This window comes from Phaethon aethereus (assembly GCF_964289735.1).
Source record: "Phaethon aethereus genome assembly, chromosome: W".
NCBI lineage: Eukaryota > Metazoa > Chordata > Aves > Phaethontiformes > Phaethontidae > Phaethon > Phaethon aethereus.
The window spans coordinates 19,583,318-19,720,140 of NC_138581.1; the positions used below are offsets into that span (position 1 = coordinate 19,583,318).

The 136,823-nt window shown below is 43.8% G+C and overlaps 1 protein-coding gene across 1 annotated transcript; it reads right to left on the reverse strand.

Annotated features, from left to right (window-relative positions):
* Positions 1–9,427: 9,427 nt before the first annotated feature.
* LOC309415136 (putative global transcription activator SNF2L2) lies at positions 9,428–105,320 on the reverse strand (the record flags this gene model as incomplete). The annotated part of the gene is made up of 16 exons (XM_082012580.1): positions 104,879–105,320; positions 82,669–82,792; positions 70,403–70,732; positions 68,899–69,000; positions 67,514–67,763; positions 66,603–66,616; positions 66,166–66,239; positions 40,313–40,555; positions 39,887–40,000; positions 34,490–34,597; positions 29,615–29,701; positions 28,695–28,741; positions 19,038–19,204; positions 18,045–18,208; positions 11,554–11,781; positions 9,428–9,520 (listed from the first exon to the last, which is right to left on the reverse strand). Exons 1-16 carry the CDS (start codon positions 105,101–105,103, stop codon positions 9,428–9,430), a joined length of 2,370 nt encoding a protein of 789 aa, XP_081868706.1. The 5' UTR covers positions 105,104–105,320.
* Between the last annotated feature and the right edge of the window lie 31,503 nt (positions 105,321–136,823).

The following is a 136,823-nucleotide window of genomic DNA, read 5'->3' on the forward strand; positions in this document are numbered from 1 at the left end:
GTTACAATGAGCTGTCTGAGTTTATCTTGTTGCCAAGGGAATTGTGCAGCACAACACAGGCCTGAAAAACAAGCTGCACTCCCATTAACTGTTATGTGGATCACTAACTCCTAAATGTGCAACGGTTTCTCGGTCAGGATGTCCACATTCCACCCCTTGATCCACATACAGTTTACCCCTACCAAAGATATATTGTAAGTTACAGATTATATTAATAACGTACGGGCTTCTCAAGCCCTAAGTATGGGCCCCAGTAGAGCAGACAGCCTGTTCAAGATCCCTAATTCCTCTGTAACACAGACTCAGTAAATGTTTTAAGGTTTTTATGTGGGAACCAAACTAAAGTTTGTAGCTTTGATTTACCTGTACACAGGAGTTGAATGTACATTAAGTAAGTTAAGTTTGCCAATGATACTAAACTATGAGGAACTGTGGACTCCCTTGAGGGTAGAGAGACCTTGCAGAGGGATCTGGATAGACTAGACAGCTGGGCAATCACCAGCCATATGAAGTTTAACAAGAGCAAGTGCCGGATTCTGTACCTGGGATGGGGTAATCCTGGTTATGCATACAAATTGGGGGACGAGAGGCTGGATAGCAGCCCCGCGGAAAGAGATCTGGGGTTTGGGTTGATGGCAACAACATGAGTCAACAGTGTGCCCTGGCAGCCAAAAGGCCCAACCATGTCCTGGAGTGCATCAAGCACAGCATAGCTAGCCGGTCAAGGGAGGTGATTGTCCCCCTATACACTGGACTAGTGTGGCCCCACCTCGAGTACTGTGTGCAGTTTTGGACGCCTCAATATAAGAAGGACATCAAACTATTAGAGTGTGTCCAGAGGAGGGCGAAGAAGATGGTGAAAGGTCTCGAGGGCAAGACTTATGAGGAGCGGCTGAGGTCACTTTGTTTGTTCAGCTTGGAGAAGAGAAGGCTGAGGGGTGACCTCATTGCAATCTACAACTTTCCTCAAGGGGGGCAGCGGAGGGGGAGGTGCTGATCTCCTCTCTCTGGTGACCAGCAATAGGATACATGGAAATGGAATGAAGCTGTGTCAGGGGAAGTACAGATTGGACCTTAGGAAAAGGTTCTTCACTGAGAGGGTGGTCAGTCACTGGAACCAGCTCCCCAGGGAAGTGGTCACAGCACCAAGCCTGTCAGAGTTCAAGGAACGTCTGGACAACAGGGAGCAGGGAGTTGGACTTGATGTTCCTTATGGGTCCCTTCCAACTCGAGATATTCTATGGTTCTATGGTTCTATGATTCACATCTCACTTTGTGAGTGGACAGTGGTCTACAGAAATATGGATTGGGCAGGCTTTGTTTCTAGGATTATTTTTTTTCAGGATCGTTTTCCTTCCTTCTGCTTTGACAGTAAAGACTTCTTAGTGTAGAATGCTATTACTAGGGGAGTGCTGTAGAGCAGCAGAAGTGAAATGTGTATGTTTTAACTGAAAAACAAGCTGACAACTAACTGTGCTTGTGACCCTGAAAAAAACACAAACCAAAATTTCCTGGTCGCATGTTTGCTCACTTCCTCATTCCCAATATATGAACGTGATAAGAAGTCCTAATTGTCTCTTTGATTAAGTCTATTCTGTGTTACTTCTGAATCGATGAACAGCTAGGAACTTTCAAATTTTTAGTTTTCATTTGAGCGTTTCACACTCCTTTTGAGAGAGAGAGATATCAATGCAACAGTGGCTCAATGCAAATGGTTGCCTCTCTTTGGACATTGCTTTGTATTTTTCTAACGCCTTTTTCTATTTAAATAGGAAGAAGATGAAGTTCCTGATGATGAGACTCTGAATCAGATGATTGCTCGGTGTGAAGAGGAGTTTGATCTCTTCATGGTAAGGACATTATGATGATAAGTAGTATATCTTCTCTAGCCTTTTTAACACTTTTGTTTTGCTAAAGGTGTTATCCTTCTGTGATTCAAATGTTGGATTATTATAGCGGGACGGTGTCCTGGTTTCAGCCAGGATAGAGCTGGTTTTCTTCACAGAAGTTAGTGTGAGACTGTGTTTTGGATTTGGGATGAGAAATTGTTGATAATGTGCTGATGTTTTGGGTTGTTGCTGAGCAGTCAAGGACAGTCCAGCTTCTTGTGCTGGCCTGCCAGCGAGCAGGCTGGGGGTGCACGGGGAGCTGGGAGGGGACACAGCCGGGACAACTGACCCAGACTGGCCAAAGAGATATTCCCTACCATACGACGTCATGCCCAGTACATAAACTGGAGTTAGCCGGGGGGTGGAAATCGCTGCTCGGGGACGGGCTGTCGATCACGGGGTGGTGAGCAATTGCTGTATTGGGGGTCACTTGTTCTTGTACATTCCTTTGTTGGTATTATCATTGTTGTTCCCTTCTTTCTTTCTGTCCTATTAAACCGTGTTCATCTCAACCCACGAGGTTTTTTTTCCCATTTCTCTTCCCCGTCCCACTGCGGGAGGGGGAGTGAGCGAGCGGCTGCGTGGTGCTTAGTTGCCGGCTGGGGCTAAACCACGACAGTCCTTTTTGGCGCCCAACGTGGGGCTCGAGGCTTGAGATAATAACGGTTGCAGGTCACAATATCAGTTTATTTGATTTGCATGATGCTCTCATCTTTTCTGTACATGTTAAGGATCGGTGTTGGTTTCTGCGGGCTGCTGCACTCTGCGATGATTAGTAATGTCTCGCCTGTGAGTTTTGTTTTTAGAGCACTGACCTTGAGCTTAATGTGGTATCATCTGAGCTCTGTACTAAAGTCGTTACTGTATTTTGGCTACAGTCTTGTGGAGATGATTAGCAATTATACTTCTGCCTCTGAAAGGCTTTTTATGGAGGAAATGCAGAGTGGTACCTTTGCTACCCTCTATCATAACATTTCCTCCTTCATCACAATAATTTTTCAGTATTTTGAACACCCTTGGGTAGTTAAAATACCTCTATTGCTACTTCTGGGGAACATTGTTTCGGTTTTGTCTAAGGATAGGAAGCAATTTAAGAATATCACTCGGAGATCTGCCCCAAGGCTGGATAGTTATGAATGGCAGGGCGTGTGGAACAGCATGGGCAAATGCCTGGGGCGGTGGGCACCTCCGGTGTTTTGGAACTTCACTCCCGAACAAGTGCAGAATCCTGATAAACTAGCAAAATATTTGGAAGAAGTATGCTGTCAGCCTGGCAGCTCCAAGGAGACACAAATCATTGCAATGTGCTGGGGCCTGGCCCATGCCTACCGAGCTCTATTTAACACTATGCAAAGGGGAGAGAGGCTCTCTGTGTCTGATGGCAATGTGACAGGCACTGTGACTACTCCAACCCCCACGGCGGGCACTGTAGCTACTCAGACTGTTGCAGCTGAACCAGAGAACCAGCCCATCCCGGTATCAGTTGCCCCTGTACAAAAGAAGAAATCTTGGAAGCGGAAGTCAGCTCGTTTAGTAAGGGATGAGGAAGATTCTTCTAAGAAGGAGGCAGAGGAAGAGAGTGAGGAGGCAGAGTGCTCTGAAGCAGGGCCATCACAAGCACGGAAGAGGGAAGAGAGCAAGTCATCGCTTGAAGAGGAGGAAGAGGAAGAACTTATAAAAGAGACGGTAACTACCCGATCTCTATCCCTGAGTGAATTGCGAGATATGCGAAAGGATTTCAGCCGTCGTCCAGGTGAGCACATTGTCACCTGGCTGCTCCGATGCTGGGATAATGGGGCCATTAGCCTGGAATTAGAGGGTAGGGAAGCCAAGCAGCTGGGATCCCTTTCGAGGGAAGGGGACATTGACAAAGCAATTGGAAAAGGTGCACGAGTCCTCAGCCTCTGGAGACGACTCCTGTCAGGTGTGAAGGAAAGGTATCCCTTCAAGGGAGATGTTCTATCTCACCCAGGCAAGTGGACCACCATGGAGAAAGGTATCCAGTACCTGAGGGAGCTAGCTTTGCTGGAAGTGATTTATGGTGACTTGGACAATGGACAATCATCCAAAGACCCAGATGAAGTCAATTGCACGCAACTGTCCTGGTTTCAGCCAGGATAGAGCTGGTTTTCTTCACAGAAGCTAGTGTGAGACTGTGTTTTGGATCTGGGATGAGGAACTGTTGATAATGTGCTGATGTTTTGGGTTGTTGCTGAGCAGTCAAGGACAGTCCAGCTTCTTGTGCTGGCCTGCCAGCAAGCAGGCTGGGGGTGCACGGGGAGCTGGGAGGGGACACAGCCGGGACGGCTGACCCAGACTGGCCAAAGAGATATTCCCTACCATCCGACGTCATGCCCAGTACATAAACTGGAGTTGGCCGGGGGGGCGGAAATCGCTGCTCGGGGACGGGCTGTCGATCACGGGGTGGTGAGCAATTTCTGTTTTGGGCATCACTTGTTCTTGTACATTCCTTTGTTGGTATTATCATTATTGTTCCCTTCTTTCTTTCTGTCCTATTAAACCGTGTTTATCTCAACCCACGAGGTTTTTCCTAATTCTCTCCCCCGTCCCACTGTGGGAGGGAGAGTGAGCGAGCGGCTGCGTGGTGCTTAGTTGCCAGCTGGGGCTAAACCACGACAGCAACCTACGTGGCGGAAGTTTGTACGGAGTGCACCATCATCATATGCCAACTCATTAGCAGTAATGGCCTGGAAAGACGGAGAGAGACCAACGGTGGATGAATTGGCTGGCCAACTCCGGCAATACGAGGAAAGTCTCTCTTCCTCCCTACGGGCCTTCATCTCTGCTGTAGAGAGAGAAACTGTCCCGGGAGTTCCGGCAATTCAAAGAGGATATGCCCTACCCTCCACCCGTACGGACCAGTGTCTCAGCCATTAGGAGTAAGCGCTCTTCTGTTCAAGAGAGAAGATATAGAGGATGCACACCACGAACCACCCTGTGGTTTCAATTGCGTGACTACGGAGAGGACATGAGGAGGTGGGATGGAAAACCTACCTCGACCCTAGAGGCACGAGTACGTGAGCTGCAAGGAAAGACAATTACAAAAGGGGGTTCAGGTTCCTCCAGAAAAATCGTCGCTCCACTTCCCAGTGGGCAGTTCCCCAGAAAGAATAGAAGAGCTGATCTCACCTCTGATCCTCTTGAAGGGACTTCTGATTCCTATTTACAAGAAGTGGGTAACGAGTACTATGACCAGGACTAGAGGGGCCCTGCCTCCAGCCAGGCAGAGGAGAGGGACAACCGAGTTTATTGGACTGTGTGGATTCGATGGCCTGGCACATGAGACCCACAGGAATATAAGGCTTTAGTGGACACCGGTGCACAATGTACCCTGATGCCATCAAGCCATATAGGGGCAGAACCCATCTGTATTTCTGGGGTGACAGGGGGATCCCAACAGCTGACTGTACTGGAGGCTGAAGTGAGCCTAACTGGGAAGGAGTGGCAGAAGCACCCCATTGTGACTGGCCCAGAGGCTCCGTGCATCCTGGGCATAGACTACCTCAGGAGAGGGTATTTCAAGGACCCAAAAGGGTACCGGTGGGCTTTTGGTATAGCTGCCTTGGAGACAGAAGAAATTAAACAGCTGTCCACCTTGCCTGGTCTCTCAGAGGACCCTTCTGTGGTGGGGTTGCTCAGGGTCGAAGAACAACAGGTGCCGATTGCTACCACAACAGTGCACCGGCGGCAATATCGCACCAACAGAGACTCCCTGATCCCCATCCATGAGCTGATTCGTCGGCTGGAGAGCCAAGGAGTGATCAGCAAGACTCGCTCACCCTTTAACAGCCCCATATGGCCAGTGTGAAAGTCTAATGGAGAGTGGAGACTGACAGTAGACTATCATGCCCTGAATGAAGTCACGACGCCACTGAGCGCTGCTGAGCCGGACATGCTAGAACTTCAATATGATCTGGAGTCAAAGGCAGCCACATGGCACGCCACCATTGATATTGCTAATGCATTTTTCTCAATCCCTTTGGCAGCAGAGCACAGGCCACAGTTTGCTTTCACTTGGAGGGGTGTCCAATACACCTGGAATCGACTTCCCCAGGGGTGGAAACACAGCCCTACCATTTGCCATGGGCTGACACAAACTGCACTGGAACAGGGTGAAGCTCCAGAGCATCTGCAATACATTGATGACATCATCGTATGGGGCAACACAGCAGAAGAAGTTTTCGAGAAAGGGAAGAAAATAATTCAAATCCGTCTGAAAGCTGGTTTTGCTATAAAACAAAGTAAGGTCAAGTGACCTGCACAAGAGATCCAGTTTTTAGGAATAAAATGGCAAGATGGACATCGACAGATCCCGACAGATCCCAACAGATGTGATCAACAAAATAACAACTATGTCTCCACCAACTAGCAAAAAAGGAACACAAGCATTTCTGGGCGTTGTGGGTTTCTGGAGAATGCATATTCCGAATTACAGTCTGATTGTAAGCCCTCTTTATCAAGTGACCCGGAAGAAGAACGATTTTAAATGGGGCCCTGAGCAACGACAAGCCTTCGAACAAATCAAACAGGAGATAGTTCATGCCGTAGCCCTCGGGCCAGTCCGGGCAGGACAAGATGTTAAAAATGTGCTCTACACGGCAGCCGGGGAGAATGGCCCTACCTGGAGTCTCTGGCAGAAGGCACCAGGAGAGACCCGAGGTCGACCTCTAGGGTTTTGGAGTCGAGGATATAGGGGATCTGAGTCCCGCTATACTCCAACTGAAAAGGAGATATTGGCAGCAGATGAAGGAGTTTGAGCTGCCTCAGAAGTGGTTGGTACTGAAGCACAGCTCCTCCTGGCACCCCGACTGCTGGTGCTGGGCTGGATGTTCAAAGGGAGGGTCCCCTCTACACATCATGCGACTGATGCTACGTGGAGTAAGTGGGTCGTGCTTATTACACAGCGGGCTCGAATAGGAAACCTTAATCACCCGGGAATCTTGGAAGTGATCATGGACTGGCCAGAAGGCAAAGATTTTGGAATATCGCCAGAAGAGGAGGTGGCGCGTGCTGAAGAGGCTCCACCATATAATGAACTGCCAGAGAACGAAAGGCAATATGCCCTGTTTACTGATGGGTCCTGTTGTATTGTAGGCAAACATCGAAGGTGGAAAGCTGCTGTATGGAGCCCTATACGATGAGTTGCGGAAGTTGCTGAAGGACAAGGTGAATCAAGTCAGTTTGTGGAGGTGAAAGCCATCCAGCTGGCTTTAGATATTGCTGAACAAGAAAAATGGCCAATACTCTATCTTTATACTGCCTCATGGATGGTGGCAAATGCTCTATGGGGGTGGCTGCAGCAATGGAAGCAGAGCAACTGGCAACGCAGAGGCAAGCCCATCTGGGCTGCTGAATTGTGGCAAGATATTGCTGCCCAACTAGAGAACCTGGTCATAAAAGTACGTCACGTAGATGCTCACGTACCCAAGAGTCGGGCCACCGAAGAACATCAAAACAACCATCAGGTGGATCAGGCTGCTAAGATTGAAGTGGCTCAGGTGGATCTGGACTGGCAACAGAAGGGTGAATTGTTTATAGCTCAGTGGGCCCATGACACCTCAGGCCATCAGGGAAGAGATGCAACATATAGATGGGCTCGGGATCGAGGGGTGGACCTGACCATGGATGCTATTGCACAGGTTATCCATGAATGTGAAACGTGTGCTGCGATCAAACAAGCCAAGCGGTTAAAGCCCCTCTGGTATGAAGGACGATGGTTGAAATATAAATATGGGGAGGCCTGGCAGATTGACTATATCACACTTCCAGAAACTCGCCAAGGCAAGCGCTATGTGCTTACCATGGTGGAAGCAACCACCGGATGGCTGGAAACATACCCTGTGCCCCATGCCACCGCCCGGAACACTATCCTGGGCCTTGAAAAGCAAGTCTTATGGCGACATGGCACCCCCGAAAGAATTGAGTCAGACAATGGGACTCATTTCCGAAACAACCTCATAGACACCTGGGCCAAAGAGCACGGCATTGAGTGGGTATATCACATCCACTATCATGCACCAGCTTCCGGAAAAATTGAACGATACAACGGACTGTTAAAGACTACCCTGAGAGCAATGGGTGATGGGACATTCAAACATTGGGATAAACATTTAGCAAAAGCCACCTGGTTAGTCAACACCAGGGCATCTACTAATAGAGCCGGCCCTGCCCAATCAAAACTTTTACGTACTGTAGAAGGGGATAAAGTCCCTGTGGTGCATGTGAGAAACATGCTGGGGAAGACAGTCTGGGTTACTCCTGCCTCAGGCAAAGGCAAACCCGTTCGTGGGATTGCCTTTGCCCAGGGACCTGGGTGCACTTGGTGGGTAATGCGGAAGGATGGGGAAGTCCGATGTGTACCTCAAGGAGACTTGATTTTGGGTGAAAACAGTCAATGATTTGAATTGTATTATGTTAATTGTTCAGTATGACATTACTACTATGGCTGCTATCTACCATATCAATGGTATTATAGTAAAAATCACCCAGACTCATGAAGAATGAGCTTCACTGAAATCAAGCAACGTGCAGCAGTGATGGAACCAGAACTGGCTTCAGCAGCTTGCGCCCAACAATTCCCTCGAGACCGACATCTTCGACCTGCAGATCATGGACATGGACCGTGCCAGATGACAATCCAACACCACATACCATCTCCCCTGCCCTGAGAGACTACTATGATGGAGTCATGGACTAACTGAACTCCACAGACATTTTAAAGTGATGGCCCATGGACTAAGAAAGTGATATCTGTGTATATATATTAAAAGACAAGAAGAGTAAAAATGAATAATTAGAATGTATTGAAAAGTATAGGACCTGGGCATGACGTAAATGGTATGGAATAAGGGGTGGATACCCTCGAGCAAAAGGACTGTCGTGGTTTAGCCCCAGCCGGCAACTAAGCACCACGCAGCCGCTCGCTCACTCCCCCTCCCGCAGTGGGACGGGGAAGAGAAATGGGAAAAAAAACCTCGTGGGTTGAGATGAACACGGTTTAATAGGACAGAAAGAAAGAAGGGAACAACAATGATAATACCAACAAAGGAATGTACAAGAACAAGTGACCCCCAATACAGCAATTGCTCACCACCCCGTGATCGACAGCCCGTCCCCGAGCAGCGATTTCCGCCCCCCGGCTAACTCCAGTTTATGTACTGGGCATGACGTCGTATGGTAGGGAATATCTCTTTGGCCAGTCTGGGTCAGTTGTCCCGGCTGTGTCCCCTCCCAGCTCCCCGTGCACCCCCAGCCTGCTCGCTGGCAGGCCAGCACAAGAAGCTGGACTGTCCTTGACTGCTCAGCAACAACCCAAAACATCAGCACATTATCAACAATTTCTCATCCCAAATCCAAAACACAGTCTCACACTAACTTCTGTGAAGAAAACCAGCTCTATCCTGGCTGAAACCAGGACACCGTCCCGCTATAATAATCCAACATTTGAATCACAGAAGGATAACACCTTTAGCAAAACAAAAGTGTTAAAAAGGCTAGAGAAGATATACTACTTATCATCATAATGTCCTTACCATGAAGAGATCAAACTCCTCTTCACACCGAGCAATCATCTGATTCAGAGTCTCATCATCAGGAACTTCATCTTCTTCCTATTTAAATAGAAAAAGGCGTTAGAAAAATACAAAGCAATGTCCAAAGAGAGGCAACCATTTGCATTGAGCCACTGTTGCATTGATATCTCTCTCTCTCAAAAGGAGTGTGAAACGCTCAAATGAAAACTAAAAATTTGAAAGTTCCTAGCTGTTCATCGATTCAGAAGTAACACAGAATAGACTTAATCAAAGAGACAATTAGGACTTCTTATCACGTTCATATATTGGGAATGAGGAAGTGAGCAAACATGCGACCAGGAAATTTTGGTTTGTGTTTTTTTCAGGGTCACAAGCACAGTTAGTTGTCAGCTTGTTTTTCAGTTAAAACATACACATTTCACTTCTGCTGCTCTACAGCACTCCCCTAGTAATAGCATTCTACACTAAGAAGTCTTTACTGTCAAAGCAGAAGGAAGGAAAACGATCCTGAAAAAAAATAATCCTAGAAACAAAGCCTGCCCAATCCATATTTCTGTAGACCACTGTCCACTCACAAAGTGAGATGTGAATCATAGAACCATAGAACCATAGAATATCTCGAGTTGGAAGGGACCCATAAGGAACATCAAGTCCAACTCCCTGCTCCCTGTTGTCCAGACGTTCCTTGAACTCTGACAGGCTTGGTGCTGTGACCACTTCCCTGGGGAGCTGGTTCCAGTGACTGACCACCCTCTCAGTGAAGAACCTTTTCCTAAGGTCCAATCTGTACTTCCCCTGACACAGCTTCATTCCATTTCCATGTATCCTATTGCTGGTCACCAGAGAGAGGAGATCAGCACCTCCCCCTCCGCTGCCCCCCTTGAGGAAAGTTGTAGATTGCAATGAGGTCACCCCTCAGCCTTCTCTTCTCCAAGCTGAACAAACAAAGTGACCTCAGCCGCTCCTCATAAGTCTTGCCCTCGAGACCTTTCACCATCTTCTTCGCCCTCCTCTGGACACACTCTAATAGTTTGATGTCCTTCTTATATTGAGGCGTCCAAAACTGCACACAGTACTCGAGGTGGGGCCACACTAGTCCAGTGTATAGGGGGACAATCACCTCCCTTGACCGGCTAGCTATGCTGTGCTTGATGCACTCCAGGACATGGTTGGGCCTTTTGGCTGCCAGGGCACACTGTTGACTCATGTTGTTGCCATCAACCCAAACCCCAGATCTCTTTCCGCGGGGCTGCTATCCAGCCTCTCGTCCCCCAATTTGTATGCATAACCAGGATTACCCCATCCCAGGTACAGAATCCGGCACTTGCTCTTGTTAAACTTCATATGGCTGGTGATTGCCCAGCTGTCTAGTCTATCCAGATCCCTCTGCAAGGTCTCTCTACCCTCAAGGGAGTCCACAGTTCCTCATAGTTTAGTATCATTGGCAAACTTAACTTACTTAATGTACATTCAACTCCTGTGTACAGGTAAATCAAAGCTACAAACTTTAGTTTGGTTCCCACATAAAAACCTTAAAACATTTACTGAGTCTGTGTTACAGAGGAATTAGGGATCTTGAACAGGCTGTCTGCTCTACTGGGGCCCATACTTAGGGCTTGAGAAGCCCGTACGTTATTAATATAATCTGTAACTTACAATATATCTTTGGTAGGGGTAAACTGTATGTGGATCAAGGGGTGGAATGTGGACATCCTGACCGAGAAACCGTTGCACATTTAGGAGTTAGTGATCCACATAACAGTTAATGGGAGTGCAGCTTGTTTTTCAGGCCTGTGTTGTGCTGCACAATTCCCTTGGCAACAAGATAAACTCAGACAGCTCATTGTAACAGGGGAGCCTGCAGGCAGATCCCACTTGGTTCCGGCGACTACGCCAGCTGCATGGCCTCGCCTTTACCTAACAGTGCAGCAACAAGTTCTCATGAGAACATCCTTTAGGAATAGAGTTGTTTTATTGTAAGGAAATTATATAATAGCTTGCAGTCTCAAGCAGTCCCAAGCTGCACTCAAACTGCACTCTTGCCTACCAGTTATATAGCTGATTCCCAAGCACCAACTGGAACATCTTCTCTTTGTTTTTAACTGCCTTACCTCATTTTCTTCCTCATGTTCTAATATAGCCTGTAGAAAAGCCTTCCGCTCATGGCTTGAAGATTTCTGATCAAACATTCCAGCCTGAATAACTTTTTGATCTACATTCAGTTTATACTTTGCAGCAGCGAGTATCTTCTCCTCCACACTGTTCACAGTGCACAGTCGCAAGACTCGAACCTCATTCTGCTGACCAATTCGATGAGCTCGGTCCTGGGCCTGCAAGTCCTATTAGGCAAAGAATATGGAATGATGTATAACGTAACTGTGCTACACAAATCACTCCCTGCTTAAAGGACACTGTAACGTTGGTTTCTATTCACATAACAAAAAGTGCTCAAGCTACAGCCCACGACAATTCATCTAGCTCATTCCTGATTATCCTCCTTCTTGGGAGTTCATCAGACTCAGGCAGGCAAATTGGAGGAAAAAAAAAATGTGCATGCTCTGTACAATGTGAATGCAGTCAGTCAGTCAAACACTTCTTGAAAGTGTGTGCAGTAAGTGACCAAGATAGGCCACAGTGTATAATTCTTCTCTGCCACTCAGACATCATGGCCTTCCAGGCCAGAAAAGAACCCTGAAGTAAAGCAACTCTCTAGTCCAGGTACAAGAACAGAGGCAACGATATAACTAGGTATATATTATAAAGTCCAGATATAAACCTGTGTATCTAAAGCAAACCACTTGTCCTGGTTTCAGCTGGGATAGAGTTAATTTTCTTCCTGATAGCTGGTATAGTGCTGTGTTTTGGATTTGGGATGAAAAAATGTTGGTAACATACTGATGTTTTTAGTTGTTGCTAAGCAGTCAAGGACTGTCCAGCTTCTCATGCTGGCCTGCCAGCGAGAAGGCGGGGGGGTGCACGGGAAGCTGGGAGGTGACACAGCCAGGACAGCTGACCCAAAACTAGCCAAAGGGATATTCCATACCATATAATGTCATGCTCAGTATATAAACTGAGGTAGTTGGCCGGGGAGGGGCCGCAGCTCGGGAGCTAACTGGGCATCGGTCAGCGGGTGGTGGGAGGTTGTGCTGTGCATCACTTGTTTTGTATATCCTTTTGTCGTTGTTATTATCACCATGTGTAAGGGGAATAAAAAATTTGAAACACTGGCAAGGAGACAGGAGCGTGTTGACCAATTCACCCCATTGCTTATCACCTACTGAACTTTGCCTGAACTTTGGAACATCCTCTAAGTAAGATTCCTCAGTGTTCTGAAGCCAGAGAAGTTGCAAGCTCACGCTAATCAGACCAGGACATCTGCCAAAGCAGATACACATTTTGTTGACTACAACCAGCCACATAGCTATATCATGTATCATACTTAATAGTGCACATGTGTGATCTATATCCACCCCCCCGCCCCTCTAGAAAAACCCTTTGAGACTGACCCCTCACTGAAGCCTCGACCATGGACAGACACTGCTGTGCCTGGTAATCCCCTGCTGCTTCCCTGAAAAGTCCTGGGGCTTCCACTTGCCAGACGGATCATGAGTATAATCAAGAAATGCAATGGAATACTTGCACTTATCTTATCTCTGTGTCTTCTTGAAAGTGAATCTGCGAACCTGGTTCCTATTTCACAGAATCACAGAATCATTAAGGTTGGAAAAGAACTTTAAGATCATCAAGTCCAACCATCAACCCAACACCACCATGCCCACTAAACCATGTCCCGAAATGCCACATCCACACATTTTTTGAACACTTCCAGTGATGGTGAATCCACCACCTCCCTGGGCAGCCTGTTCCAATGCTTGACTACTCTCTCTGTAAAGAATTTTTTCCTAATATCCAATCTAAACCTCCCCTGGCACAACTTGAGGCCATTTCCTCTCCTCCTATTGCTAGTTGGGAGAAGAGACCAACACCCACCTCGCCACAACCCCCTTTCAGGTAGTTGTAGAGAGCAATGAGGTCTCCCTTCAGCCTCCTCTTCTCCAGACTAAACAACCCCAGTTCCCTCAGCTGCTCCTCATAAGACTTGTGCTCCAGAACCCTCACCCGCTTCCTTGCCCTTCTCTGGACACACTCAAGCACCTTTTAGTTGTTGCTAAGCAGTCAAGGACTGTTCAGCTTCTCATGCTGGCCTGCCAGCGAGAAGGCGGGGGGGTGCACGGGAAGCTGGGAGGTGACACAGCCAGGACAACTGACCCAAAACTAGCCAAAGGGATATTCCATACCATATAATGTCATGCTCAGTATATAAACTGAGGTAGTTGGCCGGGGAGGGGCCGCAGCTCGGGAGCTAACTGGGCATCGGTCAGCGGGTGGTGGGAGGTTGTGCTGTGCATCACTTGTTTTGTATATTCTTTTGTCGTTGTTATTATCATTGTTATTATCATTTTTTTCCCCTCTCCTATTGGACTTTCTTTGTCTCAATCCACGAGTTCTACCTTTTTTTCTGATTCTCTCCCCCATCCCCCTGAGTGGGAGGGGGGTGTGATCTAAGGGCTGTGTGGTTGTTTTGGCTACCTGCTGGGTTAAACCACAAGACCACTATTTCAGAATATCTTAAATGCATTAGTAATTTTATGTATTGGGTGTGGCTAGAATGGAGTTAACTTTCTTCATATCAGCCTGTTGGGGGCTTGTCCAGGATGGTGCTGTGATATGGATTTATCACCAAATGAGTGTTGATAACACAGTAATGTTTTGGATTTTGCTGAACAGTGCTTGCCTTCTCTGTTTCTCCCTCTGCCCACCCAGGGAGTAGGCTGGGGGTGCACAAGAAGCTGGGAGGGGACACAGCTGACATAGCTGACCTGAACTGGCCAAAGGGACATTCCATGCCATATAATGTCATGTTCAGCAATAAAAACTGGGCAGAGTGTGTGTGTGTGTGGGCATGTATATGTGTGTTGGCTTCCGAGGTAGAGTAGAACAGGATAGGATAGAATAGAATAGAACAGAATAGCATAACATAGCATAGCATAGTTCAGTTGGAAGGGACCTACAACGATCATCTAGTCCAACTGCCTGACCACTTCAGGGCTGACCAAAAATTGAAACATCTTATTAAAGGCATTGTCCAAATGCCTCTTAAAATCTCACAGGCATGAGGCATCGACCACCTCTCTAGGAAGCCTGTTCCAGTGTTTGACCACCCTGTCGGTAAAGAAATGCTTCCTAATGTCCAGTCTCAACCTCCCTTGACACAGCTTTGAACCATTTCCACACATCCTGTCACTGGACCCCAGGGAGAAAAGCTCAGCACCTCCCTCTCCACTTCCCCTCCTCAGGAAGCTGTAGAGAGCAATGAGGTTGCCCCTCAGCCTCCTTCTCTCTAAACTAGACAACCCTAGAGTCCTTAGCCACTCCTCATAGGACATGCCTTCCAGCCCTTTCACCAGCTTTGTTGCCCTCCTCTGGACACATTCAAGTACCTTAACATCCTTCTTAAATTGTGTGACCCAGAACTGCATGTAGTATTCAAGGTGAGGCCACACCAATGCTAAATACAGCGGGATAATCACCTCTTTCGACCAGCTGGTTATGCTGTGTTTAATGCATCCCAGGATGCAGTTTGCCCTCCTGGCTGCCAGGGCCTGCTGTCAACCAGCACCCCCAGATCCCTTTCTGCAGGGCTGCTCTCCAGCCACTCCTCTCCCGATTTATACTTGTGCCCAGCATTACTCCATCCCAGGTGCAGAATTCAGCATTTGTTCTTGGTAAATTCCATGCCACTGATGATTGCCCAGTGCTCCAATCTATCCAGATCCCTCTGCAAGGCCTCTCGTCCCTTAAGAGAGTCAACAGCACCTCCCAGTTTAGTATCGTCAGCAAACTTGCTAAGGGTGCATTCGACTCCTGCATCCAGATCATTGATAAAAATATTGATTGGAACCAGCCCTAGGATTGAGCCCTGAGAAACAGTGATGGTGACTGGTTGCCTGCCAGATGTAGCCACATTCACTACAACCCTTTGAGCCCTGCCCTTCAGCCAGTTCTTCACCCAGCGCACCATGAACCTGCTCATCTCACAATTTGGCTACTTGTCCAGAAGGATGCTGTGAGGGACAGCATCAAACGCCTTACTAAAATCCAGAAAAACTACATTCACTGCCTTCCCTTCATCCACTAGACAGGTGACCTTATCATAGAAGTATATCAAATTGGTTAAACAGGAGTTTCCCTTTGTGAACCCATGTTGGCTGTTCCTGATGACTGCATTGTCCTTTAAATTCCTTTCAATAGCACCCTGTATGATCTTCTCCATAATTTTTCCAGGTACTGAGGTTAGACTAACAGGTCTGTAGTTTCCTGGGTCTTCCCTCATGCCCTTCTTGTAAATTGGAATAACGTTGGCTAGCTTCCAGTCAGCAGGGACCTCCCCAGACTCCCAAGACCTTTGGTAGATGATTGAGAGGGGTCCTGCCATAACATCCGCTAGCTCCTTCAGTACTCTGGGGTGAATCCCATCAGGCCCCATGGACTTGTGAACATTCAGCTGATACAACTGGTCCCTCACAATTTCAGTGTCCACAAATGGAAAGGCACCGTTCCCGCAATCGTGGTCCTCCAACTCAGAGGACCAGGCAGCCCAAGTTCTATCAGAATTAGTAAAGACTGAGGCAAAAAAAGCATTGAAAGCCTCTACTTTTTCTTCATCTGTATTTGTCAGGTGACCATCTTCAACAAGTATTGATCCAATGTTTTCCTTAGACCTCCTCTTGCTATTAACATACATAAAAAAGCCTTTCTTGATGTCTGACACAACATTGGCCAGTTTCAACTCTAGTTGAGTTTTAGCCTTTTGTGTCTTCTCCCTGCATATGTGAACCACATCTCTGTAATCTTCTTGCGAAGCCTGACCTTGCTTCCAGAGATCATACAATTTCTTTTTCCGCCTGAGTTCCAAGAGGAGTTCCCTGTTCAGCCAAGCTGGTCTTCTGCCCTGCTTGCTTGACTTCTGACACCATGCTCCTGTGCTTTTAAAAGGTGGTTCTTAAAAACTGACCAGCACTTGTGGATTCCTAAGCCCTCAAAAGCAGATTCCCAGGGGACACTGCTAAGTAGCTCCCTGAGTAGCTTAAAGTTTGCTCTCTTGAAATCCAGGGTAGCAACTCTGTTGTCCTTTTTTCTCATTACACCAAAAATTTTAAACAACTCAGCCATTTTGTGATCACTGTGGCCAAGACATCCACCTACCATCACATCTCCCACGAGTCCATCTCTAGTCACAAACAGCAAGTCTAGGAGGGCATCTTTCCTAGTTGGCTCACTGAGTACTTGTGACAAGAAATTTTCTTCCACAAAGTTCAGGAATTTCCCAGGCTTGCTTGTCACAGCAGTATGGTATTCCCAGTTGATGTCTGGGAAGTTGAAATCTCCCACAAGGACAAGGTCTACCGATCCAGAGATTTCTCCTAATTGCCTATGAAATAACTCATCAGTGCTATCATCCTGGCTGAGTGATCGATAGTAGACACCCACAACAACATCTGCTTTGTTTTCCATCCCCCTAATCCTCACACAGAGGCTCTCAACCACATCATCCCTAACTGTGAGGGCTGTACGATCAAACCTCTCCCTTACATACAGTGCAACTCCTCCACTTCGCCTGCCCTGCCTATCCCTCCTGAACAGCCTGTAGCCCTCCATCCCAGCACTCCAGTCGTGGGACTCATTCCAACAAGTTTCACTAATACCAATGACATCATGGCTCTGGGAACGGACCAGTGCTTCCAGTTCATCCTGTTTGTTTCTCATACTGTGTGCATTGGTGCACAGGCATTTTAGATGGAATATCCCTTTGGTCAGTCTGGGTCAGCTCTCCCGGCTGTGTCCCCTCCCAGCTTCTTGCCCACCCCCAGTCCACTCGTTGGCAGGGCAGAGTAGGAAAAAACAAAAGCCTCGTGGCCGTGCAAGCACTGTTTGGCAACAGCTAAAACACTGGTGCATACATTATCAACACTGATTTGGTCACAAACCCAAAATACAGCACTGTATGGGCTGCTATGAAGAAAATTAACTCCATCCCAGCCAGACCCAGTATAGACTCTAGTTCAGGTACAAGAACAGAGGCAACAATATATCTGGATATACATATATATATTAAAAAAAATCTAGCTATAGAACTGTGTATCTAAAGCGAATCACTGTTCCTGAGAATCTTAAATGCATTAGTAATCTTAGATATTATTTCATCTGCTGCATGAGCTTTTCACTTTGAATAGAGATCCATTTATTAGTGCCTTATGATTAAAGGGTGAACGAAGTTATACAAATGAAACAGACTGTAAGACTCTAACTTTGAGGATTTCCTGACACTCAGAAAAACTATATACGCAGACACAGTATCACTTTACTGATTTAAAACAAAAAATGACTTGATTGTAGCAGTTTGCCTTACCAATTCTTCTCAAAGCAGCATTTTACAATATACTTTCATTTTACTGTCAGTCTTCCCAAATTAAAACACAAAGCCTGAAAAAGCACAAGCAATTATTTCCATATTACATGAAGACGATTAAATAAAAATAACCTGATGAGGATTCCAATCACTATCAAAGATTATAACAGTGTCAGCAGCCTGGAGGTTCAAGCCCAGCCCTCCTGCCCTTGTACTCAGCAAGAAGATGAAGTACTGTGAGCCAGGTTCATTAAACTTCTTCAGCAAGGCAGCTCGATCCTCCGATTTTGTTGTACCTGAGAAGAAATTAAAAAAGAAATAAAAAGAAACCCTATGACAAAAATCTTCTACTGAAATAATTTAAAAGCAATCTTAGTTGCTTAAGGCACATGTAGAAAGGAAATTTTAGCGCACTTGTTCTTTGCCATCTCAGCTATATTTTCTATAATATAAATGCAAACACTAACTGTGGATGTTTCAACCAGCTGCCTATAGCACTTGAGGGTTCCCAAACTTTTGTTTTAAGTAGGCTTGACATTTCAAAAGGGGACTTTGAAAAGATGCAATTATCTATTTGACAACATTTTATGACTGACAAGTTTCAATAGATGATATACACATGCAAAATGGAGCTTCAGTTTTGATTAAAGCCTTATGAGCACTCACAGAATCTAAATATTTTTAAAACTATATGTGTACACAAACATAGATTTATTAACATTTCACTATTGGCCTTAAAAATCAAGATTAATATCAAGGGAACAAAAACTCTTAAAAGATCACATTCAAAACACAACGGTGTCGATAGGGGAGGGAGAGAAAGCAGAGAATTCAACCACGGTAAAAGGCCTACACAAAGCTCTAAGAAACAACTAAGCACTGTACACATTGGCAACAAAGTGAATTTCACGTACTTTGACAATCAGCTTTTACTGATCAGCTTGGTCTGGCCCTCTGCTTGTTTTATCTTTTTACATCTCTGTCTGTCGCTGAAGACAGTCAGAAGGTTTGATATTTTTATTCAGATGTCCATATGTATATAGTACAGAGAAGAAAGTTTTTCTACTACATAGTCAAATTGCTGAGTCAGAAAAACACTCCCAAATTTATTTTCATTCAGCTTACCATCAAGACGTAAGTAAAGGAAATTTTGAAATGCAAAATAGTCCTCCATAATGGTCATGAGTGATGTCATTTGACAGAAAAGAAGCACACGATGGTTAGTGGCTCGCAACTTAGGTAAAATACGATCAAGTAGTTCAAATTTCCCTGAGGCCTGATAAAGCTCAGCTCTGTTTAAGAGGAAAGAACACAATAAATGCCATGACAAGCCTGCTTTTAGAAGAGTTTTTAATAATGCATTCTAATTACAATTGTGTCATATCATGATAATGGATAGATTCCTTTACTCAAAGGAAAACAAAACTGATAGCACTTTTCTCTCTTTAAAACTGTTCATGATGTTGATTAAAATAAGAAAAAAACCCACATGAATTGCATCTGTTTGTTTATTTTTTAGGAAAGGGTTCCTCCCTCAAAATATAAGAATTCTGTGGACTCTCAAGTATATCAAATATCTTCCTTTATGAGCCCAGTATTTTTTTCATTATTTCTGAAAACAAAAATTCTTTCTGAAGTACATAAGCATTTTATTGGTTTAGATGCTCTCCCACAGGATCTGCTTTCAATCAGCATCTATTGGAGCCACAAGTTATATCCATCAAGTGTATGTTAGAATTGATTACTTTTCCACTCACTACTGTACATGTGAAAGCAAAGGAGTCCAGACCAGACTAGTTTATATACAGAAACAATGGGGAAAGTTTGATAGTGGACATATTCTTTTATTGTATACACTTATAACTGCCTTGAACTATCTTTATTTGCTCTGATTACTAATCTTCTGTCTTCTGTGCTATCAAGATGAGTTGCAAAACAGACTGAGCACTAGGTTTGTTCACAAAGTTGTTTAAGCTAAAAATCAGAAAGATCGCAAAGGTGGATAAATGAGTAGGACAACCATATAGTTTAGAAAATCAAATTAGACGTAACTCTCCTCTAACTCTAAATCTGTAGCCTTAAAATATAATTCATCATTAGGAATTGTATACTCAGTCCACAAGATACAAGGCCTTCTGAGATGTATACATATATAATTGCTATGCAGAAGGCCAAACTATTTGAGAGACTGTATTGGGTCTGGCTGAGATGGAGCTAATTTTCCCCATAGCAGCCCCCATAGTGCTGTGCTTTGTATTGGTAGCTAGAAAGGTGTTGATAACACACCAGTGTTTTGGCTACTGCTGAGCAGTGCTCGCACAGCATCAAGGCTGTCTTTCCAACATTCCCACCACCACCACCAGTAGGCTGGGGTTGGGCAAGATCTTGGGAGGAGACATAGCCAGGACAGCTGACCCAAACTGGCCAAAGGGATATTCCATACCATATGACGTCAGCTCAGCAATAATAGCTAAGAGAAAGGGGGAGGGGGGCATTTGTTTTTTATGACATTTGTCTTCCGGAGCAACCGCTACATGTACTGAAGCCCTGCTTCCTGGGAAATGGCTGGACATCACCTGCTGATGGGAAGTAGAGAAGAAATCTTTTGTTTTCCTTTCCTTCTGCACACAGCCTTTGTTTTTTGCTTTATTAAACTGCCTTTATCTTGACCCACGTGTTTGGGGTTTCTCCCCTCCCATCCTGCTGAGGAGGGGAGTGATAGAGTGGCTTGGTGGCACCTGGCATCCAGCCAAGGTCAACCCACCACAGAGACAGATGGTCTCATATAGTAATAAAGAAAAAAAACACATTGTCAACACTTAAACAGGAAGGGAGCCATGTGGAGGATACACACAACCTACTTTATCCCTTGCTCAGAGTAAACCATTTCTAGCCAATTGCACAGAAGTGTTGAGTACATATTTAAATCTATTATTTAATTTTTGTATTTAAGCACTGGAAAAAGTGTTAACATAACTTTAATTTGGAATAAATTAAAAAGGAAGAGTAGAAGAGGGAAAGAGTGAGAGAAATGAAACCCCCTACTTAAATCCCTAAAGAACCTCCACAATAAATTTCAGATAGCGTCTTTGTTGTTTAAAAAAGAAGGAAGGGAGGGAGGGAGGGAGGCAGGGAAGGAGGCAGGCAAGCAGGCAGGAAGGATAGGCAGGAGGGAAGGCAGACAGGCATTGGTTTGCATGAAGACAGGATTCATTATTCAGTATATTGACATGCAGTGTGATAATTGTCTTTCCCTATTTTCCTGAGACAGAGGTTAATGCTTTTAATACCAGCATCTTTTGGTTCAGGCATGGATCCTGTTGCCTCTCTGTCCTCCTATAAAAGGGCATATAGAGGACAAAGGAATCAGGATACTCCTTCAGAAGTCCATGCTAATGAAAAACTGATGAGAAGATGAGATATATCACAGGGCTGCTGTGGTTGCCTGCTGGGATTTGTCCCTGAGCAGCAAATCATCTGGACATGAATAGTTTTCTGTGCTCTTAAGTACCCTTCCATTACGTCATGTCACTCTGAGAACTTTTTGATAGTGAGGAAAGTCCCTGGATAGAGCATCCTGTTGCCACCTAGGTTTCATTGAGAATCTGAAATATCTTCTTTGATGAGGGAAGGGGAGATTCCTAATGTGAAAGTATGAATCCAGCAGATGGAAATCTGTAAGCAGTCTTGAGCTTGGAGACATGGAATGATGAAGTCAAGTGTTATAAATAATTTAGGATGATATATGCACTTGGATTTTAGGATAGGAAAAACACACTTCCTTCTTGTACAGAATGAGAAAAAATATCAAAACATTCTGTTAACCCTGAAATATCTTCTGTAACTAACTTCTAAATGAGATCACTGCCATGTGCAGACTCTAATGATTGATCCTTGATCCTTGAAATGGACATAGTAGATGTGGAATGAGGCAGTATGTCTTGTCCTTCTACTGGGTGTCACTAAGAACAGTCTGGCTCCATCTTCTTTACTCCTCCTATGAGGTATTTAGACACTTTGATAAGATCCCTCCCATAGCCATCTCTTCTCCAAGCTAAACAGTCCCAGCTCTAAGCGTCTCCTCATAGGACAGATGCTCTTGTGGAAGCAAAATAGTTAATGCCTCATAGGCCTTTGCAGGCCTCACTAGATAAGAAACATTTGCAGCTAATGGTCTCACCAGTCAGCAAGATTTCATTAACAAAGGAGTGAATTATTTGTAAAAGGATATACTGTCTAGAGACTCCTTATCTGAAGAATTCCAATCGATGTTGTTATTTACCATATCCTGCTTATCTGACACAGATTTGGTGAAGAAACTAGTTGTATAACCTAAAAGGTATATAAACTCTGTAACTGCCCCATTTGCACAGGGTTCATATCGGCAGAGTCTCTCACTGCTGCTCTGTGTTCTCTCCTATAGCTATAGTAATAAACTGCTTCTGTTCTGACCTGATCTAAATAGTAATTCTGGTTATTCCATGACACTCCAAATCCTTAGTCATCTTTGTGGCCCTTTGCTGGACCCACTCCAGTATCCCCATGTCTGTCTTGTACTGGGGAGCCCAGAACTGGATACAGTACTCAAGATGCGGCCTCACCAGTGCTGAGTAGAGGGGAAGGATCTCCCCCCTCGACCTGCTGGCAATGCTCTTTCTAATGCAGCCTTCTAATGTTGGCCTTCTTTGCCTTGAGGGTGCATTGGTGGCTCATGGTTGGATTCTTGTCCACCAGGACCCTCAGGTCCTTTTCTGCAGAGCTGCTTTCCAGCTGGTCAGCCCCCAGCCTGTACTGGTGCATGGGTTTAATTACCAGGTGGACATGGCATTTCCCTTTGTTGAACTGCCTATTTTTCCATCCTGTTGAGGTCCCTCTGAATGTCAGCACAACCACCTGATGTATCAGCCACTCCTCCCAATTCTCTTACCATCTGCAGACTTGCTGAAAGTGCACGCTGTCCCAAGTTCCAGGTCAGAAAAAAGAGGTTAAACAGTATGGGTGCTAATACTGACCCCTGGGGACCACCACTAGTGACTGGCATCCACCTGGACTTCATGCCTTTTGCTGTTGATATACCTGCAGAAGCCTTTCTTGTTGCCCCTCCCATCCCTCTCCAGATTCAAGTCTAGATGGGCTTTGGCTTTCCTAACCACATCTCTGTATGCTTGGACAGTGTCTCTATATTCCTCCTGGGTCACCTGTCCCTGCTTCCACCACCTGTATGCTTCCTTTTTATGTCTGGATTTACTCAGGAGGTCCTTGTGCATCCATATCTTGCCACCTGCGCTTGACTTGCTGCATGTTGGGATGGTCGAATACTTATGGGTAAGGATGAGGGGGAAGGCCAACAAGGCAGATATCCTGCTGGGAGTCCGTTATAGACCACCTAACCAGGATGAAGAGGCAGATGAAACATTCTATAAGCAGCTGGGAGAAGTCTCACAATTGCTACCCCTTGTTCTCGTGGAGGACTTCAGCTTACCAGATAACTGCTGGAAATACAATACAGCAGAGAGGAAACAGTCTAGGAGGTTCCTGGAGTGTGTGGAGGATAACTTCCTGACACAGCTGGTGAGTGAGCCAAATAGGGAAGGCACCCCCCCGGACTTCTTGTTTGCAAAGAGAGAAGGACTTGTGGATGATTTGATGGCTGGAGGCTGTCTTGGGCATAGTGATCATGGAATGATCGTTTTTGATTCTTGAAGTAAGGAGAGTGGTTAGCAGAACTGCTACCTTGGACCTCTGGAGGGCAGACTTCGGCCTGGTCAGGACACTGGTTGAGAGGGTCCCTTGGGAGACAGTCCTGAAGGGCAAAGGGGTCCAGGAAGACTGGACAATCTTCAAGAAGGAAACCTTAAAGGGGCAGGAGCAGGCTGTCCCCATGTGCCGTAAGATGAGCTGGCGGTGAAGATGACCGGTCTGGCTGAACAGGGATCTCGTTAGGTCAGGCAGAAAGAAAATTAGCTAGAACTCAATCCGGCCATGGTCATAAGGGATAACAGAAAATGTTTCTACAAATATATTAACAACAAAAAGAGAGGCAAGGAGAATCTTCATCCTTTACTGGATGCGGAGGGGGGAACATTGTCACCAAAGATGAGGACAAGGCTGAGGTACTAAATGCCTTCTTTGTCTCAGTCTTTAATAGCCAGACCAGGTATCCTCAGGGTATTCAGCCCCCTGAGCTGGAAGACAGGGATGGAGAGCAGAATAAACCCCCCCCATAATCCAGGAGGAAGCAGTTAATGACCTGCTATGCCACCTGGACACACACAAGTCTCTGGGGCTGGATGGGATCCACCCAAGAGTACTGATGGAGCTGGCAGAGGAGCTTGCCAAGCCACTCTCCATCATTTATCAGCAGTCCTGGTTAACAGGGGAGGTCCCAGGAGACTGGAGGCTTGCCAATGTGACGCCCATCTACAAGAAGGGCCAGAAGGAGGATCCAGGGAACTACAGGCCTGTCAGCCTGACCTCAGTACCAGGGAAGATTATGGAGCAGTTCATCTTGAGGGTGCTCACAGGGCATGTACAGGACAACCAAGGGATCAGGCCCAAGCAGTGCGGGTAAATGAAAGGCAGGTCCTGCTTGATCAACCTGATCTACTTCTATGATCAGGTGACCCTGACCTAAACGGCTGCTTTCGGGCCGCGACACTCATTGGCTCCTTGATCACTTGTGTCAGGAAATGATCACCAAAACACTCCATAAACCTTCTGTATTGGTTATGCCTTACTGTCTTGTCCTTCCAGCAGATATTGGGGTGATTAAAGTTCCCCATGACAACCAGGGCCTGCAAATATGAAGCTTCTTCCAGTTGTATGAAGAAGACCTCATCTACTTCTTCCCGATCAGGTGGTCTATAGGAGATGCCCACCACAATGTCACCCACATTGGTCTGCCCTCTAATCCTAACCCATAAGCTCCTGACTGGCACATATTCTAATATAATTCATATAATCTAAAATATTTTTTACCATGAGGGTGGTCAAATAGTAGAACTCGTTGCCCAGTGAGGCTGTATAATCTGCATCCCTAGGCAGAGCTCCATGCATTCCAGTTTCTGTCTCATATAAAGGACAGCTCCCCCTCCTTGCCTGTCCTTCCTAAAGAGCTTGCATCCATCCATGGCAGCACTCCAGTCATGTGAGCTATCCCAGCACAGGCTGTAGATTGAGCTATCCCAGATTGTAGCCCTGCAACTGCACATAGACCTCTAATTCTTCCTGTTTGTTCCCCATGCTGTCCGCATTAGTGTACAGGCACTTCAGAGAGGCACGCAGTCATGCTGATTTCCCAGGAAAAGGGTGAGAGCTTTCCCCACAATACTGTCCTCCTGGCACTTCCTTATTTGTGTGCATACGCTTGGGGTGGGCTCCCTTGTGTCCTGTTTTGTTCATTTTGAGGTCTCTCCTGTCCACATCACCTTGCACCCTCTGCTTACCAAGCCAGTCCATCACTTTCTCACTTGACTGTGGGTTGTCCTCTCCTGCCCTGTCATTCCTAGTTTAAAGCTCTCCTCACCAGGTTGGCCAGCCTGTTGGCAAAGATGATTTTGCCCCACTTGGTCAGGTGGATCCTGTCTTTATCAGTCCTTTATCCTCAGAGGGTCCAATGGTCATTAAAGCCAAATCTCTATCAGCAACACCAGCTGTGCTGCCAGTTGTTGATCCAAGGATCCATCCACTCCTCAAGCCCTTCCCCTTCATCAATAGGATCAAGTAGAAAACCACCCGGGCCCCCATACCTTTGACCCTCATCCCCAGATTCATGTAGTCACTTGATATACTCAAGGTTTCCCCTGGCAGTATCATTGGTGCACATGTGGAAGAGCAGCAAGGGGTAATACTCTGAGGGCCAGACAAGCATCAACAGCCTCTCAGTTCCAGATCCGAGCCCCCAGCAAGCAGCAAATCTCCCTAGAGGTAGATGGGGGCTTCCGTCCCCTGGAGGAGAGAGTCATCCACTACTATCACTCTCCACTTCTTCCTGATGCTGCTGCATGGTTCAGTCTCAGCTGTCTCCAATGTTTCCTCAGACAGAGCTTCCAGTCCCTCATCTGCTACCAGGGCACTGCACCTATTCTGTAGTTGCAGATCTGCAGGTGGAGCAGGAGCCTTCCTCCTGTTGCCAGAAGTCACAAGCTTCTAGCCTGCGCCATCATAGTCTCCATTTGCCACCCCGATGGGTACAGATTCTGGTTGCTCGTACTGTGCAGGTGGAGGTTCAGGCTCTTGTGTTGGAGAAGATCCTTTCCATCTCTCTTTTCATCATTCTTATTGCTGTGTATTGATATTGACATACTGGAGCAAGTCCAGAGGTGGGCCACCAAGATGCTCAGGGGACTGGAGCATGTGACATAGAAGAAAAGGTTGAGAGAGCTGGTTTTGCTCAGTCTAGATAAGAGAAGGCTCAGATAAACATTATTGCTTGTCTACAACTGCCTAATGGGAGGATACAGTGAAGACTCAACTTGGAGCTGCACAGTAATAAGAGGCAACAGATACAAGTTAGAACATGGGAAATTCTAATAAGATATTAGGAAAAATATTTTTTACCATGAGGGTGGTCAAATAGTAGAACTGGTTGCCCAGTGAGGCTGTATAATCTGCATCCTTGGAGGTGTTCAAGACTTGACTGGACAAGTCCTTGAGCAACCTGACCTGCTTTGCATAGGGGTTAGACCAGGTGATCTCTGGAGTTCTCTTCCAACCTAAATTATTCTATGATTCTAACATTTTTTAACATGGTCTTTATCGAAAATGTACATGTCAAGAGGACCTGTAAGCAAATGAGCCAGGACTTGCTGCCAAGAGATCTTTAAAGTCTAATAGATCTTTATGGAAATTACTGACATAGCCTTTGAACAATTAAGAACTGGGTACAAGTATCACTGAAGTATCAGTTTAAGCATTTTATGTAAATATAATGTGTTGCTGGATTATAAGATTTGTGTTAAATTTTACACAGAAAGTTTCTGAAAAGCAAAATATTAGTAGTGAACTTAAAATTTTGTTATGACAAGGTTCATTTAAATTGCTGACCACAAAATTGAGTGGACAGATGCCAATAATCTAATTGCAAGTGTAATAAGAAAACATAGACCCCATAAAATCAGAGGTAGATTAAGGCTAACTGGAAATCATTCCTAGCCCAGTACTTGAATGAGCCACAATAACAGAGGAATTTAAATGCTTTCCATTAGAGAAAGTTTGCTAATATTTCCCTAATTTGAAAGGGACTAAAAAGAAAGAGAAGATAAGATAAATTAAAGCTGAGAAATTATACTGTAACAAATAATAATAAATCACAGATATGAAAATAACAGGGACCTCTGTAAGGAAGTTTTAATAATTATAGAATCATAGAACAGCCCAGGTTGGAAGGGACCTAGAAAGATCATCTGGTCCAACCTTTCATGGAAAAGGGATCCTAGATGAGATTATCTAGCACCCTGTCCAATTGCATCTTGAAAACTTCTAGTGATGGGGACTCTACCACATCCCTGGAGAGGTTGCTCCAGTGAATGATTGCTCTTACTGTAAAAAATTTTTTCTTATGTTGAGATGAAACTTCTCCCAGTGCAACTTGTACCCATTGCCCCTTGTCTTCTCCATGTGACATAATGTCTTATGCCATTGCAGTTGGGCAAAGATGTCAACCTCGTCCCTAATTTAGCAAGGACTAGTGTACAGTTATGAATAAATAAACAAGAATCCTGCATGTGACCACCATAATTCTTCCTTATGTAATGGGAAAGAAAAAAGAAAAAAGACTCTTGTTACAACAGGAATAAAAGCTTTCTGAAGAACCAGCAATCATTTCTACCATGTTTGGTCATTGTCGAAGGACTGGAAGTTTTGTGAAAGAAACGATCCCATATCTTGGTATGGTGTTAATGAAAATAATGGAAATCCATCTTCAGAATTCTCCTAACCATTCTCTGCTTTAGCCAAATGCTTCTTTTCAAAGCACAAGACTACTTTAAAACAGATAAAAACTTTCGTGCTTTGACATTAGTCACTCCGCAGGGCTTCAGCATCAGAAGATGGCCACAAAAATGATCAGAGGGATGGAGCACCTCTCCTATGAAGAAAGGCTGAGAGAGTTGGGGTTGTTCAGCCTGGAGAAGAGAAGGCTCCGGGGAGACCTTATTGCAGCCTTCCAGTACTTAAAGGGGGCTTACAAGAAAGATGGGGACAGACTTTTTAGCAGGGCCTGTTGTGATAGGACAAGGGGTAATGGTTTTAAACTAAAAGAGGGCAGATTCAGACTAGATATAAGGAGGAAATGTTTCACAGTGAGGGTGGTGAAACACTGGAACAGATTGCCCAGAGAGGTGGTAGATGCCCCATCCCTGGAAACATTCAAGGTCAGGTTGGATGGGGCTCTGAGCAACCTGCTCTAGTTGAAGATGTGCCTGCTCATTGCAGGGGGACTGGATTAGATAACTTTCAAAAGTCCTTTCCAACCCAAAGATTCTATGATAAGTCAAGGACAAGACTGGAGTCCAGAAGATTCTAATTACCATCCAGCTATAAAACCAACTTTAAACTGCCATTTTGGAGAGGAAACATCCCTTGAAGTAAGAAGCAGTCCCTTAGGCTGGGGGACTATGGGATGAGTTTTAAGCTGGTTAGGTTCCTTCTAAAGCATGTTATTTCTATAGCTGATTAGATTTATCTTAGAAACTGCTTAGTTTTTGAGAACATATAGCTTTTGGAAACAAGATATGATATGATAGTTTCATTGCAGCATATATGAAGAAGATAAAGATTTACCCATTGATGACACCATTTGAGTAGCCTAAATGTTCAGCAAAGGATTCCTGCAGAATTATAAGCAATAAACAGAATATTAGACACAGTCTATACAGTGGCCAAAATTATGCATCCCTGTATAAAGAAATTATATGAATGGGGTTTGAGTCCCATTACACTCATACCCTTGGAATTTGCCTTGTGGCACAAGTACTCTAAAGTTTTCCTGCTACTGCTTTATTTAAAATGCATGGCTTGTAGGAATAATTTTCCTCTGTATGCTTTTTACCAGTTTACAAATACAGTAGAACTTAATTTGTACTAATTACTGGGAGACCCATTTGCAAAATACTGAATTTCACAAGTTAATAAACAAGTGAGCAAACAGTAAAAACCACAATAATACACCACAGGAGATACTTGTTCATTTCTTTGTATATTGTAGCTACATTTTAGTTAGCTTTAGCTCAGTAATGAGAAATGCTACACAGTAAAGAAATTGTTGCTGAAAAAAGGGGAGGGGTATGGAGGAGGGGCAATTTTTAATAGATATTCTAAAGGCTTAGCAGTCTGCTAGATAAGAAGGTTCTACTATATGTTCTACTACATGGCATTTTAAACTGATATCTCTATTTTAAAATTTAGTTTTATTTTAAGCACAGGTAGTGGCAAGTTGATATGGAATGTCTTAAACTATATTTTTTAAAGATAGTGCCTCAAAAAGAACAAATGCTGTAAAAGTGAATTTAAGACTGCGGATAAAAATCTGGTGACTGCTCCATTTCTTCACTTATACAGAGGAATGGAATGAGTGTTTCTCAAATGTGTTCTTTCCAGCAGAAGCGTTGCTGCCAAAGATGTTACCTCCCACACTAGCAGTTTTTGACTATATTAGCCACGTGAATAAAAAAGGCTCTCAAAATCAAACATGACTGACTTACCTCAATATGTTGAAACATATACGGGTGATTGCATATCTTTCTCAATTGCATGATTGTGTTCATAAGAGTTTTTGCCCCACCTTTTCCCTAGGGAAGCAAACAACACAAATCATATTATGAAACCCATTTCCTAGCTTGTTAATGAAACTTTTGAAACTCAATTTCAAAAGGAGACATAAAAATACTTGTACTCCAAAGCAGAATACCATATCACCATGAAATAAAAATATTTGAAGCTATGAAATAAGGTGCAGTTATCTGGCTGCTCAAATTAAAATATCATTAGGATGATCCAAAAAGACAAGGAGATCAAAGACGTCCAAGTAACCTGGAAAGTGTACTACATCTCATATCTGTCTATAGCAGTCAAATAAGCACTTACTGCTTATTTCTACAGCTTATGTATGAAATCATGAAAATTGTAAACAGTAAATTATTATCAGCTGTTCCACTAAGATGGGATGATGACAATCTAATTATCACTGATAAATACATTCGGTAACACTGTATTAAGACTGAATAACACTTCTCACTTTAAGATTCCTTTTTGATTTGCTATAACTTTGTGAAACTGCTACCAGAGTTGGTACAACTTCCAAATTCACTACGTCACTGTCCTGGTTTCAGCTGGGATAGAGATAATTTTCTTCATAAAAGCTAGTATGAGGCTATGTTTTAGATTTGGGATGAAGATAATGTTGATAACATACTGATGTTTTTAGTTGCTAAGCAGTCAAGGACAGTTAAGCTTCTTTGCCTCAGTCTTTAATAGCCAGACCAGTTGTCCACAGGGTATTCAGGGATGGAGAGCAGAATAAAGCCCCCATAATCCAGGAGGAAGCAGTTAACGACCTGCTACGCCACCTGGACACTCACAGGTCTCTGGGGCTGGATGGGATCCACCCAAGAGTACTGATGGAGCTGGTGGAAGAGCTTGCCAAGCCACTCTCCATCATTTATCAGCAGTCCTGGTTAACAGGGGAGGTCCCAGACAACTGGAGGCTTGCCAATGTGACGCCCATCTACAAGAAGGGCCGGAAGGAGGATCCAGGGAACTACAGACCTGTCAGCCTGACCTCGGTGCCGGGGAAGATCATGGAGCGGTTCGTCTTGAGAGTGCTCACAGAGCATGTGCAGGACAACCGAGGGATCAGGTACAGCCAGCATGGGTTCATGAAAGGCAGGTCCTGCTTGACCAACCTGATTTCCTTCTATGACCAGGTGACCCGCCTAGTGGATGAGGGAAAGGCTGTGGATGTTGTCTACCTGGACTTTAGTAAAGCCTTTGACAGCGTCTCCCACAGCATTCTCCTGGAAAAATTGGCGCCTCGTGGCTTAGACAGGTGTACTCTTCGCTGGGTAAAAAACTGGCTGGATGGCTGAGCCCAGAGAGTTGTGGTGAACGGAGTCAAATCCAGTTGGCGGCTGGTCACAAGCGGTGTTCCCCAGGGCTTAGTTTTGGGGCCAGTCTTTAATATCTTTATCAATGATCTAGATGAGGGGATCGAGTGCTCCCTCAGTAATTTTGCAGATGACACCAAGTTGGGCAGGAGTGTTGATCTGCTCGAGGGTAGGAGGGCTCTGCAGAGGGATCTGGACAGGCTGGATCGATGGGCCGAGGTCAACTGTATGCGGTTTAATAAGGCCAAGTGCCGGGTCCTGCACTTCGGTCACAACAACCCCATGCAACGCTACAGGCTTGGGGAAGAGTGGCTGGAAAGCTGCTCTGTAGAAAAGGACCTGGGTGTGCTGCTTGACAGCTGGCTGAACATGAACCAGCAGTGTGCCCAGGTGGCCAAGAAGGCCAACAGCATCCTGGCCTGTATCAGTGAGGCCAGCAGGAGTAGGGAAGTGATTGTGCCCCTGTACTCGGCACTGGTGAGGCCGCAGCTTGAATACTGTGTTCAGTTTAGGGCCCTTCACTACAAGAAGGATGTTGAGGCGCTGGAGCGTGTCCAGAGAAGGGCAAGGAAGCGGGTGAGGGATCTGGAGAACAAGTCTTACGAGGAGTGGCTGAGGGAACTGGGGTTGTTTAGTCTGGAGAAGAGGAGGCTGAGGGGAGACCTCATCGCTCTCTACACCTACCTGAAAGGGGGTTGTTGTGAGGTGAGTGTTGGTCTCTTCTCCCAAGTAACTAGCAGTAGGACGAGAGGAAATGGCCTCAAGTTGTGCCAGGGAAGTTTTAGATTGTATATTAGGAAAAATTTCTTTACTGAGAGAGTGGTCAAACATTGGAACAGGCTGCCCAGGGAGGTGGTGGAGTCACCATCACTGGAGGTATTCAAAAAACGTGTAGACGTGGCACTTGGGGACATGGTTTAGTGGGCATGGTGGTGTTGGGTTGACAGTTGGACTTGATGATCTTAAAGGTCTTTTCCAACCTTAATGATTCTGTCATTCAGTGATTCTCATGCTGGCCTGCCAGTGAGAAGGCAGGGGATGCACAGGAAGCTGGGAGGGAACACAGCCAGGACAGGTAACCCAAACTGGCCAAAGAGATATTGCATACCATATGACATCATACTCAGTATATAAAGCTGGGGGGAAGAAGAAGGAAGTGGGGGACGTTCGGAGTTATGGCGTTTGTCTTCCCAAGTAACTGTTAAAACGTGCTGGAGCCCTTCTTTCCTGGAGATGGCTGAACACCTGCCTGCCAATGGGAAGTAGGGAATGAATTCCTTGTTTTGCTCTGCTTGCATCCATGGCTTTTGCTTTACCTATTAAACTTTTTTCTCAACCCACGAGTTTTCTCACTTTTACTCTTCTGATTCTCTCCCTCATCCCACCATGGGGGAGTGAGCAAGTGGCTGTGTCATGCTTAGTTGCTGGCTGGGGTTAAACCATGAGTCACGCAGGTGTAATTATTTTAAAATATCTCAGCCAAAACTGGGCCTAGTTAGGCACAGAGAACTGAACTAGCAGTAGATAGTGGGATGAGGAAGAAAATAGACTGAGAATGGAGCAAAGTGATTATGGTAAAAGGCATCACAGTCAGGTCAAGAATAGGGGGAAATGAGCAGGAGGGATAACATCCATTCACGTACTCTCTGCCCAAGTCTTAGAGCAAATTGAAGACTCCCCAGTCTCACTGCTCTTCTGTCAACAAATATGTATTAAACCCTCAACCACATCAAATGTTGCATTGTAAAAGGCAACTACTATCAGTTATTCAAGTAACTGAAACCTCTAGCATAGGTCTCTGTAGTGCTTCTAAACTTCCAATCATTCTGATGACCTCCTTTGGATGTACATGTGTCAAATGACATTTTCTAAGGCTTAAAAAATGGTAGCTGAAAAATTACATTAAAAATGCAACAAAAGAAAGTAAACCGTTGCTTGCAAAGTGCTCAGAACCTATATAGAGATGACTGTCATAGAAGATCCTATGAGGAAAGGACTAATTTTGTTTTTAGAGCAGGGTTTGAATACTCATCAGTAAATAACACATCAGACCACACCAAATAGAGGTTAAAACAAAATAAGACATTGAACAAAAATATCATCCATTGTGACAATGAATTTGGCAGGATGCAGATGGAAAAATAGTATGCGATCATATTGCATCATGAAAACACATATAATGGGGGTAATATATGGGACTGGTGCACACACAAGCTGTTACACACCAGCTGCTCAGAACCACAGAATGGTTGAAGTTGGAAGGGACCTCAGGAGGTCATCTCGTCCAACCCCCCTGCTCAAGCAGGGCCACCTAGAGCTCGTTGTTGAGGACTATGTACAAACAGCTTTTTAATATCTCCAAGGAGGGAAACTCCACAACCTCTCTGGGCAACTTATTCCAGTGCTCAGTCACTCTCACAATAAAAAAGTGTTTCCTGATGTTCACACAGAATCTCTTGTATTTCAGCTTGTGCCCATTGCCTCTTGCCCTGTCACTGGGCACCACTGAAAAGACCCTGGCTCTGTTGTCTTTGCACCCTCCCTTCAGGTATTTATACACATTAATAAGATCCCCCGAGCCTTTTCTTCTCTAGGCTGAACAATCCCAGCTCTCTCAGCCTTTTCTCATAGGAGAGATGCTCCAGTCCCTTCATCATCTTTGTGGCCTTTGCTGGACTCTCTCCAGTATGTCCATGTCTGTCTTGTACTGGGGAGCCCAGAACTGGACACAGCACTCCAGATGTGGCCTCATCAGTGCTGAGTAGAGGGGAGGGATCACCTCCCTCGACCTGCTGGCAACACTCCTATTAATGCATCCCAGAATACCATTGTCCCTCTTTGCCACAAGGGCACATTGCTGGCTCATGTTTGCTGCTCTGTGTTAAGTGCCTACATGATCTTACTCCAAGGAATCTCACGGTTAAATCCAACCTACCTCACATCTATTGCAATGTAAAATATTTATTTACAGACAAGCTGATGCATGGCTACTTGTCTTCTCTACAATAACTTGACCATGTGACAAAGTCCTAAGATAGAAAAGTCAACATTTATTTTGGCATATTCTAATGTATGACTACATGACTTTGAAATTTATTTTTCTTTTAACACCTTTTTGCATGAACAGATGTTATTTGTATGCATGAACAGAGGCACTCATAACCTAGCTGGCAAAAACAAGATTTGTGCTTAATAATGGCTCCAAGAGAAAAGATGAACACTCGGTAGTAGTGCTGCCACAATCCCAATTAGTCAGTTTTTTTATTGGATTAAACTCAGCATATTTTTACCTTATGAATGGAGATCACAAACTACTGTCTTCTAAAACACAAACATGTCTAATTGAGATTTCTTTCTTCAAAGATATCTGTGGCAAGAACCTACTTATACTTTTTTTTTTTTTTAAAGAAGTCATGTAGTTAACACATGACCATGATCTATCATTCTTTAAGTGTTCTAGTTTCCCCTTTGTACCTTCTTGTCTTTCTCAGAACCATCTGTGAGAAGGATTCCCTTGGCTTGCATGTGGCGGTACAGAATCTTCTGAAGAGCTGACATGTCACATTTGATTACATATTCAACCTAGTGTAAAAACACAATTAACAAATACAATGTCAAGTTTTACCAATATATAATCATTTCTATATGATTTTAATTCCAAGTCCTTGCCCTCCTAAGCAAATAAAACAAAACCTATATTTTTTTGATCCTCATAACAGCACTTTTAAACAAGTTGCAATCCACTTGCAAGCATAATAATGACTATTTGAAAAGATTAACTGTGAGATTTATGATTACTACAAGACACATAGATTCTAAGGGCATGACTGTAGATTCAGTGCTGTTTTACCAAAAATATAAAAAAGGAATTATTTCCTGTTTCTCTCTTCTTATAATTTTAACCAACTGTCAAAAGACTGAATGGCTAATAACCTGTGAAATTTATTATATCTGCAAAGCATCAATCACAACTCGCACAACCTGTCACGAAATAAATAACATCACTTGCAGTCCTAAGTGGCATTCTACTTACCAATGTGGGGATGGAAACATGCTATTTTGTTTCTCAATATCTACTAAAAAAAAAGGGAAACTAATGAAGTAGAGTATGAACACCAAATTCATTTTGACTTCTTGTTAAATATGATTAAAATAAGTTAGTTTCAGAATGTTTTGACTGCACACCACCCTTAAGTCCAGTAACACAAGAAAAATTTTCATGTATCAATTTATCACACATTTTTTCAACTGCCAGGCTTGTGTAATTCACTGTCTTGAATAACTAGGCTAAAATGAAAATAGTCATATAATGAAGCCAGAATAATGGTGAAAAATAATGCAAGAAGTGATTAAAAGAAAAAAGAGCAAGATGCTTAATGTTTCATAAATAAACTTGTGGAAGTTAACAGTTATATTTAACACTTCATAGGCCTTTGGAGGCCTCACTAATTAAGAAATACATGTCAGCATGACCTAATGGCCTCACCGAGTCAGCACAATTTAATTAACAAAGGAGTGAATTGTTTGTAAAAAAGTGGTACTGTCTGGAGCTTCCTTATCTGACTGTTTGGAGCCTCCCTATATGAAGCAATCCATGTTACCGCTCTGTTGCAATTTACTATAGTCCTGTTTCTCTGACATGGTTTGGTGAAGAACGAGTTGTATAACCCAAAGGTATATAAACTCTGTAACTGCCCCATTTGGGCAGAATTCATATCAGCAGAGTCTATCACTCTATTGCTTTGTGTTCTCTCCTATAGCTATAGTAATAAACTCCTCCTGTTCTGACATGATCTAAATTGTAATTCCAGTTATTCTGCAACAAACTAAATAAAGAACATCTTTGCTAACAATTTCATTAACCTAGTGAGGAAAGCTTTCAACTAGGTACATCAGGGAAGGATTGTCATTACCTGAAGAAAAGCGAAGGCATGGGGGGGAGGGAAGGTGTCTGGGAGACAGCATGACTGTGGAGATTCTTGTGCTTCCCTTATGAAAGCAGCATGATTGGGGGCCCAAGTGCCTGTACACAAACGCACGCAGCATGGGCAACAAACAGGAGGAATTATAAGTACATGCACATTTGCAAAACTCTGATCTCATTGGGATTACAGAGATGTAGGAGATAGCTCACATGATTGGAGTGCTTCCATGGATGGGTACAGGCTCTTCAGGAAAGACAGAATGGGAAGGTGAGGACAGGGGATTGTGCCCTATGCACAGGAGGAGCTCAAATGCACAGAGCTTTGCCTTGGAACAAGTGACATGCCAGTTGAGAGCTTATGAGTGAGGATCAGAGGACAAACCAATGCAGGTGCTATTGTGGTAGGCATCTGCTACAGGCTTTCTGATCAACAAAAGGAAGCACATGAAGCCTTCTTTATACAGTTCATGGGGGACATGCTCTGCTGGACTTGATAGTCATACACAAAGAAGAACTGCTCAAAGATGTGAAGGCTGAGCTGCAGTGACCATGAGATTGTGGGGTTTAGGATCCTGAGACAAGTGAGCAAGACAAATAGAATCGCAGCCCTGCACTTCAGGAGAGCAGTTTTCAGCTTGTTCAGGTATCTCTTTGTCAGGATCTCATGGGAGACTGCTCTGGAGGGCAATGGGGCCAAGGAGACATGGATAATCTTCAAGGACAGCCTCCTCAGAGCAGAAGTTGTTTCTTATGACATGGAAGAAGTCGAGCAAGCATGGCAGAAGGCCAGCGTGGATGAACAGGGAACATATGACTGAGCTCAAATGCAAAAAAGGAAGCACACACAAGGTGGAGACAGACATGGGCTACCTGAAAGGAATATAGAGACATTGTCCAGGAATGCAGGGATGAAGTTAGGAAAGCCTAAGCTCAGCTCAAGTTGGAACTAGAGAAGGATATGAAGGGCAACAAGAAGGGCTTCTATAGGTACACTGGCAGTAAAAGGAAGGCTAAGGAAAACAGAGGCCCACTGCTCAATAGGGCAAGGGACCTAGTGCCAAAGGACACAGGAATGACTGATGCACTCAGTGCCTTTTTTTGCTTCAGTTTTCACTGGTAAGGCTTGTCCTCAGGCTTCACAGGTCCCTGAGCCTTGTGGCAGAGTCTGGGGGAATGAAGCATTACTCATAGTAGAGGAAGATACAGTTATTGACCACTTTAACCAGTTTGACATATACAAGTCCATCGGACCAGATGGGCTTCAAAGGCAGCAAAAGGAGTTGGCTGATGTCACTGTGAGGTCACTCTCTATCATCTTTGAAAGGTCATGTTGATTGGGGGAGGTTGTGAATGCCTGGTAAAAGCAAATGTCACACCCATTTCCAAGAAGCACAAGAAGGGGAATCCAGGGAACTAGAGACCAGTCAACCTCATTGCCATCTCTGTGAAGCTTATGGAACAAATCCTTCTCAAAACATTTCCAAGTACATGAAGGACAAGAAGGTGACTGGCAACAACCAGCATAGATTTATCAAGGGGAAATCATGCTTGACATTGCCCTCTATGATGAGATGACTGGCTGTGTAGACAAGGGGAGAGCAGTGGATCTTGTTTACCTTGATTTTAGTAAAGCCTTTGACATGGTCTTCCATAGTATTCTTATAACCAAACTAGTGAGGTATGGGCTGGATAAGTGGACAATAAAGTGGGTGGAAATTTGGATGGATTACCAGGCTCAAAGGGTATAAATCCAGTACTACTACTCAGTAGTAGTCCAACTTGCAACCAGTTATCAGTGGTGTCCCTTAAGGGTCAATACTTGGCCAATACTGTTTAATATCTTTATGAATGACCTGAATGATGGGACAGAATGCACTCTCAGCAAGTTTGTGGATGACACCAAATTGGAAGGGAGGGGTGCTCAATATGCTGTAGGTCAGAGGGACCTGGACAGGCTGGAGAAATGGGCTGACAGGATCTTCATGAAGTTCAACAAAGGGAATTGCCAAGTCCTGCACTGGGGATGGAATAATGGCAATATACTCTGGTGGACAACTGGCTAGGAAGCAGCTTTGCAGAGAAGGACCTTGGAGTCCTGGTGGACAAAAAGTTGAACATGAGCCAGCAATATACCCTTGCAGCAAAGACGACCAACAGCATCCTGAGCTTTATTAGCAAAAGTGCAGCCATCAGGTCAAGGAATGCAATCCTTCCCCTCTACTGAGCACTGGTGAGGCCACATCTGGAGTGCTGTGCCCAGCTTTTGTCTCCCCACTACACAACAGACATGGACATACTGTAGCAAGCCCAGCAGAGGGCCACCAAAATGGACAGAGGGCTGGAGCACATGACATATGAGGAGAGTTTGAGGGAGCTGGACTTGTTCATCCTGGAGAAGAGAAGGCTCGGGAGACCTTATTACTTTCTTTAACTACCTAATGGGCCAGACTCTGCTTGGAAACATTCAGCACAAGGACAACTGGCAATGGTCACAGGTTGGAAAGTGAGAAATTCTGATTAGATATAAAGAAAAAATTTCCCCATGAGGGTGGTCAAACACTAGAACAGGAACCCAGAGAGATTGTGGGATCTCCATCCTTGGAGATATTCAAAACTCAACTAGACAAGGTCCTGAGTGACCTGCTCTGAGCAGGAGGTTGTATTAGAGACCTCCAGAGGTCCTTTCCAACCTATATGATTTTATGACTAAAAAATCAATAGGTTATTTTCATCTCAGAAGGACTTGAGGATGAGCTCACAGGTAAGAAACATGAACATCCACTTAGCATCTTTATCAGGGGCCTGTCAGAGCAGCTAGAACTGTCATCAACAGGCTTCTGTCAAAAAGTCTGATGCTTCAAGTCAGACATGCTTTGTTTTGAAAACAGGGGGACAGAAATGAAAGAAGTGCTCCACTAAGTAATAGTGCATATGCAACTTATAAATCCTTTTTCTCCCATGACTCTTAATTGTTCTATCAAATACAGTGGCTCTAATTGGCAGAAATTTGTAATACAATAAAAATTTCAGTAATGAGATTTTCCTGGCAGAATGTCAGAGAGCATTTTCAAATCTATGTTTCAAGCTCAAATAAATGTTACATAGAAGGCTATTGTGAATATGACATTTGGGGGAACAGAAGGTCAAAATAGCAACAATCTTCATAACATTCTAAATTTTTAGGTCTTTAATTAGAAGTCTTTTTTTTAAATGCAAATAAAAACAACCTAACAACTCACATGTAACAATAACTTCATTTTTGTTATGGTTTTAACCCAACATATTTAAGTATCAAATGTCCCCTCAACCTGCCTTCAATTTTCATTTTTGGTTATGTTTTTGTGGGTTTGGGGGGAAGGGCAAAAGGGGAAGGAGCCTCAAAATCACAAAGGAGGGCAGGGGTGCAGGTAGAGTGAGAAGCCTGGAAATTAAAATAGTGGTCTTTCAAATCAGCGTTGAATTTTACATTCTGAGATGCACAAATTGGTTAAGACAAATGTACAAGCCAAACAAAATACTTCACACAAGAGTCCTGAAAAGTTAACTGAAATTCTGCTAACTTTATGAATGTCACACAGTCCTTTAGGAGTTTCAGTGAAACAATTCAGCAAGCAAAGTTTCTTCTCAGTGCATGAGTGGCACAATCTGACCCTCAGGCTGTGATTGGCTTTCATTAATGCCTTGAAACCAAATACTATGGAAACAAGCTGTATGTCTTATATAAACCTTGGGTGGCTAGGTACAGAATTAAAGCTGTAGGATTGAGGATTAAGACTGAGAATGCATAAATCAGGATTCCTCAGTGGCCAGCATTTCTTCTTTGCAGAGTTAAAAACACAAACCACAACAACAGACACTTAATAAGTCCTCTTATTTAGGATGCATCTCAAAAAACAATATTACATAGTGCCCCCAAAAAAGGTATAAAATCCCTTTCTATTGCAAACCTTTTCTGGCAGTTGAGACTCAACTTCTTTTTTCAGTCTCCTTAGCAAAAAGGGCCGGAGCACTTTGTGGAGACGACGGATGATCAGGATAGTCTCTTCCTCATTTAAGTCCACCTACAAAAGTTTATAAAGGTTACAACAAGGCAACTCATTGTGTTATGTAATGTCTTTGTGATTAGATAAAAGATTATTTCTCATTATAAATGTTTGCAGTAATTACTTGTTATGTTACAACTAAATTGACTTAGAGTCCAGAAATAGACACTTTAATGAAGACTTTTAAAGTTGTAATAAAGGTGGCTTTTAAGTATGCTAATTCTCTGAGCACAAAGGAGAGTTCAAAGACTATTCCTATAACATGGCCTCCATTTTGTTCCCATCCTAATGGTTTGTTTCTAATGAACTTTAAGCAAACTGTTGTGGTACCCTTTCTCCAGTCATGGCAAATGGAGCATTGAACCACTGTTCAAAGGTGCTGCAGCTCTTGAAAATGGTAGGGAGGAGGAAGTTGAGAAGAGCCCAGAGTTCAGGCAATTTGTTCTGAAGTGGAGTCCCGGTCAACAGTATCCTCCTAGGGGCCATGTAGTGAGTGTTCAAGACCTGAGTCAGCTTGCAGTGATGGTTCTTCATTTGATGGCCTTCATCTACTATCATGTATTTCCATCGAATCTGCAAGAAGAAGAAAAGCTGGTAAAGAAAAAACAGGTCAGATATCATCAGAATTAGAACCTACCTCCCAGTAGGTTTAAAACAGGAATGTTTCAAAACTGAAACATCAATCATTCTTGTTGAATGACTGGAAACCCAAATCTGACATTATCCAAGCATTAGTGGCCTCCCAAGCAACAAGAGGAGAAACAAATACTAGGTAGGCTACATCTGTAAATAAGCTTGCATCAGCAAACAGCTGAATCCCCTCATTTCTTGAGAGGAGTTCAGGAGACTGGCACCATAAGGTTAGAATTTGTCTTACTGGGGAAGAAAAAGAACACGAGAAATCCAAAGATTTCTCAGAATGTCTCAGATGTCAGAAAGAAGAAACTAGACAGGATGCAAAGACATTTTCAGACAAAATAACTGTATTCTCTCAAAAGATAGTAAACCTGAACTTTGCTTTGATTCAGTTAATCCCTTTCTTCTAACTCCAAAATGAAGCAACATAATTAGGGACATCTCAGTCACTGCATCTTCTGAAATAAAACTTTAATGTAGTCAGAGCAGATGTTGAAAGAAAACTGCCATGTTTTTTATTACTTTCTGTGCTAAGACATGTATAGCTAACCTATACTCCATAAGATGAGTTTGATGGGACACTGCTTGAACCTCAGCACATCAGTGATTCAGGCAGTTCTTTAGTTTGATCCTTTCAGACACTTCATATCAGCTGTTTAGGGGTTGTTTTTTTTGTGTTGTTTTTGCCTTTTAAAAAGAAAATACTGCCTCACAACCTACTTTTTGTTACAGATGTGAAGCTTTCAGTGCCTCTTGCTGCTTTATATGTTTGCTGAGGCCCTCAGTGATCAGAAAGTGGGCCAGATAACCCATAGACAAGCATGTGTCACATAACCAAAAATATAACGCCCCCCCCAACAGATGTTGGGCATATGTTGCTGAGCAACCTGATCTAGTTAAAGATGTCCCTGCTCATTGCAGGGGGGTTGGACTAGATGACCTCTAAAGGTCCCTTCCAACCCAAACTATTCTATGATTCTATGATATATCCAAATCCTAGGCCATGTGACCAGAGGCTTCATGTAAGTCAGGTCATATGCCTAGAATAGAATAGAATAGAATAGAATAGAATAGAATAGAATAGAATAGAATAGAATAGAATAGTTCAGTTGGAAGGGACCTACAACAATCATCTAGTCCAACTGCCTGACCACTTCAGGGCTGACCAAAACTTAAAGCATGTTATTAAGGGCATTGTCCAAATGCCTCTTAAAATCTCACAGGCATGGGGCATCGACCACCTCTCTAGGAAGCCTGTTCCAGTGTTTGACCACCCTGTCGGTAAAGAAATGCTTCCTAATGTCCAGTCTCAACCTCCCCTGACACAGCTGTGAACCATTCCCAGACATCCTGTCACTAGACCCTAGGGAGAAGAGATCAGCACCTCCCTCTCCACTTCCCCTCCTCAGGAAGCTGTAGAGAGCAATGAGGTTGCCCCTCAGCCTCCTTCTCTCCAAACTAGACAACCCTAGAGTCCTTAGCCACTCCTCATAGGACATGCCTTCCAGCCCTTTCACCAGCTTTGTTGCTCTCCTCTGGACACATTCAAGTACCTTAACATCCTTCTTAAATTGTGTGACCCAGAACTGCATGTAGTATTCAAGGTGAGGCCACACCAACGCTAAATACAGCGGGATAATCACCTCTTTTGACCAGCTGGTTATACTGTGTTTGATGCATCCCAGGATGCAGTTTGCCCTCCTGGCTGCCAGGGCATGCTGCTGACTCATATTGAGCCTGCTGTCAACCAGCACCCCCAGATCTCTAAATTCCTATGCCAAGAGCATGCCATTCATAAACCAGAAGATACCTCTGTTTGTAGTCATGTGCAACATTTGAGTCATACGATGGGGTACACAACAACATAACAAGACTATGATGTACTTTTCACATGACCAGTAAGGTCTCAGTTTGTAGTCCTCGAGTGCTTTCATCAGATGCTACATAGTCCCATTGCACAGAAAAGGTTGGTGCCACACTGCTGTTCCCTACTCTTAACTTTCAGTAATGGTGGGCAAAAACTAGAGGGATAGAAAAACTGTGCAGAGTAAAACTGTTTTCAACCATTCAGAATTAGGCTAAGATCATGTACTGTCTATGTTCCACAGAGGACAAATGAGACGTCTAAATATATAATAGAATAAAAGGAAAACAATAGGATCACAAGGTTACACAGTATGGCAAAACATTGTTGTGGTTTAGCCCCAGCCGACAACTAAGCACCACGCAGCCGCTCACTCACTCCCCCTCCCACAGTGGGACGGGAGAGAGAATTAGGAAAAAAACCTCGTGGGTTGAGATAAACACGGTTTAATAGGACAGAAAGAAAGAAGGGAACAACAATGATAATACCAACAAAGGAATGTACAAGAACAAGTGATGCCCAATACAGCAATTGCTCACCACCCAGTGATCGACAGCCCGTCCCCGAGCAGTGATTTCCGCCCCCCGGCCAACTCCAGTTTATGTACTGGGCATGACGTCGTATGGTAGGGAATATCTCTTTGGCCAGCCTGGGTCAGCTGTCCCGGCTGTGTCCCCTCCCAGCTTCCCGTGCACCCCCAGCCTGCTCGCTGGCAGGCCAGCACAAGAAGCTGGACTGTCCTTGACTGCTCAGCAACAACCCAAAACATCTGCACATTATCAACAGTTTCTCATCCCAAATCCAAAACACGGTCTCACACTAGCTTCTGTGAAGAAAACCAGCTCTATCCTGGATGAAACCAGGACAGTATCCACCCCTTATTCCATACCATTTATGTCATGCCCGGGTCCTATACTTTTCAATACATTCCAATTATTCATTATTACTCTTCCTGTCTGTTGGGATCACCCTGTAAGGGCTCGGCCTTAAGGAGAATGAGCTGTGGCATTGAGAAGCTGGTAAACAGCTGGACACCTGCAGGACTCAGCCTGGAGGAGAAGGAGCTGTGGTAAACAACTAAGAGGAAGTAAAGGAGCACGTGGACACCTGCAGGCAGCGAATCCTGACTGTGGAGAAGTGCGTGGACTGTGTGTGGTAACCAACCAGGACGTATTTTGTGGCGCGTGAAAGAGCTGTAACTGCATAAAAAGCGGACACTTGTAGCAATAAAGGTCTTTGGCCTGAAACCCTGCCAGAGTCCATGCCCTGTTACTCCACAAATGGCGCCCAACGTGGGGCATGAATCATAGGAAGAGACGACCAGTGGAGTAGCCCACCGGAGGGAAAAATAGCAGCGGACCAGAGCTGCAGGAGAAAGTAGCAGCGGACCAGAGCTGCAGGGAAAAATAGCAGCGGACCAGAGCTGCAGGGGAAAATAGCAGCGGACCAGAGCTGCAGGGGAAAATAGCAGTGGACCAGAGCTGCAGTCCGGATGAATAATCACCAAAGAGGTGAGCAGCTGGGGACGATAAGTAATGGGGTCGCAAATATCTTCAGAAGAAAAAGCAATCCTTTGCATTATAGTAAAAATTTTGAAGAAAAGGGGGATTACTTATGATGAACAAACTTTGCGATTATTGTTAGCATTTTTGAAGACCCAGGGGCTAGCAGCAGACTCTGCAACAGTTTTTGAGCTAGATACTTGGGACAAAGCAGGAAAATTGGTGTTTGAGGCAGCCCCTAAAGGGGATCATACAGCTGCGAAAGTGTTAACAACCTGGCGATTAGTCAGAGACTCTATAAAGACAATAAAATCAGAGCGGACAGCGGTGGCAGCAGCTGCCGCTGCCACAGTCCCGGGAGAGAAGGGAGGCCGAGCTGGGGATGATGAGAACAAGCAACCCCCGCCCGCGCCCCCCACCCACACCCCCGTTCCACCGCTAACGCAACCAACGGAGGTGGCGAGTCCTTCTTGGCCCCCGCCTCCTGACCTGGAATATGAGCGCTGGTCGCCCGTGCTGCAACAGGAGTGGGCTACCTGGGATGATCCTTCCCCCAAGTCAAGATACGACCCTGCCCAACATTGGCGAGGCATGAGACAAGAGGCCTTGGCAGAGGGGGAGGGGACGGAGCGAAGTGGGTACCGGCCAGGTCGGTACGGCCGGCAGTAAGATCAGAAGATCATGTCACATGTCCCACGGACGCAGTCAACTCTGACGTACCGCCAGCTGATGCTTTCACTCTTTTGTATGCGGAATGACAGCTCGTTGACTGTCTCAGCGGCTCTCCCCGGACGGTCAAGAGCAGGAACTTCAATATGCCATATCTGTAAAACGGTGTTGTGGGTTTGTTCTATGTCGTTGTAATTATTGTCACAAATGTATCATTTCTTTTGCAGGGAATCAAAGAGTATATTTCAGTAAGACACTCTCCCCATGGTGTATACGGTGTAACAGATTTGGGGGGATAGAGAATTTTGGGTAACTTGCAATCTGCCAGAGGTTTTTTGGGCGCTCGAAATAGGGCAACGACAACCTACCTCAAAAATGACTTTTTGCAACAACCAAGCAGACCCAAAAGAATGGAGTTGTTGGGATCACTCTGCACGGCTCGACCTTAAGGAGAAGGAGCTGCAGCATTGAGAAGCTGGTAAACAGCTAGATATCTGCACGGCTCGGCCTTGAGAAGAGGGAGCTGTGGCATTGGGAAGCTGGTAAACAGCTGGACATCTGCAGGGCTCGGCCTTGAGGAGAAGGAGCTGTGGTAAACAGCTAAGAAGAAGCACTGTATAAGAAAAACAGGATGGAACCCGGACCACGTAGCAGTAACCGCAAGTAGGAGGAGTATGATAATGCAATCTTTAGAGCTAAGCCAATGATTGTAAGACAAGTATGCATAAGGTAGAATAGAACTTAGTGTATAAATATGTGTAAGGTTTTGCAATAAAGTTGAAGCTTGCTTTATCACTCATATTGAGTCGACTGCTTGCCTTCCCTCGCTCGTCACAAGTGGCGCCCAAACAGGGACCCCATCCTTGTTTTTCACCGGACAGCGAGATCGGAGAAGCACTGGTAGCAGCGACCAGGGAGCAGAAGATCGGCGGACGCTGCCGCGGCGCGCCTGATCCGTGCTTGAACCCAGGATAATTAAGAAGGGGTTCGCCGTCCAAAAGAAGGCTACCCATGGGAAAAGGCTGCAAAAATAATTGACCGGATAATTAAGAAGGTCAACGTAGCGCGCAATGGAAATAGAGGTAGCGTTCGAAATCTTAAAATGCTTTTTAGAAAAGCGGGGAGTAAGCCAATTAAAAGATCTGGCTGGGTTAATTGCGTTAGGGAAAGCGAAAGCGTCTTTTAAAGACCCTGAAAGTATGTTTGAAGTAGACGAGTGGCGTTCTTATGGAGATTGTTTGTGGGATCTAGTAATCGATGATGACAAATCAGCAAAAAAATTAATGAAATCTTGGAGACATGTTATTAATTGCATGAAAAGATATAAAACTGAAAAGCGAATAGCACAGGCAACAAAGACAGTATAAAATTTACAACGCTCTGGAGGTTGATCCTAGAGACATTAAAAGAACTAAAGGCAGAACGCATCGCATGAAGAAGGGGCGATGGTCAGACTCCTGCCGCATATGCTCTCTAAGAGAGGACTGAAATATGATGAATATACACTTAGAAGGCTTCTAATTTGGTGCCAAAAAGGGTACCCCCCCGATGCGTCTGTGGCGTTTAAGGCAGAGACGTGGGAGGAGATAGGAAAAATGTTATAGGAACATATTGGGAATGGAGATAAAACCGCCGCAGAGTTAGTGACAGCATGGAAGTTGATGTTAACCACATTAAAAGCCTTAAAGGCAGAGAGAAAAGCTGCAGCTGATATGGAGGAGGCTGTTAAACCGTCTTCAACCAATCCCTTTTTAACTGAGTCAGAGGGTCCAGGACCTTCAGCAACTCTGACTGCACCTCCTGAGGTGCCAGATGCACCGAGTAAATCGGCTGCATAGATAAGTCAGAGAAACAGATCTACGATGATGTATGTGAGGGCAAGACGGGACAACGTTGCCCAGAACAATGTACTCAGTGTTCCCCTGTGTGCCCATGTGAAAGATCAATGGGGCGAGTCTTGAAAGGAGATGGGCAAGCAGCGGAGCTAGCAACAATGTGGCGATTGCTATTGGAGACTGTTTTGAAGAGCCAGGGGCTAGCAGCAGACTCTGCAATAGCTTTTGAGTTACCTACCTGGGAGAAAGCAGGGAAATTGGTGTTTGAGGCAGCCTCTAAAGAGGATCATACGGCTGCGAAAGTGTTAACAACCTGGCGATTAGTCAGAGACTCTATAAAGACGATAAAATCAGAGCGGACGGCGGCGGCAGCAGCTGCCGCTGCCACAGCCCTGGGAGAGAAGGGAGGCCGAGATGGGGATGGTGAGAACGAGCAACCCCCACCCGCCGCGCCCCCCCCCCGCCCCCCACCCCCCACCCCCCACCCGCTAACGCAACCAACGGAGGTGGCGAGTCCTCCTTGGCCCCTGCCTCCTGACCCGTGCCGCAACAGGAGGGGGCTGCCTGGGATGATCCTTCCCCCAAGTCAAGATACGACCCTGCCCAACATTGGCGAGGCATGAGACAAGAGACTTTGGCAGCGAGGGAGGGGACGGAGCGAAGTGGGTACCGACCAGGTCGGTACGGCCGGCAGTAAGACCTGAAGATCTTGTCACACGACCCACGGACGCAGTCAACTCCGACGTACCGCCAGCTGATGCTTTCACTCTTTTGTATGCGGAATGACGGCTCGTTGACTGTCTCAGCGGCTCTTCCCGGACGGTCAAGAGCAGGAACTTCAATATGCCCTATTTGTAAAACGGTGTTGTGGGTTTGTTCTATGTCGCTGTAATTATTGTCACAAATGTATCATTTCTTTTGCAGGGAATCGAAGAGTATATTTCAATTGCTTTTTACCATTCCCTTAGCAGCTGAGGATGCAGAGAAGTTTGCCTTTATGGTACCATCAGTAAATAAAGGAGAGCTAGCAAAAAGTATCATTGGGTAGTGTTACCACAAGGAATGCAAAATTCACCTACGATGTGTCAGACATTTGTGGCATGGGCTCTAGAACCGGTGTGGAAAAAGTATCCAGATTTAATAATGTATCATTATATAGTTGATATATTAATAGCAGGGACACAATTGAATGCAGACCACATTTTACAGCACTTAGAGCACTATTTAGGAAAACGGGGTTTAAAAATAGCACCGAAAAGAATTCAAAAGAAGGGACCATGGCAATATTTGAGCTGGATTATTACCAGGGCAGCGGTCCACCCACAAAAAATAAAGATTAAGGCGAAAATAGAAAATCTTTCTGATGTCCAAAAATTAATGGGGGATATACAGTGGGTTTGCAATATTTGCGGAATTACTAATGATGATCTGAGGCCATTGATGCCACTCCTGGGGTCTTCAGTGGAGGCTCCAGAGCGACGTCAACTGCACGAGGATCAACACCAAGCTTTGCAGAAGATTACTGAGAAGATAGCAACAGCCTATGCTCACAGATGTTCACCTACTGAGAGTATCTCGCTTATGATAGTTAATTCAGGAGGGGAACGGCAATATCCACTAGGATTGATCGTACAGTTAGGAAATACAGCAAACAGTTTGAAAGTATTAGAATGGGTTTTTCTCTCCTATCAACCCAGAAAAATAGTGGTCACTAGATATGAATTATTTGCACAACTCATTATTAAGGGAAGACAAAGAATTGTAGAAATATCTGGATTAGAACCTGTAATGATTTATGTTCCTGTATCTCAAAAGTACTTAGATTGGTTGTTAGCCAGTTCTCTGGAGTTTCAGATCGCAATCTCTGATTTTTTAGAACACGTTACAAATAGCTATCCGTCCAATAGATTATTGTCACTGTTGGCTAATCAACAGTTTGAAGAAATGCCTATGCGATCGGAGACCCCAGTGAATGGGATGACAGTCTTTACCGACGCAGGATGCAAATCCTGTTGTTCGTGAGTCTGATAGTCACGTGTTTGATATGCCAGGTTCAGGCGTGGTTTTCCATTCAACCAAGAAAAAATATCTGGGTTACACTAGCTAATCAAACGGGCCAAGGCCACCTTTGCTTATCTATATCCACTGCTGAGAATCTGTTTACAACATGCTTAGTTGGTCTGCCCTTAGGGGACTATGATTCGACAATGGTGGTAAAGAAGACCACCCCTGATCTAACCTTGTTTTTAAAAAATAACAAACACCTCTGCAGCTATTGGTAAGTGGGACGGATGGATGACACACGGACCACAGGAGTTGTTGGAACCGCAGGAGTTGGGTATTTTAGGATGCATTACAGCCCCTACCTGTTTATATTTTAATTATACAGGACAGGACGATACCAGGTCACAGGATGTAAACCCCACGTTAGCCATTTTTCAGAATGCTACCAATTGGTGTAATTATACAACGAGCAACATCTCACGCTCAACTATTGTCCCAATGAGACTCCCTAAAGGAATATTTTTGATTTGTGGTGATCGTGCATGGCAAGGTGTTCCCTCCCGTTTGAGAGGTGGTCCTTACACATTGGGGCACCTAACATTGTTAACTCCCGACACTTCTATGATATTGAACCTTACCCGACGGCATAGAATAAGATGACAGATTTGAAAATATCAGGAAGAGTGCAATGACCAACTGGATTTTTGGACTGTGGACAAAACCATGCTAGCCTCTTTCCTTGCCCCTGGGGTCGCTGCTGCCCAAGGCTTAACCACTTTAAATAAATTGGGATGTTGGCTAGCGAAACAAACCAATGCTACTTCTGCAACACTCAGTGCTTTGTTAATGGAAACTGACTCAATAAGGCATGCGACATTGCAAAATAGGGCAGCTATCGACTTCCTACTTTTGGCCCAAGGGCACGGGTGTGAGGAGTTTGATGGCATGTGTTGTATGAATTTAACAGATACATCACAGTCAGTAACTCAACAATTGCAAAAACTGAAGGACTTAACGGACAGGTTACAGACAAGTTCACTAAACCTTGAATCATAGCTGTCAAGTTTGGGCCTAAGTGGATGGTTACAAGACTTAATAAAAGGGGCAGTTGTTATAGTACTTGTTATCTTAATACTAATGCTTATTGTACCATGTTTATTGCATTGTCTACAAGGAATGGTTCAAAAGGTAGTAAAGAATGCTTGGCTAGCTAATAACTCAAACAAGTATCTTACACACCCAATGAATGAGCTTTGTTAGATAATCACGCTCAAAACAAAAAGGGGGAGAGGCTACCACATTACCCTAAGAACGTTTGAATAAAGCCTTATATGTGTTAAATTATTTGCGGAAGGAGAAAGGACCTTTTCAACTGCTAACCAGGGGACGAGGTTGACGGTGGTGGCTGTTTTACCCATGGTTTTACCCATGGTTTTACCCACTTTGCAGGTGCCTCGAAGTGGGTGAGGCCATGGGTGCGGCAGTCGCCATCGTCATCGTTGGACACATCATGACACTATCAGGTGTCATCGCAATCTGGATGCCACCTCAGTCAAAAGAAAATGTAGGGGTAAATCACACTGAAATTTGCAGTATCATGAGATGAACGTGGAAAGCTTTTGAGGCAAAGTGTTCTATAACTACAAATGCTTTGGTAAGATATAATATTGGTCTTCATAGCCTTATACAAGTACCTTTTTTCTATCACTAGGAGTAGTTTATATCACTAGAAGTAGTACAGCTAGAATTGTTTTGCTTTGTAATATTCTGCTATTGACTTAAGCATAAGTTGATATGTGACTGCTGAGTTATGAAAAAATGCCATGTGAACAAAGCCTACGAACCAATAGACGGGATGGCTGTGGCGCGTGCAGCACGTCTGACCAGTGGGCGCATACGCCATAGGCTCCCTGTGTTAAAAGGTGACAACTGAGGTGAGTTCCGACACTCGCTGGCCACGTGTGTCGAAACTCGTTCCTCTGCAAATGTATAAATACCGGGATTTCCTGAAGGGCAGTGGGCCGGTGTACGGCAAGGCCACCGTTGCCTCCGTGGGGACGCCCACGTAAAGCTGGCACCTACCAACTGCTGGGCTGAGTTCGCGGCACAGGACGATACAAGAATGTACAGAGGGTCCATCTTTCTCACAGTCCTCGGGTTGCGAATGATCCATCAGGTTTTGTTTATACAAAAACAAAAAGGGGGAGATGTTGGGATCACTCTGCACGGCTCGACCTTAAGGAAAAGGAGCTGCAGCATTGAGAAGCTGGTAAACAGCTAGATATCTGCACGGCTCGGCCTTGAGAAGAGGGAGCTGTGGCATTGGGAAGCTGGTAAACAGCTGGACATCTGCAGGGCTCGGCCTTGAGGAGAAGGAGCTGTGGTAAACAGCTAAGAAGAAGCACTGTATAAGAAAAACAGGATGGAACCCGGACCACGTAGCAGTAACCGCAAGTAGGAGGAGTATGATAATGCAATCTTTAGAGCTAAGCCAATGATTGTAAGACAAGTATGCATAAGGTAGAATAGAACTTAGTGTATAAATATGTGTAAGGTTTTGCAATAAAGTTGAAGCTTGCTTTATCACTCATATTGAGTCGACTGCTTGCCTTCCCTCGCTCGTCACATGGAGTTGTCATATGCTAATAGATACAGGAGCGGATATAACCATTATTTCCAGCAGGGACTGGCCTGCAACCTGGCCAACACATAATCCAGCCATGGGTTGATTGGAGTCGGAGGTATCTCTAATACCATGCAAAGTTCAATACTCTTGCAATGTAAGAACCCAGATGGGTATACAGTAACAGTAAAACCATATGTAGCTCCCATCCCAATCAATTTGCTAGGGAGAGACGTTTTGGAACAAATGAGTTGTGTTCTAAGTATCACTCCTGAACCTTTTGTGGAGCAGCCATTGAGGAGCGACTAACACACAAATTGACATGGAAAACTGATACACCGGTTTGGGTGGATCAATGGCCGCTATCTCAAGAAAAGGTTGCTAAGCTACAGGAATTGGTAAAAGAGCAATTAGAAAAGAAATATATTAAATCCACTACAAGTCCATGGAATACACTTGTATTTGTAATTCCTAAAAAAAAAAAAAAAAAAAAAAATTCAGAGAATGTGATGTTAAGAACTGAAATCAGAACATTGAACGATGTTAAAAAATTAGTGGGAGATTTGAATTGGATTTGTAATATTTGTGGAATAACAAATGTAGAAATGACACCATTGTTGAATCTGTTATCAAGACTTTGGAAGATTTAAATATGTTCATGTTTCAATTGATTGCTATTCTGCAATAGTTTGGGCCACTGCACAAACAGGAGAAACTAGTAGACATGTACAAAAGCATTTGCGAGCTGCATTCGCAGTCCATGGTATACCCCTACAAATTAAAACCGATAATGGTCCTGGTTATGTAGCCCAGTCAACCCAACCATTTTTTGCTCAATGGGGAGTGACGCATGTTACTGGAATACCGCATTCCCCAACTGGACAAGCTATTGTTGAACGAATGAATCATTCCCTGAAGTGTTTATTGCAAAAACAAAAAGGGGGAGAGGCTACCACACCACCCCAAGAACGTTTGAATAAAGCCTTATATGTGTTAAATTATTTGCGTCTAGCAGAAGGAGAAACAGTGCCTCCCATAATAAAACATGTAAAAGGAATGACAGGAAGCCTATGTGAGTTAACACAAAATGTGCAAGTAAAAGTTAAAAATTTGGAAAAGAATATGTGGGAAGGACCTTTTCAACTGCTAACCTGGGGACGAGGTTATGCTTGTGTCATTACAGATTCTGGAACTCATTGGGTACCGGCAAACTGGGTAAAACCATGGGTGAAACAGTCACCATCGTCATTGTCAGACACATCATGACACTATCAGGTGTCATCACAATCTGGATGCCACCTCAGCCAAAAGAAAATGTATGGGTAAATCACACTGAAATTAGCGGTATCATGAGAGAAACATGGAAAGCTTTTAGGGCAAAGCGCTCTATAACTACAAATCCTTTGGTAAGATATAATATTGGTTTTCATAGCTTCGTGCAGGCGCTTTTTCCATCACTAGGAGTAGTTTCCATTGCTAGGAGTAGTACAGCTAGAATTGTTTGCCTTGTAACATTCTGCTATTGATTTAAGCATAGTTGATATGTGACTGCTGGATTATAGTAAGATGCCGTGTGAACAAAGCCTACGAACCAATAGATGGGATGGCTGTGGCGCATGCAGCACGTCTGGCCAGCGGGTGCATACGCCATAGGCTCACTGTGTTAAAAGGTGACAACTGAGGTGAGTTCCGACACTCGCTGGCCACGTGTGTCGAAACTCGTTCCTCTGCAAATGTATAAATACCGGGATTTCCCGAAGGGCAGTGGGCCGGTGTACGGCAAGGCCACCGTTGCCTCCGTGGGGACGCCCACGTAAAGCTGGCACCTACCGACTGCTGGGCTGAGTTCGCGGCAGAGGACGATACAAGAATGTACAGATGGTCCATCTTCCTCACAGTCCTTAGGTTGCAAATGATCCATCAGGTTTTGTTTATAGATAAACAAAAAGGGGGAGATGTTGGGATCACCCTGCAAGGGCTCGGCCTTAAGGAGAAGGAGCTGTGGCATTGAGAAGCTGGTAAACAGCTGGACACCTGCAGGGCTCAGCCTGGAGGAGAAGGAGCTGTGGTAAACAACTAAGAGGAAGTAAAGGAGCGCGTGGACACCTGCAGGCAGCGAATCCTGACTGTGGAGAAGAGCGTGGACTGTGTGTGGTAACCAACCAGGACGTATTTTGTGGCGCGTGAAAGAGCTGTAACTGCATAAAAAGCGGACACTTGTAGCAATAAAGGTCTTTGGCCTGAAACCCCTCCAGAGTCCGTGCCCTGTTACTCCATACCTGTCTTTTAATATATACACACAGATATCACTTTCTTAGTTCATGGGCCATCACTTTAAAATGTCACAGAATCACAGAATCACAGAATCACTAGGTTGGAAAGGACCTTTAAGATCATCAAGTCCAACCATTAATCCAGCACCACCATGTCCCCTAAACCATGTCCTGAAGCGCCACATCCACATGTTTTTTGAACACTTCCAGTGATGGCGACTCCACCACCTCCCTGGGCAGCCTGTTCCAATGCCTGACCACCCTCTCAGTGAAGAAATTTTTCCTAATATCCAATCTAAACCTCCCCTGGCACAACTTAAGGCCATTTCCTCTTGTCCTATCACTAGTTACTTGGGAGAAGAGACCGACACCCTCGTCGCCACAACCCCCTTTCAGGTAGTTGTAGAGAGCGATAAGGTCTCCTCTCAGCCTCCTCTTCTCCAGACTAAACAACCCCAGTTCCCTCAGCCGCTCCTCATAAGACTTGTGCTCCAGACCCCTCACCAGCTTCCTTGCCCTTCTCTGGACACGCTCCAGCACCTCAACATCCTTCTTGTAGTGAGGGGCCCAAAACTGAGCACAGGATTCAAGCTGCGGCCTCACCAGTGCCGAGTACAGGGGCACAATCACTTCCCTACTCCTGCTGGCCACACTATTCCTGATACAGGCCAGGACGCTGTTGGCCTTCTTGGCCACCTGGGCACACTGCTGGTTCATGTTCAGCCAGCTGTCAACCAGCACACCCAGGTCCCTTTCTGCCGGGCTGCTCTCCAGCCACTCCTCCCCAAGCCTGTAGCATTGCATGGGGTTGTTGTGGTTGAAGTGCAGGACCCGGCACTTGGCCTTATTAAACCTCATACAGTTGGCCTCTGCCCATCGATCCAGCCTGTCCAGATCCCTCTGCAGAGCCCTCCTACCCTCCAGCAGATCAACACTCCCACCCAACTTGGTGTCATCTGCAAACTTACTGAGGGAGCACTCAATTCCCTCATGTAGATCATCGATAAAGATATTGAATAAGACCGGCCCCAGAACCGAGCCCTGGGGAACACCGCTTGTGACCGGCCGCCAGCCAGATTTAACGCCGTTCACCACAACTCTCTGGGCTCGGCCATCCAGCCAGTTCCTCACCCAGCGAAGAGTAAACCCGTCTAAGCCACGAGCCGCCAGTTTCTCCAGTTCAGTCAGTCCATGACTCTGGGCTTCATCCATCATAGCAGTCTCTCAGGGCAGGGGAGATGGTATGTGGTGTTGGATTGTCATCTGGCACGGTCCATGTCCATGATCTGCAGGTCGAAGATGCCGGTCTCGAGGGAATTGTTGGGCGCAAGCTGCTGAAGCCAGTTCTGGTTGCATCACTGCTGCACGTTGCTTGGTTTCAGTGAAGCTCATTCTTCATCAGTCTGGATGATTCTTACTATAATACCATTGATATGGTAGATAGCAGCCATAGTAGTAATGTCATACTGTATTGTGTAACAATTAACATAATACAATTCAAATCATTGACTGTTTTCACCCAAAATCAATTCTCCTTGAGGTACACATTGGACTTCCCCATCCTTCCGCATTACCCACCAAGTGCACCCAGGTCCCTGGGCAAAGGCAATCCCATGAACGGGTTTGCCTTTGCCTGAGGCAGGAGTAACCCAGACTGTCTTCCCCAGCATGTTTCTCACATGCACCACAGGGACTTTATCCCCTTCTACAGTACGTAGAAGTTTTGATTGGGCAGGGCCGGCTCTATTAGTAGATCCCCTGGTGTTGACTAACCAGGTGGCTTTGGCTAAATGTTTATCCCAATTTTTGAATGTCCCATCACCCATTGCTCTCAGTGTAGTCTTTAACAGTCCGTTGTATCGTTCAATTTTTCCGGAAGCTGGTGCATGATAGGGGATGTGATACACCCACTCAATGCCGTGCTCTTTGGCCCAGGTGTCTATGAGGTTGTTTCGGAAATGAGTCCCATTGTCTGACTCAATTCTTTCGGGGGTGCCATGTCGCCATAAGACTTGCTTTTCAAGGCCCAGGATAGTGTTCCGGGCGGTGGCATGGGGCACAGGGTATGTTTCCAGCCATCCGGTGGTTGCTTCCACCATGGTAAGCACATAGCGCTTGCCTTGGCGAGTTTGTGGAAGTGTGATATAGTCAATCTGCCAGGCCTCCCCATATTTATATTTCAACCATCATCCTTCATACCAGAGGGGCTTTAACTGCTTGGCTTGTTTGATCGCAGCACACGTCTCACATTCATGGATAACCTGTGCAATAGCGTCCATGGTCAGGTCCACCCGTCGATCCCGAGCCCATCTATATGTTGCATCTCTTCCCTGATGGCCTGAGGTGTCATGGGCCCACTGAGCTATAAACAATTCACCCTTCTGTTGCCAGTCCAGATCCACCTGAGCCACTTCAATCTTAGTAGCCTGATCCACCTGATGGTTGTTTTGATGTTCTTCGGTGGCCCGACTCTTGGGTACGTGAGCATCTACGTGACGTACTTTTATGACGAGATTCTCTAGTTGGGCAGCAATATCTTGCCACAATTCAGCAGCCCAGATGGGCTTGCCTCTGCGTTGCCAGTTGCTCTGCTTCCATTGCTGCAGCCACCCCCATAGAGCATTTGCCACCATCCATGAGTCAGTATAAAGATAGAGTACTGGCCATTTTTATCGTTCAGCAATATCTAAAGCCAGCTGGATGGCTTTCACCTCCGCAAACTGACTTGATTCACCTTGTCCTTCAGCCACTTCTGCAACTCGTCGTATAGGGCTCCATACAGCAGCTTTCCACCTTCGATGTTTGCCTACAATACGACAGGACCCATCAGTAAACAGGGCATATTGCCTTTCGTTCTCTGGCAGTTCATTATATGGTGGAGCCTCTTCAGCACGCGCCACCTCCTCTTCCGGTGATATTCCAAAATCTTTGCCTTCTGGCCAGTCCATGATCACTTCCAAGATTCCCGGGTGATTAAGGTTTCCTATTCGAGCCCGCTGTGTAATAAGCACGACCCACTTACTCCACGTAGCATCAGTCGCATGATGTGTAGAGGGGACCCTCCCTTTGAACATCCAGCCCAGCACCGGCAGTCGGGGTGCCAGGAGGAGCTGTGCTTCAGTAACAACCACTTCGAAGGCAGCTCGAACTCCTTCATATGCCGCCAATATCTCCTTTTCAGTTGGAGTATAGCGGGACTCAGATCCCCTATATCCTCGACTCCAAAACCCTAGAGGTCGACCTCGAGTCTCTCCTGGTGCCTTCTGCCAGAGACTCCAGGTAGGGCCATTCTCCCCGGCTGCCGTGTAGAGCACATTTTTAACATCTTGTCCTGCCCGGACTGGCCCGAGGGCTACGGCATGAACTATCTCCTGTTTGATTTGTTCGAAGGCTTGTCGTTGCTCAGGGCCCCATTTAAAATCGTTCTTCTTCCGGGTCACTTGATAAAGAGGGCTTACAATCAGACTGTAATTCGGAATATGCATTCTCCAGAAACCCACAACGCCCAAAAATGCTTGTGTTTCTTTTTTGCTAGTTGGTGGAGACATAGCTGTTATTTTGTTGATCACATCCGTTGGGATCTGTCGACGTCCATCTTGCCATTTTATTCCTAAAAAATGGATCTCTTGTGCTGGTCCCTTGACTTTACTTTGTTTTATAGCAAAACCAGCTTTTAGAAGGACTTGAATTATTTTCTTCCCTTTCTTGAAAACTTCTTCTGCTGTGTTGCCCCATACGATGATGTCATCAATGTATTGCAGATGCTCTGGAGCTTCACCCTGTTCCAGTGCAGTTTGTATCAGCCCATGGCAAATGGTAGGGCTGTGTTTCCACCCCTGGGGAAGTCGATTCCAGGTGTATTGGACACCCCTCCAAGTGAAACTAAACTGTGGCCTGCACTCTGCCGCCAAAGGGATCGAGAAAAACGCGTTAGCAATATCAATGGTGGCGTACTACTTGGCTGCCTTTGACTCCAGTTCATATTGAAGTTCTAGCATGTCCGGCACGGCAGCGCTCAGTGGCGGCGTGACTTCATTCAGGCCACGATAGTCTACTGTCAGTCTCCACTCTCCATTAGACTTTCGCACTGGCCATATGGGGCTGTTAAAGGGTGAGCGAGTCTTGCTGATCACTCCTTGGCTCTCCAGCCGATGAATCAGCTCATGGATGGGGATCAGGGAGTCTCTGTTGGTGCGATATTGCCGCCTGTGCACTGTTGTGGTAGTGATCGGCACCTGTTGTTCTTCGACCCTGAGCAACCCCACCACAGAAGGGTCCTCTGAGAGACCAGGCAAGGTGGACAGCTGTTTAATTTCTTCCATCTCCAAGGCAGCTATACCAAAAGCCCACCAGTACCCTTTTGGGTCCTTGAAATACCCTCTCCTGAGGTAGTCTATGCCCAGGATGCACGGAGCCTCCGGGCCAGTCACAATGGGGTGTTTCTGCCACTCCTTCCCAGTTAGGCTCACTTCGGCCTCCAGCACAGTCAGCTGTTGGGATCCCCCTGTCACTCCAGAAATACAGATGGGTTCTGCCCCTATATGGCTTGATGGCATCAGGGTACATTGTGCACCGGTGTCCGCTAAAGCCTTATATTCCTGTGGGTCTCATGTGCCAGGCCATCTAATCCACACAGTCCAATAAACTCGGTTGTCCCTCTCCTCCGCCTGGCTGGAGGCAGGGCCCCTCTAATCCTGCTCATAGTACTCGTTACCCACTTCTTGTAAATAGGAATCAGAAGTCCCTTCAAGAGGATCAGAGGTGAGATCAGCTCTTCTATTCTTTCTGGGAAGCTGCCCACTGGAAAGTGGAGCGACGATTTTTCTCAAGGAACCTGAACCCCCTTTTGTAATTGTTTTTCCTTGCAGCTTGCGTACTCGTGCCTCTAGGGTCGAGGTGGGTTTTCCATCCCACCTCCTCATGTCCTCTCCGTAGTCACGCAATTGAAACCACAGGGTGGCTCGTGGTGTGTATCCTCTGTATCTTCTCTCTTGAACAGAAGAGCGCTTACTCCTAATGGCTGAGACACTGGTCCGTACGGGTGGAGGGTAGGGCATATCCTCTTTGAATTGCCGGAACTCCCGGGACAGTTTCTCTACAGCAGAGACGCAGGCCCGTAGGGAGGAAGAGAGACTTTCTTCATATTGCCGGAGTTGGCCAGCCAATTCATCCACCGTTGGTCTCTCTCTGTCCTTCCAGGCCATTACTGCTAATGAGTTGGCATATGATGATGGTGCACTCCGTACAATCTTCCGCCACATAGGTCGCGTGCAATTGACTTCATCTGGATCTTTGGATGATTGTCCATTGTCCAAGTCACCATAAATCACTTCCAGTACAGCTAGCTCCCTCAGGTACTGGATACCTTTCTCCATGGTGGTCCACTTGCCTGGGTGACATAGAACATCTCCCTTGAAGGGATACCTTTCCTTCACACCCGACAGGAGTCGTCTCCAGAGGCTAAGGACTCGTGCACCTTTTCCAATTGCTTTGTCAATGCCCCCTTCTCTAGAAAGGGATCCCAGCTGCTTGGCTTCCCTACCCTCTAATTCCAGGCTACTGGCCCCATTATCCCAGCATCGGAGCAGCCAGGTGACAATGTGCTCACCTGGACGACGGCTGAAATCCTTTCGCATATCTCGCAATTCACTCAGGGTCAGAGATCGGGTAGTTACCGTCTCTTTTACGAGTTCTTCTTCTTCCTCCTCTTCAAGCGATGACTCGCTCTCTTCCCTCTTCCGTACTTGTGATGGCCCTGCTTCAGAGCACTCTGCCTCCTCACTCTCTTCCTCTGGCTCCTTCTTAGCAGAATCTTCCTCGTCCCTTACTAAACGAGCTGACTTCCGCTTCCAAGATTTCTTCTTTTGTACAGGGGCAACTGATACCGGGATGGGCTGGTTCTCTGGTTCAGCTGCAACAGTCTGAGTAGCTACAGTGCCCGCCGTGGGGGTTGGAGTAGTGGCAGTGCCTGCCGTGGGGGTTGGAGTAGTCACAGTGCCTGCCACATTGCCATCAGACGCAGAGAGCCTCTCTCCCCTTTGCACAGTGTTAAATAGAGCTCGGTAGGCATGGGCCAGGCCCCAGCACATTGCAATGATTTGTGTCTCCTTGGAGCTGCCAGGCTGACAGCATACTTCTTCCAAATATTCTGCTAGTTTATCAGGATTCTGCACTTGTTCGGGAGTGAAGCTCCAAAACACCGGAGGTGCCCACCGCCCCAGGCATTTGCCCATGCTGTTCCACACGCCCTGCCATTCATAACTATCCAGCCTTGGGGCAGATCTCCGAGTGATATTCTTAAATTGCTTGCCAACCTTAGACAAAACCGAAACAATGTTCCCCAGAAGTAGCAATAGAGGTATTTTAACTACCCAAGGGTGTTCAAAATACTGAAAAATTATTGTGATGAAGGAGGAAATGTTATGATAGAGGGTAGCAAAGGTACCATTCTGCATTTCCTCCATAAAAAACCTTTCAGAGGCAGAAGTATAATTGCTAATCGTCTCCACAAGACTGTAGCCAAAATACAGTAACGGCTTTAGTACAGAGCTCAGATGATACCACATTAAGCTCAAGGTCAGTGTTCTAAAAACAAAATTCACAGGCGAGACATTACTAATCATTGCAGAGTACAGCAGCCCGCAGAAACCAACACCGATCCTTAACATGTACAGCAAAGACGAGAGCATGATGCAAATCAAATAAACTGATATTGTGACCTGCAACCGTTATTATCTCAAGCCTCGTGCCCCACGTTGGGCGCCAAAAAGGACTGTCGTGGTTTAGCCCCAGCCGGCAACTAAGCACCACACAGCCGCTCGCTCTCCCTCCCACAGTGGGACGGGGGAGAGAATTAGGAAAAACCTCGTGGGTTGAGATAAACACAGTTTAATAGGACAGAAAGAAAGAAGAGAACAATAATGATAATACCAACAAAGGAATGTACAAGAACAAGTGATGCCCAATACAGCAATTGCTCACCACCCCGTGATCGACAGCCCGTCCCCGAGCAGCGATTTCCGCCCCCCGGCCAACTCCAGTTTATGTACTGGGCATGACGTCGGATGGTAGGGAATATCTCTTTGGCCATTCTGGGTCAGCTGTCCCGGCTGTGTCCCCTCCCAGCTCCCCGTGCACCCCCAGCCTGCTTGCTGGCAGGCCAGCACAAGAAGCTGGACTGTCCTTGACTGCTCAGCAACAACCCAAAACATCAGCACATTATCAACAGTTCCTCATCCCAAATCCAAAACACAGTCTCACACTAGCTTCTGTGAAGAAAACCAGCTCTATCCTGGCTGAAACCAGGACAGACATAAAAGAAAAAAAGAATCACAATGAGAGTTGCACAGCACTAGAAGAGGCCCAGAGAAGTTGTGGGATCTTCATCGTTGGAGACTTTAAAAATTTGCCTGGACAAAGCTCTGAGCAACCTGATCTAACTTTGAAGTTAGCCCTGCTTTGAGCAGGAAGGTTGGACTAGATGCTCTCTACAGGTCTCTTCCAACCTGAATGATTATATAAAGCAACCATGTTTTTTTGAGCTTTTGCTTGGTTAGGCTATATAAACTTGTTGTTGTTGCTAAGCCAGAACATCCTTTCTCTGCATCATCTAAGATAACTGTGTTTGTTCTGGTTTCAACTAACTTTTCTTTAACCTGAGTGTCTAGAATAGCATATAGTAGGTCCTCTTAGTGATGTGAATAATTATATTAATAGTTTTTACTCTCTACTGGAAATACCTCCCCTCATACATCCTAAAAACCATGCTTGTGCTTTTCATTGGCTTTATTATCATTGCTAGTTCATCATCATTAGTGGTTCAAAAGCCCTAGTTCTGAACCTAACACTAAAGACAGTGCCAGAAATTTGAAAGGAACCAAAGACAGGCCAGAAGGCCTTTGACTCAGGTTTAGTACAAGATTCCTATTTTTGAACAAACCTAAAAACCTTTCTTCTGTTATACAGATTTTTGAAAGAACAATAAAGTTGCAGTATTTGCAACCCAGACACTGCAACCTTTAACTAACCTCCAAACCATAAAGCAAATCTCTTCCCCTCTTTTGCAGACAGTAGTTGTTTAATGAAATATTTTCTTTTAGTAATATCATAAATTACTTTCATAAGGCTATGCTAAATATAAATGGAAAAATTGGTGGGGGGGAAGAGAAATGGGAGAAGAATACAGTAAAATAAGAACAGGTACAGAACTGATATACATTTAATCATTAAGAGATATTGTCCTCGCATTCTTAAAAATTTAATGTATATTGCCACAGTACCTGTACACTTGTGGTGGTGCATCCCCCCCCGCTTTTGCTCCTGGACCATTCTACAACCCTAGGAACTCTCATCAAGCCTTGGCCTTGGTGCAATGACTTTGGCGGTAAAGAGAGCCCCTTGACCGTACCAAGCACTCTTGAATAGCTAAGGTGGGGAATGGTACCGACTGTTCCAGGAATTCAGTTGCGGGAGTAACTAATCATCCCCTGATAGCCCTGGAACATATCTTATCTAATTGTGACTCAGGTGGATCAGTACCAGTGTCACTGGAATTTCGAGAATTCCGGTAATTACCAACAAATGATTGTGGCCACAATGGAAATTTACTGATGCCTAAAGTCAATCATCTCGCGACCCTATAAACAGTGGTCCTAAGTGAAGCTCTTTGACCTCTCCTGGACTGCAGCGGGCTGCGACCAGCATCTCCCTCAGAGCTCGCGAACTCTCAAGTTTGCGAAGTTTGGAGGACCATCACCAAAGACCAATGACGGGATCTGGGCTGAAACCTCCACTCCTTGAGGCTCAACCCTCGCCTGCTGAGAAATGCAAAGGTAGTCTATATGAATACTTCACTGAACTCAAGGGGAATTTTTAATAGGTATACCTTTATATATCTCTATGTCTATATCTATATCTGTGTGGGTATGTATGTAATTTGCCCTTTAGATATAAACTATTGACCAAGTCTGGGACTAGGAGTGGATTCAGCCGCACCTAGACTCCTCTCTGAGAAGGAGTTTAGAAAGCAAGGGGATCCACTCTGAACCTCGTGACTCAATGGAAGGGTCTCCCTCATCTTCTTTCCCTAATCCCTATATAAATCACACCAACCCGATTCTCGACTCGATTTCCCTGACCCCGTGTAAATCATTTCCCCCAATCCATGTGTAAATCATTCTAACCCAATTCTAATTTGACTTTCCTTTGTATGCTTTTTTCCATAGTGAATAAATGATAGTGAACCTTGCCATCGAATTCTGTTAAATCATGCTTTTTACAAATTTATATTAAAATCATTTTTCTTTTCTAATATCTTTGGCGGTGATTATTTAAGTGGCCAAAACCACTCATTCGCGACAACACCTAAGTAATAATATAATTTGCACTATCAGGCAATAAAGCTGCAATTTATATATAACCATATAGATTTCTTTTTAAAATCCTTTAGAAGTTAAAATAGTCTGCTTGAAATATCTTGTGGCAATTTAGTGGCAGGCAATCACTGGATTTCAGCATTAACAGACAAGCAACATGAAATTTTCAGGGTTATTGAACACTGGACTGGCACTAAATTTACTTTTCTAATTTTTTTTTTTAGTAAGCTACCCCAATTCACAGTACTCATCAACCATTAATCCTGCACTTTTATTTCTGTGACATAGTAAATCAAAGTTGGTAATCTTCCATCAGTGAGAGCAAGGCAGATGTCCTAGTTAAAAAGACCTTAAAATAAGTTTTCTGTGGGATAGCAGGGATATAGGACTGCAAAGAGCAAAAATGAAGCATCTCCTAAGGAATGTTTCCCTCCCCCCTCAATACCTGTTTCTCCAAGGATATGGAGAATTATACATACATTAACTGATGACAAAAGTAGAAATATCTTTATTGACACCACTTTCTGCAAAGTGCACCTGCACATGCATGACAGCAAAAATGCAATAGAAAGAACAAAGGTCCATATATGTATTTGGGTTAATGCATCAGAAAGCATTAGGGTACATGCCATGGTTTAACCCCAGCCAGCAACTAAGCACCACGTAGCTGCTTGCTCATTCCCCCATGGTGGGATGGGGGAGAGAATCGGAAGATCAAAAGTGAGAAAACTCATGGTCTGAGATAAAGACAGTTTAACAGGCAAAGCAAAAGCTGCGCATGCAAGCAGAGCAAAACAAGGAATTCATTCACTACTTCCCATCGGCAGGCAGGTGTTCAGCCATCTCCAGGAAAGCAGGGCTTGATCACACGTAATGGTTTCTTGGGAAGATAGACGCCGTCACTCCGAACGTCCCCCCACCCCTTCCTTCTTCTTCACCCCAGCTTTATATACTGAGCATGATGTCATATGGTATGGAATATCCCTTTGGCTAGTTTTGGGTCAGCTGTCCTGGCTGTGTCCCCTCCCAGCTTCCTGTGCACCCCCAGCCTTCTCACTGGCAGGCCAGGATGAGAAGCTGGACAGTCCTTGACTGCTTGGCAACAACCCAAAACATCAGCACTTTATCAACATTTTCTCATCCCAAATCCAAAACATAGCCTCACACTAGCTTCTATGAAGAAAATTAACTCTATCCCAGCTGAAACCAGGACAGTACATTAGAATTTCATCCAAAATATTATGTTCAGAAGTGATTTAAAATTTATTTTATTTTATTTTTTATTTGAACTTAGTATTAGTAATTTTAAGTGCTGCTCAATTTTGTCTTAACATCAGTAAGGCACAGTAGACAGTCTGATACAAGATTCTAAAATTCCTGAAAAAAACAAAATAGATGTAATACTGCATTAACTTCAGGAGACTCATTTAGTGTCTTCAAGAGAACAAAAAATGAAAGCAGAAATAGTTCAGTAAGGTTTTCCATACTGATTGAACACCAAATCAAGAAGGGTTACTCTTCTGGCAAGAAAGAGTTCCATTAAAAGCAACAGAGATTTGTTCAGGTCCACAGAAGTTTCTGATTCTTTGAAATAAGAACACTTTGTCAACAGGCTCCCCTTGATCGGGTGGCCTGTAGTAAACACCAATCATGAGGTTTCCTTTGTTGGTTTGGCCCATAATTTTTACCCATAAGCTCTCAACCTGTTTATCACTGTTTTTCAAAGAGAGCTCAGTGCAGTCAATCAATTCTTTTACACGGAGGGCAACCCCCTTGTCCCTCCTTCCTCGCCTGTCCCTTCTGAACAGTTTATAGCCATCAATTGCAGTGCTCCAGGCATGTGATTCATCCCACCACGTTTCAGTAATAACAATTAGATCATAGCTTTCTAGCTGCACAGTGGCTTCCAGCTCCTCCTGTTTGTTACCCATGCTGCATGCATTGGCATAGAGGCACTTCAGTTGGGCTGTCGATTGTGTCACCTTTTTAGAGTAACATACCCTAATTCCTTTGAAGCTTTTCACAGGTGTTGCCCCATTGGTTCCTAATACATCAGCAGCCCCTGGCTCTTCTCTGTTACTCAAAACTCCATCCCTTTCCCCTGATAAACCTAGTTTAAATCTAGTTTAAAGCTCTACTTTTAAGTCTGCTTAAAAGCTCTTCTTATAAGCCTGGCCAGATTGTTGGTGAAGACCCTCCTGCCCCACTTGGTCAGGTGAATCCCATCAGCTCCCAACAGGCCCAGCTTCTCAAAGGTAGATCCATGATCATAGAAGCCAAAACCTTGAGTATGGCACCAGCTATGCAGCCAGGTATTCACCTCTTCAATTTGTGTCCTCCTTCCTGAACCCCTTCCCCTGACTGGGAGGATAGAGGAGATGAGACAAGAGAGACAAGATAGATATTAGACAGATATGTGAAAGGAGTGAGAGAGATGAGACAAGAGAGGAAAAAAGAGAGACGAGAGAGAGAGATGAGATGTCCTGCATGCAACTAGGACATGCTCTAACATATATGCTACATAAGCAAATTGAAAGGTGTATAGAAACATGCATCTCCCCCAAAAGCAAACTATTAATCATTTATGGGGGTTCATATGCACAAAGAGGAATGGCCAAATACCTCAGCAAGTGACTTTTTATATAGCAGATAAATTAGCAGTAAGTGAATGTGACACAGCAGACTTCACAACTTTAGTCAAGAAACACCATGCTCAAGGCCACAGATTGTGGCATCAGATTTAAAGCAGAGACTTCTCCACAGTGAGGCAATATGCCAGAATTTTAACTTTTGGTCTGGATATTTGAATTACAGGATTTGTTGAAGCATCTTGCATCTTGTTTAGAAGATGTGAATAATTCACCTTTTTTATTAAAAAAAAATTCATAGTAAAATGCTTTCTCTTATTAAAAAAGGAGCTCTCTTGTTTACTCTCCAATAATTGTTTTTCAAAGATCTTCACTGGGTTTTCAGGATGCAAATGTTAATATTAACTTTCTTCTATTCCCATTTTACTAAGAAGGAATGGATACTTCATACTGTTATGTTAACTCTACTTGTACTAAAGCTAAGTCTATTACCATCCAAAGCATAAAAGCTGTTTTCACAGCTTTAGTTTGGTGTTACTTATTTAGGTTTAAAAAATGAAAAGACCTATACAAGTTCTAAGCACCTTGGTATACAAAACAAAAAAAATTCCCATCAACACCCAATATTTAAAAAGCTTGAATTACTAGCTAGCCATTACAAAAACAGTTCTACTATTCTAGAATCCCTCTCAAACTTCCATCTTATTTAGCCTGTGCAGATCAGGCTATTTAGAACCTAATGGATATGCTGTGACTGTAACCGATTTCTACATAGTTGAGTAGATCTACCTCAGTTATTTTCTGCTTCCCCTCACTCTCCTTCCTCCCTCATTTATACATATCCTCAAGTCATAAAATTTGTCACAAACAGTGCGGCAGTGGAGCAGGGCTGGAAGGGCAGAAGAAGTTACAAATGAGTTTATGCAATACCTGCCAAATGATTGCTGGCTCAGGTTAATGCTATGATCCCTCATTCAGAGCAAAAGTGAAACTGTATTATGGTGCATCCTACATGTTTTCTGAAAAAGCTGTTAGATCATGACTGTACACACCAAAATAGCTACAGCCATTCCATGCTAAGGAGAAAATTATGAGACTGACAGAATGACCGCAACTATAAGTCAGAAAAGCACTTAAGCATGCTCTTATGTAAAAACCACAAGTATTTTGCTCGATCAAGGCCTGGTTTCTGGATATCACACCATATCCTTCTCGAGATGTTTGATATCCTATAAAAGTTCATGCCACTTACCCTCCCTCCTGTATCTGAAAAGGTAGAACACATTCGCAAAGCAAGTATTCATTTAATCCTGTTTTCAGTGAGATTACCATCTTTTGTCTACTTTCCCCCTATACCCTCATTGTTTTAGTAACAAGAGGAGGCATTATAATTTCAAATCAAGTCTGCTTCCTGTCACTGACAGTGACCAGGAATATACTTTAGATACAAGTCAACCTTTCTCCTCCCCCAGTCCTCAAGAGGAACTGTATAATAGTCTCAGTAAGGGGAAGGAAGTTTCTTTCTAACCACAGAAAATCATAAGATATTAGATCCTCCGTGTATTACTAGGAATATTACTGGGTACTCATAATCTCTTAATTAGGGTACTTAGGAATCTAACTCAACATTTATGGACCATACTTCCTGGTATCCTATTTTTCATCTTCACTTTCACCTCCTTCATACTCTATTCTTTGGTAGTCCAGCCAACCCATTTACCATTATACAAAATTAGTTTTTGCTTTGGCCACTGCTTCAGTCTTTTTATTACCATTTATTTTCTTCTAATTTCCTTTTGTTTATGGTTCTGAATACTTTCTGTACTAAAATAGTTTCCATGTGGATTCCAAGGATTTTAATTTCATAGCTATTATTATTTGCAGCTTTCCAAATATCACACTAATCCAGCCAAGTACTTGAGTCCATTTTGAAGTTAAGCTGGTCTGCAATTATACTACCAATATGCTTTGCTAATTCAGAACTTGGGCTGAAATTAAATCATGCTTTACAGTTTGAAGTTTCTGTACTTGTATTAATATGGTCCCTCTACGGAAATTCAATTTAAACTACAATCACTACGATATAGGGGATGATTGCAAGAGTGTCCACTGAGAAAGTAAAAAATAAGCATATACATTTAAAACTTGTTATTCAGCTTTTACCTATATTCACATTCCTGGAGTATTTCAATTGGATCCAATCCTTGTGGTTTCTGGATAGGGCTGACATGATTCTGTTTTTGCTGCAGCTGCACAATAGGTGAAGGCTGTCCAGGTGTGGGCTGTGGTACAGAGGGCCCAGGCATAGCTGTAGAAGGCTGGGAAGCAGTGGGGGCAGGAGAAGGCCTCCCACTAGGAGGTGGTACCAAGAGCTTTTGTGGTATATTGGGAACACTCATATCCGGGGCTTGGCCTAGAACATAACAAACATGATAACATGAAATATGGAATGCAGTAAAAAATCCAAGATGATTTTTTAGGTCAAAACATGAAGCTAAGACAAACATTCAAACTTATCAGGAAAAATACTAGATTTCCCTCCCTATAGAGAAACAAACTCAAATGGACATTGCAGAAAGTGATCAAAAAATAATAAAAGTGCATATCAATTTATGAACAACACCTCTTTTTTTTTAATTCACACTGTTTTTTAAGTAAATCTAGCATTAGTAAGAGCCCTCTAGAACTAGTTTCTTGCACTTATGTAAGTGCAGGACAAAATTCTGCCTCTTCATAAGTTCATTGTCCTTATATCGCTTGCAAGGATGCATCCACAGTCACAATTTGACTAGAAGCATGAGTAGGCCTGCTTTTACAGCTCTCTGTGAGGACCAGTAAGACATATTAAAATTTCAGCAATAGTACTTAAATATACCTGGCAAATATAAATAGCTTCCATTTTGCCCCCAGCTCCCAATTAATTATCTGAAATACTTGGTATCTAATTACTCTTTTATGTTATAGCATTCTAACTATTTTGAAAGTTAACTAACTCATCAGTTAACATAAATATAGCACCTGCCAATGACAGCACAGGCTTCAGTACTCTAACAAGACAGGAAGTCACTTAGGCACACAGATGTGAGATAGTCACTAAGAACAGACATCTGCAACAATAAAGATATCACTTGATTGTTTGAGGAAACATAATAATTTATTGCTAAAAAATACAACTACACAATATGCCTGTAGTCTTGTAATCAATTTCACTTCAGATCCAGTACCCTGACCATCTGACATTCAACCATCTGCATCAATCTCTGGAAAAGGAACAAGCTTATATATTTAATTCTGATTGTAGAGGGTGCTTCATGTTCAGGCTGCCTAACAGCTGCAATAATTTCATCTGGTGAACTCATTCACCTTTTAATAAGTGGTAAAACACTCCTTGATATTTAAGTGCAAGGCAAAGTAAAGTTCACATCATTTCTTCTTTATGCCTTTTTATTTCCCCATTCTTTTTCCCACCTCTTTTCTCCAATCCCTACCCACACGGTTTAACCTTAATTGTATCCATGATATAAAATTACTGCTATACTCCCTTCTACCTTCTGTCCAAGGTTTAGGGATCATGGCAGCTGCATGTCCAGGTACTCCTGGAGCTGGTCCTGGGACAGCTGTAGGACCACTCATTGCATGTGACCCAATACCTATAATTTAACAGAGGAAAGAAAATTATAAAAATATAAAACATTATTACACATTAAAAAATCTCTCTGCATTCCAATATGCTAGTCTATTTATGCAAATAAGCTTTGTGCATTAAATACAGATTTAAGTGGATTCCACTGTGCAAAAAATTAATGTAATGAAGTATATTAAAATCACATCTTTTAAAATACTTGATGACAAAGCCACATGCATTGAAATGAAGTGACCAGGGTTATTACAATTATGTTTTACAAGAAAATAGGATCATCTTTACCCTCAGCTTCTAAAGCTAAATAACAGTTCACAGAAATCGTTAACTCTTTAAAATAATCAGCATATTTCTTCATCTGTTCTTGAAGCTGATTTTGTGCCCAAAATAATTTGTATGGTGTATATTATGATATCACGAACACAGGTTTATTATTTCAAGTGAGTAATAAACAGCAGGAGGAAATTAATTTTTAAAAATAAAGATCACATTTTCATAGCCCTTGGTTAAATGTACAAAATGGAAAAGACAAAAGAAATACATAAAGGATATTTAAAACTGCCTTTAGGTAAACTGGAATTTTTTTTCCCATGGGAAAAGGTCCTAAAAGGTCTGAAGTTGAAAGTAATGAAGAGTCAAAAAATATGCACATAATACTGTTATTAAGATATCACAGTGGGATCCACATAATATCTACTTGGCTAGATAAACCATTTCTTTATTTTCTTGAGGTTGTGGAGGAGGGAAGAAGTGAAAGACAATCATCATACAAATTAATGAACTTACAAACAAAACCAAACTTCAACAACAGAAAACTCCCCTCCTTTCCCTCCCTCCCCATTAAATTAATCTTAGGATTGGAGTTGTTCAGAAAACATAACAGGTACAAGCTGTTTAAAGTAACACAGCTCTTTAAGACCAAAATAAGTTTGTGTACTGCATTATAACATCTGTTATTATTATTAGAAACTCTTTTCCCTATGTCATGCACTTGACAGCATATAGTTTCAATTTTCATGATCTGCATAATCAGTCACCTTCTAGATTTTATATCTATTTTTCTGCATGGCAACAGGGGAGTGAAAACGCATTCTAAGAAGAGCAGTAAAATGTAATTGGCAAATTGTGACAAACATTTGCAAAAGTGGCAGGCATAATCAGGACAGACAGTATATAAATTACTTTTATCTCTATTTTTTAAAATATCCCATTAAAGTATTTTATTTTAAAAGTATCCTATTAATAATGTGCTTTATGCACTTATTCCAGCTTAAAACCATGGGTCATTGTTCATATAGATGTCTGCAAATGGTTCCAAATTATATGCCTGCACACCAACAATTTCTGTTATTTTCCACGGGTAGAACTTAAAGAAGCATCTTGCCAATGACATGGTGCCTACATTCACTTACTTGATTGTCTGCTATAGGCAGCAGGAACCTGTTGCTGTTGAATGCCAGGCAGGGTCCTCTTTCCTTGAACAGCAAGCTGGAGGTTTTCTGGTAAAGACTGACCTCTAGCTAACATTTTGTATGCTAGAATCTGAGCTCGGAGCTGATGTAGCTGTACAGAACTGAAAGGAGAAGGACCTCTGTTGGGTTGACTCATAACTTGTGGGTCTCCTGATATCATGGGTCCTGGCTGACTTGGAGTCATCTGGGGTGGAGTTGGACCTCGTCCAGACATTGGACTGGGCACATGTTCTGGTGCTCCCAGTGGAGATGGGTGTGGAGACATATAGCCTGGAGCAGACAAGAGGTTCAAAAACTTATTTTCCAGGTTAATCAAGTCTAAACTTGACTGAAGTTTCTTTACCTTAAACAGTATAAAAAATTCTCTCTCACATTATTAGAGCTGTAATATTTTCTACAAGAACAGATGTATGATCTGAAATTCCCTGAGATAGCAAGAAGTCTACAAGAGCTATTATTCAAACAGAATAATTAACTCCCCTCACATTTGGGGTAAAACAAACTAAAAACTAAATTGCATGTGAAATACAGCAATCAAATGGCATGATAGAGCACTGGTTCACCTGTATGTTGAATGAATATTTCATTATAGCGTGTTTTCAAATATGTTTGCCTGTTTTACAGATTATAAAAACAGCACTAAATTTATATATTTACATATTCATATATTTATATATTTCTTTTGATGTACATATATCAAAGCACCTATTCAATGATACACAACCTTTTTGCTAATATTCTCCAACATACAAATATAAAACCAGACAGTATCTAATTCATATTTTTATATAGTTCCTCAAGCTTATGTGGATTAAAGCTTTTAGTCTGAGAAACAACATTCACTACCTCTGACCATCCAGGTGCTGGAAAACCCAGAGTATCAACTTTGAACAAAAAAACTACCTTTTGAAGAAGCTGTTGAACATTACATCCTATAAAAGATCTAATAGTGTATATTTGGCTTACATTGCATGGTTTTGGTAGTGGGGAGGGGGGCTGCAGGAGTGGCCTCTATGAGAAGAGACATAGGGCTGCCCCCATGTTGGACAGAGCCAGTTCTAGCCAGCTCCAAAACAGACCTACTGTTGGCCAATCAATCAGCAAAGCTGGTGGTGCCTCTGTGATAACATATTTAAGAAAGGGTAAAAAACACTACACCGCAGCTGTGAGAGAGAGGAGTAAGAAAATATGTGAAACAACTATGCAGACACCAAGGTCAGTAAAGAAGGAGAGGGAGGAGGTACTCCAGGCACCAGAGCAGAGATTCCCCTGAAGCCCATGGTGAAGCCCATGGTGATGCTGGTTTTCCCCCTGCAGCCCATGGAGGACCATGATGGAGCAGATATCCCCCTGCTGCCCATGGAAGACCCCACACTGGAGCAGGTAGATGTGCCCTGAAGGATGCTGTGCCCATGCTGGAGCAGGCTCCTGGCAGGAACTGTGGCCTGTGGGGGACTCATGCTGGAGCAACACATTCCTGAAGGACTGCACCCCATGGAAAGGATCTATGCTGGAGCAGTTAATGAAGAATTACAGCCTGTGGGAAGGACCCATGTTGGAGAAGTTCGGGAAGGACTGTCTCCTGTGGGAGGGACCCCATGCTGGAGCAGGGGAAGAACATGAGAAGGAAGGAGTGGCAGAGAAAAAGCTTTATGAACTGACTACAACCCCCATTCCCCATTCCCCCTGTGCCACTTGGTGGTGGAGGAGGTAGAAGGGCCAGGACTGAAGTTGAGCCTGGGAAGAAGGGAGGGGTAGGGGGAAAGTGGTTTTGGCTTTGCTTTTGTTTCTCACTATCCTACTCTATTTTTAATTGGAAATAAATTAAATTAGTCTTCCCCAAGTTGAGTCTGTTTTGCCTGTGACGGTAATTGGTGAGTGATCTCCCTGTCCTCATCTCAACCTGTGAGGTTTTTTCATCTTATTTTCTCCCCATCTTGCTGAGGAGGGGGAGTGAGAGAGTAGCTAGGTGAGCATGTGGAGGCCAGCCAAGGTTGACCCACCACACAGGGTGAGCACAACTCCAAAGGGAACAGAACTCATTACTTCCTTGCTTTTTGGTGGGTTTAGGTTTGAATTTTAGTTACACTTCACAAATATTTCCCTGAGCTTCATAACACATCCATGAAAATAGACAGTATGGGAATGCTTTTTAAGCAAGATATTGAAGACTCCAAAGCATATCCAAGACAAAAAAATCTTAACACTTATCCTTTAGGTGATGCACTACAGTTAGATTTTAAAGATGTCCATCAGCTGTGAAAAATAACATTTGTATCTGTACTGGGTCTGTCTGGGATGGAGTTAATTTTCTTCATAGCAGCCTGTATGGTGCTGTGTTTTGAATTTGTGACTAAACCACTGTTGATAACACACCAGTGTTTTGGCTATTGCTGAACAGTGCTTGCACAGCATCAAGTCCTTCTCTGTTTCTCACTCTGTCCCCTCAGAGAGTAGGCTAGGGGTGCACAAGAAGTTGTGAAGGGGACACAGCTGGGACAGCTGACCTGAACTGGCCAAAGGGATATTCCATGCCATATAACATCATGGTCAGCAATAAAAAACAATGGGGAAATCTTTCCAAAGTAGCCATTGCTCAGACACTGGCTGGGCATCAGTCTGCTTGTGGGAGGTGGTGAGTGATTGCCTTTGCATCACTTGGTGTTTTTTTTTCTCTTTCCTTCACTTATTAAACTGTCTTTATCTCAACCCACAAGTAATTTCTTCCTTTTGGCCTTCTGATTCTCTCCCCCATACTGCTGGGGGGGGGAGGTGAGGAAGCAGCTGGTGGGTGCTTAGTTGTTTGGCTGGTGTCAACCCACCACAGTATCAATCTGATGAGCCTTACAAAACAACAAATCTCCTAGCTCCCTTTCACAGTCTTTGACCAAGTTGTAGGTCACAGAACTCAAAAGTTCATGCAGACTTCCCTGAGTTCCGTGGAATCAAATCTACTCCTGTGATTCCTTGGCTGATCTGACATTCTGAACTGAAACTATGCCAACTTTATCTATACCTAGTCCTGGTCACAGTAAGAAGCAGTTTTACTCCTTCCTTTCACTGTTCTTCCGGTAAGAGCAGCATAGGCGAACTCTACAAATTTTGACTGGTGAGATGCCAGTAGCTGTAAATTCAGAATTCATACAAGCTGAGACATGAGAGTGCTAAAGAACTGAAAGTTAATGAAAGGTGGGGTCTGAGGATACTAATATCCTACAGTGAAGTACATGTTAAAAATAACTGAGAGAAAGAATAAAGAAAAAAGAACGGAAGATTTGGGGTTGGTTGTGTTTTGTTTTTCAAAAATAGGAAAAGGAAATCGAAGAACAGGACAGAAAAAGAAATTTTAGTCGGGAAAAGATCAGATAAGACAGAAAGAAACCGAGAATTCAGCTTTATAACTAAAGAGCAAAAAGACAAATAAAGAAGACCCTGTTGAAAATAAGAAAAAATAAGGAACCTAAGGGAAAGATAGAAAGAGAAAGTTGAGGAAAGAATGAAAAGGGAGAATAAGAGACATTAAGGGTAAAAAGCTAAAATGACTGAGGTTATTCAATAGAAATACTAATATAAAAATTGCTTATACATGTATTCATAAACATATTGCTGCTGATAAAAGCCATGATAAATAATCATACAGATCATATGGTTTATTCCATTTATTAATCTCCGTCCACCAAAGGTGTCAGGACTGAGACTACTAACTACTCTCAGAAATAAATCTTTCTTTATTAAGAAAAAGGGGGCCTAAAATCCCACTTCCTGAAGACACTGCTTTAAATTAATACATTATGGTATTAAAAAAGCATATAATTGCTCTATTGTCTTATGCTTTTAAATTTTAGTTTCTTATTTATTGTATTTTTCCATTACTGTTACATTTCCAAATCTCACAATTTCCTTTAAATAGTAGCTACTTTTAATTAAGCTGTTTTCAAAATTGCCAAAGAAAGATTTCTTTGTCTTCCCACCACAATATTATACTTTTCAAAGTTATTTAGTCCTAAATCAGTAATGGGTTTTGAGATGCTGTATCTTAAATATATCTGAGCTACAAAAAAGTGAAGTCAGAAAGGTGAAATGAGACATACAACACTTGTTTTTAACCTTGACAATTCAAGCCTTAAGTGCATGACGTTGCTATGGAGAGAGGAATTTCTAGAAATGAAATTTTTTTTAGGTTTCTACATATTTAATAATTACATTTCCTCTCTCCCTCGGTCATACGCATTGGGAATCTTGGCAATAAGGAAAACAGGTTTTACAAAAGTAAAGATTAAAATAAAACATCAACTAATTATTTCAGGTAAGGACAAAAACCTTCCAAACTTCTCATTAATAATGAGAATTAATAATGAGCTAAAGTTTTGTGACGCCATATAGAGGTTTTCTACTTTAAGTGCAAAACCTTTAAAAAGAGTCAAGACACACTGGCCAACCTCGAGCAAAACCCTGAGCTTCAGGAGAGCAGACTTGGGCATCTTTAGGGAGCTGCTTGAAAGAATCTCAGGGTATACAGCACTAGAAAGAAGAGGGATCCAAGAGAACTGATTGATATTCAAGAATCACGTCATTCAAGCTCAAGAATGACATGCAGGAAGCCAAGCAAAGGCAACAAGGAGGCCTGCATTGATGGACAAGGAACTCCTGACTAAAATCAAAGAAAAACAAGAAGTGCAAAGGAGGTGGAAGCAGGGGCAGGTGACCCAGGAGGAGTATAGAGACACTGTAGAAGCACGCGGGGATGGGGTTAGGAAAGTCAAAGCTCATCTGGAGTTGAAACTGGAAAGGGATGTGAAGGGCAAGAATTACTTTCACAAGTATACTTGCAGGAAAAGGAGGGGAAAAAAAGTAGGCTCACTGCTGAATGAGGCTGAGAACCTGGTGACAAAGGACATAGAAAAGGCTAAGGTATTCAGTGCCGCCTTTTCCTTGGTCTTTACTGGTAAGGCCAGCCTTCAGGAATCCTAGGCCTCTGAGACTAGAGGGAAAATCTAGAGAAAGGAAGACTTACCCTCAGTAGAGAAGGATCAACTTAGGGAAACATTTAAACTATCTGAATGCACACAAGACCATGGGACCTGATGGGATGCACCCATGAGTGCTGAGGGAACTGGCCAATATAATTGCGAGGACATTCTTGATTATCTTTGAAAGGTCATGGTGATCGGGATTGGTTCCTGAGGACTGTAAGAAAGCAAATGTCACTCCTATTTTCAAGAAGGGCAAGATCCAGGGAACTACACGCCAGTCAGCCTCACCTCTGTCCCTGGGAAGGTGATGGAGCAAATAATTCTGGAAGCCATTTCCAAACATATGAAAGACAAGAAGGTGATTTGGAGTAGTCAGCATGTATTTATGAAGGGGAAATCAAGCTTAACCAACTTGATAGCCTTCTATGATGAGATGACCCACTTGGTGGACTAGGGGAGAGCAGTGCATGTTGTTTACCTTGACTTTAGCAAGGCCTTTGGCACAGTCTCCCATAGCATCCTTATAACCAAACTGGTGAGATATGAGATATACTGCAGCCAGTACTGTTTAACATCTTCATTAGTGACCTGAATGATGGGACAGAGTACACTCTCAGCAAGTCTGCAGATAATAAAGAATTGGAAAGGAGTGGCTGATACACCAGATGGTTGTACTGCCATTCAGAGGGATCTCAGCAGGCTGGAGAAATGGGCAGGGAGGAAATGAACTTGAACAAAGGGAAATGCCCAGTCCTGCCCCTGAGGAGGAATAACCCCATTCACAAATACAGACTGGAGGCCAAACAGCTCAAAAACAGCTTTGTAGAAAAGGACATGGGCATCCTTGTTGACACCAAGTATAACATGAGCCAGCAATGTACCCTTGCAGCAAAGGCAGCCAAAAGCATCTTGGGCTGCTTTAAGGAAGAGTGTCGCCAGTGGATAAAGGGAGGCAATCGTTCCCCTCTACTCAGCATTGGTGAGACCATACCTGGAGTATTGTGTTCAGTTCTGGGCTTTGACCAGTCAGCCTCACCTCTGTGCCTGGGAAGATCATGGAACAGATCCTCCTAGAAGCTGTGCTAAGGCACATGGAGGACAGAGAGGTGATTCAAGACAGCCAGCATGGCTTCACTAAGGGCAAGTCCTGTCTGACCAACCTAGTGGCCTTCTATGATGGAGTTGACCACATCAGTGGACAAGGGAAGAGCTACCGATGCCATTTATCTGGACTTCGGAAAGGCCTTTGACATGATTCCCCACAACATCCTTCTCTCCAAATTGGAGAGATATGGATTTGATGGGTGGACTGTTGGGTGGATGAGGAAATGGCTGGATGGTCACATCCAGAGGGTAGTGGTCAATGGCTCAATGTCCAGATGGAGATCGGTGATGAGTGGTGTCCCTCAGGGGTCCACATTGTGACCAGTACTCTTCAATATCTTCATCAATGACATAGTGGGATTGATTACACCCTCAGCAAGTTTGCAGAAGACACCAAGCTGAGTGGTGCAGTGGACATGCCTGAGGGATGGGATGCCATCCAGAGGGACCTGGACAAGCTCAAGGAATGGACCCATGTAAACCTCATGAGGTTCAACAGGGCCAAGTGCAGGGTCCTGCACCTGGGTCGGAGCAACCCCTGATAGGCTGGGGGATGAAGAGATTGAGAGCAGCCCTGCTTCAGAGAAGGACTTGGGGGTGGATGAAAAGCTGGACATGAGCCGACAATGTGCACTCACAGCCCAGAAGGCCAACCGTATCCTGGGCTGCATCCAAAGAAGCGTGGCCAGCAGGTCAAGGGAGGTGATTCTGCCCCTCTACTCCACTCTGGTGAGACCCCACCTGGAGTACTGCATCCAGCTCTGGAGCCCTCAGCACAGGAAAGACATGGACCTGTTGGAGCGGGTCCAGAGGAGGGCCACAAAAATGATCAGAGGGATGGAACACCTCTCCTATGCGGACAGGCTGTGAGAGTTGGGGTTGTTCAGCCTGGAGAAGAGAAGGCTCCAGGGAGACCTTATTGCAGCCTTTCAGTACTTAAAGGGGGCTTATAAGATGGGGACAAACATTTTGGCAGGGCCTGTAGCGATAGGACAAGGGGTAATGCTTTTAAACTAAAAGAGGGCAGATTCAGACTAGAGATAAGGAGGAAATTTTTCATGAGGATGGTGAGACACTGGAACAGATTGCCCAGAGAGGTGGTAGATGCCCCATCCCTGGAAAAATTCAAGGTCAGGTTGGATGAGGCTCTGAGCAACCTGTTCTATTTGAAGATGTCCCTGCTCACTGCAGGGGGGTTGGACTAGATGACCTTATAAGGTCCCTTCCAACCCAAAGATTCTAAGATTCTGTGTAGCCAGACTCTTCTCAGTGGTGCCCACTGAAAGGACAACAGGCAATGGGCACAAAATGAAACACAAGAAATTCCACTTAAATGTAAGAAAAAGTTTGGGTTTTTTATTATGAGGGTGGTCAAACACTGGACCAGGTTGCCCAGAGAGATTCTGTAGTCTCTGTCCTTGGAGATATGCTAAACCCAACTGGTCCAGATCCTGAGCAACCTGCTCTAGTTGACCTGTTTTTGAGCAGGGGGGTTGATCTAGATGATCTCCAGATTTCCCTTCTGACCTCAACTATTCTGTGATTCAGTGGTTTACCAGTAACAGTACTTGCAAGCTTGTACTCATAAAGCCTCTATACCACTTGATTTTTCCTATCTACACATGCTCTACTACAGGTGAGCATGCGCATGAGTGCTGAATAAGGTAGAAACTTATGATGGAGACTGATGAAGGTAAAGGTTATCAGGTATATATCAAAAAAGAAAAGTTAAAGATATAGGGCTAAAGAATATTAAAGATACAGACAAGAAGAGTCTGGACTTCTTTTCAGACTTTGCAAACAAGTTTTCCTTAGTTAGCAGGCATTTCAAATGCATTTTTACAGTACACAAATTTCTACTGTAAGTATGCATCAATTTCTCAAAATCCAGCTCATTAATGGCTCAGAAGAATGCTACCTACTGAATTGCCAATACCACCACTTCTAGATTTTCCTCAGATATCTTTGATTTTAGTCCTGACATAAACCCATCCTGCTTAGTTTAATCTGAGAAAGGTAAGATGACCCCAGCACAGAGTGATTGCAACAAGAGAGTTCTGTGTGCTGACAGAGGACAATCAGATAACCGTTAATTCTGGAAAATATACAGGGGAGAAGACACCAAATATGAGGAAAAAAATAGCCTTGACATGGCAAGTAAATTCCCCAGATTTCATGTGAATTTTCTGCCACTTGCATCTGGGCCTAATGTAAACCATATATCTCTGCAATGCTCTGCATTACAAAATTATTAATTCGTTACTATTTAAAACGCAGAGCTACAAAGACAACTTAAATCAGAGATGCATATAGTACCCTAGTAACAAAGAGTTTAATGCTATACTTCTAATGGTTGCCAATATTCTGAATGGAAACAAACAGCTTTTTTTTTTCTTATATGAATATACTTTCTTTTACCAAATTATTTGAAATTAAACAACATTAGTATCTTGTTAAAAATAAAAAATAGAATCATAGGATCATCTGGGTTGGACCTCTGGAGGTCATGTAGTCTAACCTTCTGCTCAAACTAGGGGTAACTTCAAAGTTAGATCAGGCTGCCTTATCCAGGAAAATTTTGAAAGTCTCCAAGGCCTCTCTGGGCCTTTGTTCCAGTGCTGCACAGCTCTCACTGTGAATTTTTTTTCCTTATACACAATTAGAATATCTCTTTCTAGGCAGCAGGCACCTCTGAATAGTCTGGTTCTATCTTCTCTATGACCCCTAGTAGAAGAGGCTGTTCCTGTGAGTCCTTCTCAATTTTTAGGAAGTTAAAAAACTTTCTTAATTATATATATAATTAGCAACCAATTTTTTTTCAAACTTTGATACTACTTGATCTACACAAGTATGTCAGAGCATCATGTGTTATATAAAGTAAGCATATTATTTTCAGTCTTCACAGTGGAACAAATCCTAGTTCTAACACTTCTCCAGAAGCAAGGGAGGGGGTAGGGGGTGAGGAGTGTATATATTTTTTTTGCCTTAATTGCTTCTGCTTTCATTTTATTTAGCAGATGTAAATAGAACTTTTTCTTCATTTGGACTAATTCTTTCAAAGTTGAGAAAATGGGAGCTGAAAACTGAGGAAAACTTGTACACCTTTTCCACTCTATGAATAAACAGCAGATGACATTATTAATTCTAAACCACAATACCATAATAGATAGCACTAGATGCACAGTCGATTCCACCATTCCAAGCAGTGGAATATTTAACAGTGCTTAAGTCAACTAAGCTCTTAACTATCACTAAATATTAAGATGACTTAAATGATGAAAATGTATGTGGACCATATATATTAAAATTTCAACTGCTGTCCGCTCTGATACAACTGATGGCAGGGGGGTGGGGATGGGATTTTTATTGAAACAATGAATGCAAACAATTTGGGGGGGGAGGAGATATAGACCAGAATAGAAGAAGCTTAGTTCAATGGCTCATTTAGGTTGACTATCACTTTTTTCATTAATTAAATGTAGTCTCAGAAAGAGGAACAGAAGAGGTATTCACAATACACAGCACATAACATCTTAGAAGAGTTATACAGTGAGAAATATATTCAGACAGGACTGAAGCTACAAGAAGATTTATTTAAGGTAAGCAAAGTATAAAATTTTCCTCATTGGTAATATGGCTAGTGCTAATATTATCTCTTGTGAAACCGTCAACTAAGAGAAAGATATGAAGGCCCCAAGCATGCAATTCATTCAAAATTCAGGACCAGAGAAATATACTGTTGAGAGGTAGTCTTCCACTGGCAGACAGATGGATAAGATGACCAAATAGATTTTTCTCATCTTTAAAAGGCTGAAAGGATCAGAAAAGAAAGTGCAGATAAGTTTAAGAACAGTAGGGACAGTAAATATCAATATTCTCTGTGAAGAAGCAGTAACTTGGTGAACTCTATGTTAACCTAAATTTGGGTAGCTTTATTGTAAAAAGCTCAGCAAATATTGCTTGGTGATTAAAAACGTATAGAGATTAAGTCCCAGAGCCTTAAAAACCCTGCAGCGCTTATCTTTGCATTTCAAGTTCTTTTATCAACTGTGCACAGAGCACTTTAAACATTGTAACTGGAGTGGGTTTCACTGCTGTATCACAATAATTGCACTTATTTAGTTCCAAAAGCCATGAAAAAACAAGAGGGTTTTTTGGTTTGTTTCAGTTCATTGGTATCTTTCTATGATCTTGATCAGCATATATAATCAACTTTTTCCTTTTGTTATTTACTGCTACACCACTGTTATCTGCAAATTCTACCAGCAATGAGTTTATGACACATATTTATGACAATATTTATGACAAATATATTGTCCTAGTTTCAGCTGGGATAGAGTTAATTTTCTTCCTGATAGCTAGTATAGTGCTGTGTTTTGGATTTGGGATGAAAAAATGTTGATAACATACTGACATTTTCAGTTGTTGCTAAGCAGTCCAGGGCTTTTCAGCTTCCCGTGCTCTGGCCTGCCAGCGAGAAGGCAAGGGGTGCACGGGAAGCTGGGAGGGGACACAGCCAGGACAGTTGACCCAGGCTGGCCAAAGAGATATTCCATACCATATGACATCATGCTCAGTATATAAACTGGGGAAGTTGGCAGGGGAAGGGCCACGGCTCAGGAACTAACTGGGCATCGGTCAGCAGGTGGTGAGCAATTGTGCTGTGCATCACTTGTTTTGTATATTCTTTTATCATTATCATTATTATTATCATCATTATTATTATTCTTTTTTTTTTCCCCTGTCCTATTAAACTGTCTTTATCTCAGTCCATGAGTTCTACCCTTTTTCTTTTCCTATTCTCTCACCCATCCCGCTGCAGAGGGAGGGGAGGTTGATTGAATGGCTGTGTGGTTGTTTTAGCTACCTGCCAGGTTAAATCACAACATATATTCAGATTCCTGCAAGACCAACTAGAAATGTCCCCAACTGATTGATGATTCGCTATTTAGTTATTTTTATAAGCTATCACTTAACTAGTTTTAGTCCATTTAATATGGGTTATATTCATTTTGCTTAGTGTTACTTTTCTTCTAAATTAGAATGCTATGCAGAAGCAAGTCAAGCACTATACATGTCTATTATATAGACAGTCGTACCCGTTATTACTGCTTATTAGTCTTATTGTAGCACAGAGAAGTCCCATGCATGAGCCATGACCTACAGTGCTAAGTATTGTACTGTATTATTAGCACATTATGTTTAAATTTGAAGTTTTCATTTTCAGAGTAAACATTCTGTTGATTTTAGGAATCACATTTGTTACAAGCAAAACTGTCTCTCAATGCATACTCAGGTAAAATTTTGCTCTCAGATGAACATGCTTGAATTCCACTGAAATCAGCAGAAAAACACTTTAATCTGATGGAGAATCTGTACCTTCAAAAGGCAGTTCTATTTCACTTAATTGGTAGTGAAAGGTGTAACTGAAAAACAGAACTTTCCAATGCTCAAGGTACAGGAACAAGTATTGACCAGGGTCCCAGTCACAGCCCACTCAGAATCACACAGCGGTTCAAGCAAAGACATTCTGCTAATCTACACCCATTTTCTCTTCCTACCATTTGTTTTATCACACAAAAGACGCATCAAAAAACACAAAAACACATCAAAAAAAGTGACCATCTCTTAATAGATTTATACAGGGACTAGTAAAACAGGGCTCCTAATTCTAGTCAGGGTCTTTAGGCATTGCTGTAATACAACTAGTTATGCACTATACAGAACCTTATCTGCTAAACTAATTAATGAAAGTAGGTGTTGTCAGTTAAATCTTCAACGTACTGAGCTGCTTGTAGAATACGTTTCTTTTTACCTTGTGAACTAAAGAACATGAAGAAGACATATGATGAAATTAGCTTCTATTTTGTTTCTGCTGTTGGGCACAATTTTTTTGGCAAAACCTATGAACAGTACTTGACCAAACACAGCAGATATTAAATAAGGCCACTCCAGGCTGGTTTGACTTCTCTCTTGTGATTCCTTCATCATAGGATTCAAACTGATCACAATTTATCTTTTCCAAACAGAGCACAGCGGAAATATAAGAAACTTGTTCCAAGGAACTTGTGACTTCCTGTAGCACAAAAGGGCCCCAAAAATCATATTGCATGCATAATGTGTATAAACCTTGATTATGTTGGTCCACTGGACTCTGAGGTGGGCCCATTCCAGGGTGAGGAGGTCGCATACTCTTCATAAAGCTACAATGAACATCTTCAACCATTCCTTTTTCATGCAAGCCATCAGTAGGCTGTAAAAAAAAAAAAATCTACTACAGAAAATCAAAGGGACATAAAATAAAAATTTACACAAATATATAAAGAAGCATATAAACTTCTCATACTACCTATTATAAGTAAATACAATGGGACTCTCGATCCCTGGATTCAGATTTTTGGAAAGCAGAGCACAACATGAGAACGTTTATCCCCTTCCTGCTGCTTCCTTTATCTTTTTCTGATTCCTTATGAGCTGTTTGGACAATGTCAAGTACTACAAACTGAAAATTGTCCAAACAGAAACAACTCAACTGTATTGACTTCATATAACAAAGCAGTATAATGCAGACCAACTTAGAACAGTACAGCTGGTGGCTTAGGCCAAATTATTAACCCACCATATTGCCTTTCAGTTGCCGCTATACTGGAATGTCCCAAATGCTGTTTCCCTTCAAACACAAATATTTCATTAAAGGAATCAAGTTCTTATTGGTATATGACCTGATTTCAGCTGGGATACAGTTAATTTTCTTCATAGAACCTAGTATGAGACTATGTTTTGAATTTGGGATGAAAAAAAGTTGACAACATGCTGATGTTTTGAGTTGTCACTAAGTAGTCAAGGACAGTCCAACTTCTCATGCTGGCCTGCCAGCAAGAAGGCAGGGTGTGCACAGGAAGCTAGGAGGAGATGCAGCCAGGACAGCTGACCCAAACTGGCCAAAGGGATATTCCATACCATATGACATCATGCCCAGTACATAAAGCTGGGACGAAAAAGAAGAAGGAGGGAGAGAGGGGACATTTGGAGTTATGGTGTTTGTCTTCCCAAGAAACCATTAGGTGTGATGGAGCCCTACATCCCTGGAGATAGCTGAACACCTGCCTGCCCGTGGGAAGTAGTGAATGAATTCCTTGGTTTGCTCTGCTTGTGCACACGGCTTTTGCTTTACCTATTAAACTGTCTTTATCTCAGACCATGAGTTTCCTCACTTTTGCTCTTCCGATTCTCTCCCCCATCCCACTGTGGGGGAACGAGCGAGTGGCTGCGTGGTGCTTAGTTGCTGGCTGGGGTTAAACCACAACAGTATATTTTTACCTCACGCAAAAATCCTGCTTGTGACATCATACTAATTTTTCTACAGACAGCAATCATTTATGGTATACATGGTCTATTGGGTTTAAGTGGCAAGTCTTTAGTAGTGGGAGGGGGCAGGACTGCAGGGGTGACCTCTGTGAGAAGTGGGGAAAAAAAGTAAGGAGCTGCCCTGTGCCTGACACAGCCAGTTCCAGCCAGCTCAGCAATAGTTCCACTGCAGGCCAGAGACTGTAGGCTGAGTACAACCATATGTTTGGGTTAATGCCTAGATAATGGTGATACTATTCAATTTAGGTCTGATTACTTTGTATGTCTTACTAATCACCAACCTCCAGAGGAGGAACTGATAAGAGGGACTTCAAGGACTGATAAAGGAGACATCTTGTTACAAGGAAGATAACAAGGATAGAAGAATGCCACTGGCATGAAGTCAGCAAAATCCACAGTAACTGGGGTAAAGGTAAAGGTGGCAGGGGGAGATCATGACCACCAACTCAATTGAGGGACTATGCAAATTGACCCCCCACCTGTCAAGAGCATGTGTGCTGATTTACATGGCAAGCGAAGCTAATTTAAATATAACAAACCAATAGCAAGCAGTATGGTAATCACTAACCAATGAATGTAAATTTGGGCAGGTTTTCCACTGTTTTTGCTAATCAAGTAACAGAATAAATACGTTGTAATTCCTTCGTGTGGTGTGCTAGCTTTCTGGAATTACCACGTAAGCACCCATCTTTGTGCAAACATGAAATAAATAAATATCTCAGCTCTGTAAGATTGGCCTATTGCACACTGGGTACCGGACCCCGTTTATATGACAAGATGTGCCAAATGCTGGACGGGGGGGGGGGGGGCGGGGGGCAGAAGAAGAGTGAGAAACAGCAGTACAAACACCAAGGTCAGAGAAGGAGGGGGAGGAGGTGCCCCAGGTGCCAGAGCAGGTAGCCGCAGCCCATGGAGAACACCATGCTTTATTTTTTTTGTCTTTGTTTCTCACTATTCAAATCTATTTTAATAAATAAAATAATCTTCCCCAAGTCAAGTCTGTTTTATCCTTGACAGTAACTGGTAAGCTATCTCCCTGTCTTTATCTCACCTCACAAGTTTTTTCATCCTATTTTCTCCCCCTGTCCCGTTGAGGAAGGGGAGTGAGTGAGAGGCTGGGTGGGCATTTGGATGCTGGCCAAGGCTAACCCACCACACATGGTTATAAATAAAAAAAAACAAAACAAGGGATTATGCTTCTGGTTATGAGCAAATAGGAAGAGAGATCATAGAATACACAGTTCTCTCTCAGTCCCTCGAGTAAGATCTATCTTGTTTTGGTTAATAAATATATATAGTTAAAAAAATATATGCCCCATTTGTGAATACCCAGGAAGAATAAGATCAGGGCAAACATATAGCAATGCTTCCCTCTTCTGTCCTCCCAGCTTCCAAATACTTTGAGTTCAGGAGATTTCCTGATGCTGTTGACAATGTGATTGATAGACTGAAGTTTATTCCAAAAATTAGTGAGAAAATGTTAGTTTATCCTTTCTGGCCTAACTGTATTCTAGAAATCAACAGTAAATTTTCCTGTGTACAGATTTATAGTTATTTGAATATATAGTATTTAATTTTCACATAATTGTTGTTAAGTATGGGAATGATATGATTTATTAATGCCAAGTTAATGTTAGATTATGCTATTAAAAGCAAATCTCTGTAAACACAAAGGAACACAGACACAATAGCAAGTGGAGGAACCCAAATAACCTAGAGACAGAGCCCCTGACCTGGCTCCTCCCAGGGCTGTCCTAAGGAGAGCCTCAGCTCTAGTGTGAAACCCACTCGATGAGTCAATGGGAACAGCTCTCCCAAGCACCTACAGACTGAGGGGGGTTACTGCTTACTAGAGTATGGGACAGGAGGAAGAACATTTTGGAATCGTGCAAAATTTATTATGGGATGTTTAGGGGAAGAACCAAAGCTAGGGAAAGGGAGGGATCTAGGTGATTTTGGGAGAAACAAGCATGGGAAAATAGAGGTATAGGAGGATAAGAGGCTGGTTGCATGTAAACAGGTCTAGTGAGTGCATTTGTCTGACCATGCCCTGCATTTTATGAGCACAGTCCGTCCTGTCTTGTCATTAAACTCACCCCCTGGGTGAAGGGGCTCTCAACTCTGTGTGCATGTGTGTGTGTATGGAGGTCTAAGTGCCAGCAATTGGAGTGGGGAACCACAAGTCCTAGGGGTCCATGTGTCTGTGGTACCAGCAACTGGAAAGACTGGAGTGCATGCTTATTGTGTAGGTATGTACCAGGGAATGTATGCATTAGCAGAAAGTGTTAATGGAAAAGAAAAGAGAGTTGTGAAAAGAAATGCATTAAGGACGGCGAGGAGGCTGAGGATGTGCAGATGTTGGTCTCAAAGGGAGACCTGGCAACATTCTCTGACAAGTCTATTCAGCTACACATGCCTGAGGAGACAGCGTGGAGAGCTCAGTTGTGTTTATCGACTAAAAAGAAAGGAGACCAGGATCCTGCTCTGCATCTACCAAACTTGAACAAACCCTTTACTTTATATGTGCATGAGAGAAAAAGTTAAGCATTAGGAGTCCTGACTCAGACTTTGAGAGACTGGAAAAGACCGGTAGCCTACTTCTCCAAACAGTGAAATGAAGTGAGCAAACAATGGCCTGTGTGTTTGAGAGCGGTAGCTGCAGTGGTGCTACTAATTAAAGAAGCCCGGAAATTAACCTTGGGGCAACCTATCACAGTTTTTGTACCACATGCAGTGATAGCTGTGCCTGAATAAAAAGGGCAGCATTGTATTTCTCCTAGCAGGCTAGCCCAATGCCAGGTAGTGCTGACTGAACTAGACGATGTCACTTTAAAAATTACTTCAACCTTGAATCCTGCCACTTTAATGCCGATAGACGAGAAGGAAGAGCCAGAGGATGACTGCCTACATGTTATAGAACAGCTATACTCCAGCCGACCTGATTTGAAAGATATGCCATTAATCGATCCAGAAGTTGAGCTTTTTACAGATGGAAGCAGCTTTATGGTGAATGGAGAATGGAGAGCTGGGTATGCCATGGTAATGCTACAAGAGGGGGGGTGAAGCACTAGCATTGCCACCCAATACCTCCGCTCAGAAAGCGGAAATCGTAGCTCTAACTCGAGCTTTAGAATTATCCAAGGATAAAAAAGTAAACATACACACAGACTCCAACTATGCATTTGGAATGGTCCACGCACATGAAGCCATTTGGAAAGAGCATGGACTATTATCCTCTCACAGAATCCCTATCAAATATGGACCAGAGATTTTAAAATTGCTGCAAGCTGTTCTAGGACCAAAAGAAGTTGCAATCGTACACTGCAAAGCTCAACAGAAAGGGCAAACTGAGATAACCAAAGGAAATCAAAAGGCAGATGAAACGGCTAAGAGTTGCAGAAAAGGGATCATTGATTGGAGCATTGATACCACTAAGGGAAGTTGATTGGGAATCTCCGAAATATTCTGAGGAGGAAGGTCATCTTGCCAAACATTTAGAATGTACCTGTCCTGGTTTTAGCCAGGGTAGAGTTAATTTTCTTCATAGAAGCTAGCGTGAGGCTATGTTTTGGATTTGGGATGAGAAAATGTTGATAAGGTGCTGATGTTTTCAGTTGTTGCTAAGTAGTCAAGGACAGTCCAGCTTCTCGTGCTGGCCTGCAGCAAGCAGGCTGGGGGTGCACGGGAAGCTGGGAGGGGACACAGCTGGGACAGCTGACCCAGGCTGGCCAAAGAGATATTCCCTACCATATAACGTCATGCTCAGTATATAAAGCTGGGACAAAGAAGAAGGAAGGGGTGGAGGGACGTTCAGAGTTATGGCATCTGTCTTCCCAAGAAACCATTACGCGTGATGGAGCCCTGCTTCCCTGGAGATGGCTGAACCCCTGCCTGCCCATGGGGAGTAGTGAACAAATTCCTTGGTTTGCTTTGCTTGCGTGTGCGGCTTTTGCTTTACTTATTAAACTGTCTTTATCTCAGACCATGAGTTTCCTCACTTTTACTCTTCCGATTCTCTCCCCTGTCCCACCGTGGGGGAGTGAGCGAGCGGCTGCGTGGTGCTTAGTTGCTGGCTGGGGCTAAACCACGACAGTACCAAATCAGAGGAAGGTTGATGGGTAACTAAAGATGGACAGGTATTGATCACCACCCCAATGGTAAAAGAAATATTGAAGAAAACCCATAGTGAATCTCATATGGGAGCAGATGCTTTGGTTGCGAGCATTAAAAGATATGCTGTAGGACCAAAAATGCAAAAATTAGCTGACATAATTGTACGGCAATGCCACCAGTATTGCAAGAATAATCCAAAAATCCAAAGAAAGCCTCCTTCTGGAGAAGTGAGATGAGGCCAAACCCCAGGGGATTACTGGCAAATAGATTTTTCTTAATTACCGAAACGTAACCAGCTTAAGTATCTTTTGGTTTTGGTAGATACTTTTTCTGGGTGGCCTGAAGCCTTCCTGTGCTGTACCAACAAGTCTAGAGAAGTGGTTAGGATCTTACTCAAAGAAGTGATTCCAAGGTTCGGAATCCCAAAAGGGATGTCATTGGATAATGGACCTCACTTTATAGCTGAAGTAGCTTGGGAGGTTGCTAAGTTTCTACAAATACAATGGGATCTACATACACCTTGGAGACCTCAATCAAGTGGGAAGGTAGAAAGGATGAATCAGACCCTAAAGAGACAGATCTTGAAATTATGTCAGGAAACACAAATGAAGTGGGTAGAGGTCCTGCCTATAGCATTAATGAGAATTCAAATTATGCCTAGAGTAAGAGAAAGAGTAAGTCCTTTTGAAATTTTGTATGGGGAATCATATCCTGTGAACTCGATGACAGGAAGAGGGGACCAAATGCATGTAAAGGGAGAGGAAATGCTAATCAATTATTTATTATCCTTGTCACAGACTTTATCCTCCTTGCACAGGTATCTTAACCGGCAAGCTCCTTTGCCTTTAGGCTTGCCAGTGCATGAATTTCAACCTGGAGATGAAGTTTATATCCACACCTGGAAGGATGAGCCTCTGAAGGAAAAGTGGAAAGGACCTTACCTGGTACTACTTATTACTTATACAGCTATAAAGGTGAAAGGTATAGATTTGTGGATACATTATACCCGCATGAAGAAAGCTCCACAGAAGGAGTGGATCTCTGAAGAAACAGGACCATTGAAGCTGAAACTCTCTCAATGACTGTAGCTGGGACTCTGAAAAGTCATATATTGAACTAGACTGTACATAAAGCCTAGTATAACTGTAGTGTGTTTTAATAATTGTTTTTATACAGATTTTTGGACAAGAAATGAAGGGACTAAGGGGGGGTGATACTCCTCTGTTGCCTATGGATGAAGTTGAACAATGGGAAACCAGGAAACCCATGGGAGAAGAATATGCATTCTGAATTATTACAAAAAACCTGTTCAGATTGCAAATAAGTATTCTGGTACACAGAACTTCTCCAAGATGCTCCTAAAATCTCTATAAAAGCTCTGTGGTATGTATTTGTTTCCATTGCTGACATAGCATACAGCTCCTGATGAATGCACAAGATGAAGCCAGGTGTAGAAGTTACACACTGTATTGAGTGTTCAACTGTTCTTACTGCAGAATTCCAGGTGCTTCCTCTCTTGTGCAGTTCAGGAATCTCGAGAGAGAGAGAATTGAAGAATGTAAACCCAGATTGCCTACTGAATTTTTGGTATTCACCAGAATGCAGGTGTTGGGATCACCCTGCATGGCTCGACCTTAAGGAGAAGGAGCTGTGGCATTGATCTGTGCGGCTCGACCTTAAGGAGAAGGAGCTGTGGCACTGAGAAGCTGGTAAACAGCTGGATATCTGCACGGCTCGGCCTTGAGGAGAAGGAGCTGTGGTAAACAACTAAGAAGAAGCGAGGAAAACAGGAACACCTGCAAGCAGCAATCCTGACTGTGTGAGGGGCGTGTGGACAGCGCGTGATATTTTGTATATAGCCAATTGCAATAGTGTGTGTAACAAGTTGTAACCAATCATGAGTGTGTGTGCAGTGACTAAGCGAAAATTATGATATATATTGGAGTCAGACAAGACAATAAACGGCTTCGGAATATAACTCTCAGAGTTGTGAAGTCCATCCTTCTCCCGCAACTGGTGACCCCGACGTGATACGATCTCTGGGACCTCATCGTTGAACACCGGTCGAGCGCAGAGGACGCCGCAGGAGAAGCCCGGTTGGAAGAATTGCAGTCAGCGGGACTGACGCAAGGAAAAAGAAAAAGGAATACGTTGCAACGGAGAAGCACCCAGCGAGGTGAGGTGAGCAACCGGGGCGGCATGGGGCAGAACACATCGCGTGAAGAAGGGGCGATAGTCAGACTCCTGCTGCACATGCTCTCTAAGAGAGGACTGAAATATGATGAATACACACTTAAAAGGCTCCTAATTTGGTGCTGAAAGAAAGGGTACCCCCCCGATCCGTCTGTGGCGTTTAGGGCAGAGACGTGGGAGGAGATAGGAAAAATGTTTTGGGAGCATATTGAGAAAACCGCCGCAGAGTTAGTGACGGCGTGGAAGTTGATATTAACCACATTAAAAGCCTTAAAGGCAGAGAGAAAAGCTGCAGCTGATGTGGAGAAGGCTGTTAAACTGCTTTCAACCAATCCCTTCTTAACCGAGTCAGAGGGTCCAGGACTTTCAGCGACTCCAAATGCACCACATGAGGTGCCAGATGCACCGGGTGAACTGGCTGCATCAGATAAGTCAGAGAAACAGGTCTACAATGATATATGTGAGGGCAAGACGGGACAAAGTTGCCCAGAACAACGTACTCAATGTTCCCCTGTGTACTCGTGTGAAAGATTGATGGGGCGGGCTTCACCACCCCCGAAACCACCTAGACTTAACTGATCAAAAGCCATAGTTTTGAAGCCCTCAGCCGAGCCCCTGCCACCTTTACGGCCCCCGTTGCCTGATAGCAGCGACGAAGGAGAAGAGCCTGTTGTAGAGACTATAGGGAGGCAAGAGCCTAGGATGAAAGGCGACTCTAGAGAGCGGTGGAAAGACGTTTTTTTAGGAGCAATGAAAGACGAGGAAACAGAGTTACCGATGGCATTTCCCGATAGTGTACAGCCTCACGGGCCCAATCGCTGGGACCCATTTCATTGGGACTTGATTAAGAAAGTGCGGAAGGCAGTGCAAAATTATGGCTTGCAATCACCTTTCACGCAAGCTCTATTAGATAACATATTCACGGGAATGATTCTTACACCATGGGATTGTCGGCAGATGATAGATATGTTGTTGACACCAACCCAAAGGTTATTGTGGGCAGACAGATGGTATAAACTCTGTATGCAAGAAGCCCTGAGAAACCTGGAGCGTCAAGACGGCGATCCACTCCAGAACATTACTATGGAACAAATGACAGGTCAGGGACTGTTTGTGGATGTTAGATTGCAAGCTCAGCTGCCCTTAGAAGCCTTGCAATTAGTTGGGCAACTAGCGTTGAATGCGTTGCGAACAGTCCCTGAGGAGGGAAAGAGGCAACCATCTTACACTCAAATTAGGCAAGGGAGAGATGAACCATATATGTCTTTTGTTGATCGTCTGAGAGACACTTTGAATAAGGTGTATACCAATGAAGACGCAAAACTAGCAGTGCTGTTGAATTTAGCGGTAGAAAATGCCAATGTAGATTGTAAAAGAATTTTGTTAGCTTTGCCAAAAGAAGCAACGTTAGTACAAATGGTAGAAGCCTGCAACAGAGTAGGCTCTGCCACACATCAGGCAGAAACACTCGCAAGTGCCTTTGCAGCAGCAATTAAGCCATTTATAAATGAAAAAGGGGAGAAAAAATGTTTTAATTGTGGAAAAACAGGCCATTTTAGAGCTCAGCGCAAGGCCACAAGGAAAGGACCTAGGCAGATTGAGACAGGTCATAAATCCTTCCAACAAGGACCCTTTCAGCAAGGAATAGGCCCAGCAGGAGCACCATGTAGTCGATGTCAAAAATTTGGTCACCAAGCCTCAGAATGTTGTTCAAAGTATCATCGGGATGGTATGAAATTGGGAAACGGGCGACCGAGCACGAAGGCACCCCACACGACGACACAAATGGGGAAGCACCACCAGGCTGCTTGGCAAGCCTCAGCGCCCAAACCAGAGGGAGCACCGGAATGGACGTGGAAACAACAGTAGAAGTTACCTTATGGGACATGTCGGTTTATGATGTCCCGACTAACGCGAATGAACCATTAGGATATGGATTGAGTGCTTTGTTATTAGGACGATCTTCAGCAACAAAGCAGGGACTTTTTGTTCTCCCTGGAGTCATTGACGAAAAAGGCCATATTGTGCCAACCACTAGTCCTTGGAACACACCTGTTTTTGTGATTCCAAAGAAAAGTGGAAAATGGAGACTATTACATGACTTGCAAGAAGTCAATAAGGTTATAGTGGACATGGGAGCCTTGCAACCAGGGCTACCATCTCCCTGTATGATACTGAAGTATTGGAAGCTTTTGATCATAGATCTCAAAGATTGCTTTTTTACAATCCCTCTGCATGAAGATGATGCCAAACATTTTGCATTCTCAGTCCCAAGTACAAACAAGGCGCAACCCATGCAAAGATATCATTGGACAGTATTGCCACAAGGCATGAAAAATTCACCCACAATGTGTCAAATTTATGTAAATTGGGCTTTACAGCCAATCAGAAAAAGGTGGCCTCAATATCTCATCTATCATTATATGGATGACATATTGTTGGCTGGTGATCAATTAAATCCGGAAGAAATGATCGGGGAGCTTGTTGAGCTTTTGAGGCAAAGTGGGCTGCAAGTGGCGCTGGAAAAGATACAAGCTGAAGCACCTTGGAGGTACTTGGGGTGGATGATCACTGAAACGTCGGTGACCCCCCAGAAGGTTGAATTAAGAATTCAGATTAAAACATCAAATGATGTACAAAAATTGGTAGGAGACATTAACTGGATTCGGCCTATTTGTGGGATCACAAACCAAGATATGGAGCCTTTGGTTCAGCTCTTGCGAGGGGATAGCAGGTTAAACTCTCCTCGACAATTGACCAAGGAAGCCCGGGAAGCAGTAGCAAACATTTCTGAAAAGGTAACTCAAGCATTTAGTTCCAGGGTAGACCCCTCGATAGGGATCACTTTGGCAGTAATCAATCATGAGCGACATCCCTATGCACTTATAATACAGTGGATAACAAAGCTAGAATCAAAAGCATACCCATTGAGAATTTTAGAGTGGGTCTTTTTGCCTCAGCAGCACAGAAAAACCATCACCACAAAAGTAGAGTGTTTTGCAAATTTGATTATGAAAGGGTGCAACAGAATTATTGATATATCGGCAAAGGACCTGAAAACGATTTTAATACCATTACAACAAGAATATTTGACTTGGGCTTTGCAGCACTCTGTCCCCTTGCAAACTGCATTAGCAGGATTTGAAGGTGACATTCAGATTAATTATCCATCACACAAAATGTTTACCTGTTTTAAAAACCATGAAGTAGAAGAAAAATCAAAGTGTAGTCAATATCCAGTTCAAGGTGCTACAGTATTTACAGATGGTGGTGGGAAAACAGGCAAGGCAGCAATAGTATGGCGAGAGCACGGAGAATGGAAAGAATGGGTACTTGTCGTGCCAGGATCAGTTCAAAAGTTAGAACTACAGGCAGTAATTGAAGCCTTTAAATTATGGTCTGAAGAACCTGTGAATATAATTACTGATTCTTTCTATGTAGCTGGAGTACTCCAAAGATTGGAAGGTTCAATCCTCAGACAGGTACAGCAGGAACAGCTATATCAACAATTTAGAACGCTTTGGTTTTTATTGCAGAAAAGACGACATCCTTATTACGTTATGCATATACACAGCCATACCAACCTTCCAGGGGAATTGGTGGAAGGATATGCAAGAGCCAATCGGCTGACTGCCGCAGTATGGGCTGGACCTGCCCCGGACCGTTTAGGTCAAGCACAAGCCTCTCATGCCTTTTTCCATCAATCTGCCAAAGTTTTAGCGAGACAATTTAATCGAAGTGCAGGTGACGCTACAGCTATTATACAGACTTGTGCTGATTGTCAACAAATAGGCCCAGGTATTGCGATTACAGTAAATCCCTGTCATAAATGATTTAGTCCCAAACAGGATTCCAATTCAAATTTACAATTTATTAAGCGAATAGAGGCAAGCAAACAGCGCTGGGTGCGCCGGGAGTCTCTGCTCCACCAAGACGCACGCGGTACAGTTCCTGTTCCTGGTTTATATCCTGTCCGTTAATACATATTCATGAATAGGCGTGTCATCTTCGGCGCATGCCCTCTTCTCCTTCTAGAATCTTCTCGACTCTTCCTCAGCGTGATCCTGTTCGCTAATACATATTCATGAATAGGCGTGTCTTCTAATACATATTAATGAACAGGCGTGTCTTCTTCAGCGCATGCCCTCTTCTCCTGCTAGAGTCTTCTCGAATCTTCCTCGGCGTGCCCCCAGGATGACCCCAAACCTTATGCATGCACTTTCTTTACACAATACTATGCGGTCAGTGGTCAAACTGGTTTGAGCTGATATACCAGCAAATTAAGTTTAACTTTCTCCTGTAAAATACCCCTTTTTATGGTGCAGGAGAAATCCATGAAAGTACAGAAGATTACACTTCATCACACGAATCAGATAAACATATTTCACAATCCCCCATCTTTCTCTTTATAGTATTGATTCGTGTTTTCGTTTCCAATTGAGTATAACTGAGTAGATTAATCTAGTAACAATCCCCCACATATCCTCAATACAACTATCCCCATTTTAGTAAGCCAATCACCACCCATAAAATCTCCCCAAAATCCTATTCCATTCCAAGTTTGTCTCTCAGGAGGCCATTCGTTCTCCCTAATTTATGGGTAACAGGAAAAAACTAGGTTTTATTGTTGATTACAGTTATGCGCTGTACAATTAGAAAAGGTCCTCACTTTTTCCATTTTTCTGGGGTAAACCCCAGCTGGACTTGTTCCAATATTGACTACAGTTATTTGCCATAGTCAGAGTCCAAGGAACTCACCCCCAAGTAGAACTAGAAGAGGTCCAGTCAGGGCCATAGTGATCGGCGGTCACAGCCCGAAGGGGTTGCAGCCCTTGGCAGACCCTTTTTAAGCCGCAACACCAGTTCCCCTCCGGTCTTGCCCTCTTCTTTCCTTTAAGGGGGTGCTTTCTTAGTACCCAAATTAATTGAGCACTGCTTGTGAAGGCCAGAGCTTTGCTAGATCAGTGGTTTGTCCAGACCTAAGCACTTGCCCGAGCCTGGCGATCCTCTTTATTTGCAAGGCTTTATGGCTACAGAAAACTGCCAGTTAGCCTGCAACACTAATCTTACAAATACACACCACCTTCTACACAAAGGACAAATTCTAGTTCCAGCTCCTTTTTCCTGTTCTTCTTTTGCCAACAACTCCTTCCGATTATACTCGTTTGGAGTACCCATTGTTGTTTCCTATTACCCTTTCTCATAGTTTTCCAAACTTGGGGATTACTTACATTTCTCTCCATAGCTTCCCATGGCCATCGTTCACCTTGATTTGTTCCACCACAAATGTAACAATTAGTTATATTCAATGACTTTACAAATAGATTTTTAGCAACTGTGGGAATTTCATGTTTCACTCCTGTTTTATTACAGGAGTAGCTGCAATAAAATTCCCACAGCAATTTAGTCAGATGTGACCTTCCACTCCTTCACTGGACCTTTCACTCGCGACACATGTGTCCATCCTTTTTCAGCAGTTCTCACAGCTGTTTCTGTAGTTAATAAAACAAGGAAAGGTCCTTCCCAGAGGGGAGATAAGTTTCCTTCTTTCCATGTTTTTATCAGAATTTTATCTCCTGGTTCTAACTGATGAATTGCAAATCCTAAAGGTGGTGTTTGGGCCACCATCCCAATCTCTCTTAATTCTTTTAATCTTTTTCCAATGGTAATTATATATTGTTGGATACTATGATCCTCAATTACATTGTTCCCCAGAGGCATTCCTTGAAAATAAGGCATGCCATATAACATTTCATATGGCGATAATCCAGTCTCACTGTATGGTTTCGTTCTTATGTTTAGAAGTGCCAATGGTAAACATTTCGTCCAGGGCATTTGCGTCTCAATCATTAACTTAGCCAATTGTTGGTTTATTGTTTGATTCATTCTTTCTACCTTCCCCGAGCTTTGTGGGTGCCACGGAGTGTGGTCATAATAGTTTTATTATTTTAGAAGTAAAATGAGTGCCCTGGTCAGAATCAATGTACTGGATTATCCCATATCTAGGTATCAAATGTTCCAATAAAATTTTTACCACCATCTGTGCCGTAGCTCGTGCTACAGGGTACGCTTCTACCCACTGTGTTAAATGATCTACTATTACCAATAAATATTTTATCCTCCCTATCTTAGGCAATTCAGTGAAATCGACTTGTACTTTCTCAAAAGGTCTGTAAGCTGTTTTTCTCCCTCCCGTGGCTGTTTGTCGAAACACTGTCTTATTTACCTTTTGACAGGTTAAGCAACCTTGTGTAATTTGCTTTGCTATTTCAAAAATTCCAATACCACCAAATTGTTTAAGAAAATGATCACTTAACACTTTTGTACCCCAATGTGTTTGCGCATGCAAACATTCTAATATTCGCCTGGTGTAGGCTTTTGGCAACATTTCTCGCCCATCAGGCAGTGTCCATCTTCCTTGTTCTAATTTAGCTCCTATTTTCTCCAATTTTGTTTGTTCTTCTGGGGTAAACTTCTTCTCTCTTTCCTCTCGTCCTCCTTTGCTGGTGTCCTCCTTTGTTTGTATTACATTAATTTTGGCAACTTTAGCCCTCAAGGCTGCTTCCTGGGCCTCTTTATCTGCTAAGTTATTTCCTCTAGTTCGGTAATCTAATCCCTTTTGGTGTCACCTCACATGTACCACTGCTATCTCCTTTGGTTCTCTTAACGCCTTCAAAATCTTTACTATTAATTCTTGATGTATTACATTCCTCCCTTGAGTATTAATCAAACCTCTTTCTTCCCAAATTTTTCCAAAAGTGTGGACCACCCCATATGCGTATAATTCCAGGGCCCTACATAGGGCATACAGCTCACAAGCCTGAGCTGACCATGATGGACTCAGAGGTCCTGATTCCACAAGTTCCAAGTCCTTATTAATTACTGCATAACCCGATTTTCTCTTCCCTTCTACCACTCTGGAGGAGCCATCTATAAACAGCGCTTCTCCATTTTCCAACTCAGCATCTCTTAAATCTGGTCTCACCTTAGTCTGGGTCTCAATTACCTCTAAACAGTTATGCTGTAATTCCTCTGATGGTTCTCCAAACAAAAATTGTGCTGGACTCTGAGCAGAAGTCACCCTCAGTTCTAAGTCAGGGGAGTCTATTAGTATTGCTTCATACTTTAGGATTCGGCTGTCCGTTAACCATTTTTCCGCTTTTTGTTGTAAAACATTTCTGACATTGTGTGGGGTATACACTTTTAAAGGAGCACTAAAGGTAATCTTCCTAACTTCTTCTATTAATAATGCTGTAGCAACCAAAGCTTGGAGACAAGCAGGCCATCCTCTGCTTACTGGATCAAGTAACTTAGAACAATACCCCACAGGTTTTTTGATTCCTGCGCAGTCTTGAGTAAGAACTCCATATGCTGTCTGGCTTGATGTATTCACAAAGAGATAGAAAGGTTTTTCTAGATCTGGGAGGCTCAATACAGGTGCTTGTATTAATGCCTTTTTTACTTCCTCAAATCTCTGATCATCTTCAATAAACCACTTAAGTTGGTTATTAGTTAATTTTTCATATAAGAATTTTACTTTATCACTATAATATTCAAGCCATGGTCTACAATATCCTAATAATCCCAGTATTTGCCTAATTTCCGTTTTAGTTTGTGGGGGTCTTAAGGATAGAATCCCAGATACCCTATCAGGATCTAACTTCTTCCTTCCCTTACTCAGCCAATGTCCTAAGTATTTTACTTCTTGTTCTACAAACTGTAGCTTTGATCCGGACACCTTTAATCCCTTTTCCCCTAGAAAATTTAACAATTTAATGGTGGCTTTTCGGATCCCCTCTTCAGTTTCTCCTGCTACTAATAAATCGTCCACATATTGCAATAATTTTACCTCCTTAGGTATTGTGAAATCTTGTAGAATTTTCTCTAAAGTTTGTCCAAATAGATTTGGTGACTCTGTAAACCCTTGTGGTAACACAGTCCATCTTAATTGTTGTTTTCGTCCTGTTTCGGGGTCCCTCCACTCAAAGGCAAAATAATCTCTGGATCCCTCATCCAGAGGACAGGCCCAAAAGGCATCTTTCAAATCTATTACACTATACCAAGTATGTTTGGGAGATATATGACTCAATAAAGTATAAGGATTTGCCACCACAGGGAATTTAGTGATTGTTCACTGATTTACAGCTCTTAAGTCCTGCACCATCCTGTATGACCCATCCGGTTTCTTTACGGGAAGAATGGGCGTGTTATGAGGTGACATACATGGTTCTAGGGTTCCTTTTTCCAAAAGTCTGTCAACTACAGGTTTTAATTCTTTTCGACCCTCCATAGGTATAGGGTATTGCTTGATTCTAATTGGGCGGTGCGGATCTATTATTTGAACCCTTATGGGGTCCATTTTTATCTTTCCAGTTTCCCCTTCCTTATACCACACTGAGGGGTTAATAGCTTCTTCATCCTCTTGTGTTAAAGTGTATAATTTAATCTGCAATTTGTCCCCTTGACTCTGAATGCTCAAGTTTAACTTCAAAATCAAATCCCTTCCTAATAAATTGTATTCCGCTTCAGGGAGCAAAAGTAAATCATTAAGACAAATTTTCTTTTCTGTTTCTACTTCTACATCTTTCAATATATTTACTTTAAAAGGCTCTCCTTTTGCTCCTACTACTGACACGTAACTCTTCCCTTTTTCTATTCCTTTTGGAAGTTTTTGAATGGTTGACTTTTCGGCCCCTGTATCCACTAAAAATAAAACTTCCTCTTTATGGGGACCAATTAATAATTTTATCAAGGGCTCTGTTGATGTTGAAGTCCCCAGAAGATAGAGCCCCTGACACCCCTAGTCTTCTTTGAACATCTTCTCATCTTGTTCCTGCTTACGGCAGTTCTTCTGAACATGTCCCCTCTTGTTACAGTAGTAACAGACAGGAATTGTAAATCTTTCTCGATAAGGCTGTCCCCGGGGTGTCTGCTCTATTCTTTTTTCCCTTTTCTCTCCAGGAGTCGTCTTATTTTTCTGACTTTCCCTTACTGCTGCTACAAAAATTTTTGCTTTTGCTTTTTGTTTTTCTTCGTCCCTCCTAACATAGACTTTCTGGGCTTCTCTAAGTAACTCCTCTAATCCTCTGTCTTGCCAATCTTCCAATTTTTCTAATTTCCTTCTTATATCCCCCCAGGATTTAGCTACAAATTGTGTTTTAAGGAGTGCGGTCCCAGCCACTGTATTCGGATCAATTCCAGAATACATTTGTAGGTTTTTCCTCAACCTCTCCAACCATTCTGTTGGAGATTCGTCTTTCCCTTGTTGTTCATTAAATGCTTTAGTAATGTTTTGCCCTCGGGGAACCGCTTCCCTTATTCCCTGTATGATTAACGTTCTCAAATCCCTCATATTTTGTCTTCCTTGGGGTTGTTGATGAACCCAGTGGGGATCCACATTTGGCCATTTCTGATCTCCCGGGGGTCCTGCCTGATTCTGTCTTTCCCAAATTCTCATTCCAGCTTGTCTAATCATTCCCTTTTCCTCAACAGTGAATAGGATCCCTAAAATGGACTGTATTTCTTCCCAGGTATAAGTATTGGGGCCTAGGAATTGGTCCAATTTTTCAGCTACTCCGAGGGGATCATCTAATAGGGTCCCCGTTTCTTTCTTGAAATTTCTTACATCTGTGGTATTTAATGGGACTGCCACAAACCCGATGCCTCCCTGATTGCCTCCGAGGGGTACTTCTCGTAAGGGATATAGAGAACCTCCCTCAGATACAGCAATCCTACTTCTCGTACATGCAGCCGGAGGTCGATCTAATTCCGGTGCTGTTGGTGGTGGAGATAGGGGCAACGGTGGTACAGATAGAGGTACTACGGCCACCGGAGGGGGAGTCGCCGCCGGAGATGGATGATTAGAATATGGAGGCGGTAGGTTATCCAGTGGCTCCCATTTATCATCTTTTTCCTTTTCACTTTTCCCCTCTTCTTCTTCCTCAAACTTTTCATCTGTTTTTAATGTAAGTATTGAGGCTGGAAAAGAACGTAAAGTTCTGTCCCATAATCCTGCATAATCACTTTCCTCCTGACTAAAAGGTTCCTTTGAATTAACATATATATTTAAGGCCTGGCAGACCCAGTCTTCAAAAGATCCAAAAACGGGCCAAAAGACATGTGGTCTCAAAGGTTCTTTTGGCCATTCTACCATACAATATTGAACTAATTTTAATTTACTTTTTCCTTTTCTGGGGCCCCTATCATTCCAATTTTCAATCATTATTCCTAATGGACTCTCCGGAGGTATTTCTAGTAATTCGCTCCCTTTCTTCTGGTCCTGGGTTCTCGATTTCATCTGTCCCATCTAGGAATTTTTACTGTGGCAATTCCTACAGCCCTTGGCTACCAGTAAGAGTGTCTTGCAGGGGGTTTAGGACCTATCACCCACCCACGAATCCTCTAAGAATCGCTTCGGTCCTTCACCGGCCAAGTCCCTCGCGGGAGATTGGAACCACGGTTAGAAGACCTCCACAATCGCTTTGGAACTAGGTTCCGTCTCAGTCACACTCTTACACACACAGGCAACCGAATCCTACCCAACCGAACGGTATACACCTTAAATACTTACGACTCCGTCGTCTTCGTTCGGATCTTCGTGCGCAGAATTACGGGCAAAATAAACTGCTGCAGCCGGCAAGGGAGCTCATAAAAAATCCAATTCTTTGCTTGCCCCTATTCAGGTTCAGGATGGCGTTAGTCCCGACCCGACCCAATCAGGAGCCACCAAAAGGTGGGGCGCCCCTCCTAGATCAAGTCAGAATTCAGGAACCAAGACCAACCCGGATGAGCCCCCAATTGTTATAAATGATTTAGTCCCAAACAGGATTCCAATTCAAATTTACAGTTTATTAAGCGAATAGAGGCAAGCAAACAGCACTGGGTGCGCCGGGAGTCTCTGCTCCACCAAGACGCACGCGGTACAGTTCCTGTTCCTGGTTTATATCCTGTCCGTTAATACATATTCATGAATAGGCGTGTCGTCTTCGGCGCATGCCCTCTTCTCCTTCTAGAATCTTCTCGACTCTTCCTCAGCGTGATCCTGTTCGCTAATACATATTCATGAATAGGCGTGTCTTCTAATACATATTAATGAACAGGCGTGTCTTCTTCAGCGCATGCCCTCTTCTCCTGCTAGAGTCTTCTCGAATCTTCCTCGGCGTGCCCCCAGGATGACCCCAAACCTTATGCATGCACTTTCTTTACACAATACTATGCGGTCAGTGGTCAAACTGGTTTGAGCTGATATACCAGCAAATTAAGTTTAACTTTCTCCTGTAAAATACCCCTTTTTATGGTGCAGAAGAAATCCATGAAAGTACAGAAGATTACACTTCATCACACGAATCAGATAAACATATTTCACATCCCCGAGGATTGCATTCGCTACAACTATGGCAGACGGATGTGACACATGTTGCTGACTGTAGAAGATTTAAATATGTTCATGTTTCAATTGATTGCTATTCTGCAGTAGCTTGGGCCACTGCACAAACAGGAGAAACTAGTAGACATGTACAAAAGCATTTGCGAGCTGCATTCGCAGTCCATGGTATACCCCTACAAATTAAAACTGATAATGGTGCTGGTTATGTAGCCCAGTCAACCCAACCATTTTTTGCTCAATGGGGAGTGACGTATGTTATTGGAATACTGCATTCCCCAACTGGACAAGCTATTGTTGAACAAATGAATCATTCCCTGAAGGGTTTATTGCAAAAACAAAAAGGGGGAGAGGCTACCACACCACCCCAAGAACGTTTGAATAAAGCCTTATATGTGTTAAATTATTTGCGTCTAGCAGAAGGAAAAACAGTGCCTCCCATAGTAAAACATGTAAAAGGAATGACAGGAAGTCTGTTTGAGTTAACACAAAATGTGCAAGTAAAAGTTAAAAATTTGGAAAAGAATATGTGGGAAGGACCTTTTCAACTGCTAACCTGGGGACGAGGTTATGCTTGTGTCATTACAGATTCTGGAACTCGTTGGGTGCCCGCAAAATGGGTAAAACCATGGGTGAAACAGTCACCATCGTCATCATCGGACACATCTTGACACTATCAGGTGTCATCACAATCTGGATGCCACCTCAGCCAAAAGAAAATGTATGGGTAAATCACACTGAAATTAGCAGTATCATGAGAGGAACATGGAAAGCTTTTAGGGCAAAGCGCTCTATAACTACAAATCCTTTGGTAAGATATAATATTGGTTTTCATAGCTTTATACAAGCACTTTTTCCATCACTAGAAGTAGCTTCTATGGCTAGGAGTAGTACAGCTAGAATTGTTTGCCTTGTAACATTCTGCTATTAATTTAAGCATAGTTGATATGTGACTGCTGGATTATGGTAAGATGCCGTGTGAACAAAACCCACGAACCAATAGACAGGGTGGCTGTGGCACGTGCAGCATGTCTGGCCAGCGGGCACATACGCCACAGGCTCCCTGTGTTGAAAGGTGACAACCGAGGCGTGTTCCAACACTCACTGGCCACGTGCGTCGAAACTCATTCCTTGGCAAATGTATAAATACCGGGATTTCCCGAAGAGCAGGGGGATCGGTGTATGGCAAGGCCATCGTTGCCTCCGTGGGGACGCCCACGTAATGCTGGCACCTACCGACTGCTGGGCTGAGTTCGTGGCACAGGACAATACAAGAATGTACAGATGGTCCATCTTCCTCACAGTCCTTAGGTTGCAAATGATCCATCAGGTTTTGTTTATAGATAAACAAAAAGGGGGAGATGTTGGGATCACCCTGCATGGCTCGACCTTAAGGAGAAGGAGCTATGGCGTTGATCTGCGCGGCTCGACCTTAAGGAGAAGGAGCTGTGGCATTGAGAAGCTGGTAAACAGCTGGATATCTGCACGGCTCGGCCTTGAGGAGAAGGAGCTGTGGTAAACAACTAAGAAGCGAGGAAAACAGGAACACCTGCAAGCAGCAATCCTGACTGTGTGAGGGGCGCGTGGACAGCGCATGATATTTTGTATATAGCCAATTGCAATAGTGTGTGTAACAAGTTGTAACCAATCATGAGTGTGTGCGCAGTGACTAAGCGAAAATTATGATATATATTGGAGTCAGACAAGACAATAAACGGCTTCGGAATATAACTCTCAGAGTTGTGAAGTCCATCCTTCTCCCGCATGCAGGCATCTTGGGCAGTCATTGACCCCACAAACAAGGAAATGGCAAATGCAAATATTATAGAATCATTTAGGTTGGAAAAGATCCTTAAGATCATCGAGTCCAACCATTAACCTAACACTACCAAGTCCACCACTAATCCATGTCCAAGTGCCACATCTACATGTCTTTTAAATACCTCCAGGGATGGTGACTCAACCACTTCCCTGGGCGACCTGTTCCAATGCTTGACAACCCTTTCGGTGAAGAAGTTTTTCCTAATATCCAGTCTAAACCTCCCCTAGTGCAACTTGAGGCTAACAAATAACCTAACTTGATGCTTCAAGATTAATGTGCATAAAATTCAAGTATTGAATGTACCAGCCTCTCAAAGATTATGATTTCAGCAGTTCAATACAACTTGGGACCATGGCACCCCTCCACATTAGATGTCTTTGCATTATCAGAAGTTTTAATGATGTGTTTTTTTCATACTGTAGATAACAACCAGCGTCATGTCCTTATTGTCTGGACATGACAATCATTGTTTTAGTAACTAAGATTGAGCCATATGTGGAAAAGGCAAGTTGAAGAAGTTGCCATTTCAGAAAGAGTTCAAAAATGTTTTAAAATGGTTCATTTTTATTTTAATTTGATATTTTAATTTGAAAATTTCTCTATATGCTTGTAGCAATAAGAACAGTAATTCCAAGTGACACCAATGATAATCACAAAAGGTTTTGAAATTTTGTCTTGCTTCTGTAAGCATTTATTGCATATTTATGAAGATAAAACACCTATAAAAGTAAGACTACCATAAATTTACTTCATAATTAGATAAAAGATGAGAATGTCTTAAAGAAAAAGATGAGTGTCAAGAAAATTTCAGACATATTTCCTTATAGCAAAGGAAATTGTGTAAGCACATGCATAAATTTAAGCATGACAAGCACTCAAGTCAAATTATTCACATGCTTTAAATGAAATAGTTTTAAATTCCTTAATGAGATGGAGCCTATGTAAATTAATTTGACAATAATTTTTAGGTTAACGTGGAAAGTTAAACAAATATTTAAGCCTTTCAAGAGATAATAATAAAAATAAATGTTAATGAAAAAAAGTCACCCCAGAAAAATATGGAAAAAGAATAGTTCCAAACAGATGTCGAAAAAGAATCTTAGATTATCTAACATGTAGGTTTGACTACAAAAAATTGCTAGTAGAACGGTCTTGTAGTACTTCAATTTTATTCTCTAGCAAGACCTATTCTATTGAAATGTACAGTTTACAAGGTAAGATTTACATAATTGCTAGCACTGTAGTTCAAACTGGTCTATTAAAAACAAACAAGTTGTGTTTGATCCGATATGTATACCATCTTTATTACTAAAGATGTAATCAAAGTGTAGCTGCAGTTTTGCAGGTGATGTATGAAGTGCAATAGCTTATTTTGCAGGTTTAAATGTAGTAAGAGTACGCTTTTTAATCAGTGGAGAGAAGTCTAGGAAAAAAATCTCATTTATTAAAAACAAAATTACCTTATACCATTGGTGCATGCCCTCCTGCAGGTAATCAGTAGACCCCATTGTCAGCATCGGATGAGGGACACTGGGCAGTCCAGGACTCAGCCCCATCATGCTGTGTACTGAGCCAGGAGATGGCCCTGGTCCTGGCCTAGGTCCTAGAATTGGTCCAGGTGAAGGACCTGGCCCTGGGGAAGGACCAGGATGAGGCATTGTGCCAGGGTCCACTGGTGTAGACATCTATTTTCTGTCTCCTTTTCAATTAACAGAATAGCTCTAATGAAAACAACAACAACAAAAAAAACCAACAGAATTTCTATGTGTCATTAGGGTCAGTGGAATATAGCCAAAGAAAAAACTATACTGGAGACCATCTGGATGGTGAGAAACAAGACAAAAAAATTAAAACAGCACGTTTCCCCATCCCTCCTTTTCCCAGACTCAACTTCACTCCCAACTACTCTACCTCTCCCTGCCAGCAGCACAGAGGGGATGAGGAATGGGGGGTTACAGTCAGTAGTAACAGTTCCTTTCTGCCTGTCCTTCTTCCTCACACTTTTCCCCTGCTCAAGCATGGGTCCATCTTCATGGGACACAATTTCTTCAGGAAAATCTGCTCCAACATGAGCTCTCTAAGGTATGCAACTCCTTTAGGGACTAGCCAGCTGCTCTAGCATGGGGTCCTCCAACGGGCTGCAGTGTGGATATCTGCTCCACCATGGTGACACAGAATATGGAAAAGGCTGAGATACTGAATGCCTTTTATGCCTCAGTCTTTGCTAGCAAGACTGCCCTTCAGGAATCCCAGGTCCCAGAGACCACAGGGAAAGGCTGAAGCAAGGAAGAGGATCAGATCAGGGAACCCTTAAGCAAACTGGATGTAAGCAAGCCCATAGGCCCTGATGGGATATACCCATGAGTGCTGAGGGAGCTGGCTGATGTCATTGCAAGGCCACTCCCAATAATCTTTGAACAACCAAGGAGATGGGAGAGGTGCCTGAGGACTGGAGGAAAGTAAACATCATCACTGGTATCTTCAAGAAGGAGGACCCAGAGAACTACAGGCCAGTCCTGTAGCTACCTCTGATCCTTAGGAAAGTGATGCAGCACCAAATTCTGGGAACCATTTCCAGGCACATTAAGGACAAGAAGATGATCAGGAGTAGTCAGCGTGGATTCACTAAGGGGAGGTGAAATGACTATGATGAAATGACTGACTTAGTACATGAGGGGAGAGCAGTGGATATGCTCTATGTACACTTCAGTAAGGTTTTTGACACCATCTCCCGTAAGATCCTCATAGACAAGCTAATGAAGTATGGGCTGGATGAGCAGTGAGGTGAACTTAAAATTGGCTGAACAGTCAGGCCCAGAGGGTGGTGAGCAGAATCACAGAATCACTAGGTTGGAAAGGACCTTCCAGATCATCAAGTCCAACCATTAATCCAGCACCACCATGTCCCCTAAACCATGTCCCAAAGTGCCACATCCACACGTTTTTTGAACACATCCAGGGATGGTGACTCCACCACCTCCCTGGGCAGCCTGTTCCAATGCTTGACCACCCTCTCGGTGAAGAAATTTTTCCTAATATCCAATCTAAACCTCCCCTGGCGCAACTTGAGGCCATTTCCTCTCAATCCTATCACTAGTTACTTGGGAGAAGAGACCAACACCCACCTCACCACAAACCCCTTTCAGGTAGTTGTAGAGAGCGATAAGGTCTCCCCTCAGCCTCCTCTTCTCCAGACTGAAGAAGCCCAGGTCCCTCAGCCGCTCCTCATAAGACTTGTGCTCCAGACCCCTCACCAGCTTTGTTGCCCTTCTCTGGACACGATCCAGCACCTCAGCATCTTTCTTGTAGTGAGGGGCCCAAAACTGAGCACAGGATTCAAGCTGCGGCCTCACCAGTGCCAAGTACAGGGGCACAATCACCTCCCTACTCCTGCTGGCCACACTATTTCTGATACAGGCCAGGATGCTGTTGGCCTTCTTGGCCACCTGGGCACACTGCCGGCTCATGTTCAGCCGGCTGTCAACCAGCACCCCCAGGTCCCTTTCTGCCAGGCAGCTCTCCAGCCACTCCTCACCAAGCCTGTAGCTTTGCATGGGGTTGTTGTGGCCAAAGTGCAGGACCTGGCACTTGGCCTTATTAAACCTCATACAGTTGGCCTCTGCCCATCGATCCAGCCTGTCCAGATCCCTCTGCAGAGCCCTCCTACCCTCCAGCAGATCAACACTCCCACCCAACTTGGTGTCATCTGCAAACTTACTGAGGGAGCACTCAATTCCCTCATCCAGATCATCTATAAAGATATTGAACAAGACCAGCCCCAGAACCGAGCCCTGGGGAACAGCGCTTGTGACCGGCCGCCAGCCGGATTTAACACCGTTTGCCACAACTCTCTGGGGTCGGCCATCCAGCCCGTTCCTCACCCAGCGAAGAGTAAACCTGTCTAAGCCACGAGCCACCAGTTTCTCCAGGAGAATGCTGTGGGAGACACTGTCAAAGGCTTTACTAAAGTCCAGGTAGACAACATCCACAGCCTTTCCTTCATCCACTAGGCGGGTCACCTGGTCATAGAAGGAGATCAGGTTGGTCAAGCAGAACCTGCCTTTCATGAACCCATGCTGGCTGGGCCTGATCCATTGGTTGTCCTACAGATGCCCCGTGAGCACTCTCAAGACAAACTGCTCCATAATCTTCCCCGGTAGAGAGGTCAGGCTGACAGGCCTGTAGTTCCCAGGATCCTCCTTCCGGCCTTTCTTGTAGACAGGCGTCACATTGGCAAGCAGTGGCACAAAGTCTAGTGGGAGGCCAGTGACTAGTGGTGTATCCCAGGGGTAAATATTTGGACTGATCCTGTTTAACATCTTCATTAATGATCTGGACAATGGGCTATAAATTCAGCTAGCAAACTCCAATCAAATCTGTCATTATCTCAAGCCCTTCAAGCCCCATGTTGGGCACCAAAAAAGGCTGTCTTGGTTTAACCCCAGCTGGCAGTTAAGCACCACACAGCTGCTCACTCACTCCCCCCACAGTGAAATAGGGAAGAGAATTGGAAGAGTAAAAGTGAGAAAACTTGTAAGTTGAGATAAAAACAGTTTAATAGGTGTCCTGGTTTCAACCAGGGTAGAGTTGATTTGGTTGCTTAAAGCAAAAACTGCACATACAAGAGGAGCAAAATAAGGAATTTATTCACTACTTCCCATCGGCAGGTGGATGGTTGGCCATATCAAGGAAAGCAGGGCTCCATCACACATAACAGTTACTTTGGAAGACAAATGCCATCACACCAAATGTCCCCCTACTTCCTCCTTCTTCCCCCAGCTTTTATTCCCGAGTATGACATCATGCGGTATGGAATATGGTCAGGTCAGCTATCCCAGCTGTGTCCCCTCCCAACTTCTTGTGCACACACCCCCCCCCAGCCTACTTGCTGGCAGGGCAGCATGAGAAGCAGAAAAGGCCTTAATGCTGTGTAAGCACTGCTCAACAATAGCTAAACCAACAGTGTGTTATCAGCACAAATCTAAAACAGCACCATACAAGCTACTATAAAGAAAATCAACTCTATCCTAGTCAAAACCAGTACAGTCAGAGTGTAACCTCAGCAAGTTTGCAGATGAAACAAAACTGGGAAGAGTGGCTGATATGCCAGAGGGTTGCAGCTAACTTGGCTAATGTCATCCTGGGCTGCATTAGGCAAAGCATTGCCATAAGGTTGAGGGAAGTGATCCTTCCCCTCTCCTCAGCACTGATGAGCCCACAACTGGAGTCCTGTGTCCAGCTCTGGGCTCCCCAGTACAAGAGGCATAGACATACTGGAGAGAGTCCAGCGAAGGGCCACAAAGATGATGAAGGGACTGGAACATCTCTACTGTGAGGAAAGGCTGAGAGAGCTGGAACTGTTTAGCCTGGAGAAGAGAAGGCTCAGAGAGAATCTAATTACTGTATATAATGTGCATAAATACCCGTTAGAGTGGGTACAGAGGAGGGCCACAGAAGTGATCAGAGGGATGGAACACCTCTCCTGTGAGGACAGGCCGAGAGAGTTGGGGTTGTTCAGCCTGGAGAAGGCTCCAGGAAGACCTTATTGCAGCCTTTCAGTACTTAAAGGGGACTTTTAAGAAAGATGGGGACAGACTGTTTAGCAGGGCCTGTAACAAAAGGACAAGGGGTAATGGTTTTAAACTGAAAGAGGGCAGATTTCAACTAGACATAAGGAAGAAATTTTTCACAATGAGGGTGGTGAGACACTGGAACAGGTTGCCCAGAGAGGTGGTAGATGCCCAGAATGCCTGGAAACATTCAAGGTCAGGGTGGATGGGGCTCTGAGCAACCTCATCTAGTTGACGATGTCCCTGTTCATTGCAGGGGGATTGGACTAGATGAAGGGAGGGTGCAAAGAAGATGGAGCCAGGCTCTTTTCAGTGGTGTCCAGTGACAAGACAAGAGGCAGTGGGCACAAGCTGAAACACAGGAGACTGTGTGAACATCAGGAAACACTTTTTCCCTGTGATGGTGACTGAGCAGTAGAACAGATGGCCCAGAGAAGTTGTAGAGTCTCCATCCTTGGAGATATTCAAAGGCTGTATGTATATAGTCCTGGGCAGCTGACTCTAGCTAGCCCTGCTTGAGTAGGGGGGTTGGACTAGATGACCTCCAGAGGTCCTCAACCATTCTGTGTACTCACTAGCAAACTTCAAGCTGGACTAGTTGGTAAGTAGCACTAGGGAAGGGGGGGGGGGGGGGGTAGGTCCATGATGGAGTATCAGACAGGTAAGGATCCATGCTGCTATGCCCAGGAGGACTTGCAAATGTGGAACAGCTGTGAGATGAGGGTGTGAGCACATGCACTTCTGCTAGCAACTATCAAGCTGGATGAGCTCGTGAGTAGGGGAACCCATGAAGCAGGTAAGCAGGGCTAGGACCCATTCCTGCACCTCTTCCAGTCTGGTGTCCAGGACCATCTTCCTCCTCCCCCCCAGTTCACAGCCCTATCAGTTGCAAAGTCCAGGTTGATCTTCCTGGAAGTAGAATCTGTAGTTTCTTCTTGCTATCTCATTAGTTAGTGTGACTGGCACGGTTTGTTTCTTATCATTGTCCCCACATCAGCCTTAACATGTAGCTCTCATAATACTAAAGGAAGAAAATTTTGGTGTAACATTTATTGCCTCAATCTCGGGGGTTATGGTTAGATGTGAGTAACACCAAAGAAAGATCTAAATATACAGGTTTAAACCCAGACAGAGGTTTAAACTAAGCACCACACAGCTACTTGCTCACTCCCCCCTGGTGGGACAGGGGAGAGAATCAGAATGGTAAAGGTGAGAAAACTCCTGGATTGAGATAAAGACAGTTTAATAGGTAAAGCAAAAGCCGCACACGCAAGCAGAGCAAAACAAGGCATTCATTCACTACTCCCCATTGGCAGGCAGGTGTTCAGCCATCTCCAGGAAAGCAGGGCTCCATCACACATAACAGTTGCTTGGAAAGACAAATGCCACAACTCTGAACATTTCCCCCCCCTTCTTCCCCCAGCTTTATATGCTGAGCATGACATCATATGGCATGGAATAGCCCTTTAGTCAGTTTGGGTCAGCTGTCCCAGCTGTGTCCCCTCCCAGCTTCCTGTGCACCCCCCACCTTCTCACTGGCAGGCCAGCACAAGAAGCTGGACAGTCCTTGACTGCTTAGCAGCAACCAAGAACATCAGCACATTTTTTTTCATCCCAAATGCAAAACATAGCCTCATACTAGCTTCTACAAAGAAAATGAACTCAGATGAAACCAGGACAACAGGAAAGGTGGCAAATGGAATGATGCTGCAAATGACATCAGTTCCACATAAATTTCAACAGAAAACAAATACAAGATTTAGTTTGCTACAGTTTTAAAAAAAATCCATATATCTTCAACTCTTCAGCCAATTACCTGTCTAAAAAAATTCAAAGACCTTCAAAAGAATGGAGTTGATATAATGTTTGGAAATGTCGGTCACCAAAAAACAAAATAAACAGCAAATATAAAGAAAAAAATCAACTCCCATGTAACCTATTTAATCATATTGAGGTTACAGCACAGTATTTACACTTGCTTTATAAATAATTTTTTAAAATCTGATTCTTTAGAATATTTCTAAAATCTGATTCCAATTATAGGTTAAAAAGTACTTTTTCCCCCCTTGCGTATATTTTGTTTCTCCTTAACCATAAATTTTGTTTGAGCATGAGAAGACAAATTTATAAATTCCATTCTTCCCCTAGCAAATATAGAGGGCTTCCTTAAACAAGGACAGGGGAAGTACTACTTTATCTACATACAAGCTTCATATGAATAATCTTAAAATAAAATGGTAAAAATAGAAGATACAAATTCAATCACTCCCCCCCCCCCCCCCAAAGAGACTGGATTGTTTGAGATCACAAGTTTCCCACTCTGTCTTCATTAAACAGTAAGCTTTTTCTTTTAATACCCCAACATTAATTTTCCAGAACTGCCAAGGAATGTACAGGCCTTGGCTTTATAACTAACACACCCCAGCACCTCCATCCACAAACACACAAGTGACAAGCACATTTAGGAGAACTATATTTTCTTCCTACGAAGTTTTAACCCCAATCAAGAGGATCTCAAAATCGATTTTGAAAGAGTCAATCCTGCTTTCTTCTCTCACTCTACAAAGCAATGGCTGCACTGCTTTTCCTAGCAGGTTACCTTGATGAAGTGACACCCAGAAGTGAGATCTAAGCATGCACAACTTAGGTTAAGAGCCAGATGCATGGACAGGAAGCATGTTTCATGGCAAAGCTAGGCCAACCTCTCCTCCTCTTCTTTCGTCATCATGTCACACCAATCAAACATGTCCATAAACGTGTAAGTCTGTATTTGGCTGCTGTGACTTCCCGATTCTCTGCTACTGAACGCATACACAAGGGGAAGGAAGGAAGGAATGAAGAAAAAAACCACCACCACAGGAAAAAAACACACACCAAACCAGCCCCTCCCCCCCAAACAAAACAAACACACACAACAACAAAAACAACCACAAAAACACACCCCCAGCTACCACAAAACACTGCCTTTCTCCAGAGATAGGGACAAGCTGTAATTGCTCTCCTCCTCCAGGCTTACTCAGCACACAGTAGCCCCATTTTCTCCTTACCTCCTGTTAACCACTGGGGGGAGGGGGGGGCCACCAAAAAACCCCACACAACAAACCACCACAAACCCACTTTTTTTTTTTTGCAAAGAACAAAGACCCCTCTCCCAACAAGATGATGAGAATCATATATTTACAAAGAACTTGCATCTATATTAATATAAGCATGTATTTAGTCCCTCCCAAAAGAGGCAGATTTTTCCATACATACTAGAAATAACATGCAAATTGCATGGAAGACAACTATAAAATTTGTAAGCGCATGTTGTTTTATACCACTCTTTGTTCCTCAGACTACTACGGGGGGGGGGGGGGGGCAGGCACTTGCTTTTTTCCAAGGAAAAAAAGGGAGTGAGAGAAGCCATTTTAGGAAATAAATCACAACATTTTTACAGCAGGAGGGACTTGACTGTATAATTAAAATCTGACACCGAAAGACTAAAATGAAAGGCAACAGGAGCTGCAACCTTAGTTATTGAATCCCCTGCCCCCCAAACATTCTTCCGCGTGTTCGTATGTTTGAGGCAATCAGATAGTGAGATTATCCAGCTCACGGCCTCCTTAGCATTGCTAGTTAATGCTGCTGCTCTAACAAGTAACACCACTCCTCACACACAGCTCTTTCCACTCCTCTTTCCTCAGCCACATATACTTAATTCTTTGCAATAGAAGATAACAATGCCATTAAAAGACACTCACAAAGCACAGCATTTGTTCTCCCCTTCCCTAAGGCAGAACGCAATGAATTTAAAAGTGCAACGTTCATCTGCATGTAATAAATCCAACCTTTCTACTCAAACGGCTGGAAAATTAAATTTCCCTCCCACCACACTCTGTTTAGAGTTACTAAAATACAGATCAATTAGAGCAGGAGGAAAAAAAATTTAAAAGACAAGACCAACTCCCAGCCCCATCATAGCTGTTCCTTCTGGGGTCTATTTCTACTTAGACTGCTTTGCCCAGAGCCTTTTAAACGCTCACTTCCAATACAATACCAAAGTATTACAAAAGCAGCTGATTATTCTTATCTTAATTTTTCAGACGCTTTCTTTAAAAGTTACATATACAAACAGATTGATAGATACACATACGCACCATTCCCTGCTTCCTCCTCCTTTTCTCCGTTGGTACAGCTGACTTGCTAATCAGGAACAAGGTTGGTGGGGTTTTTTTCTTCTCATTAAACAGTTACATCATAATTACTCCAGAAATACTGGACCAAAACTTTTTTTTCCTTCAGCCACTGAAAAAAAAAAATATACTTTTCTTTACGAAATAGAAGTGATAGACGGGAGAAAGAAATAAAAGAAAAGCACATAATAATCCTTGAAACACGCAGGCATATTTTTTAAGGAGTGAAAGTAGGCATGATGCATGCTTATGTAATTATTAATAACAAATGATTTAAAACACAAGCTAAAATAGTTAACAGTATACATAGGGAAAAAGAAAATAAAATCATAAACTACAACTACCTCGCTTTAAAAGAATTTTGTGTTGAACTGCTTCCCTCTCCGTAAATCACCTAAAAAATAAAACCAGAGAGAGATGAGATTATGACTTCATTGATTACAAATATCCCCGCCTCATCCCACTGCTTCTCCAACCCGACACCATCGCTCAACAAAAGGGTTCTCCCATTGGTTCACCTCAAAGGAGAGCACCCGCCTCCTGTTTCAGAAAGGGCGATCCGATTGAAACTCATTAACTGTTGTTTAGCCTGGAATGGAAGGGGTGGGGCTGCATTAGGAAGAGCATTACCAGCAGGTCGAGGGAAGTGATCATTCCCCTCCACTCAGCACAGGTGAGGCTAGTATCCCCAAGTCCTTCTCTGCAGGACTGTTGTCCCAAATATGGGTTCTTCCACCCGGTGTGCAGAGAGCTGAAAAACACACAGAGTCGAGATATTTGCTTTTATTCCAAATCTGCGCACAGTTGGGTGGTAGGTCCACAAAGCTAGCACACCTCGGTTAACACATTGAAAATATTTATATGTTTTGAGCAAGAGTTATCCGTAGTTTTGCAAGTTGGCTCGGTCACCCTTGTTCCCATTGGTTCTCGCAACCCTTGTCTCCACTTAAAGTCACAGCGTCCTTATTTTTTACTGCGCATGCTCAGTGAGGAAGGGGCTTTTGTGAGGAGGGGGATTTCCCCGCCCAGGGGCAGGTTTCTATTATGCCAATTAGATGTTAATTAGATGTTAATTAGGATAGTTCACTCAAGGTTCAGTAGCTGTGTTTCTTTTGTGATTACCTTGTTCCTTCTCTCAAGGTTGTACCTTGTTAACTGCTCACAGAGACTAAACAATACTCCCAGCTTCATTCCTTACATACCTTCAACAGGATTGCTCAATCCATTCATCCCCCAGCCTGTATTGATACAAGGGGTTGCCCTGAGCCAGGTGCAGAACCTTGCATTTGGCCTTGTTGAACCTCATGAGGTTCACATGGGCCCACTTCTTGAGCTTGTCCAGGTCCCTCTGGATGGCATCCCGTCCCTCAGGCATGTCAAACACACCACTCAGCTTGGTGAATTTTCAAATATCATGGAGAGTGGCTTGGCAACTACATCTGCCAATTCCCTGAGGAATCTCATCAGGTTCCATAGACTTACGTATACTCAGATGATCTCGAACCTGATCTTCTCTTACAGTGGGAGGGACTTTGCTCCTCCAGTCCCCATCTTGCGGTCCATCCACTCGAGAGGTGTGGGAAGAGAGACTGCCAGTGAACACTGAGGCAAAGAAGTTGTTCAGTACCTCAGCCTTCTCCTCATCTATTGTTACCACTTTGCCAGTCTTGCTCATCAAGGGGTGTACACGTTCTTTGACCTTCCTTTTCTGGTTGACATATCTGTAGAAGCCCTTCTTATTATTCTTTGCATCCCTTGCCAAGTTCAGCTCCAGCTGCGCCTTGGCCTTCCTGACCCCATCCCTACGCTACCGGGCAGCGTCCCTGTACTCTTCCCAGGATACCTGTCCCTGTTTCCACTTGCCTGTGCATTTCCTTCTTGCCCTTTAGTTTTTCCAGCAGGTCTCGACTCTGCCATGTCAGCCTCTTGCCTTCCTTTCCTGATTTCTTACACTTGGGTATCAAGAGCTCTTGCACTCTATGGAAAGCATCCTTAAAGATCTGCCAGCTCTGTTCTGCTCCCTTGTCCCCAAGGGCACTTTGCCAGGGGGTCCCACTGATTAACTCCCTGAAGAGCTGGAAGTTTGCTTTCCTAAAATTCAGAGTCTTGACTTTACTCTTTGCCTGCCCCATATCCCTCAGGACTGTGACCTCCACCAGTGCACGATCACTGCAGCCCAGGCTGCCTCCAATCTTGATGTATACAGAGGGGTTAAAAGATGGGATTTTGGTCCATAGCTGGACGCTGAGAAGTAGATAGCCGAGAAAACCGCAGCGGAGGGGTTAAAAGATGGACTTTCGGTCTGTGAGAACACCGCAGTTAGCACAGTGAGAAAAGCAGATAGCTGGGTGAGAAGTAGATAACAGGCTGGGTGAGAGAAACCACATGGTTTCCCACAGAGATAAGAAAGTTGAACAATACTAGGGGAGGACGTGGAGGGAGGGATCCTTGCAACATCTTGCTATTGGCTTAAGCATGATTGATAATATGCCGTGTGTACAAAGCCTACGAACCAATAGACGGGATGGCTATGGTGTGTGCAGCGCACCTAACCAGTGGGTGCATATGCCATAGGCTCCCTATGCTGAGAGTCAGCAACAGAGGCGTGTTTCGGCACTCGCTGGTCACGTGTGTCGAAACCTGCTCCTCTGCAAATGTATAAATACCGGGATTTCCTGAAGAGCAGGAGGCCGGTGTACGCATAGGCCACCATTGCCTCCGTGGGGACGCCCACGTAAAGCTGGCACCTACCGACTGCTGGGCTGAGCGCGTGGCGCAAGACGACACAAGAATGTACGGATGGTCCATCTTCTTCACAGTCCTCGGATCGGTAAGACAATTGCTTTGCAAGATGCCCTTAGTGTAACGCATGCTTGTAGTTAATAAAACGCTTACTTCTTTTTCCCCTTGTAGTCCGTGTATATGTGTCTATCCTTCTCGGGAATCCTCGAAACCACCCTAAGACACTTGACATCACCAATTAGCTCACATGCATTGGTGACCAACAGGTCCAGTATGGCATCCCCTCTGGTAGGGCTGTCTATTACCTGTGTTACCAAAAAGGTTGGCTACCTCTAACACTTAGTTTGAAGTTTTAGAAGGCAGGTATTCTTTATGGCAGCGCTGGATGCACGGGTGACTCAAGCATTTAGTTCTAGGATAAACCCCTCAATAGGGATCACTTTGGCAGTAATCAATCACGAGCGACATCCCTATGCGCTTATAATACAGTGGATAACAAAGCTAGAATCAAAAGCAGACCCATTGAGAATTTTAGAGTGGGTCTTTTTGCCTCAGCAGCAGAGAAAAACCATCATCACGAAAGTAGAGTGTTTTGCAAATTTGATTATGAAAGGGTGCAACAGAATTATTGATATATCGGAAAAGGACCCAAAAACGATTTTAATACCATTACAACAAGAATATTTGACTTGGGCTTTGCAGCACTCTGTTCCCTTCCAAACTGCATTAGCAGGATTTGAAGGTGACATTCAGATTAATTATCCATCACACAAAATGTTTACCTTTTTTAAAAACCATGAAGTAGAAGAAAAATCAAAGTGTAGTCAATATCCAGTTCAAGGTGCTACAGTATTTACGGATGGTGGTGGGAAAACAGGCAAGGCAGCAATAGTATGGCGAGAGCACGGAGAATGGAAAGAACGGGTCGTGCCAGGATCAGTTCAAAAGTTAGAACTACAGGCAGTAATTGAAGCCTTTAAATTATGGTCTGAAGAACCTGTGAATATAATTACTGATTCTTTATATGTAGTTGGAGTACTCCAAAGATTGGAAGGTTCAATCCTCAGACAAGTACAGCAGGAACAGCTATATCAACAATTTAGAACGCTTTGGTTTTTATTGCAGAAAAGACGACATCCTTATTACGTTATGCATATACGCAGCCATACCAACCTTCCAGGGGAATTGGTGGAAGGATATGCAAGAGCCGATCGGCTGACTGCCGCAGTATGGGCTGGACCTGTCCCGGACCGTTTAGGTCAAGCACAAGCCTCTCATGCCTTTTTCCATCAATCTGCCAAAGTTTTAGCGAGACAATTTAATCTAAGTGCAGGTGATGCTACAGCTATTATACAGACTTGTGCTGATTGTCAACAAATAGGCCCAGGAAACGCGATTACAGTAAATCCCCGAGGATTGCATTCGCTACAACTATGGCAGATGGATGTGACACATGTTGCTGACTGTAGAAGATTTAAATATGTTCATGTTTCAATTGATTGCTATTCTGCAGTAGTTTGGGCCACTGCACAAACAGGAGAAACTAGTAGGCATGTACAAAAGCATTTGCGAGCTGCATTCGCAGCCCATGGTATACCCCTACAAATTAAAACCGATAATGGTCCTGGTTATGTAGCCCAGTCAACCCAACGATTTTTTGCTCAATGGGGAGTGATGCATGTTACTGGAATACCACGTTCCCCAACTGGACAAGCTATTGTTGAACGAATGAATCATTCCCTGAAGGGTTTATTGCAAAAACAAAAAGGGGGAGAAGCTGCCACACCACCCCAAGAACATTTGAATAAAGCCTTATATGTGTTAAATTATTTGCATCTAGCAGAAGGAGAAACAGTGCCTCCCATAGTAAAACATGTAAAAGGAATGACAGGAAGTCTGTTTGAGTTAACACAAAATGTGCAAGTAAAAGTTAAAAATTTGGAAAAGAATATGTGGGAAGGACCTTTTCAACTGCTAACCTGGGGACGAGGTTATGCTTGTGTCATTACAGATTCTGGAACTCGTTAGGTACCCGCAAAATGGGTAAAACCATGGGTGAAACAGTCACCATCGTCGTCATCGGACACATCTTGACACTATCAGGTGTCATCACAATCTGGATGCCACCTCAGCCAAAAGAAAATGTATGGGTAAATCACACTGAAATTAGCAGTATCATGAGAGGAACATGGAAAGCTTTTAGGGCAAAGCGCTCTATAACTACAAATCCTTTGGTAAGATATAATATTGGTTTTCATAGCTTTGTGCAGGCGCTTTTTCCATCGCTAGGAGTAGTTTCCATCGCTAGGAGTAGTACAGCTAGAATTGTTTGCCTTGTAACATTCTGCTATTGATTTAAGCATAGTTGATATATGACTGCTGGATTATGGTAAGATGCCGTGTGAACAAAGCCTACGAACCAATAGACGGGATGGCTGTGGCACGTGCAGCACGTCTGGCCAGCAGGCACATACGCCATAGGCTCCCTGTGTTGAGAGGTGGCAACCGAAGCGTGTTCCGACACTCGCTGGCCACGTGTGTCGAAACTCGTTCCTCTGCAAATGTATAAATACCGGGATTTCCCGAAGAGCAGGGGGATCGGTGTACGGCAAGGCCACCGTTGCCTCCGTGGGGATGCCCACGTAAAGCTGGCACCTACCGACTGCTGGGCTGAGCACGCGGCGCAAGACGACACAAGAATGTACGGATGGTCCATCTTCTTCACAGTCCTCGGGTCGGTAAGACAATTGCTTTGCAAGATGCCCTTAGTGTAACGCATGCTTGTAGTTAATAAAACGCTTACTTCTTTTTCCCCTTGTAGTCCGTGTATATGTGTCTATCCTTCTCGGGAATCCTCGAAACCACCCTAAGACACTTGACATCACCAATTAGCTCACATGCATTGGTGACCAACAGGTCCAGTATGGCATCCCCTCTGGTAGGGCTGTCTATTACCTGTGTTACCAAAAAGGTTGGCTACCTCTAACACTTAGTTTGAAGTTTTAGAAGGCAGGCATCCTTTATCGCAGCGCTGGATGCACGGGGGATTGCTCCACCTAACGTGCATCCCCTGAAACAAAAGTTCATCCTTTATATATCTTAAAGACGTGAATATTCACACATTTTCCGAGAAATCTCCACCTCCCTGCCTATCTACTACAATTACATAATGCTGGCGTTGCAAAACTACACTACGCATGCGCGGGGGTCTCGGGTGGTTGTTGGTGGTTGGTTGGGGAGTTAGCCCCCTACTCCTTTTTCCCTTTTATGGTCACGAGTCTCCTGAGGATAGTTTCTTCTCCTTGGATGTTTGCCCCTTCTGTTGTTCAGCCAAGCGATTCTTTCTTATCATCCTTGTTTGAGCACTCCTGCTAGGATGTTTCTATTCTCAAGGTTAAGATATCTTCTCTGTTCTCATTAATCTCTCAGTCCTTGCTCTTAACTCTTCTTTGTTTTAATTTCATGAGGCCTCTTGGTTCTACACGCACGCATTTATTGTTATTAACTATTTACACATAGCTGAAATGTTAGCCTTGAGGCAAGTATAGCCTAAGGAATATGAGAGTAGGCTGTTAAACATAATCAGACAGTTATCAGGCTAAAGAAATCTGTACAAAAGTTAAACTAATCATGTAATCAATAACCCTCCAGACAGTACATAAATGTATCAATTCCCCCCTTTTCTAGAGACTTCTAAAGGTTCTCCTTTGAAGTCTTAAACTAAGTCTCCATATTTTATTTTCCAACTTAAATGGGAGAGACAATTGCAACATTGGATCATTATACAAGCCAAAAAGCATATTGCTAAAATTATTATGACAACTACAAAAAGATTCTTTAGCCAAATGAGATTTGGTAACCATGAAGTGAGTTTGTTCTACATTTCTTCAAATCCCCAAGAGGTATCATCTTTTGCCATTTCATGTAGCACTTTAGTCTGTGTCCAAATTTCTTCTAAATCAGTAGATATTCTGCCACTTTGGTCCACATACACGCAACAACTGGTGTTTATAATAGTACAAACACCTCCTTGTGAGGCCAGTAATAAATCCAGTGCCATTCGATTTTGGCGTACTACCTGTGATAAGCTAGAGACTTCTTTTTGTAATGCTTGAATTGCTGTCTTATTTTCTGTTATTTCTATTACTGCTGAAATGTTTACTAAGGTCCTTTTTAACTCCAAGCCATGGGAGGAACTATCTTATAAAGCTGTGAAATCTGGTAGGACTATCTGCAATTGCATTGTGAGTTCTTGTTGTTCATCTAAGAAAAGTTCTAATCCATCCCTTTTGTTGATGTAATTTATCAATTATGGTCATATTGGGAACCAGAGCTCCTAATGTACATGCTTCTTTCCATCCTAAGGGCAATATCTTTCGGGCTGTCCCGCCACATAACCAATACCAACCTGTTCCTGTGGGAACAGGAAGACCTGTGTAATTTAGGGTCACAAAAGCAGGAACTATTCTTGACAAATTCAATGACTGAGTCTCGTTACAATTTTCAAAACTGCCCACAAATTCTCCATTTCCCAAATTGAATAAACATGACCAACTAGAATTAGGTAGAGGTAAAACACTGATCTCTAACTCTCGGGTCCAGCATGCACTAGGGCTTCTTTCTAAGGTGGTATTTTCACAAATTCTTGGATTGGTCCAATTAATTCGATTAGGAAGTGGTATCTCTATTAAAGGTATATCTTTCCTCAAATTTTCCGGGATCTGGGTACAGATCCAGCAATCACTTTTATGGAGTATTTGAGTAACATTCTGGGACAGCATTAGATGTACATTTTGATCCCAGTAAATAATTTTACAAACTGGACTCATGGTTATCAAATTTACAATAAACACAACATATTCATACATTTTGGCATTTTATCTTTAGCTTCAAAGGATCCTGTTGTTCTATCACCCATGGAGGGGAGGCCTTCTTGATCCTCGAATAGTGAATCCAGGGTCCTTTTTCCCAAACCTTAGCAGCAGTGTATGTTGTTAGGAGAACCTGGAAAGGTCCTTTCCACTTTTCAGTTAATGGTTCTGAATGCCAGGATTTCACATATACCCAATCTCCAGCCTGAAACGGGTGTGCTGGGGAATCAAGACCTAAAGATTTATTCAGAACAACTTGTTTATTTATTTCTTGTAGAGTTTTTCCTAGTGATATTAAGTACTTTCTCATATCAGTCTCCCCAGTTATATACATATTTCCTGGTAAACTGGGTATTTGGTATGGTCGACCATACAGAATTTCATAAGGGCTTAACTTATATTTTCCTCTGGGCTGAATTCGAATTTTCAATAGGACTAAAGGTAAAGCCTGTACCCAAGTCATAGATGTTTCCTGACATAATTTTCCCAATTGTGTTTTAAGAGTAGAATTCATCCTTTCTACTTTTCTACTCGATTGTGGTCTATAATGGGTATGGAGATCCCAGGAGATTCCCAGTAATCTGCTCACCTGATTAACAACTGCTGCTATAAAGTGGGAACCTCTGTCTGATGACATTCCCAAGGGGACTCCAAATTGTGGAATGATTTCTTTCAATAATATCTTTACTACTTCCCCGGCCTTGTTGGTACGACATGGAAAAGCCTCGGGCCAACCCGTAAAGGTATCTACTAAAACAAGTAGATACCTTAACCCCCCTTTTCTTGGTAATTCGGTAAAATCAATTTGCCAATATTCTCCAGGCAAATATCCTTTATTTATTCTAAATAGGATTTTGTTTGGGGTCTTGGGATTATTTTTGCAACACAATTCACATCTTTCGGTAATCGACTTCACAGTTTCTATCATATTTCATCTGATTATTATCTTTTGTAAGTGTTTTAATAAATTTTCAGTTCACCAATGTACTTTATTATGTTCTTGTACTAAGTTTCTCATAAGAAAATAAGGTATTACCAACTGACCGTTAGGGGTCACTGCCCATCCATCCTCCTGCTTACGAGCTAACAATGTATCAATTAGTTTTTGATCCAGTGGGTCATATTTTGGTGTTTCTGCTAAAACAATTCTCTTTTCTGGGACTAGAGATAGCATTTCAGTGCCTTTTTCTGCAACCTCTTTTGATGTTAAATCAGACAATTTATTCCCTTTCCCTTGAGTGGTTTTATCCGATTGATGTGCTTTACAATGCATTATAGCAACAGCCTTCAGGGCTTTGACACTTTCCAGCAAGCTCAGGATCTGTTCAGCATGTTTAATTTCAGTTCCTTGTGCTGATAACAGCCCCCTTTCCTTCCAAATGGCTCCATGAGCATGCACTATCCCGAATGCATATTTAGAATCAGTCCAAATATTTACAGTTTTTCCAGTACTCAACTCCAAGGCTCGTGTCAAAGCTATTAGTTCAGCCTTCTGTGCAGATGTTTTTGGAGGCAGAGCCTTCGCTTCTACTATATATTTGAGTGTGGTTACTGCATACACCAACATGCGTATTCCATTTTGCACAAAACTGCTACCGTCAGTGTACAGTTCCCAATCTGGATTCTCTAAAGGGGTATCCCTCAGATCTGGTCTGCTGGAGTATGTCTCTTCAATAGTGATGTGGTTTAGCACCAGCCAGCAACTAAGCACCACACAACTGCTCGCTCACTGCCCCCTCCCCCAGTGGGACGGGGGAGAGAATTGGGAAGAAAAACTCATGGGTTGAGATAAAAACAGTTTAATAGGACAGCAAGAGAGAAGGAAACAACAATGATAACAGCAATAATAATACTGACAAAGGAATGTACAAGAACAAGTGATGCCCAATACAGCAATTGCTCACCACCCGGCGATTGATAGCCCGTCCCCGAGCAGCGATTTCCGCCCCCCGGCTAATTCCCGTTTATGTACTGGGCATGACGTCATATGGTAGGAAATATCTCTTTGGCCAGCCTGGGTCAGCTGTCCCGGCTGTGTCCCCTCCCAGCTTCCTGTGCACCCCCAGCCTTCTTGCTAGCAGGCCAGCACAAGAAGCTGGACTGTCCTTGACTACTTAGCAACAACCCAAAACATCAGCACGTTATCAACAGTTTCTCATCCCAAATCCAAAACATAGCCTCACACTAGCTTCTGTGAAGAAAACCAGCTCTATCCTGGCTGAAACCAGGACAAATAGTTTGTGGGCAGTCATGTTCTGGCGTTTTTTCGACTTGTCTGTCAGAGAGGAACATTGCAGGGTTAACAATGGCAGTTGTTTGAAGTGTAATATCGTCTTGTTCTATCAGGACTACTTGATACTTTAGCATTCTACTGGGAGATAACCAGTGTCCCCCTTTTTGTTCTAATACTGTGACGACCATGTGTGGAACATAAATAGTCATCTTCTGTCCCAAGATCAGCTTCCGGGCTTCCTGGATCAGCAGTACTGTCGCCGCTACTGCTCTCAAGCATCCCAGCCATCCTTGGCTCACAGGATCCAATTGTTTTGAGAAATAAGCTACGGCGCGTCTTTGACCTCCTAAATGCTGTGACAACACTCCCAAAACCACCGCTTGCCTTTCATAGGTAAACAGTTCAAAATATTTTGTAAGATCAGGTAGTCTGAGGGCTGGTGCTCTCATCAGAGCCTGCTTAAGCTGTTTGAAAGCATTTCTGCTATCATTTGTCCAGTTTAAAAGACTTCTTGGTGAAATCCTTAACATACAGAGGTTTTACCAACAGTCCATAATTGGCAATCCACAGGCGACACCACCCGACCATTCCGAGCATCACAAGGTTTGGGGAGCTGGCATATAGCTTCTTTCCTTTCTGTACTTAACTGTCTTTGCCCCTTTAGGATCTCAAATCCTAGGTAGGTTACAGTTTCTTGTACAATCTGCACCTTTTCTTTAGACACTCTATATCCACCCAGTCCCAGGAAATTTAATAAGCTAATTGTTAGGGCTAGACACAATTCACAGGATTCTGTAGCAATCAATGTATCATCCACATATTGTAGCACAGTCCCACCTTTATTTTCTTGCTTCCATATTTCCAGTTCTCTTACCAGCTGATTTCCAGAGATAGTGGGGCTATTCTTGAACCCTTGGGGCAATATTGTCCAGGTATATTGTGCCTTTCGCCCAGTTTCAGGATTTTCCCACTCAAATGCAACAACTCTCGACTGTTTAGGTCAAGAGGTATGCAGAAAAAGGCACCCTTTAATTCTAAAACTGTGAACCACCCCTGCTTTTCAGTTAGAGAGGTCAGCAAAGTATAGGGATTAGCTACCACAGGATATATATCTTGGACAATTTGGTTAATCGCTCTTAAGTCCTGAACCAATCTATACGTTTTCCCATCCGCCTTTTTGACAGGCAATATTGGAGTATTATATTTAGATTCACATTCTACTAATAGACCATATTTAAGAAATTTTTGGATGATGGGAATTAATCCCACCTTGGTTTCTAATTTTAGGGGATATTGTTTTAACCTTACCGGTGTTGTTCCTGGCTTAAGTTCAGCTCTTACCAGATCAGCGCACCTAGATTTCCCCGGTACTTCTCCTGCCAATACAATCAGGATCACTTGATTTTCCACGTCTTGGGGAATTTCCTTTTCAATCGTCGGTATATCCTGCAATAACAAGGCTGTGGCTTCAACAAATTTAGTTTCAGGGATCAATACTTCTACTTCTCCATCCTTAAATCTTATTTCTGCTTCTAATTTTTCTAATAAATCCCTTCCCAGGAGGGGCTTGGGTGACCCAGGCAAATATAAAAAATGGTGTATCATCCATTGTTTTCCCAATTTAAATTTCATTGGTTTATAGAATGGCTGTATTTCTTGCTTTCCTGTTGCACCAACAACCTTTATTTGTCTATTACTGATTTCTCCTTTTAATGTGTTTAAAACAAAGTGGCTCCAGTACCTACTAAAAACTCGACTTCTCCCTCTCCCAGCTTAATTTTAACCAGAGGTTCTGCTGGGAGAGATTCCTCCGGTCCCCTTCATTCTGTCCCCACCGAGAGCAGTGTGTCTGGAGTCATTCCAAATTTCCAGTTAGGGCAATCACCTTTCCAGTGCCCTTCCTTTTTACAGTATGCACACTGATTTTCTCCTAGCCAAGGCATGGACCTTCTAGGGCTGCAACCCTGTCCTTGATATCCTCCTCTGAAATTTCCTCTCCCTCTAGGAGTTCCTTCTAACACAGCAATCAGTTTGGCATTAACAGCCTCTTTCTGGTGATCTCTATTCCTGTATACCGCCCATGCTACATCTAATAATTTTCCCAAGTCTTGGGCATCCATCCCTTGCAGTTTCTGCAGTTTTCTTCTGATATCATTTGAGGACTGGCCAATAAACAATGAAGCTAATTGATTTCTCCCTTCTTCCGAATCTGGATCCAGTGTGGTATACTTTTTGGCTGCCTCCTTTAATTTATTCATAAACTCAGTAGGAGACCCTTTCCAATCCTGTTTGATCTCATATAATTTTGACCAATTCAGCGCTTTAGGAATCGCATTCCATATACCATACAAAACCCATTTCTGATATTGGGTTAAAAGCTGTCAGGATCCACTTCTATTGGGATCCCAGTGGGGATCTTCCAAGGGAAAGTGGTATTCCGCTGTCCCAGGGAGAGTCCCTGATGCTAACTGAGCCTCCACTTGTGTTCAGGCAGCCCTGCGGATCATTCCTCTTTCAGTACTATTGAACAACATGGCCATTATTGCTTCAATATCTTTCCAATCAGGATCCTGAGTTTTGATCATCATTTCAAACGCACTCGCTGTGCGATCCGGATCATTTCGGTAATTTCCAGCAGCTATTTTCCAATTATTCAGATCAGTTATTGAAAAGGGCACTTTAATTGGCCCATCACTTCCCACTGCTTCATGCAGGGGAGCTTGTATAACTTCTGTATTCTTAGCTCTTGTTCGCCCTGCAGTCAGGCTAAAACCCTCAGCGCCTATACTAGACCTTACTCCCTGATCCTCATTCCTCTCACCTTTCTCGACCTCACCTCTTTCCAATCTTATTCCTCCATAATCTCGATCCCTTATTCATCTCTCAAGAGCCACCAACATTTCAGTATTTTCCTCCTCCTGTTCCAAGACTTTCAAACACCTCCGTCCTATACTACAAGCAGAACAGCACCTCCTTAGTGGTTTTCCTCTCTCTTTCTCTCTTTGATCCTTTTCAAAAGCCAAGACCAAGGGATCACTTGGAGCTAAATTAATTCCGCATTTCTTCTGCCATTCTGGATGGTTCCACAAAGTGAAAAACATATCCACATATAAAACCTCATCCCACTTACTTTCCCTTCTTAAAAACAACATTAATTGTAACAATGTATTATAATTCAAAGTTCCATTCTGAGGCCACTTCTCCCCATCATCCAACTTATACAAAGGTCACCACTGATTACAATATTTAATCAGTTCTTCTTGTAGTTCAGTGCGGAGGTCCCGCAACCTGTTTCAAATGTTTCAATATACACTGCAATGGGGATTTCTTAAGAATACCACCCTGTGATGATGCAACTCCCATTTCACCATAAAGCAATTGCCAAAAAGAAACCCCAAACCAATAATCAATAGCCAGAATTCAATAAACAAACATCAGACCACAGTTGTTAAAACGACAAACCAATAATCGATATCCAAAATTCAATAGCCAAATCTCAGATCACAATTAACCAGACCCGTTTACAGATGGGGACTCGAACCCCTGATACAGATGGGATCAGGATCCCTTATTTTCCAGGTGGGGACTCGAACCCCTTATACAGACAGAGGGGGATTCAATCCCCTTGTACAGACAGATAGGTACCTTTACAACCCAACCCTGCGGAGCTTTCGCTGCGTCTTATGGGCAGGCGACCAGAAATTACAGAAAGAATGCCTTTGAAACTTACCAACCAGGGGCCTTGGCTTAGAATTCTTCTGTCCAAGGATCAGAGGTTCTCCCTGAGAATTCCTCGGTGCCGGCTGGAGGTCCCACAATTCCAGGAACCATCGAAATTCAAAAGCGCCATCCCATCTGGTCTCTTGGTTCTACACGCACGCATTTCTTGTGATTAACTATTTACACATAGCTGAAATGTTAGCCTTGAGGCAAGTATAGCCTAAGGACTATGAGAATAGGCTGTTAAACATAATCAGACAGTTATTAGGCTAAAGAAATCTGTACAAAAGTTAAACTAATCATGTAATCAATAACCCTCCAGAAAGTACATAAATGTATCACCTGACTTAAGAAGTTATCCTCCATGCACTCCAGGAATCTCCTGGAATGCCTACAGCTCGCCATGCTACTTCTGCAGCAGAAGTCAGGGTGGTTGAAATTCCCCAGCAGGATGAGAGCCTGCAGGCCTTACTCCTGTAGTTGGAGTAAGAAGGCTTTGTCAATAGGCTCCCCTTGATCGGGCAGCCTGTAGTAAACACCGACCACAAGGTTCCCTTTGTTGCCTCGGTCTCTAATTCTTACCCATAAGCTTTCGACCTGCTCATGGCTATTCTTCAGACAGCTGTTCACACTCTAGCCATTTCTTGATGCAGAGGGCAACCTCTCCACCCTTCCTTCCTTGCCTGTCCCTTCTGAACAGCTTGTAGCCATCGATTGCAGTGCTCCAGTCATTTGTCCGGGATTTGTCCCACCAAGTTTCAGTCGTAGCGTTCTAGCAGCACAGTGGCTTCCAACTCCTCCTGTTTGTTGCCCGTGCTGTGTGCATTGGTGTAGAGGCACTTCAGCTGGGCTGTCAAAAGCGTCTCCTTTTTAGAGAAACATACCTTAATTCCTTTGAGGTATTTCACCAGTGTTTCCCTGTTGGCTCCTGTTACCCCAGGAGCCCCTGACTCATCTCTGTAAGATTTCAAGTGTGCTCCAGTGTACCCAGCCAGTCTCACAGCGACAGGCTGAGGGCCCTCGCTAGCACCCCGTCCCTCAAACCTTGGCATGTCCGCCCATGGCTTGTCACAAGTGAACCTGATGTTATCCCCCTCCCCCTTCAAGTCTAGTTTAAAGTTCTGTCCATCAGCCCCGCTAGCTCGTGAGCAAAGACCCTCTTCCCCCTTTGAGAAAGGTTAATCCCATCCGACACCAGCAGGCCCAGTGCCACGTAGACCATCCCATTATCCAAAAAACCCCAAATTCTGACAGTGACACCAGAACAGAGCCATGTATTAATTGACTGGGTCCATCTGTTTCTTCCAATATCACTGCCTGCAACTGGAAGGAGAGAGGAAAAAATTACCTGTGCTCCAGATTCCCTTACCAACCATACCAAGGCCCTGAAGTGTCTTTTGATTGCCCTTGAACTACATATTGCAGCTTCATTGTCACCCACATGGAAGAGCAATAATGGGTAATAGTCTGAGGGCTGTATCAGGCTAGGAAGTTTCCTAGTGATGTCTTTAACTCAGGCCCCAGCAAGGTAGCAGGCTTCCCTAAGAGGAAGGTCTGTCCAGCATATGGGATCTTCTGTTCCCCTCAGAAGGGAGTCACCTACAACTATAACCCATCTTTTTTTCCTCATGGAAGTGGTTGTGATACTGGGGGTAGGCCTTTCTGACCTTGGCAACACCTCTGGTCTAGATGGACCATCATCCACATCAGTAATTAACTGACCTTCCAAATCCAGAGCCTCATACCTGTTGTACAGAGGCACCTCGGAAGACAAGGTAGGCAAGGAGGGGGTTCACCTGCCACCCCAAGCATAGACTTGTCTCCATTCACTCCTTTCCTTTAAGTTACTGCCTTCTGCTGGGGGAGGGGGAGGATACAGGATCCCCTTGATCTTTTTTTTTTTTCCTGGTGGCTGTTCCTGTTTCTGTCTCAGGGAGGGCAGAGCATGGTTCTGATACATTTATGTACTTTCTGGAGGGTTATTGATTACATGATTAGTTTAACTTTTGTACAGATTTCTTTAGCCTGATAACTGTCTGATTATGTTTAACAGCCTACTCTCATAGTCCTTAGGCTATACTTGCCTCAACGCTAACCAAGAGGCCTCATGAAATCAAAACAAGAGTTAAGAGCAAGGACTGAGAAATTAAGGAGTACAGAGGAGATACCTTAACCTTGAGAATAGAAACATCCTAGCAGGAGTGCTCAAACAAGGATGATAAGAAAGAATCGCTTGGCTGAACAACAGAAGGGGCAAACATCCAAGGAGAAGAAACTATCCTCAGGAGACTCGTGACCATAAAAGGGAAAAAGGAGTAGGGGGCTAACTCCCCAACCAACCACCAACAACCACCCAAGACCCCCGCGCATGCGTAGTGTAGTTTTGCAACGCCAGTGTTATGTAATTGTAGTAGATAGGCAGGGAGGTGGAGATTTCTCGGAAAATGTGTGAATATTCACGTCTTTAAGATATATAAAGGATGAACTTTTGTTTCAGGGGATGCACGTTAGGTGGAGCAATCCCCCGTGCATCCAGCGCTGTGATAAAGGATGCCTGCCTTCTAAAACTTCAAACTAAGTGTTAGAGGGTTTTCTTGCTGACTTTTTCGGTAATAGTTCCACTGTCTCTCTCAGACTAGGGCAAGTCTGATGTTCCTTAACCTTTCTACCTCCTCTCAAAGCTCTGCTACCAGGCTGAGCAGATCATCTACTTGGTCACACCTCATACAGCTGTTCTCACTAATGCCATCAGGTACTAGTGAAAGGCTCTGTCACACCCTGCAGCCTGAGAGCTGGATGGCTGCATGTTTTCATGGGAACTCTGTCTGGGTAGCCACATCAGTTCTGGTGAGTGCAGAGGACATAGCTTTCTGCTGGGTGGATACCATAGTTAAGCTTCTTCTGGGAGGGCGATGACCACCAATTGAACTCACCTGTGGAGATGGTAGGGTGACAACACCCTTCACACACAAACTGCCACACCACACCCTGGGCGCTAGTGCTCCCTAGGCTGCTTTTTATAGATGTAGGGGTGGCCACAGTTGCTCTGGCAACACCCAGGCCTCGTCAGCGTGTCTCCAAGAGCTGCCGGCTCCTGGCAGGTCTCTGCTGCCCTGGCGTTGCCCTGCCTCAGTAAACTCACCTGTACACCAAGATCTGCCACACGCACCGAACCGACACCAGAGCAGCTCACCTCGGTGACTGACTGCTAGTTTCCGTTACACCGCATTTAAATCTCCCGCAGTTGCTCTGGCAACGCCCAGGCCGCGTCAGTGTCTCTTGCGAGAGCTGCTGGCTCCTGGCAGGTCTTTCCGCTGCCCTGGCGTTTTCCTGCCTCAGGAAAACCCCCTGTGCACCGAGATCTGCCGTGCTGCTGCGCACCGGACCGACACCGGAGCAACTGTCCTCAGCGACTTATCTAGTCCATGCTTCATCAGTGTGTCTACGAGGATAGTATGAGAGACAGTGTGAACAGCCTTGCTAAAGTCAAGAAAAACAACATCCACTCATACACCAAGCTAGTCATCACAGAAGGCTAGCAAGTTGGTCAGGCATGATTTTCCCTTCATAAATCCGTGCTGACTAATCCCAGGCACCTGTTTGTTATATGTCTGGAAAAGGCCTCCAGGATTGTTTGCACCATCACTTTCCCAGAGACAGAGGTGAGGCTGACCAGCCTCTAGTTCCCTGGATCCTGCCCTTCTTGAAGATAGGAGTGACATTTGCTTTCTTCCAGTCCTCAGGAACCTCTCCCAATGACCATGACCTTTCAAAGAAAATTGAGGGTGGCCTTTCAGTGACATCAGCCAGCTCCCTCTATACTCATGGATGCATCTTGTCATGTCTCATGTTCAGTTTGTTTCAGTGTTCCCTAACTTGATCCTCCTCTACTGAGGGCAAGTCTTCCTTGCTCCAGATTTACCTAGTAGTCTCAGGGGCCTGGAATTCCTGAAAGCAAATCTTAGCAGTAAAAAAATAAGGCTAAGAAGCAATCAGTACGTCAACCTTTTCTGTGTCCTTTGTCACCAGGTCCCTTGCCCCTTAGAGTATTCCAAGCAGCTCCCCGAAGAGGCCATAGTCAGCTCTTCTGAAGTCCAGGATTGTGATCCTGCTATTTGCTTTGTTCCCTCCTCATGGGATGCTTAACTCTACCATCTCATGGTCACTGTGACTAAGGTTGCTCTTCCACTGCCCTCTCCCCACCAAACTTCACATCCCCAACCTTGTAAATATGAGGTTCAATAGAGTGCCTCCCCTCATTGGCTCCTTGATCTCCTCTGTCAGGAAGTTGTCATCAATGCACTCCAGAAGCCTCATAGATTGCTTGTGCCATGCTATATAGTCCTTTCAGTAGATATCAGGGTGGTTCAAGTGGACCAGGGCCTGCAAAAGTGAGGCTTCTTCCAGTTGTCTGAAGAAGGCCTCATCTACTACTTCTTCTTGATCAGGCAGGCTGTAGCAGACACCCACCACAACATCACCCATGTTGGTCTGCCCACTAATCCTAACCCATAAGCTCTCAGCTTGCTCTCATCTGTGCCTAGGCAGAGATCCATGCATTCCAGCTTCTCTCACATGAAGGGCAGCTCTCCCTCCTCACCTTCCTAGCCTAAAGAGCTTGTATCCATCCATTGCAGCACTCCAGTCATGTGAACTATCCTACCACATCTCTGTGATCCCTATGAAATCTCGGCTCTGTAACTGCACACAAACTTCTCATTCTTCCTGATTGTTCCGCATGTTGTGTGCATTAGTGTATATGCACTTCAGAGAGGCATGCAGTCATGCTGATTTCCCAGAAAATGCATTAGAACTTTCCTCCTAATTCTGTCCTCTTGGCACTTCCTTATCTGTGTGTATATGCTTGAAGTGGTTCCCTCTCAGCCCTGTTTTGTTGATTTTGAGGTCTCTCCTGTCCACATCATCCTGTACCCTTTTTGCTTGTCAACCCAGTCCACCACTTTCTCACCTGACTGTGGGTTGTCCTCTCTCTTTCCCCATTGTTCCTAGTTTAAAGGTGTCCTCACAAGGCTGGCCAGTCTGTTGGCAAAGATGCTTTTGCCTCACTTGGTCAGGTAGATCTTGTCTCTCCCTATCAGTTCTCAAAGCCCACAAGGGTCCCTTGGTCATAAATGCCAAATCCCTGTTGTTGTTACCATCTGTGAAACCCATGGTTGACCTGCAGGCTCTGTCCCCTTCTCCTCAAGTCCTCCCCCCTCATTGGCAAAATCGAGGAGTAAACCACATAGGTCCTAATGCCCTTGCCCCCAGAGCCATGTGGTCACTCTTGATATGCAGTATTATTGGTGCCCACATGTATGAGCAGCAGGGCTTAATAGTCCAAGGGCTGGACAAGTCTCAGCAGTCTCTTCATAGCATCCTGGATCTGAGCCCCTGGCAAGCAACAAACCTCCCTGGACAGCAGGTCAAGGTCAGCAGATGGGAGCCTCTGGCCCCTGCAGGAAGGAGTCTCCCACTACTGTTGGTTGCTGCTTCCTTTTGGTGTTACTGCTTGGTTCAGGCTCAGCTGGCTCTGATGCTTTGTTGGACAGGGCTTCCAGCCCATCATTTATAATTCGGGTACTAAACCTATTCTGCAGTTGCAGATCTATGGGTAGAGCAGGAGCCTTCCTCCTGGTGCCAGAAGTCACGAGTTTCCAGCCTTTGCCATCATGGGAGTCTTTATTTCCCACCCCAGTAAGCACAGATTCTGGCCATGCTTCCTTCAGTGCGGTTGGGAATTCAGGCCTTTGTATCTGCAGGGTCTTGGAAAAAATACAGTTAGATTGTTCCTTGTCATCCCTGATGCTATGTAGTCTGCTGACCTCTTCTCCCAGCTCCTTTACTTGGTGACACAGATCTTCTACCAGCACACAGCTGCAGGCAAAGAGACCATCTCTCCTTGCCCCAGTCTCAACAAAAGACCCCAGGCATTCCCTAGGGCATGAAACCTGGAGAGCTACAGCCTCCCTCTGGAGCCTCTGATGTTCCAGGGATAGTTGCTCCATTGGGTGCTGGGTACTTTGCCCTGTGGCACATCACAACCATTGCTGAGCACGTGCACACTGCCCTCAGCAGAATTGCTGGCCTCCTTCTATGCAAACTGCTATGTAAATTATTGCATCTGTTGCTGGTGCTCTGGGCCTAGCAGTTACATAGGCCTCTCCCTAGCACATGCTGAAAAGGTGCTTGACCCTCCCTAATCAGGAGTTGGCTGGGGAAAAAAAGCTCAAACCACCCTTGGATCAGGAATAGCTGACAGAGTTTGTTAGAAGCTGCTAGAGCTTGCTAGAAGTCACAGCCCCCTGTAGCTGTCTTTTCCCTTCAGTAGCAGGCACCCTGGAGTTCCTTGAAGAGGTTCCAGAAGTCTTTTGACAATCCCATAAGACCTAGAAGCAGATCCTGTTCACTGCTGTCTGTTGGCTGCCTCTGTTAGCTGTTCATTATAGTGTTCCCATTATTGTAGGTGTACTGATTGTAGTGCAGTAGAGGAAGACAATGAGTCACTATTCTGGAATTTCTGACCTATAAACGGAGAAGGCTGTGAATATTGTAGATTAGATTGAGAAAAATAAATTGTATTACTGTGAAAATTATGGTGATTCATTTTTATCAAGGTAAAGACCAAGAGTAGAGGACCCTTGTCCTTTTCCTCTGGGTAATGCTTGACTCAAGCCAGGCTAATGCTTGGAGGAGGATTGGTCTAATGACATTTGTATTACAGGTTCTGTTTCAGTTCACAATATGGAACTTTTAAAAAAAAGTGGGATCTAGCCAGGAAAATAATAGTGTGAGCTTTGGAAAGGGTGATTTTGCAATTTAATTTTGCATAGGTCACATATGTACCCCCTGATTCCCTAATGAGAGGAAATTTTATGACTGTTGTCTATATCAAGTCTGATGGTGACAAAAGCACAATTCCAAAAGTGTGTCACTACATACTCAGGATAGTAGAGTTTGTCATAGCTTATGTTTCTCTCATCCAAGCGAATTTTGGGGAGCTGTGTTCTTCTGAGTGCTTCCTCACATAGGTTTAACTTTTCACTTTGCTGATTCTTTCTCTGTATAGTTTCTTATTTGTTTTTTTTTTCATCTACATTGTGCTTTCTCCTGATTTTTGGTGTATGAACACAATTATGCACTCAAATCTATTTATTCATCAACACTGTCCTTGTCGCAGTTATCATGATTAAATGCTTGTATATTGCTAGTGGTCAAAGTGAAATTATATTATCTAGTGACATTCACTTAACCAAATGCTCATTATTTAGGCAAAAGTTGGGGACCAGTTATTAATATTGTTTCCCTTTCTGAAATGTGGGCTAGGTGTAGTCCAGATATTAGCATATTTCTGACAAAAAATAATATAAAATTGTTTAGCTTATACTAAAGAATCTTTAGTTGGGTTATATACTGGGGGGTATGGGTTTCATGGAAAGGTAATTAGGCATTGAGTGCACCTCCAGCAAGTTTGCAGATGACACCAAGCTGAGTGGTACTGTTGACATGCCTGAGGGACGGGATGCCATCCAGAGGGACCTGGACAAGCTCGAGGAATGGGCCCCTGTGAAACTCATGAGGTTCAACAAGGACAAGTGCAGGGTCCTGCACCTGGGTCGGGGCAAGCCCTGGTATCAATACAGGCTGGGGGATGAAGGGATTGAGAGCAGCCCTGCCAAGAAGGACTTGGGGGTACTGGTGGATGAAAGGCTGGACATGAGCCAGCAATGTGCGCTCGCAGCCCCAAAGGCCAACCGTATCCTGGGCTGCATCCAAAGCAGCGTGGCCAGCAGGTCGAGGCAGGTGATTCTGCCCCTATGTTCTGGTGAGACCCCACTTGGAGTATTGCATCCAGCTCTAGAGCCCTCAGCACAGGAAAGACATGGACCTGTTGGAGCGGGTCCAGAGGAGGGCCACAAAAATGATCAGAGATGGAACACCTCTCCTATGCGGACAGGCTGAGAGAGTTGGGGTTGTCCAGCCTGGAGAAGAGAAGGCTCCGGGGACACCTTGTTGCAGCCTTTCAGTACTTAAAGGGGTCTTATAAGAAAGATGGGGACAGACTGTTTAGCAGGGCCTGTTGCAACAGGACAAGGGGTAATGTTTTTAAACTAAAAGAGGGTAGATTCAGACTAGAGATAAGGAAGAAATTTTTCACAATGAGGGTGGTGAGACACTGGAACAGGTTGCCCAGAGAGGTGGTAGATGCCCCATCCCTGGAAACATTCAAGGTCAGGTTGAACAGGGCTCTGAGCAACTTGATCTAGTTGAAGATGTCCCTGCTCATTGCAGGGGGGTTGGACTAGATGATCTTATAAGGTCCCTTCCAACCCAAAGATTCTATGATTCTGTAATCTTCTCAAGCAATAACTGCTTGTTAACATGACATGCATTCTTGCTAAATGTGCATTTTCTCTCATACTTACTTCAGAGCACCAAAGATAGGGACATTCTAGGGACTGTTTTGGCCTACTGTGCTGACAGCACTCAAATAATTAGACTGCTGTTGGAGGCCCACAGTTTAACCTTTGATATTTTGCTAGATAGTTGTTAGAGATCGAATTATTGTATACGCATGTGTTTAGTCTGTCCTGACCCAAATCACAACATTAATAAAAATGGTGTCAGCAGTGGGATATGAAAGAGTTTTTGGACAGTGAAAAGAGAATGGTACAGCTGTAGCATCATTCAACAAATGCCCACAAGGCCAAGACCACCTACAGCTGTGAAATTAGTTTGCCCGGGTATAATCTTGTCGGATGTGAGGGTGGGCACTATAGGTTAGGAGTCTGATGAGAAACACACTTTGTACTCCTACTTGAGGCAGCATGTTAATAGTGTATCTAGGATAACACTAACTTGTATAAAAGGTAACATTCACTCCTACTTGGTAAAACATGTCAGTAGTGTATGTAGAATAATATTTTGAAACATGTTCAAGTATAAGACAGTAACAAATAAAATGTAACTCTTCCCCTCCTTAGTATGTTTTCTGTAATCATCCAACAGCTCCCAGTATATTGTGCAGAAAATCCTCCCTATGCTGTTCGGAATACCCTTAGTATAAGACTGTGCTTTTTTTTTGGTGGGGAGGTGGGGTCTGAGAAATTGTGTGCTCGTTGAGGAGCAGTGTGGGGAAACAGGAGTCAAGGTTATACAACTCTGCTCTGAGCAGCATATCTTAACTCTTCCACTCCTAGCGTCCATGTGAAGGGGTGGTTTGTTGCAGCAGTTTATTGCTCGCTCACTCCCCCCTGGTGGGATGGGGGAGAGAATCATAAAAGTGAGAAAACTCATGGGTTGAGATAAAGACAGTTTAATAGGTAAAGCAAAAGCTGTGCACACAAACAGAGGAAAACAAGGAATTCATTCACTACTTCCCATTGGCAGGCAGGTGTTCAGCCATATCCAGGGAAGCAGGGCTCCATCACGCGTAACGGTTATTTGGGAAGGCAAACACCAGAACTCCGAATGTCCCCCCCTTCCTTCTTCTTCCCCCAGCTTTATATGCTGAGCATGATGTCGTATGGTATGGAATACCCCTTTGGTCAGTTGGGGTCAGCTGTCCCAGCTGTATACCCTCCCAACTTCTTGTGCACCCCCAGCCTACTCGCTGGTAGGGTGGTGTGAGAAGCAGAAAAGGCCTTGACTCTGTGTAAACACTGCTCAGCAATAATAAAAACATCTCTGTATTATCAACGCTGTCTTCAGCACAAATCCAAAACATATCCCCATACTAGATACCATGAAGAAAATTAACTCTATCCCAGCCCAAACCAGCACACCAGTATGCAACCACTGACATAACTAGTTCCGTTTTTCTCAATTCCCCTGACACCTGAGTGTAAACCACAGTTTGCCTTTTCCTGGAGACGAATGGTACTCCTGGAACGATATGCCACAAGGATGGAAGCATAGCCCTACCATCTGTCACAGACAGAGGCGGAGGAGCTTGCCAAGCCACTCTCCACCATTTATCAGCAGTCATTAAGATGAACTGCTCCATAATCTTCCCCATTACCGAGGTCAGGCTGACAGGCCTGTAGTTCCCCAGAGCCTCCTTCAGGCCCTTCTTGTAGATGGGCGTCGCACTG